Source organism: Pipra filicauda, unplaced genomic scaffold (genome assembly GCF_003945595.2).
Source record: "Pipra filicauda isolate LSUMZ 115617 unplaced genomic scaffold, ASM394559v2 scaffold164_size1636381_pilon, whole genome shotgun sequence".
Lineage (NCBI taxonomy): Eukaryota > Metazoa > Chordata > Aves > Passeriformes > Pipridae > Pipra > Pipra filicauda.
In genome coordinates this window covers 1,488,321-1,632,499 of record NW_024104151.1, presented here as the reverse complement: position 1 = coordinate 1,632,499, position 144,179 = coordinate 1,488,321, and the positions used below count along the sequence as shown (strand labels likewise).

Sequence of the window (144,179 nt, the reverse complement as noted above, 5' to 3'; positions counted from 1 at the left end):
TTTTAATTTTGTACTCTGTACATGTAAATGAAATGTATTTGCCAAAGTATCTCTTCCTTTGGCAATCTGCCTCTCTAAACAAGTGATATGGTCTGTTCACACAGATCCCAGTTGATGGAAATGTGCCAGCTGCACATTTAAAGGATAAGGAACAATTCCAAAAGAAACCGTACTGACAAATTTTTGTACTAATTTTAACTAGAGTATTACTGTTCTGAGCCATGTTCTTGTTAAAGGCCATGGAATTGCACCTGTTTAGGACTCTGAAGTCAGAGTTTGGCTCCTCTGGTTGCTGAACTGTCTCCTTCCCAATAGAGTTCACTTTCGCATCTCACTGACATGGAATATTTTGCTTCTTCTCCAAATTGTGTTTTAACAAAATGAAACAAAAAAAAAATTAAGAGATTGGTTTAGGTAAAGAACTGAACAACCCCAAAGAGTAAACAGTCCAGAGGGTCCTCCATGGTTTGCTGGGTCACTTCCTAGAGATACATCCCTGTGTCCTGAACCTTGGGATGTCCAAGGAGAACCAGGAGTTTTCCCACTGACCAGGATGCAAAAGCAATTTCTTGTCCTCATTTTTACAGCCAGTTCTCCTTCAGATCCACCCATTTTAGTGAAGACAGTCTCCCTTTTTCCAGGATGCCCAATTACACTAACGTCAGACACAGAGTCATTGTGAGAGTGCCTATTTCCAGGGAAATGAATGGCCAACGAGGAGAAGAATCTGCTTTTTTCCCCTTTTCTTTCTTTTAGTGTAGAAGAAAACTCCTGAGTAAATTTTGTTTTCTTTAAGTTACAATTATAAATAGAATAAGGAGTTCCAAATGCAATTTCAGTTCACTTCAGGCTCAAATCAAACCAAAGAGAGTCAAGTGAATCCAGACTTGGAGCTCACTCCAGAGAGGGGCTAAGTCTCCTGCTCAGGAGGTGGAGAGATTTCGGTGAGCTGACAGCTCAGCACCTCCACAGGACAGAACTTTTTTCCCCAAAAACCTCCTGAGGTGTATTAATCACACTTTTCCACGAGGTTGGATCAGATTCTGAGTTCAACACAAACTCCTGGCAGTGGACAATGCAGGCACTGATTGAAGCAGAGGTGTGGATTTATATCTGTGGGCAGGAGGGGTTTCTGGAAGGTCTCCAGCTGAAGCAGGTCGGTGGAATCAGACCAGCCATGGCTTTGTCTGACTCCAAACCCTACAGCAGAGTCCAGTACATCCCCATCCCCACAGAAGTAGAACCCCACTGGTCCCTCCCAACCAAAGCAGTCTGTGATTCTGATTCCTTATTGTGTTACAACTCTGCTTTTTGTTAACAACAGGAATTCTGAGTGCTGTGCAAACTCTCCACGTTGCTATGGTTACAACACAGCCATTCCCAGAGCCTCCCTCGAAATGCCAGAAATCCAAGGGACACTATGGAAGCAGTCCCAGCATCATGGGGGTTTCAGATGTTCCTCTTGCTGTCAGTGGGATTGGAGGTGGCAAAGCAAGGGAGTGCCATTGCTGGGATCTGGGGAATTAAAATCCACTGACAGCTGGAAACTTTTCAATTTAAATTACCTCCCAGGAGGTGCCATCAAAGCTAAAGGTGTCATGGAATCACAGAATCACAGATTGGTTTGGGTTGGAAGAGACCTTAAAGCCCATACAGTTCCACCCCCTGCCATGGGCAGGGACACCTTCCACTATCCCAGGTTACTCTAAGCCCTGTCCAGCCTGGCCTATGTATTCTCTTACCTTCCCTCTTTCCTTCACCTCTGTGTTCATGCTCTCCTCTCTCTCTGCTGAACCCCAGCAAAAGAAATGAACCCCATGTTGGAAATAATATAACTTTCCTAATTTTTTAATGGTTTTAATTAACCTTTTAATTAATTATTTTAATTCATCATAAGTGCTGTCTTAGGCCTTAAATCACTTTTAGCCAGTGTTTAGCAAAAAGTTGTCATAAGCTCCTCTTACAAGAACACAGTTTGGGAAAAGTACTGAAACTGTAAGTACATTCAAGGAGTGTTTGGATGATACTCTGGGGCACATGGTGTGACTCTTGGGGACGGTCCTGTGCAGGGCTATGGGTTGGACTCGATGATCTCTGTGGGTCCCTTCCAACTCAGCGTATTCTGTGACTCTGTGATTTCTAACACTGAAAAGGTGATGTTGGAGAGTTTTATTTGTCCTGATTTTGGAGTATTTGGCAACACTAACCCTGTGAACTGGGCTGAGAAGTGGCTCCCGTGGTCCATCAGGCTGCACCCACACCCCCCACCCTCCCTCTCCCCGTGGGGCACCCAAGGGTGCCCAGCCCAGGCCCTGTGCTGGGTAATTGCTGTGCCAGGTAATGGAGACTGACAATTTCATCTTTAAGCCATTTATCAGCCGTGCTTGGTGCATCAGGTGTCACAGGAACATGACAACTCTTGTCAGGGAAACAAGAGAGGCCTGTGACAGCCTCTCAATTGAATCTCTTCACCCAGCACTCCCAGCATTAACACTGCCTTAAAACAACTCCATTCATTATTCAAAAAAGGAAAAAAACCAGTGAGATCCTGACAAAATATATAACTTTGTTTGAATCCTAAAAATCCACTTGATTTTGCTTCTTGGGCGCCTTCAGAATAAACTGTCTGGGTTCATTAAGAGCTGTGTTATTTGTTGCCAGTGAAGAAGCCAAGTGTGGGTCATTCTTCCAACGAGTGGGAGTCACTTGGTGGCCATGAATGATTCATAATCCTGGCTGCTTTTTAATAAAATGCTCATGTTAAAATTCTACATATGCTGAGAAGGAAGAAATAAAAATTCCTCTCTCTATTTTTGTTAGAATTTGTAATAAATTACAACTCGGAGATTTATTCTCGTGTCTGAGTGGCCTTTCAGCAGCTGCACCATGCGTGTAGACAGGCTTCACTTGGCTGCCCACCATCCCTAAAACCACTCTGCTCCCATACAAACATTGCAGAGAGACAGTTAACTCGGATTTTATCTCATATTAAAAGAAAAAAGAATTAGAAGAAGAAAAAGCAAAAGCTGCAGGAAATGGCATTCAAAGAATCATCAAATCACAGACCGGTTTGGGCTCATCTTGTTCCATGGGCAGGGACATCTTTCAGTATCCCAGATTGCTCCAAGCCCCGTCCAACGTGGCCTTGGACACTTCCAGGGATGGGGCAGCTTCTCTGGGCAACCTGTGCCAGGGCCTCACCACCCTCACAGAGAAGAATCCCTTCCCATTATCCCATCTAGCCCTGCCCTCTGGCAGCGGGAAGCCATTTCCCTGGTCCTGTCCCTCCAGGCCTTGTCCCAAGCCATTTCAATGTTATATTTTTATTTAGCAGTGCATGTTGTCAGATATATTTTTTTAATTACTGTGTCTTTATTCTGCTTGTTGGATCCAAACATCTCAGAAAACCAATTTCTGTTCCCCAAGAATCTATGGGACCCTTTATGTGGAAAGGTGCTGCAATGTCAGCAAAATTAGACTCAAGAGTGCTCTTGAGATTTAATACCCAGCCTAAGGACTCGTCTGTCTCCCCATCTCCAACAGCCCTGCGGAGGAGAAGGGACTGAAAAGGGAAGGTCAAGACGGTGTAGTTGGGCTGTTTAAATCAGGGAACTAAATAGGATGTGGGCAGGTGGGTGTGGGGTCAGTCAAACTCATCTGGATAACACAATGGAGTGAATTGGAGGGAGATTTTGTGCTGCCACTCCAAGTTGCACAGCAACACGCTCCAGACAAAAATAAACCACACAGATGGCTTTGAAAATCTGATTTATTTTTGAGGTAAAATACAGGGGTTTTTTCTTTCTTGAAGGTTAAAGTCTCCTGACTAAAATGAGTAAGTCCAGTGACAGCTGTAAAAGTGGCTAAATCTTGAATTTTTCAAGGATTCCTCTGTATATATTCACTCCCATTCCCACTGCTCTTGGCCAGTTCCTTCTCAGCTTTGACCAATCTTGACCATTCCCTAGAAATGTTCAAAGAATGAGGGATGTGGCACTTTGTGTTATGGTTTAGTGGGCATGGTGGTACTTGGTTCAAGATTGGATTTGGTGACCTTGGAAATCTTTTCCAACCTTAATGATTCCACAACTCTGTTTCCTTTTTTAAGCTGTTCTTCCAACTCTTGGGTTTTTTTTAAACTTCTTTTTGGAATCCTGAATTGTTTTGATTGATGAAGAACAATTCCCTAAGTCATTCCTGTGGAATGGGAGTCTCAGGGCATTTTTTGTGCCTTGCAGACTCTGCTGATCCCACACTCCCCAGACAAAGCTGGGTTTGTTCCTGCAGCCTCCAGAGGGACAAAGGGATGCCTCTGGTGTCTCCTTGGGCATGGAAATGCCTTTTTACTGCAAACAAGAGGCTTTAGGCTATTAAATCGAGGGTTTGTATTTTTGTCCTCAGCTTTCAGCCTTGGAAGAGCAGGAGAAAGCACAGGGTTTGAGTGGATCTGTGGAAGGAACTTGTGTGTCCTTTGTACGATGTCAGTGTGGCTCTAATTACTTGGGATGTGAGTAAAGAAAGACCTATTGAAATGGTTATAAGGACCTGCAGCATGTCTTGGTGGTATCATGGAATCCTGGAGTGGTTTGGGTTGGACAGAAACTCAAAACTCATCTCATTCCACCCCCTGCCCTGGGCAGAGACACCTTCCACTAGACCAGGTTGCTTCAAGCCCTGTCCATCCTGCCTTTGAACACTTCCAGGGATGGGGCAGCTACAGCTTCTCTGGGCAGCCTGTGCCAGGGCCTCAATACCCTCATAGGGAGGAATTCCTTCCTGGTGCCGTTATCCCATGTACCTGTGCAGGCGGGATGCAGTTCCTGCTGGTAGGATGTTGTGGGGCCTGGGGGCTGGTGACCCCTTCCAGAAGGTTGCATTTCTGTGCTGTGATGGTCCCATCCAGCCCTGCCTGTGCTGCCTCAGGGATGGACCATAAATATTCAGAGATGTAAAACAGCAGGTGCAGCAAGTCTCTGGTGAGGATGTGCTTAGTGGGTGAAGGACTCAAACAACTGCATACAAAACCTCCATCTGTAGCTTTTTATGTAATGTTGAGGGGTTTTTAAATTTAAAACCACAGTTTATTTTAAAAAGTACAGATACTCTTGTAAAAGATGGTTTTATACAATTAAAAAGCAAAATGTATTAGAGCCATTGATGAAAATGTAAAGATTTGAGTAATTTTAGGTTTCATGTGAGTACGTTCAGAACAAAAAATCTTGTCCTGTGCAGTTCTTCATGTTCCATTTCCGATGGGAAAATTCTTGCCTGCAATTACTCTCTTTCTTTTGGCCTGTTCTTCCTTTGTTTCCATTTCCCCTCTTCTTCTCCCCCGGCTCCTACAGCTCCTTCTGCTTCAACAGCAGCTCTTCATGTTATAGGGATGTGCTGTCAAACCTCAACATGAGCCAAGTACCTCACCAGCTCCCAGGTTAGAGACTGAGCTTCCAACAGTACAGTTTAAGGAAAGCAATGCCTGGTATTTCCATTTATCTCCCCATAATGCCTTTAGAACCCCCCACCCCCCCGGTCACCTTATTTCTCACTGATTACTGTTCATAGGAATGTTGGCATTTATATAGTAATATTCCAATATTCAGATGAGGGGACAAGAGACAGGAAAGAGGGAATGGTGGCCTCAAGCTGTGCCAGGTTGGATATTGGGAAAATTTCTTCATGGCAAGGGTTGTCCAGCCCTGGCACAGCTGCCCAGGGCAGTGGTGGAGTCCCATCCCTGGAGGGATTTAAAAGCCATGTGGATGTGGTATTTGGGGACGTGGGTCAGTGGTGGCCTTGGCAGTGCTGGGGATTGTTTGGACTCAATGGTCTGAAAGGGCTTTTCCAAACTAAATGATTCCATGATTCTGCAAAGACCACCTGATTGCGATAGCCAAGTACTGTGTGGCTGAAGTTTCTCCCAGAACTGAAGTTTTATCCCACATACACGATAATTCCCTGTTATAGTGTGCATTAACACTGATAATTACTCTTTGAAATGAGCTCATCATCAAAGCCTTGATTTAAAACCACATCTATTTCTCTGTATGTTCTCTATGACCTCTGATATCCCAAAGCATGAAAATGTTGCTGTTCCAGTAATTAGCTGTTCCTGCATTGCTAATCCATTAACTCCTCGATTCTGGTCAGGACCATGATGGGCTGAGTCAGGGCTGAGAACAGGAAAATATATCCCATGTGCTAAAACAGAAAGGTTGAACTCCAGCTGCTCCCCAACATTTGCAGTTGCTACTTGAGCTGTGAACATTGGGAAATGTTATATTGCTGAGAAATGCATGAAAAATGAAAATAAATGTTGTTTCCAGAAGATCCTAAGCATCACTGGTGGGAATTGATAAATAAATTTTGGAGTTTATGAGCTGTTTGGCTGATAAAGGTTGTGTGGGATGAGCTTCAGCACCATGTGTGTGGGAATGCACAGGTCAGGAGGGACCTGCCCTGGTCCTGCACAGCCAAGGCTTTCTCATTTTCTAAAACATGTCTAACTCATCATTCCCAGCCCTACCTCAAACACAGCAGCAGAAAAGCCACTTCCTTTGTGGCAGCTGCTTACACCAAGCTGCTCTGAGTTGATTGTGTTCTGAGTTAGCTTCAAACACAAGCAAATTGCAGTTGTACAGGGAAAGGGGTTTAGTGATTAATTAAAAACAGTCCCAGGATGTGTTGAAAGGAGGTAAAATGAATAATGAATTTTTTTTTTAATTAGTGTGTTGAAATTTATCATAAACTGTATGCATTCAGATACAAGAGTGAGAAATACATGAAGAAACTCCTTAGGAAGGGATTCTTCCCTGTTAGGGTGGCGAGACCCTGGCACAGAGAAGCTGTGGCTTCCCCATCCCTGGAGATGTCCAGGGCCAGGTTGGACAGGGCTTGGAACAACCTGATCTAGTAAAAGATGAGCTTTGAAGTCCCTCCATACCCACACCGGTCTGGGATTCTGTGATCTCACCAAATAAAATACCTCTGAAGCAAATAATAAGTTCTGAATCCACTTCTCAGACTAAACCCGTTGCTTCGGACTTCTGAAAATGTTGATTAATTCTCATTGCATGTATTATATTCTCGTTGTTTCATTTGATCTGTATTTTCCCATTAAAATGCACATCATCTGCATCCCTTTATTCCAGGATTAGCTCTTTTTGTTTCATTTGCCCACAGGATGAACTGTCAGTTCTGTTTGAGTGGCTTCAACCATGGCTGGATTTTCCACACAGCTGCCTGGGCATCTGTGGGGTAGAAATATGAATGTTTTCCAGCAAATCCAAAGATTTCTGCTAGGGGTGGCAGTTATCTGTAAGAATAGTTTTTTTGGAAGTGTTTCATGTTCTTCAAATGTAGCCAGACAAAGTATTGAAGTTCAAAATCATTTATCCTCAAGAAACTGTAGATATTGTTCTTTGGGTCTTAGTTAAAATAATATAAATCCTGCCTTTAAGGAATCTTTGGATTTCAAGCTTCATTCTCACCAACATCAGGAGATATGAATCGGAAAATTGGAGATCTTTAGGAAACAAAATTCCTGCTCAAAGGCAGGACATTTAACACCTTACATGGCTCTGAGCTGGGGAGAAAAGGGGAGGAGGAGGAGGGAAAAAGGATTATTTTCAGTGTGTTTTGATTTTAGCCACTTATGATTCACTGCTCTGTGTATTAAAGGCAGATACCTGGAGGTGATAAACTCTGTGTGGAGACTCCTGGAGATTAATATCCACATTTGACTGGTGTAGGCAAAGTGAAGTGATTTCTTTTTACCTGGCAGAGATGGAGATTGGGTATAAATCTCATGGAGAACAGCACATAATCCTTTTCTAAGAGACACACTAATGGGGATAAAAGCCCTGCAGGCCCAGGGGAGCCGAGTGACAAACAGTATCTCTGGAGGTGCAGCATCACCCAGGCCCCAGGCAGTGACCCCAGCTGCCTCAGATTGTGCCAGGGCAGGTTTAGCTTGGATACTGGGAAAATCTCTTCCTGGGATGCGCTGTCCAGCCCTGGTACCGCTGCCCAGGTCAGTGGTGGAGTCCCCATCCCTGGGGAATTTAAAGGCCATGTGGATGTGGCACTGAGGGACATGGGTTAGTGGTGGCTTTGGCAGTGCTGGGGAATGGTTGGATTTGATAATCTTAGAGGAGTTTTCCAAACCAAACCATTCTGTGATTGTGTGTTTCTATGATTCAGTGTGATGATTTACAACAGAAAAAAATGGAAAACATGTTTACAACCTTGTGCTTTACCACCCTGAGACTCACCCAACCTTTCTGAAGTCATTCTGTGCACAGCACAACGGAGATGCCTCCATCCCTGGGGCTGGATTCAAAGCAGGACGTGTTTGAAGATCTCTGAGAGATAACTCCAAGGCAGGACATGTGAGGTTTAATGCCAAAAGGTTCAGTGATGTGCTGATCGTGCATCCTTGCATTGTTCCTGCTGGGAGCCTCTGGATCTGATGATCTTCCACATCACAGGATGGTTTGGGTCACAACAAACTGGGATCTGGCAACTCTGAATTCAAATATATTTTAACCTATGAAACATATTTTCAACCAGGCAAGATCTGTGGAAAAGAGTTGGAATAAACATAGTGTTTGTGTGTTGCCAAGGCTTCAAATCTGAGCATGGAAAAGAAAAGTAATTTTGGGCTCAGCAGGTCCCAAAATATTCCCAGCCAAGTGGGAAGGCACGTGTTTCTCATAGATACAAGGACAAATAGTTTAATAAGCATTCCTACACATCCCAAGACAGGCAGAACCACTTCTCCCCTTCTCTGGCTGAGTGAAGGCCACTCTTTGCCCTGCCTCTCCTGGCAGCCTCTTCCACATCCTTGGAGCCCATGAAGCTACAGACCTGGGAGCACCAGACTCGGCACTTAGAATAAAAATACCACTCTCCCCCTTTTTTTTTTTTCTCTTTAAGGAGAGCCTCCACTCCATCACAACAGCAACATCACTAAACCTGTTCAGGATTTAATTGATCATGTTTAAATTATTATGATACAGGTGGCTGGGTGAAGGATGTGACAAATGTCCTCAGCAATGCCCAGTGAAGAGAGAAGGCATTTCCCAGGTGTGTCCCTCATTCTGGGGCTGGCAGTGCTGCCCAGTCCCTGTCCCAGCACTTGCTCCCTCATGGAAGCAGAGCTTGAGCTGCTTTCAGGCTGCAGTGTCAGACCTGGTGCAGAAGGACAGGGGACACAGACCTCCCCAGCCCTGGGTCTGATCCTGCAGGGAGGCACTGCCTGGGCACAGGTGGGTGTGAGGGGCCCTGTGCAGCCCCATCCTGTCAGACACTGCAGGCACTACATGCTCATTACACAGCACTTCACAGGGGCTTTATCTCCTGCAGAGAAAGGAACACAAGACTCAGAGAAATGGTTTGTTACAATCAGCAGAGAATTATTATTCCAGTGCTGTGCCAATACATTGTCATACAGGAGCCAAGGCTGCCTGATAAGGTTCCTCTGTTCAAGGCTCCTCTTCTGTCTTGAGATATTTGGGCTGCATTGTTATTCTTAAATAATTTCTTTCATAATACGTAGAGTGAGTTGAAATTGAAGACAATCTCATGCCATTTCCCCCCCTTCTGTTCAGTTCTAACTATTCAAGGCCATATCGAAATATTTTATTAATTAATTTAGTCTGAAGAGCTGGTATTTTTCAGCAACCAAATCCAATTGTATGGTGGATTTCAGTAAATCATCCTTGAAAGCTTTTTTTTCTACTTAGATGCTGGTTTTGCACAGCATCAATCATTCTGCTCGTTGACAGGAAAAAATGTTTTCTAAATCTGGCTTGCTTTATTGTTCTCCATTACATAAACCAAATGATTTATGGAGGGAGAGAAGGAAAGGAAGAGAAGGAAACATTGTCTGATCTTTTTAGCACTGTTTTTTCTTCATCTTGTGTTTTATGCATTTTTTTCTCCTGGGCTCATGTTGGTGCTGGAGAAGAATCTCAACTTCTCAGTGACCTCTGCAATGTCTCTTTTGCACCGTGGCCTGGAGATGAGGAGACTCTCAGACTGCTCCTCAGTTTGGGTGAGATCATGGAGGTGTGAAGAGCTCCATGAGCCTGACTGTGCTGTGTTCCTCTGGAACCAGCTGGGCTGGAGCCAGAGTGGGATCAGTGCTGGGCTCTGCCTGTCCCTGCTCCAGGGGGGAACATGGGTGCCAAACACACACAGGCACATGGACACACACGAGTCAAAATCAGTGGTGGCTGTTGTGAGGGACAGCAAATGACGGTTCACTGATGGCTCTGTATCAGGTCAGTTGGTGCTATGGGGCTGCAGGAATTCTTCTTCAGGCTTTGCCTCAGCTCTTTGCAGCAACAGCTGAGTCAAAGGTACTTGGAGAAAAAAACTAATGCCTGTAGATAGCCCCAGGTGTAAATCTTTGCTCCTGTGAAGAGAGTGTGCCAGCGAAGCCCTTTGGGGCTGCTCCAGGAGATGTTGATGTGGTTTAACTGTGTTCAGCTCTGGCCCCTCACAACAAGACATTGAGGGGCCAGAGCGTGTCCAGAGAAGGGAACGGAGCTAGGGAAGGGTCTGGAGCACCAGGAGTGGCTGAGGGAGCTGGGGGGGCTCAGCCTGGAGAAAAGGAGGCTCAGGGGGGATCTTCTTGCTCTCTCCAACTCCCTGACAGGAGGGTGGAGCCAGGTAGGGGTTGGGCTCTGCTCCCAGGAACAAGGGACAGGAAAAGAGGAAACGGCCTCAAGCTGTGCCAGGGGAGGTTCAGATTGGACACTGGGAAGAGTCCTTCCTGGAATGGGTTGTCCAGCCGTGGCACAGCTCCCCAGGGCAGTGTTGGAGTCCCCATCCCTGGAGGGATTTAAAAGCCATGTGGATGTGGCACCTGGGGACATGGGTTAGTGGTGGCCTTGGCAATGCTGGGGAATAGTTGGACACGATGGGCTCAGAGGGCTTTTCCAAGCTGAACAATTTTGTGATTCCATGTTGGCCCACTATTGGATTTAATGGATTGCTGAATATCCCTGAGCTGTAACAATTGTGCTGGACAGGTGTGAGTGTCTTCCTTCTGTGAAACCCCCCACATCTTGTCTGCCACATGTCAATGCCTGGCAACAACACTGGGCCTGAGGGCAGAGGTGTCACATGAGTGTAGCAACCACAGCTGTACTGTATTTCCATCCTGCATTTTGATTGAAGGACCTTAAAATAGGGGCACCACCATAGCACAGATACCCTGCAGTGCACACAGCCTGTGGAGCAACCTGACCAGCCATATCATCATGGAGCTCTGCTTTAGAGCAAAGTCTGGGTAAGAAAAATCTTAGATGTAACTTAACAGCCTTTAGTACATTTTTCTGGGGCAGACAATACCAGGGAAGGATCATTTGTCATAAGTACATTCTTCTAATATTCAGAGAAACAATTTTTCAGCTCTGCGTTATCTGGTATTGCTCCTTCTATGTTCTGGTACCTTACTAGGAGTTTCTGTTTGAGAGAAAAAAATAAGTCTATTTGAGAGTGACTGGAGTCCTACACACAGTTCTTGTGTGATATATTCAATATTTTATGATTCCTTTCTTCTTAAGCATTTCTAAGCAGCAGAACGTCACAGGCGGGCAAAGAGAAATCGGATTTGTTTTTATTGAATATAAGTATCCTTAGAAAAGGAGATGGAGCTATATAGGTGTGGGATAAGCTTAAAGGTTGAACTGTTCCATCTCCAAAGGAGCACAGAAGGCTGCTGGAAATAAGAGCTGAGGCTTCTGACCTTTATATCATCCCAGTTTTGAAACAGAATCCAGGATTAGAAGCCAGAGGTAAATTTTTGTTCAAACTCTGTCATTGGTCTGACGTGACCTGTGTTCCCTGGCAGCAGCTTAAATGTTCTCCCCTCCAAGGGGCGCAGCCGTGCTGAGAGGCTGGACCCCCAGTCCCTGTCTGTCTGTCTGTCACAGAGAGAATCCCAGAGCCACTGAGGATGGAAAAGCCCTCCTGGCCCATCGAGTCCAACCTGTGACCGATCCCCACCTTGTCACCCAGCCCAGAGCACTGAGTGCCACGTCCAGTCGTTCCTTGGACACCTCCAGGGATGGGGACTCCACCACCGACCTGGCCAGCCGCTTCCAATGCCTGACCACCCTTTCCAGGAAGAAATTCCTCCTCATGTCCAACCTGAACCTTCCCTGGTGTAGCTTGAGGCTGTTTCCTCTCATCCTGTCTGTCCCTTGCTCCCTGGGAGCAGAGCCTGACCCCCATCTGGCTCCTGTCAGGAAGTTGCAGAGAGTGAGAAGGTTCCCTTTGAGCCTCTTTTTCTCCAGGCTGACCCCCCCCACTCCCTCAGCAGCTCCTGGTGCTCCAGACCTTTCTCCAGCATTGTTCCCTTCTTTGGACACTCTCCAGCCCCTCAGTGTGTTTTCTGTAGTTAATGAATGACAGTAGGTGACACCATGGCACGTCTCCCCTGCCCTGAAGCACCCCCAGGTAGTTCCTCTCACCCCTCCTGAAGCAGAGAATGTGGTTTGAAGAGGGAGGGTATGGCTTCCACTTCGCCTATACCCCTTTGACACACAGCATCTCCAGTAAACAATCACTAATGGAAATCTCCAGACTAGTGACTGAAATCAGATGAGATACAGAATATAAAAAAAATTGGGAATTTTATTAGCACTGAATATGGACAATAATAAGGGGGAAACAGTGCCAGCTGGGAACTGGGCACTTAAGATAAATGTCACACAGCCAGTATGGGAATTAATTTGCTGCATAGATTGTCCTGACATGTCACATTCTGGATGAAATGTGCCTTCCGTGGCATTTCTGAGCTTGAACCTGAGCCTGGGAATCCTCGCAGCGTGTTCTGGCTCTTAAGAGATTTTTGACTTGAAGCTGCATTTGTTTGGCTTTAAGCACTACACTGTGCAGGTCTCTGCAATTTACATTTCAAACTTGGCAGGGGGAGAAGAATAAAAATACATAAGGCAAATTTTACCGTTATCTCTGAATTTCTGTGGATTTATCAGTTTCACTCAGAATCCTGCATGTCTCGGAAAGGCTGTTTTTGAAAGATAAAAATAGGAATTTCAGATTGCTAAAGCAAAAGATATTGATAAAAGAAGAAAGAAAAAAATATCATTTGAGGAAGGGCATATACCCATGGATTGAAAGAATGCTCCGAAGTGAAGAACAAGGTGAAAAATATGCATTCTTAATAGTGGGAGATGTTTCCTGAGGAGAATCAGTCACAGCCTTGATCAGCCAAGGCTCTGCTCTCCCCCTGGGCTGTGGTGAGCATTGTCCTGATCACAGGAATCTCTTCTCTTCCCACAAACAGCTTGGAGATGGTTTTAATCACTGGCAGCGGCTTACAGATGTGTGTGAGCTCTGAATCCAGCTTTTGTCTCCTGAAATTCTTTCCAGTAACAATGAACTTCCTTTTTGACTCCACAGACAACCTTTAACCATGTAACTGCCAGAGGGCAGGGTTAGATGGGATATTGGGAAGGAATTCTTCCCTGTGAAGGTGGTGAGGCCCTGGCACAGGTTGCCCAGAGAAGCTGTGGCTGCCCCATCCCTGGAAGTGTCCAAGGCCAGGTTGGACAGTCCCCAGTGGTGGGAACAGTTGTCCTGTTATTTTGATTTTGACAGTTTGAAGTATTTCCAGATTTGAATGCTGCACTTTTGGGCTCCTGAACTGCTTGGAGTTTGGGGCAGGTCCTGCAGCCCCTGCCTAGCCTGCCCCAGCCCCGTGTTCTCACCTGTTGTGAGCACAAAAACAGCTTCTAGAAATCAGTGTGTGCACTGAACAGTTCCCTAAAACATTGGAGAATTTTCTGAAATGTGATTTTTCCTGGCAATATACACCAGTATCATGTATATCAGCACATGATACACTATATTCTGATCATTTTTAGTCTTAGACTAGCAAAGCAGGATTGAGGGGAGTAAACACAAGGATGTGATCTCTGAGACGATCAGGAGGTGCTACTGTATCTGCCTCAAGTTAATGCAGAGGCATTCCCAGGCCTGTGCTTCCCTGAATAGCCCCTTAAACTGGAGAAGGGTTTCTTTGTGGGAGGCACAGCTCGATGCAGCAGGGGGAACTGTTCACCTGCACATTGCACAGCCTGTCAAAGACAGGTTTGGAAGGCTTTTCCAGGGTACTGATCCTTGTGGATCCTTTCCAACTCAGGATATTTCATGATTCTGCTTCCTTTCAGGAAAAAGCCAGCGGCTGCTGAGGATTCCTCAGCTGGTCAGCAATGCCCAGAGGGGTTTGATTTTATCTGGTTTAGGCAACAGCAGTTATGTCCCTCCTTCTTTGCTCCTGTGTGATGCAGAACAATCCTGGGAAGGGAGCTCTGGGTTTTGCTTTCTCCATCCTGCATCAGGTTCGGGCACTGAGGGGGCACTTGGGCTGTGTAAAGGACACAGAGGTTGGAGCAGTTGGTACTGACTGATCTGGGACCTGAATTAGGCTGAAATCTTGCTGGTGCCATGGTGGGACTATGGAAGAATCCTAATGCTACTGATCTGAACCGACCAAGGGCAGCTTCACCCACATGATGGAGAACAGAAGAGAATTTTCCCAGATTATTACCAAATAAATGTTCTCAATGCTTTAAAACGTGAAACTGCGAAGGCTGCCCTTAGGAAGTTCCTACATTAGGGGAATCATACTCTCCTGGAAGGGTTTAGGTTGGAAGGGACCTTAAAACTCATCCAGTTCCACTCAATGTCATGGGCAGGGACACCTTCCACTATCCCAGGTTGCTCCAAGCCCTGTCCAACCTGGCCTTGGACAATTCCTGGGATGGGGCAGCCACAGCTTCTCTGGGCAACCCGTGCCAGGGCCTCTCCACCCTCACTGCACACACTGATATTCACAGACACAGCAGAATCATTTCCATTTTCTTTGTTGCTCCTGCAGATTAACTGCTTTTATATTATTTCCCAGAGATACATCTTGTATTATTTATTGTTGTAATCATTAAGATTCCAGTGCCATAAAGAACTTTACCTGCACAATGCGTGACTTTGTTTTATGGATCCCCTTTAATGGATTAAATTATATTTTCCTGGAGATTGGTTTTACTGCGGCATGTCCAGTGAACACCCTCATAAAGAAGGAATTGTTTGGGCGACCTTGGCCTTGAACTTTGGGGTTTTGGCAAAGGAGGTTTTACAAAAAGCAAGAAAGACCATAAAGTAAGTTCAGGGAGAATACAAGATAATCAAAGCCAACATGAGGATGCATTTCCTTCTTCCATATGTTCATAGAGTCATGGAATGGTTGAGGTTAGAAGAGACTCTAAAGCTCATCTCAGTCCAAACCCCTGCCACAGGCAGTCCTACCAGGACTGTCTGCCCTGAAACACAGGACTCACCACTTTCTTCCAGAGTTTTATTCCTCCCTTGTGTTCTGAGGAATGTTGTAAATGAATGAAAAAAAATTCACATTCTTTGCAAAAAAGCCCAGAAACCCATTTTGCAGTGAGTAAAAACTTTCATCCTTCTCATCTTTGTCCTATAAACCTGCTCTGGGAGCTCATGTTGTTCAGGACACTCCCATGGCAGAAAGGGTAAGAGGCACATTGTTGTTGTTGTTGGGGTGGAAGTGGTTCAGGGATGTGGATTTGCCCTCTGGAGCTTTCCTGGAGTGTATCAGTCCATAAAACCATGAAGCACTAGAGAAAGAAATCTGCTTTCAAGAGGTGATCTCTGACGTTGGGAGGGAGACAGGAACCATCAGTAACTTCCACCCTGCAGCATGTGAGGAGCTTTAATGATCCACAGGCACCACAAAGCAGCATTTTGTGCCTATTGTGCTGATAGCAGGTTCTGAGCCACACCACCATTACAAACTGTTACTGTCATTAGGGTATCTTAAGAAAAGAGTCAGCAAATAAAGACAAAGGTTTTTTTGTGTTGTTTTCATTCCTTTTTTAAAAGCATAGAAAATAATATCCGTTCAGCTCCCATGTCTTGGAAAAAATGAGCCTTTCTGACAACAAAGGGAAGATGAGGGGAGCATAAGCCATCAGCAGCTCTTTCTTTTTTGGAAAAAAGAACAAGCAAACAGCATAGCAGCAAGATTTGTGCTTATTAAAGACAGCACCAGGGCTCTAGGCAACATTTATTAACACAGTCACAAAAGTCTAGTGTGGGATTTACCACTGCCTATCACCAGGAAAAAATAACAACTAATGAACCCTGCATTTGTTCAAGCAAGTCAAATATCCCATTAAAATTCCTAGTTGGCATTTGCAGGTAGGAAAAGCAAGACAATGCATTTTCCAGAGGAGTTGTTTCTTAGGAAAAAAGGGAAGGTGTGAGTGGCAGGTCTGTGTCTGTCCCTGGTCCCGGAGGATCAGGGGTCTGGTTCCTGCCCATCCCACATGATCTCTCTCTCAATTCTGTTCCATGACAACAATCAGTGAGGTGAAGCACTATTCCTGACTGGTAGCAGGTACTGAGACCAGCATTCCCAGTGTGGGAAACAGAAGGAAGAGCTGCTGAGTCCAGGCCATGTGTTCATTGGAATTGCCACATGCAAGAAGCAAAAATACCTAAAAGTATCTTGCAGCAAAATTCTTGGTCATATTTTTGGGCATATTATCCACATTTAACTCGCTGCAGACCAAGCTACTCGAGCTACTCTATTTTAGTTATCACCACTAACGCTTCAGAACATCCAAACCTATCTGCCTCCAATTTTAATCCATTTTCAAATATCTTTGGTGAGAGAAATTGAATAATAAATTTAATTTTTAGTAAGGAGAATCATTAGAGAGGATCCTCTAGTAAAAGGTGATGATTAAAGTGTTCTTGTGCTTTTTTCACTCTACAGAATTTAATGTGCAAGTTGTCTTTTTCTCAGGATTCTCGAGCTCAGAGGCAAAGAATCTGTGAGGGACACAGAGCTAAAGGTGGGTGGAATACAAAAATGAACAAACATATAAGTAATTGCAAGGTATTCTTTAATCTGATAGTAATCTCTTTTTAAGGCAGCATTCTTTGCTCTCCATGTATTAATTAAAACATAACTCGGCTGCTGAGCTTATCTTTACAAAGTCAGAACTATTAATATTCTTCTTTTTTGTGCTCCTTTTATTGGCTTTTCAGCCAAGGCACAGAAGCGATGGCTGAACCAATGAGGTGGCCAAGTACAAGGTTTATTACACATGCTCTGAAATTAAATTCTTGAACATCCAGTAACGAGGCCCCTTAAAATGCAAGAGGGTGGGCAGGTGCAATCAATCACAATGAATCCATTGGTGATCGTCTCTTTAAGGTTTTATTGGTAACTATAAAGGCAAAGGAGACCAGCAGTGATCAGAATAGAAACCCTCTGATTAAAATTCAGTTTGTTTCCCCTTTCTGTAATGGAAAAGGCTCGGCTCAGCAGGTGAGGGTGACTCTGGGAAAACCAAAGGGATTTAAACAAAGCCATCACCCCAGTTGTGTCAGGAAAAACTTGTGCTTTTCCCTGAAACAAGCATCCTGACTTTACCCATTGGCATTGTAAAGAGTTAAACCTAACAATTGGAAAGATCGTATGCTTTAGATAAATATTATTGTTGTTGCTGCCTGAGATCATATATTTTTTGTTTTCAACTCATTAACCTTCAGACAGGAAGAAATGATTCCCTGGGAAGGCTGTAATGTTACTGAGTGTTCCACATTGGGTACTCCTTGAAATTCATCTCCCTGAGACTGAGGAGCAGCACTCACACATCTGTGTGTAGGACTCACAAATTCAGGGTGGTGCTGTGGTGCCCAGGAGGGTTTTGTCCTATAGGACATTGTCCTTTGCAGACTGCCCCAATCAGACCCACTGGCACGGGGACGGGCCCTTGGTCCCTGGGAGCAGCATGGCCAAGGGGTTTGGAGACCAGGTTACAGCTTCTGAAGTGCCAGCAGCAGCTCAGCCCTTCAGGGGCTTCCTCCTGCACCTTGAATGTGTGTCCCTGGGTTTTTTTTTTTATACTTTCTAGACTATTTTCTCTTTGTGGAAGTGGCCATGCTCAGGAGGGGTGGAATGAGCTCTTGCTTCTCCAGTAGGAATTCTGGGAAGGTCAGCAAGAGGCCAGTGGGTACCTAAATTGTGGGCTAATACTAACCCTTGGCTGTTACACATGACCCAAACTCATACACCTCTAACCTGGTGACTTTGGGCAGAAACCAAGTGGTTTGTTATCTCTTTGATAAAGAGAAGATTCTTTTTGGCAGACGAAGAAAATTACAAGGAAACCCCCACTGGCGTCCCCATGATTAATATCTCACCCAGCTTTGTTTTTTGATAAGACAGTAGGAGAGGCATCAGATTCGGGGCTGTGCCGCTGCCAGACGATGCAGGAACCCCCTGGCTCCACTGGGCAGAGCAGAGACTGCAGGGAGTGATGCTCAGAGGTTTTGTGTAGCATTGCCTGGGTATAATTAATGCTGTGATATATTGTGAGGGCTATCAAAGGGGCAGCTGCTCAGGAATGTGTGGCATCAGGATGTGGTGCTCGTTCCTCGGAGTTTTTATCCTCAGCCTGCCTCAACTCCCTCTGAACTATCAATTTATCCAGGCAGGCTCATTTGGGATGCAGCTGCTCCACATCTCCTGGGGTCTAACAGATCTCAGCATGCAGCCGCATTCCCTCATCCCTGCCACCAGCTCCTGCTCCAGCAGCACACAATCATTGGGATATTCTTCATCCCACCTCCTGAGCTGCCTCCGTGCGCTCCTCCCCACTCCCAGTGTTCCACCCCACAGGAACTGCAGTTCAGCATCAGGTGAAGCAATTCTGGAGTGTGTAAATGTTTCTGAGATGTTTTTAGACCCTTTGGAAATGGAAGTGGCTTTATGAGACCCATTATTATATTATTATTCTCCTTCCACAGAAACATTTAAAGCAGGAGCATTGTCTTGGCAGGGTTGCCTTGGAAACGTGGTTGATGTAGTTGATGCTTTAAAAAGGTATCTTTGTGTTGGGTGATTGCAGTGCTGTGTTTGGTGGGTACAGAGGAGACACCTCATCAGCTCCATTTCCTTTGGAGAGCAGCTTTTTTTTCCTGGGGTGCTGCCTCCATCCCTCCTCTGCCTCCCAGAGCTGTCTTGTGTTGATTTATGGATCAGGAAGCCTCAGGGGAACTGGTTTTCCTCTGAGTTTTTATTAGTCATGTTTACTGGCTGACCAGCCCGTACCAGCAAAGCACTTGGCTCAGGAGTGTCACAGGATCCCAGAGTGGGTTGGGTTGAAAGGGACCTCAAATTTCATCTCATTCCACCCCCTGCCATGGGCAGGGACACCTGCCACTAGACCAGGTTGCTCCAAGCCCTGTCCAGCCTGGTCTTGGACACTTCCTGGGATGGGGCAGCCACAGCTTCTCTGGGCAACCTGGGCCAGGGCCTCACCACCATCACAGCCAAAAATTCCTTTCCAGTATCCCATCTAACCCTGCCTTCTGGCAGTGGGAAGCCATTGCCCCGTGTCGTGTTCCTCCAGGCCCTTGTCCCAAGTCCCTCTCCAGCTCTCTTGGAGCCCCTTTAGGCACTGGAAGGGCTCTAAGGTCCCCCTGGAGCCTTCTCTTTTCCAGGTGAACACCCCCAGCTCTCCCAGCCCGGCTCCAGATCAGAGGGGCTCCAGCCCTTGGAGCATCTCCGTGGCCCTATATACTAATATTATATATATAAAAATATAAATCTTTTCACACCATATATACTAATAAGATAATAATACTAATGAGATAATGGTACTATGTCTATTTTTTTACTTCTTTTCCCTGGCATGGCTATTTTCACAGCTTTAGCTTTGGATACAGCAGCCTTGTGCTGCCTGGACTTCTAGTTGAGTCTTTTTCATTTATATTTTCCCTTAAAGAATAAAAAGCAAAAGAAAAAGGCGTAAATGCCACTGTCCCCCGAGATGTCACAGCTCAGCCAAACCCTGTCTCTGCAGGGTTCCCCTCATGAAGTCTTCAAAGACTCTCACCAATAGCTCTGCCTGAGCTGAAGAATTGTTTCTTCCATACCAATAAATAGCAATGGGCAGGAAAATCCATTTAGAAATTCATTTTAGGGGTTGCAATACAAGAGGGACATTCACTCAGGGCAACTATGGAAAATTTGATCATCCCTCTTTTTTTTCCTGAATAAAGTAAATTATTGTGGAATAAATACACCATCCCCTTTAGAAAGAAAAGGTAGGAGTTAGGAACAATACAGCCAAAATGTTTTATTTGGGCAATACAAATACAATCAAATCAAAAATATCACAGATTTTCATACATTAGTAAGAAGTTACTGTACACTTGAACAGTTGCCATTTTTTACAGCTAAACAAAGCTTTACCTTTATTAAAATGTATTTTCCTCTCACATAAAATATACACTTTGCACTGACGTATTTTACATCGTACACCTCTCTGGGATAAGAAACAGCTCACGAACAACGCACGACAGAGGCCATCTTCTCTAACCCATACAAGAGTACATCGAAGCGAGGGACACGGGGACATCCTACTGGGCTGCGGCCCCCAAATGGCAGATCTGTGGCTACTAAAGATACTACATGCATCCTAAAATGCTGTACATCGGATAAAGTTGGTATTGGATCCTGGTTCCAGAGGGTACTTTGAGGTGAGTGTTAACTATGATGACATACCAACCCTTCCTTGGGTTCACATCTGCAATGAAACCCCCTCCAAGGATGTTCCCAATGCCAGAGCAGAGGATTTGGGAATATAACATCACAGCAGGTGGTTTGGGAGTTTGTCCCCGGAGCCACAAGGTCTACTCTGTCTGACAGCGTAACAAACAGCTCATGGAATTCTGCATCCACTGGAGTCAATGGAAGTCTTGCCATGGACTCCCAGCAGAACAGATTTGAACCCTGCAGTGGTGTTATATTCCCCTCGCAATTAGTAGAACATAAAAGGAGAGGAAACAGTCGTGTGAGGAATGACCCTGGCAGATCACTGGGATGGAACATTCCAGAAGAGCTTCCCCAGGCACTACCAAGAACCATAATCATTTTCTGAGTTAATTTGGGGGACAGATGCAGAAATAAATACACTCATCCCTACAGGCTGTAGCTGAGATCTGGGAAGAATTAGGGACTTTGTCAACTTCAGGTTAAGCTAATTAAAGAAATGTAGAAAAGGGAAGTGTTGCTGTGTTTTAATCCTGGGAGAAGTTCTGTTGTTACCCTAAGGAATGAGTTCTGGAAAAGTGGTTTTGTCCCTGCCTATTGTGCAGCAGTGAGGGGACAGGGAAGTCAGTGAGTGACTCCGGAAAAAAACATCCATGGGTTTTAAAGAGGTTTTATATTTAATTGCAAGTAGGATGATCTGTGTGGGCATGGAGGCAGAGACTCCCTGTACCGTAGAATTCTGCTTGGAACGGTCTTTCTTGGCTTGAGACCCCCCAAAAAAGCACCAGCCACTTCCTGAGGGTTAGGAGGGGTCGGGCTAATGCTCGGGTTTGGGAATGTCAACCCAAGCCTGGGATCTCAAGGCTCCTTTCAGACATCAACTTCTCCTTTTGCAGAGATTGGTCCTGTCCCAGTGCCATGTTGGCTTTACACAGAAACACCCTCCCCACCTCAGCTCATCTCCTGCTGGGATTCCTGCAGGGACCTTGGGATAGGGGCTTGTTTCTTTTTAAAAATATCCTGCAATCCTCAGAAATAAGGCATCTGTTTAATTTAGTTACTGTAAACCACTTTTTAAAACCTAAAATCCTCACCGTATTCTGGCATCTGAGATGATTTATTTAGAAATGAATAAAAACCAGTAATATATATATATATATAAATAAGTATCCTTTGCTACTTGTAACACAATGTACAATCTGCAACCTGATTCTGTAATCAAATACAATCCTCAACAGGAGCAATGGGAACGTAGGGAAAAGTGACTCAACCATTGTGCATTTACTGTGTTAAATGGCTTTGTCCTCTCGGTGGCTCAGGGTCCCTTGAGGAGGGATTCTGCACACCCCACCTCCCCCTGTGGAGCCACATCACTGCCATGGGACCAGATCCTTCCTGGCAGTGAGGATCAGATCCTTCCTGGCAGTGAGGGTCAGATCCCCCCTGGGAGCGAGCACCACGCAGTGGATTGTCGGGCTAAGAGAAGGATGGTTGCACAAGGAATGTGCCCTCGGCCTTGGCTGGGTAGGTGAGGAATGCCCAGTCCTGGTTGCCCCTGGAGCCAAGGTGGGAGCCTGGCTATGCTCCATCACCCCCAAGGAGCTTTGGGAACGTGCTTCCTGCATGGCTGCTGCTGATTGATGGAGTTTAAGTGGAATTTGATGCAGTTGGAGTCGCACCAGTCACGGGAATAGATTACTGCAGCAGTGCAAGGGTGACCAGGGACTGCCACAGGTTTGATTTCCTTGGATTCGCTTGGCTTGTACTGTTCTCAGCTCTAAACAAGCCAGAAAACAAACACATACAATATGTGATCTTTCCACAGAGGTACTGAACGTTGGGCTGGAGGCAGGAATTTTGGCAGAGAAAGGGGGGATGGGTATTGCCCAGAATGGAGTGAAATTATGGCTCTGAAATTGTGTGAATTGCACATTCTACAGAAACACTTCCAAGTTGGCTGCCCAGAGAAGCTGTGGCTGCCCCATTCCTGGAAGTGTCCAAGGCCAGGCTGGACAGGGCTTGGAGCAACCTGGTCTAGTGGAAGGTGTCCCTGCCCATGGCAGGGGTGGAACTGGATGGGCTTTAAGGTCCCTTCCAACCCAAACCAGCCTGGGATTATTCTTGGATTTACTATGAATTCAGGAAACAATTCACCTGTGAGAAAACTGCCCATGCTCAAACAGGGGCAGGAGTTGGCTTTGCTTTTATCTGGATGCTACATAATTTGTCCTGGAATAAAATACAGCATTATTTGGGACATTTGCCAATACCTCAGCTAAATGTTTACAGTTCAGAAATTCATTATAAGTCAGCTGTTAAGTTTCCTCTTGTGGTTGAGGTTTTTTCAGTCTGATAATTAATAAAATTAGAATAAATTTATTTAACTAAACTGAGGTTTGGGGAAGTATATAAAAATTATTTCTTTTACATGTAAGGTGTGTGTATGGGATATTCTTTATAAAAATGAGCATATCTGTAGTTGTTTATATTCATGTCGTGCCTCCCTCCTTCATTTGGATCACTGGTGTGTCTCAGTAAGGGCAACTGGTGGAAACATTTTGTAATTGCTCAGTATTAACTTGCCTATTTTACTGTGCCTCTGGACACCAGTCAAACTCCTCCATTTGTAGGCTGATTTTTATTCTTTCACATATTTTAATGTAACAGTTCCACCTCACTTTCTGTATGAAATAAGAAGGGAAGTCCAATATTTACCATGAATGAATATGGAGATTCATAAGCAAACACCCTGGGCCAACCCTCTCTTTTTGTGTTACAAATCCTGGCAGGGTTTGCTTTGTTTAAACCACTGAGGGCACTTGGCTGTGTTTCATTAAACCTCTCTGATTTTGTATTTATTTTAATAAGACCATTTTATTATTGTGGGTTGTTAGTTCTTACATGACGCATATCAAACCTGGCAGGTGCCATTTAGAATATTCTTCTGGAAAAAATTGTTTTATACTTGAGGATTCACCTCAGCCATTTACTCTGAAGAATACTGGTCTTCTGCAAAAGGGGTTTTTTTTAATATTTAAGAGATTGAAATGAATGGAAAATATTTGTTTTCATTCACCAACCATTTGTAAAATGAACCCCCTTTTAGAATTTCCAAGGCAATATGATGGAATGGTTGGACTTGATCTTGGAGGCTTTTTCCAACCTTAATGATTCTGTTATTTTTAATGATTCTATGAATGGGGTCCCAGAAAAAAAACAAGGCATCAGATTCCTGCTGAGTCCTTCCCATATGTTTTTTCTCTCTTTTGAAGCTCATTTTAATAAACACTTTCAATTTACTCAGCCACTTTCACCTGGGAATCTCACTGGCTGCGCTGCACTAACCGGGAAGTGACTCTTCCCTCCGTCAGCGTGCCAGGGACTGGCACTATGGGCTGTCAAATGGGAACTCCAGGACACTCTGGGATTTGCCTGCAGGGGATCAGAGGGGGCACAGGGGACCCCAGAACCTGCACAGCCCTGAACAGGGAAGCAGTGAGACCACCGGAGCATAAGGGAAGTGCTGCCCAGGCAGGTGCTCATCCCACCCCTCCCAGCCATCCCCTCATCCCTCCTTACACCCCAGCACTAATTCCCCAGCACTGATTGGATTTCCATGGGTGAGGGGCTGTACAAATGTTTGCTTTCAGCACCAGCCCTGCCATGGAGGTTTTGTGTTCCCAGCGGGTGGGTATTGCCAGGCTCCCCTTTGTGCCTCTTAATGCCTCCCTGACCCTGTTTGCCCGTAAGTAGCTTTGCCATCAGCGCTGTAATTCCACTGAGTGATTTCAGGAGGGCCCTGCTGGGTGATCCCTGCCTGGCTCCCAGCAGGCAGCCCCTGTTACATGGAACACTGGCTACGGAGTGATTCCATTGCACAGCCCAGCTCCTCCAGCTTGTAATTAAACAGCAAACCCCTGCTGAGGAAAGGTCACCCAGATCAAACCTGCCAAAACGAAGGGACCGGGGAGATGGAACTCCAAGCCCACTGTACATTCAATATCCATTCATTACCTTAGGATTTAGCACTTGCCATGGAAGTAAACAGTTTGCAGTGATGCGCTGTGTGGGAGCTCCTGGAGCTTACATGGGCTCTGCCTCTGTGACCTGTGTCGGTGCCATGCTCAGGTGCATTAATTTTTTGAAAGGGAGGCATTAACAGTGCAGTGACTTTGCTCATACACGTGCTTTGATCGGGTGTTTTGAGCTGTGTAATCGGGAGCTGCTGTGTGATCGCTCAGATTGGGGTTTATCTCTCAAGCTTTTCAAGCTTTCAGAGGCTGACAGGGAGATTAGGTCGGGAATATCAGCTCCATATCCTCACCCCTCATGCAAATAAGTTTAACAGATGCAACAATGCTCCACTCCCTGGGTGTAGTAAAAAACGTAACACACTGTTATGTGCCCAGAGCAGCTGTGGCTGCCCCATCCCTGGTAGTGTCCAAGGCCAGGTTAAACGGGACTTGGAGCAACCTGGGGTAGTGGAAGTTGTTCCTGCCCATAGCAAGGGGTGGGACTGGATGGACTTTAAGGTCCCTTCCAATTCTAAACAATCTGGAATTATGTGATTCTATAATAGACCCAATTGGTAGAAAAATATAAGCTGTAGGTTGTAGCAGTTTTATTGTGTTCATTGATGTTCATAATAAATTTTTCCTGTCCTAGAAATGAGTTTTACTCTGTCTCTCACAGAACTCATCATCTACTGTTTGTTTTGCATGGGTAACAATAACTAAGATCTTTTTGAATAATTTGCTCCTCCAGTTTTAATTGGAAATGTCTGGGCTGGTCCTTGTCCTGTCCCCTTCTGATGCCGTTTGACTCTGGTTCACAGAGGGCAAATGGAGCTTCAGCAGCTGCAGTGACACATTTAAATCTGTTTTTTCACAGAATGAGCAGGCTGCCCGGGGAGGTGGTGGAGTCCCCATCTCTGGAGGTGTCCAAGGAATGACTGGATGTGGCACTCAGTGCTCTGAGCTGGGTGACAAGGTGGGGATCGGTCACAGATTGGACTCAAATGATCCTGGAGGGCTTTTCCAACTTTAACAATTCTCTGATTCTGTGATTCTGTGCTTGAGATGCTGGAGATCCTCAAAAATAGTGGATTTTGTTGTTGAAAAAATTGAGGAGCAACTATTTTGCAAAACCCTCTTTGATGATGCTTTAACATAGTTTTTCATGAGTCTGCACAGGACTGAATCAACCAAAATGCCCTCCCTTGTCCTTCTGCAGCATCACTGGGAGCTTTGGTGCCAGATCACTATCCATATTTATCAAAGAAATTATACAGGAGTGGAACAACAACGTTGTTGGAATCACTGGTGTTATGAAGAAATCTAAACCTGATAACTGCTGAGTAAATGTTAATATTCAACATTGTCTGCTGGTGATGGGGAGAGAGCGGGACCCATTAGGAAGAAAAAGAGAAATCAAATCCCTGGGAAAGCTGTTTTCCCTCTTGCAGTAATGACCAACACTGTTAACAGGATTTCTAGTGTATGTTTTATTCTCTTCCCTAAAAGTCTGCTGCTAATAAAAGCCCTTTGTCATAGCCAATGTATTTACTGGCAGCTGTGTGTAGTCCCACATGTTACTGAGTGCTGGGACCTGGGGGAGCTGCTGCACAAAGGACACTGAGAGGAACTGGCAAACCAGCCAATGAGGATTCAAATGTTTTGGGCTCAGAGCAGAGGGAAAGCAAGGAAAGGGAATTCTGGAACAGGGACACAATTCAGAGCCAGCCCGGTGACATGGCTCTCGGTGCCTGTGCCCCATGGAGCCTTGGGGTGGGGGCAGGATGTCTGAACCAGGATCTCTGCTTCCAAATTCAACCTGAAACACTCAGGGTTGGAGATTGGCATTTCCTTCATTTTCCTGGCCAAGAGGTATTGGAAAGACTATCACTGAGCGTGGCATGGTCAGCAAGTGAAGCAAAGGCTGTTCAAGACTGAGTGGGGATTGGAGCAATCTGGTCTAGTGGAAAGTGTCCCTGCCCATGGCAAAAGGGGGGACTGGATGAACTTTGAGGTCCCTCCCAATCCAAACTGTTCTGTGACTCTGTGATTCTATAATGAAGAGTGAGCACCTTTGGAACACCAAATGGTCATTGGCCATGTGATGTGTGGAATTCTACCAGCACATTGAAATGGATCTTGGGCAGAGAGGGGGTTTTGTTTGTTTAATTTAATTTAATTTAATTTAATTGTATATTTTATTTTATATATTATTTTGTTTAATTTCCTGTATTCTATTTTATTTCAAACCCACAAGCCAGGCCCTGCCATTGCCCCCTCTGAGCTTCATGGAGAGCTGCTGAAGCTCCAGGTTGCCACTGCTCTCCTTGGCTCTCTGTGGTGTACTAGGCAGGGATCAGCTTGAACAGGGAAGGTGGAATTGGCTCTTTATTCCCCCCGTTGTGGAAACAGTGTCTATTTTCCCTGGTAGAACATTCTGAGAATACCTTCCAAAGGTGCCTTCCACGACACTGCTGTGGTACCCCCAGGAATGCCATGGCCTCATTTGTCCCTCTCCAACCCAGAACAGCCAAGTCCTGCCCTGGAGGGGTGGAATTACCTCCTGGAGCAGCCCCTGGCACCTTCTTCCCCATTCCCATGAGCAGGGTCGGTGTCTCTACCTTCACTCATTTCTCTTTCTAGTTAGATAAAGATATTAAACAGAATCTCTCCTTTAAGTCATGGTCCTCACTTGGCAACCAGAAAGAGTGTGATACATATGGGGAGTTTAGAGGAAGTTATTAACACAGCAAGATTATTTTGTTTATTCCAATTTCACTGTTCACAGCTCAGCACAAAGCCAGGACTACTTCATAATTCCTAATAAATCACCTTAAACCCACACTTTCATTACTTGTCCACAAGTATTTTTAGTTTTCTGAGCTATTTTTAGCTCTAATCTCCGCTGCATCACTCAGGTGTTATTGTCATGTTGGCTGCTTAATGCTGAGCTTATTTATTCTTTGAAATTGTCTTATCATATGCTAATGTGCTAAGCCTTGTGCTCTGGATCACCAAGGAAAGATATTTTGTGGAATGAAGAACATATGGCTCCAAACCAAGGTGTTATGCAGGGCACTGCTTTGCAAAATCCTCCCTGTATTAGTGGAGTAATTAAAATATAAGCAAGATGCACCAGAACCTGAGGTGTTTTTGCTCAGGGCTCAATATGCTGTTGTATTCTCAACTTCCCAATTGCTGCCGTGTAAAACAGGAGAGAAAAATCCAAAGTCCATCAGGGCAGAGGAATAATCAATAGTTACAATCTCTCAAAGACAGGCAGTGCTTGTTAAACCTAAGGGGAACACTCTGCGCTGCACTGCAGGAGCCCAGCCCTGGCCTTGAGCTGAAGGAGAGGGGATTTAGATGGGATAATGGGAAGGAATTGTTCCCTAGGAGGGTGCCCTGGCACAGGTTGCCCAGAGAAGCTGTGGCTGCCCTGTCCCTGGAAGTGTCCAAGGCCAGGTTGGACAGGGCTTGGAGCAACCTGGGATAGTGGAAGGTGTCTGTGCCCATGGCAGTGGTGGAAAGGGATGGGCTTTGAGGTCCCTTCCAATCCAACCCAGTCTGGTATTCTGAGATGATTTTATGTTTTGTGTTTCTCCTAATTTTTCAGCAGAAGCCAGGCTGTAATGTGTCACATGACTCTGGCTCCAACAGCAAAGCTCATTTATAAGAGAACATCCCGTTCACAAATGAAGGTTGATGCCACTGTACCATTTGGGCAGCAATTATGTGACCCCAGATGTTTCTTTCATTCAGATCATTTCATGCCAATAGAGAGAGAGACCCTCCAGAAAAAACCCAGGATCCTAACCTCACACCCATTATTTCAATGTATCAATAATATCACCTTTTTATTCTACTGCCTTTTAAAAATCTGTTTGTGGAAAAGTTCTCCTGGAATATATTAGCATTTACCTGGAATAGGGTATTTAATTTCACATGCAGGAACTGACAATGCAGCGTGGATGGTGCCTCCCACACAGCATTTACTGTCATTACAGTCGCCTACATCTATTAACTTATTTTGTTGATGATTGGGGATGAATATTAGAGAAAGAACTTGGTGCAAAATAAAACCACAGCTGCCCACCACCTGAGAATGAAGGAAAAAGGGCATAAACATGGCTTGCAAACTCTGAACTCACTGTTTTGAAACTATCTTAGAAAAATAAAGGATTATATTGAGTTACTTGTTGCAGTGTGGCATGAACCTGGTGTCCAGGAGTTGGACTTTGATGATCCTTTTGGGTTCCTTCCAACTCAGGATACTCTGTGATTCTATTCCATGATGCCTTCAAGGTTTTTCTCTGCTCTGTTTTCTGCCCTTGACCCTTTCCAAAGGCAGCACCGTGAACACTGAGCAGGACTGAGGAGGGAAGGGAGACAGAGGGTGCATCTTCCAGTCTCGCAAAAGATCCCAGAATTCTTTAGTGCTGCTGCCTTTATCAGACAAACTGATTTATTGCTGCCGTGGTAAGTCCTGCATGAACGATGAATTAATTCCCCCTGAGATATAAATCAGAGTCACTGCTGTCCCTCATGCTCTGCTGTCCCTGCCAGGGCCCTGCCCTGTTCTGTAACACTCCCACAATATCACTGCACTGGAGCAAAGGCTCCCATGATGGCACTGGGGACAAACTGGAATGACCTGGAAGAGTCACCAACCCCCTGCTGGGTCCCTGGTTTACCTGATCTTCTGATAATGGCATTAACTGAAGGAGAGCAGGGTTGGATGGGATACTGGGAAGAAATCCTTCCCTGGGAGGGTGGTGAGGCCCTGGGAAAGGTTGCCCATCCCTGGAAGTGTCCAAGGCCAGGTTGGACTGGGCTTGGAGCAACCTGGGATAGTGGAAGGTGTCCCTGACCATGGCGGGGGGGGAACTGGATGGGTTTTAAGGTCCCTCCCAACCCAACCCATTCCATGATTTCATGCTTTCCTAAGGAAGCCACAAGACATTTTATGAGAACAAGTGCATTGGAGAAGGTTCTGGAGCAATAACTAAAATTGTCTCATGTCCTCAAGGTACTGCTGGAGTGGTGGCCCCACGGTGGGCAGAGGTGGTCCCCTGTCCCCAGGTGTCCCTTGAGCTGATCTCCTCCAGAGATGGCTTCAAGCCCCAATAGTCTCCTTTCTAACTTCTGAAGGCTGGTAATTATTTTGTCTTACCACTGACTAAGTTGACAACTTTCTTTCCCTTTTCCACAATAATTCAATGACTTTTACATGTTCCTATGAAAGGGTGTGTTTACTTTGATTAGACAAACTGTGAATATTAAATTACAGTCTGTACCACTGAATCTGCTCTTTATCTTCTGCCCATTGTCATAGACCAAGGAAGGCATTTAAGCCTCTTCACAGTGATTGAAGGCAATGACTTACTTTTTATATTCTATTTACACTGATGTCTATTAGATTTCCACAGGTATAAGAGCTTTCAATAGCAGGATCCCCCTTATCTGCAGATGTGGGCTGAGCAGAGGCAGCACATGGCACTGGTGATCCCAGGAACCTGCTTCTCTGAGGGTATTGCTAATTATGTATAGTTAATTACGCAGTTTTAAACAGTAACTCAGGCTTAGTCCACAGCCTTAACACGCACAGACTGTCAGCTGGCTACCTAGGACAGCACCCAGGGCCTTCTGGCTGGGTACAAGCTGTGCTGCACATCACTGGCCTTATTTGCTGAACTCAAATTCTCCAAGAGAGGTAAAAATTTGGCACAGCATTGGTTTAAAGTAACTTTCCTCTTACAAAAATGCACATAAACAGCCTTTAGAGTAACGAATTCTAATTCTTATATAATGAATTTCTAGGAAGTGCATTATAAACAGGGTTGTTTCACAGCCCCAAGAACTCGGGTGAATGGAGTAAGAGATGCCATAATGCTGCTGCTGCTGCTGCACTAAGAGCTGGTTACTATTTTTTTGCATCTTCTCAGACCATTTTAGTACACATTAATTTCCTAAGCTCAGACAGACACCCTCATTTAAATTGTTATATTATCTGTTGGGGTATTTTTTAGCTGCTTTCCCATGCTGACACTGAAATATTGGGCCAGCTCTGTGCTGGCATGGATGTCTCTCCCAAAGCTTTCTGTGCAGACAGGAGCAGATGTTATCAGTGTTAGCTGTAAACAATCTGATGCTGGTGGGAAACTGAGAGTGGTCCAGCTGGAAGATCTTTGGAGGACACTAATGGGCAATTGCTCCTTGGATGTCAGCCTGTCCTTCTGAATAATGGAGGAAATCCTACTTACAGAGGCTACAAACCCTATCCTGATTTGGGTTGTTTTGCTCCTCCTCCTTAGTAAATCCAGGAGTCTTTCACAGGACATTCAAAGTTAAAGGAACCATAAATAATATCTCCTTGTTGTCTCATTAAATCTGAAGTTGGTGAACAGCTCTGGTGAGTCCTGGCCCCTTTGGTTCCACACACAAGTCTGTTTATTGCATGAGGGATGGGACACTTGGGATGCTCTGGGGGTTTTCCAGCCTGGAGAAGACAATGGGCTGGCAAGGCTTCCTTGGGAAGCCATAGAGATGTCATGGAGCCCAGGAAATATAAATCCTTTAGTGGATGGAGAGCAGGCCTCTGGAAGGTCGCTGGGATGGTCACATTTTATTAGGTAGTTCCTCACTTTCTTCATGTGAGAGATTTCTGAAGCTAATTACAAAATCTTTACCATGAAATATTCAGGGACACTTATTTTTGAATACCTCAGGTTTAATTTAGGTTCCTTGAAATTTTAATATCTGGCTTTAATATTTAATGCTGCCCTGGCAGGAGTATAGAAATTTAAAGTCTATCCTTTGAATGAAACAAATCCTGGATTTCTTTGTGGAAAAAGCTGAGACGGAGAGTTGAGGAAAGGGTCTGTCTTAAAAGGGTCCAACTCTCTCTTCTTTTATCCTACACATGTATATATATATGTATGTGAATATACTGGGCTTGCTCTGCTCTAATTAAAGCCTCTCATTTATTACAGCGTGGTACCTAAAAATGAGAAGTATTATGATATTTTTTAGTTTGTTGTTTTTTCTTTTTTTTTTTTTTTTTTTTTTTTTTTTCTGGGAGAGGGATTAGCAGCCCATTTAACAGACACCATTAATTCATGAACTGCATTTGAGGTGAAATGAGTAACACAGGCTTTGTGAAATTTGCTCAGAATCTCCATTAGAGTCAAGATGTATAAAAACAACTGGAAAAATATCATGAGCTGATGGGGTTTAGTGTTTAAGAGATCCAGGTAAACCTGTAGCTGGGTGAAAACTGGGTGAAGAAAGGGTTCTTGTTAAGGTCAGCGTGAGACTTGCCTGGAGGATTTTGCCACTGCCTCATTCAGAAGGCACAGGAAAAATATCCACTACAGGTTATGGAGCCAAGCTGCTGGGTGGTGAGTGTCAAAGAGCAGGAAAATATATGTGAACATGTAAAACAGCCCCAAAAAACTGTGCTCACAAAGGCTCTTTGTGAGAGAGACCAGGGGATGGATAATGGGGCTGATTGGGAAAAGCAATTCGGGCCAGTTCTGTGCCTGCAATTTCCTGAGCTCATAATGCCTGAGTGTCTTTATGGCCACATTTTATACACTTAGATGATCACCTTCCCAGCTTTTACTGCCAATCAGTCAGATTTCCATGGGGCTGATCTCATGTGCCATTATTCCCACAGGATAAGAGCCTGCACAGTCTCTCCCCACGTCAGCCAGGCTTTCTGTGCAGGTACAGCAGGAGCAGGATGTCCCCAGGGATCCCCAAACCTCTGCCTGAGCTGAGTAATTATTTGAGACAATAAGATGTAATTGTCAGATACGAGGACAGAAAATCCCTGAAGTAATTTAAAATCCCTGGTAAATGTCTGCACACACTACTCAGAAGGTGCTAGTGGCTCCTTGGAGGGTGGAGCCAGGTGGGGGTCAGGCTCTTGTTCCCAGGGAACAAGGGGCAGCACAAGAGGAAATGGCCTCAAGCTGTGTGAGGGGAGGTTTAGTTTGGATGAGGGAAAATTTCTTCATGGAAAGAGTGGTCAGGCACTGGCACAGGCTTCCCAGGGCGGGGGTGGAGTCCCCATAACTGGAGGGATTTAAAAGCTGTGTGGATGTGGCACTTGGGGACATGCGTTAGTGGTGGCCTTGGCAGTGCTGGAGAACAGTTGGACTCGATGGGCTCAGAAAGCTTTTCCAACCTAAACAATTCCACAATTCTCTCTGACCTAGCTTATTCATCACAATGGAGAGAAGGGGCCAGGGATCAGCTCTAAGGGCAGTGTTGGCTTTTAACATCCTGTACTTGAGCTAAATCGTTGTTGTAGGGTCCCTTCCAACTGCAGTATATTCTATTCTATTCTATTCTATTCTATTCTATTCTATTCTATTCTATTCTATTCTATTCTATTCCATTCATCTTTTTTGGGGCCTTTTTTTTTGAGTGGCCATCCATACTGTCAAACTAATTTGAAGGTTTCCAGGGGCTGTGGTGCAGCAGGATGTTTCTGTACAGACAGGTTTGAGGTGGGATAAGGGTGAACTTGGCTTTTAAAGCATGATGGAACAGGAGACAAACTCTGTCCTTACTCCCGTGGCAACTTTGCTAAAGTGATCTTGGATGGGGATTTGTCCCTATGAGAAGATACAGAAAGGGAACTCGGGGGAATGAGGAGCAATTCAAGGCTTGAAGAAGTTAAAGAAAAAGGAAGAGTGACAAGGCCTGATGAAAGAAATTCATTAGCCCCCAGCTGAATAAGGAACTGTGAATCTCTTTTAATGGAAGAGCTCTGCCAGCTTGCAAAGGAGCAGATGTGCACACAAGACGGATAGTTGTAAATAGTCAAAATACTGGTTTTGGGGGCTTTTCCTGCTTTAGTGATTACCTTTTTTCATCTAAAATAAATCCAGATTGTGCATAGTCTGGAAAACAAAATAACAATATTTGGAGAGTGGGAGTGTTTATTTAACAGGTGGCTTATTTAGCAAATGGTTTACTCTTACAAAAATAATATTCCTGCAGTATCCTGCAGCGGTGGTTCAGAACATACAAGAGCAGGGAGGCATTTTGGGGGTTATTGCTTCATGTGGGCTCGGGCTGGGCTGGTTTAATTAAGAACATCTGCGGGAGCACTTTGCTAAGTGCATTTGCATAAGTTATTGATAAGAGTTGGGTGCTGTGTCTTTGAGAGCATCACCCTCCTCTGGGGGAGGTGGGACAAGGCAGGGGCTGTTTGCAGAGACACCGGGATGGGTTTGCAGGGACACTGGGATGGGTTTGCAGGGACACTGGGATGGGTTTTCTCTGCTGCCACAGAGCCCTGTGTGGGCAGAGGGTGGGTGGGCTCCACCATCACTGAGGGACACCTCAGCAGGTCTATTTCCAGTCTCCAGTGGCATGGGATACCCATCCTTCAATGTGAATTTGACATTTGGATGTTATTTCCTACTCAGGATGTTATGCCTTTATAGGATGTTCCCTCTAACAGAATGCTATTTCTGTTATTTCCAGGAATTTATCCTGGAGCAGGGAAAAAAGGGGAAGATGCCCCAGTTGAAAAGGTGGAGGACAGGAGCTGAGAGCAATCCCAACCCTTCCCAGAATCTTGCCTAAGGCTCATTTTTGATATGAGTTGCTCTTTGTCCCTTAGTCACCAACTCAAACCTTGGGGTTTGAGGTTTGCAGAAAATTTGGAGGAATTTTAAGGGTTTGAGGGATTTGGGACTGCAGGATGACTGGTGTCCCTCTGCCTGGTGCCAGGGAAGCTGTCATTACCACACTGGGAGCGCAAACACATCCTGCTACAGAGCAAATATATATTCTTTACATGTCTCTACACTGGGTGTGATTACTGCACTGGAATTGGAGCTGAGTTGTTTTAATAACAATATTTTGAATATTCAAGGGAAAATTACACACAGACTTGGCTCGCTCCCTCCAAGCCTTGGCTTTTGTCTTCAGATGGTGTCTCTCGACATTTAACAAATGACAAATGGGGTTTTTTCCTAATACTTGTTTTATTCTTATTAACCCTTCCGAAGGCACTGGATCATCACTAGATGATCTTTGAGGTTCCTTCCCACCCAAACCAGTCTATGATTCCATGAGGAAGTTGCTGGCCTGGTACTGAGCAGTACCTGCTTCACGACCCACTGGGGTGTGTTTTGGTTTTGCTTTTCTGCCTCAGCCTGTGGAAGGGATTTCTTCCCACAGTATTTGTAATCTATTGGTATATTAAAGCACTTGTCACAACTCCCAGGTTTTCCTAAAAGCATGAGCATTAAATGAAGGTAAAATACCTCTGATGACACAAGTCATGAACACAATAAAGTGATTATTAAATTATAGTGGCCTTAGTTCTTGCCATTCCTTTGAGGACTCATCCCAGTATTTACCATTATGATTTGTCATTTACAGCAGTGGTGCCATGATTTTTGGGCGGAAGAGGAATTAGAAATTGAGAAAGTCTGGAGGTGGGGGGGGAAGGTTGGGTTGTTTTTTTACCTGAATTGGCCAAATCAACATTCATAAAAGAGATCCTTGCTAAAGGGGCTGCGATGCCAAGTATGAGAGGCCTGACAGCAATTTTTTCACCTTTCACCATATGGCAAAATAATTACTTTGAATGAGCATCAGCTTCACGGGGAAGCAAAGAAATGAATTGTAATTCAAGATCAGTTTGTCAGGAAAACAAACACATTTTGAATGCCCAGAGGAAGGTCTCGTGTTCTCTATGGGGGTCTCAGCTGAGAACCAAGACAAGTCTCCCATGGGCAAGACCTGCAGTGAAACCCTGTCCCTTCCCACCCTCTGGCAGGAAATTCTCCTCCTTCTTTTCCCTTTCCCCCCTTCTGAGAAGGTTGTCCTGGTGGCCACGGGGGACAAGGGGAGCAGTTCCTCCCGCCACAGACCTGCCCAGAGACCTGCACGTGTTTAAACCCATTTCAGGAGTATTTCAGTGCAAATTTCCCTACTCCCTTCTGTTCATTAACCTTTCCCGGAGTGCTAATTCTGCATTCAGACAGAAGGTCAAAGCCCTCAGCTGATTTTTTTTCGGGAGAATTAAGTGTCTTATCTGCAATATTCTGGAGAGAAATACCACGCCAGGAGACTCCTCAAAGCCTCTTGACTGCGCTGCCGCCGTCGCACTTCCTGAGGAGCCACAGCTGCTGGGGGAGCAGCTGTGCTGGAGCCGAGTCACTGAGCATGATTAACTTTGGGAAATTAATTTCTTAAATGTACTCTCTTACATCGTGGCCTTTTGCAAAAAGGTGCTTAAGGCATTGAAACAGAGACTGAGACACTTATTGAAGCTCCCATGACAAAAATCGATAGACTGGAAAAACTCAGGTGTCTTTTCCACACCGTGTCTCATCAGCCATCCCTGCCCTGCTGCAGCTGATGGAAGGACACTGTCTCGCCACCCCACCCTCAAGGGTGGCAGAGTGGATGTGTCCAGCTTGGGGAGGGAAGTTTGACTGAGTCAGAAGGACCTCATGGAGCTTTCGGGTTTGTTTGGGTTGAACTCAGAGCCCTTCTTCTTGTTAGAGAGGGTGAGAGCTCAGACCTCAGTGCACAAGGAAGGACACCCTGTTGTCTTTGGTGACTGCCTGATGCCTGGTTTTAAGCTCCATATTATAGGTTGGGAGCTCAGTCTGAGAGCTGCAGCCTCCTCCTCCTGCTCTCCTGCCTTCCCCTTCTCGGTGGTTGGGGAGAGAAGGGCACCGAGTGATGGGGACCAAGAGACAGGGATGAAGAGGTGAGGACCAAAAGATGGGGATCAAGAGAAGGGGCCAAGAGATGGAGACTAAGAGATGGGAACCATGAGATGAGCACCAAGACAAGCACCAAGACATAGGGACCAAAAGATGGGGACGAAGAAATGGGGGCCAAGAGAAGGGAACCAAGAGATGAGGATCAAGACACAGAGACCAAGGCTTTGGGAGCAGCACATGGGAAGGCGTCTTGTCCCATCACACCATTTGTCTTTCTGCTACTCATAACACAAAGCTGAGGAGGATTTGTGCACCTGTCTTGCTAAAAGTCATTTAGAAATGAGTCACAGGGACTTATGATCTGTAATTTTTAGCAAGCAGACATTAAATCCTCTTTATACAGAATATAGTGGCAAATTAGATCCATTGCTCCCCTGGTCCAGCCCCCCAGGCTCTCTGTTTTGAAAAGGTTGGGGGGGGGGTGAATTTGCAGTAGTTTCCTCCAAAGTTAACTTGGTTTTTCCTTATGGTAATACATGTAAAAAGGTCAAGGATAATGAAGGAAACAGTGAATTCGAAGTTCTATGGAAGAGCAACTCAGCGCTTTTAGCAATTCACTTAAATGGGAGAGGAGAACCAGTTTCTTGAAGGTTTTAAAGCTTTCACAGCCTAATGAACTGAGCTGCCTCCCACAGTTTCTATCGAGCCCAAATTCCTGCCAGGAACTGTCTCATTAGGCTCAAGTGGCACAGCCAGCCTGTCCTGCAGCTCCCACTGCCTTTCGCTCTCCCGCCTGTGCCACGACTCCACCTGGACTGACACATCCAAAATATCAAACACATCTGAACGACTGCACCTCCCAGCCAGAATTAACCACCCTGAAGGAGAGGGAAGTCTGTTTCATATAAAAAATCTGGATGCATATATACAGAATGGAGGGAGGGAAGCCTGGCCCTGCCATCTCATCCTCAGCCACCCACCAGAAATCAAGGCTGCTGCTGTTCCAGCTCATCTTGGAGGGTTATTCTCACTCGTGGTTCACATTTAAGTCGCTGTCGTGGAGGTTAATGGGAGTGATGTGCTTCTGACTCTAATGGGACTGAGAAGTGGGAAAACTGATGTTATTGCACATAAATCGTGGTGTGTAATGTGTGAATTGTGTTTTGGTTTGGGCTGAAAAATAATAAAGAGAGGGATGAATGAGCATTAGGAGAGAACAGATTTCCCCCTCTAGATACTGAGGAGAATATTCATCATCATTACAGGCAGTTTGTTATCTGGCAGCATAGGAAGAGGGTAGGAATAATGAGGACTCTAATATTTGACTGATAAGAGGGGAAAGTCCTGTGGCTGTTGGGGCTGGAGCAGCAATGTGCTGTCCCCTCCTCCCTGTCCTTAAATTCTGGCTGCTGCAGAAGTGTAATTTATTCTGCTACTGGGGGCCAAGGTGTACCTGCCTCCCACTGCCTGGGGCTGAGGCACTGAGGCACTGCAAGGAAATCCCTGTTAACTGTGCTGGTTTTCATTGCTGCTTGTGGGTGGTTCAAAGTTCACTGTGTGGGAGAACCCAGCGCTGTGCAGGGAGGGAGCCAAGGAGAAGGTCCCTCCTGCATTTCTCCCATCACTGGGATGGCTCTAGGCATAAACTGACTTAAAACTTCAGGGATAACTCTGGCAGTCAGGAGTGGAGCAACTGTGCAATGGCTGCAGAGTGGCTGCAGACTGATGTGTACCCCTTGTTGGCCCCCCTCAGAGACCCCACAGCCTCACTGAGCTCCTTCCCAGACAAAGGCAGAGCAGCCAGAGCGGGTGGGAATCACCCCCCTCACTCCCCCACCCCATCCTGCAATGCAGATTTTCATCCTACCCAGTGATGGGGGAGCTTAATATGCCCTAAAATATGAATGACTGAAAACTAAGCTTATAAGAAGTGGCAAATGTGCTGATCTCTGCATTTTTTAACATGAGAATTATCTAATAAAAAGGAACCTTGGAGCTCTTCATGAATTAGGCATAAGGGTATAGGAACAAACAGGTATGTGCTCAGCGCTGAAGGTGCCCCTGTAAAACCTCCCCTCCCTTGCTCAGACAGAACTCTTGGAGCAGGATTTACTGAGAATCCCTCCCAAACCATTCTCAGACCCTGTGCCAGTGCCTTGGCCTGGTTGTTTCCAGTTAGATTATAGACTTTGCTGATTACAGAATAAATCCCCTCCCTTGCCCTCAAAGCTCAACAGAGGAACACAAATTAGGACCAAACCCAACCCAAATACAGGCCTGCCCCTGCCATGGCCATGCTCATGGCTGGTCAAATTCAAAGCAAATTCTTTCCTCCCACACCAATACTGATTTCTCTGCTCTCAATATTAAGGCTGAGTGGAGAATTTTTAATTCCTGTTTTTCTTAAATTCTATTTTTTTGTAAGATTTTCTTGTTTTAAAGGATTTTGTGTTGCCAGTAGTAGCATGGGGTGGGGAGGTGGCCCCATTCCCGCAGTGCTGTGGGATGGGGGGCCACCCAGGCCCCTCACTCTGCCCCAGCTCAGGGTCATTTGAGAGAGTTGAGTGTACAAGGGGACATCAAATGGGTCGTGCCAGGTTTTGAGTGGCACTACAGCCCCCACGGCAAGCCCTGCATTGCCAGTGCTGAAGTGTCAGGCTAAACTCCATACTTTTCTAAACTTTCTCACGTATATCAGTTTACGCAAGAATTTTAAAATTATTTAAGAGTCTTTTAAAAGAAATGCTTTTTCTCCCCCCTTTTTTCTCCAAAGAAACAAAGCCTTCCATGGCAGCTGTGAAATATGGATTATTTACCTCCAGACTGGGCATAAGTTTTATCCAGCCTTAGAAGTAAATGCATATTTAGTCTTTAAGGCATATTGTTTATCCATGTAAATACATATTTTGGTATACACATTCTTCATAACACAGTTCTGTGGACTCGGTGGAGGTTTTGGTAGCAGAACATTTGCCATTGTCTATCTAGAACACTTGCTCAGAAAATGTGCAAAAAAGCAGCTGTCACTATGATGGGTTTTAACACTCCTGTGTCTTAAAAACAGCAATGATTCGAAAAAAAAAAATCTATTGAACAGTTTAAAAAAAGCTGTCTAGCTCTGACAGATCCTGCCAAGTTCTAAACCCTTGAGAAACAAACTGCATTTGTTGCAGAAGTTGTGAGACATCCTTTCATTGAGTATTAGGATCATATTCCCGACCAGCAGCGCCACTGCTCCGTGTGGCCCCGGAGCCATGGGGGTGGCAGCCCTGTGTTACTGCACAAGGAGGAACTTCCAGACTTCGGGGGTTCCCATGTGGACAACAACCTTGATATAAATGTTCAGCTAAGCCATTTATTTTTTGCATTTGAAAGGTGGTAATAAATATAATAAGATTTCCCCGACAGATATGAACATTATGGGTCAGAACTTTGAAGAACATACACCCAAACAGTTGGCTAAAGTGCACCCCACAAATTACAGGGTTGGAATGAGATGGGCTTTAAGGCCCCTTTCAATCCATTCTCTCATTCTACAGTTCCTAAAATGTGAAATGTTGTGTTCAATTTCCAGCATGGCCCATTTTTGGAGAACACCCCGGTAAGTCCCAGCCTGTACAATCACCAGGTCACTGCACAGCATGGATTCACCAAGAACCAGGTGTCTTTATTTGATCCACTCTGCCTCCAACTCCAATCCTGCCAAAATTGGGGTTGCAGAGTCTCAGAGCACCTTCAGGAGACCAAACTCTACAGACCCCGAGGACAACCATCCTAGTGGCCTCACCCACCCCCAGGTCACTGCTGAGCACACAGCTCCCACAGACAGCAATCCTTGTGTCACCTAAGGAATGCCATTGGCACTTAGAGATATTTGGGAATTTGGCTGGATTTTTTTTTTTCTTCTTTTTGGACTTGACAATAATTATGTCCCCCCAAAATGAAAATTCAAACATAGGACTAAAAATCTTGTACCTGTCATCCAATGGCTCTACCTGGTCCGAATGCAAACAGTCAACACTTAACTACATATTATCTTTCCATATTTAATAAATCTGCTGTTCATTCTGTTCTGTTGCTGGAAAGATCAGGTTCCAGATATCAGGGATCCCTGGAATGCAATATATCACCAAAATGCAGGATTTGATCCAGCCACAGCATAGAACCACCTCTCAATTCCACACGAGATGAGGCGTATGGGTTGGGTTATCCCTATCCTTGTTTTTTCCTTCATCAAACTGTACTGCCACAATTCTTCCTGCAGCACCACTGTTTCTAGTGAATGGATTCTAAAATAGAGCACTTTAAAGCTGCAATACAAGATAGATCAGAATATCAGGGTTGTGTACAATATAATTTGAGCTGAATTTTTACCCTTTCCTTACAGAATGGATTTTGTCATGTTATTCCAGGTTTTAAAAAATGCCACATTTCTGAAAATAGTAACTGCTTAGCACATGGCTGCAAATAATGAGACACAGTTTGGTCTGTCACTGAACATGCAAAGTGACCTGGGACATCTCTTTGGAGTCAACATACCTCTGTTTATGCCCTTTATCAGCAACTACAACAAACTCACTGCATATTCTGGCTGCACATTGGGACAGGAGATATTGAGTGTAGCAAAACTCAGAGTCCTCCTTGTCAGAAAAATGGGGTATCTGTGCTGAGTTTGGGACTGCTGAGTACACTCAGGACTCAGCTGGTGCTGCTCTCTGCCAAAACCTGCTGTGAGGAGAATTAATGTAATGTTTGTGTCAGCTACTGGAGCTCATACACAGAACATGGGAATGATCATGGTGAAAAGTGGGGGCTGCCCCACCCCTGAAAGTGTCCAAGGCCAGGTTGGACAGGGCTTAGAGCAACCTGGTCTAGTGGAAGGTGTCCCTGCTCATGGTAGGGGGTGGGACTGAATGAGCTTTAAGGTCCCTCCCAACCCAAATCAGCCTGGGATTCTGGGATAATGGTTTTGTTATTTGTGTCATCAACAGTTGTTTGAGAGCAAGTCAAGATCTCTTGGGGTCACCAGGGGATCTGAGATTCAAGGACTGTTGGCCACAGTCATGCCCCAGCAAGTCCCACAGATGGCAGTTTGAAATCAGGTGTAAACTGTGAGCACATTTCACATTAACACTGTCCAGGGGGTTTAAAAAATAAAAGCAACATTATACACTGTTTTGAAACTTGATCCTCATGGGTTGCAGGACTAGGAAATGGTGTGGGGGGACTGCCCTGCTGGGGGAGGGACCTGCACAGTGTGAGCACAAGTCCTGCCTGGAAGGATGATCCTACCGTGGACGGCAACATGCACTTCAGTACCATTACTGGAGCAACTTCCTTTTAATAGATATATGTATATATATAAAATTCTGCTTGATACTTCATGTATTTTCAGATATCTAATATTTAAAAGCATCCTTTATCATTGCTAAATTAGCCAAACCAGTACAAAATTAAGTGCAAGAAAAATACCAATTCCCATCAGTTTTGCCAGTAATACAAAAGGGGACGATTCAGCTTCTGCCATTTACAGTCATGTAGGAATTTGGATTTAGGATGAGTACAGGAAACCTTCCTACATTCAAAAGATGCCTCAAAATAATTTGTGTTCTGTTTTGTAATGGGAAAATTAATTTTTACAGAGATCACCTACTGGTTAGTTGTGGTGGAGATAAAAACAAAAAGGACTTGGTGCTACCCTTGACCTAAACCCTGTGTCTGGAGCAGCTTCTGGACCCCCTGGAGATGGCAGAGGAGGTTTTCCTTGTAGCCTGTAGCACCTTCATCCTCAGCTAGAGATTTCTTATGCTCAAAAGGATGCTTTAGCATTTCCCAAAACACATTCCAGATTTGTTGGAGAGGAAGAGGAAAGTCGTGTTTTATGAAGGCACAACCATGCTGAATTTGCAGGAAAAAGGGTAGAGAACAAAAGCAGTACTGCACAATGCAGTTATAATACAAGGCTCATTCTTGAAACCTGAATATCATGCTAGAAGAAAATCTAGATATGTGTAATATTTTGAAGAAGTACTTTGAAGGCAATATTATTTGATTTTTTTTTTTTACTCAAAAAAGAACAAATGCTTCTGTGTAAATGTGGAGAGAACGGTGGTTGAGAAGGGAACTGAATGTTTGTATTGCAGCCTTAAAGAAGCACATTTTTACTGCAATATCCTTTTTTCTTTTGTAAACTACAGTCTGCAACTCAGCAGACCATGACTGAATGCTTTTGAAAACTTGTCGATTACAAACATGAAATCACAATTAATATCCTCTAAAAGTAATTTCAGAGTTCTCACGTCTTAAAAAAGGACAATGTGTACTGCTTCACAAGGTAATGCAGCTAATCAAAAAAAAAGGAGGGGAATTAAAGTATTTACATAATGAGCAATTCTACAGAAGGCGATCATCCCCATGTAAGCACGGCTGATTATATCCCACGCTGCTTTTAACAAACTCTACCAGATTGGAGCCAGTCATCAGCACTCTCAGGGAATCCTTAAAAGCCTTTTATGGTCTTTACATTTAGTGCAGAATGATGTTCTTCAGGTAGAATATGCTACTGAGGGAGGACAGTGTCAACACAAGGTACCAGCAGGAGAAGAGGACTTCGGCGTCACCGGTGATCCCGTACTGGGCTGTACTGGGAGCTGCAGAGAGAAGGAAAAGGGGTTCAGTGAAAATTCCCACCAAATTCTTAGTTTTCATTAATTCTTCTAAGATAATACTTAGGGCAACAGAAGCATTCTCCTGAAAACCAGAGAAAACACTGGAAAAGCAGCCCAACCCTCCTGTCACCCTGCTCAGGGAATATTCCTGTTTGTTTAAAGAGGATAAATTGTTTTTAAGGCAAGCATTTAAAACTTGGGAGTACTTAGTGTCAGATGAACGTTTCATTTTTAACCATCTGAATAACTGATCTGTTTCTAAGTTACTGAGCATTAAGATCTACAGTGAAAGCAATAAGAGGGGACTAGATTTAATTCTGTTGGAAAGCAACTCATTTACTGCCTAAGTCTAAAAGCCAAAGTTTGACAATTTTGCTCAGCCAAAGACATTCCCATGTATTTCTGGCCTCTTTGAAGAAATTGTATTTATTTGTTTACCATGAAGTCTTCCTCAAATTCCTGAGTAAATACACACTAACTGCATGCAAAGAGAGGGAAAATACAAGAAAAATATAATCCTGAATTCCAAGTCTTGATCAGTCCAAACACTGGAACAGAAAAACTCCTTTTCCATCTGTACAGAACCCAGTGCTATGAGATCTGTTGTTAATGTATAACATTTTATTTGGTGAAGAGTATGTGATACAACCAAAATCTATTTGGCTTCCCCCCACACAGAAAGGTTCAGGTAATAAAACCAAACCAAAACAAGATTAAACTTGATTTTGCAGCTTAGTTTAGCGACTGATAACCGTGACTAACTGTGGGACAGGGCACTCTCCTCCTCTCATTAAAAAGGGGCTTTCTGGGCGAAGTCAGTGTGACAAATCAACCTTTAATTTATTACCAGACCCAGGCGAGGCTGCTGGAGCAAAGCACAGGTGCTGTTTCATTTTACGGTATTCAAAGAGTTTCCTCAACTTAAAGATAATTTGAACTATGGTGGCTATAAAAGCCAGCGGAAAATTATGTAAATCTGATTTCCTGCATATGAACCGGCACTGTCTTTCTAAGGCTTATTAAATCATACCTGGATTGTTTCAGCACAAAGGTACAAGGTGAGTTAATGAGGGAAAAATACACTGACTTGGGCAGATAATAGAGAAGAGTTATGGTTCCCAGAGCTGCCTAACCAGGGGAATTTGATGGGAGAGAAACCTGAAGGAGAAGCAAATCTGGAGAAGTTTAATTATCAATTATGATGTCACAGTAAGCCTACTGCATGACATACAGCTTAAAATATTGTGCTTGGCTCTTAAAAGGTCTTTAAAATTAATAAGCTTCTGCAGTCTTTTTCCACCTCAGAGTATTGAATTACTTTTCCTGTGGCTCCCTGAATACTTTCCTGTTCCTAACTTAATAAAATCCTATAGATTTTTTTGTGGTGTTTCACAAACTTGAAAAAGTAAAGAAGGTTTTACAATTTACAAATTTAAAGGTTCTTAGTATGGTCTGCTCAGTCCTTTATCTACAAGGAGTAATTATTTTGGTAAGTAATAAGCAGTCCTTGCTTCCATGAGCATTTGCTGTGCAATGCTATGCAAGGGAACTTTGTTCTTGGATTGTTAATTTTCATGGTGCTGTGTCAGACTAAGCCCTTAGTTTAGGAATAAATGAAAAGGTTTAAACATTTGAAAATAGCATAAAACATCTGCTTTCCCCCCCCTTTGAAATCTTCCCCTGTCATTGTTTCACACACACACACACAGAGTCACAGTCTTAATATTCATGGAGGAAGATAATGGTGCAGGTATGTGTGATCAGGCATTAAATAAAGCTGGAATTATTTGAGTCTGTGATTACATCCACAGCTATCCTGGGCTTTTACATAATCCCTGTCACCACCATTACAATAGAGCATGACATTTATAACTGATTTTACAGCCTGTGAAGCTTTTGGTGCATGAAGAGGGGAAGGAAAAGTGGTTGGCCTTCAGAGAGTTAAGGATTCTCCTCTAGAACACCACCTTGGTGACTCTTAATAGAAACCAAGGTCAAACGGTCTGGTTCCCCTTGTGCTAACCCTTGTGAAGGGTCTGGAGCACCACGAGTGGCTGAGGGAGCTCAACCTGGAGAAAAGGAGGCTCAGGGGGACCTTCTTGCTCTCTGCAACTCCCTGACAGGAGGGTGGAGCCGGGGGGGGGTTCAGGCTCTGCTCCCAGGGAACAAGGGACAGGGAGAGAGGAAACAGCCTCAAGCTATGCCAGGGAAGGTTCAGGTTGTACATCAGGAGGAATTTCTTCCTGGAAAGGGCTGTCCAGCCCTGGCACAGCTCCCCAGGGCAGTGGTGGAGTACCCATCCCTGGAGGGATTGAAAAGCCATGTGGATGTGGCACTTGGGGACATGGGTCAGTGGTGGCCTTGGCAGTGCTGGGGAATGGTTGGACTCGATGGTCTGGAAGGGTTTTTCCAATCTCAGTGATTCTGTGATTTTATGAGCTGGTGATGAGCAAATTCAGTTCAGAGCCCCGGTAGTGATACTTTAAAACACCTTAAAAGACAGTGAATTTCCACCTAGAAGAAGATTAAAATGAGCTCGATAAAAAGTCTGATGTCTGAAATATAAAATGACCCAGGATTTAGAAGATGCAATAAGTTTAAAATGTCAGCTTCAGTCATGGAGGGACAATAATTTCCTTTCCTGCTAATGGATAAGTCGTTAAATGTTCCTTAGAGCCCGAGCAGCTGCATCCCTGTGGGTGAGGGAGTAACATCCAGCTGAGCCACACACAGAGCAGCACCACTGAAGAGCTGGGAAGAGATGATGGATTCACAAGCTGGTTTGGGTTGGAAGGGACCTGAAATACCATCTCATCATTTACATGGTGGGTCAGCCCTTTGGAAGGAAAAATCCCACGACTGACCCCAAAGTCCCAGGTGCACATCTAGGATGCCCACGTGCTCTTATCAAGCTCTCTTTTCTTCTAATTTAGTGATTATTCTACATAATCCTAATGTTTTATACCAGCCAGCCATTGTGAAAATATTTAAGACACCCTTAGCACAGATAGGATTATATTCAGACATCTCTCCTGGTGCTGAATAGAAAGGAACAAAGTAATATTATATCAGTATCTCTAATTAATACAAGAGATTAGGAGAAGTGCTGTGCTGGAACACACAAACCAGCATTTCCTAACACCAAGGGCTGCATTAACCAGAAATAATTATAAGCTTTAATGCTGATGCCGTGTAGACAAAAGCACAGACCCCTTTAGGTTGTCTGAATAAGCAAGACTAATTCTGTTAAATGGATTATGCAGGGAGATGTTAATAAGCATTTCATTTAACTATATTCAGGTTAATCATTTACTATAGGAAAGCCTTAATAAATTGGATTTTTTCATGCAACATTTAAAATATCCAGCAAAGGAAGGAATAAACTAACTCAAGGTCAAAGCAGGAAGAAAAAAAGATGAAAACGACTGGGCTGTCAAAAAATGTTCTTTTAAAAGAAAAGATTGTGAGATAATGGGCCTCAGAAGGCTCAGCCGAGTCCTGGGATAACATCTCTACATATTGTTACACTTGAAGTTAGTTGAGGATTTATGGCTGTGCAGGAGAAGGTCGACAGCCTCTAAAAGATCTATTGGAAGGGAATGGGTGATAGAGGAGATAATCAGCCTGGAGAGCTCCAGAACAGGCTCCAGAGGGCTCTGACCAAAGGGGAGCTTGTCAAGATGAGAAACATCCCCCTGTGCCTCAGAGGCCAGGGAGGGTTGGAGAAAGCTTGACCTTGGGAGAACAAAACCTTAAAGTCTTGTCTAAAAATGACTCCGTGAAGACACCGATTTGTTTAGTCTTATGCAAATGCAATCATCCTCCAGGCTGAGAGACAGGAAATTCACTGTGATGGAAAATTCACCAGTGAAGTTAAAGAGATAAATCCAAAGGAGGAGGCCCTTTTGAAGTGTGTGCCAGATGGAGGCTATGATTAAACAGGGCTTTGACCATGATAATAACACTGGAAAATGCTGAGGATTTTAGTAATGTTGAAATGCAGTTGGACCATGGCTGTAGTGGCTGAGAGGTGGATGTGGAGAATGAGAAGGTCCTCTCCAGTCTCATGTTCCTCTGTTACTGGCATGTTTTTTTTTTTAAAAATTACCCCTGTTGAGGTTGCACCTTGAATCCTGGGGTCAGATTTGGGCTGCTAAGGACAAGAAAGACATTGAGGGGCTGGAATGTGTCCAGAGAAGGGAACAGAGCTGGGGAAGGGTCTGGAGCACCAGGAGTGGCTGAGGGAGCTGGGAGGGGCCTCAGCCTGGAAAAAAGGAAGCTCAGGGGGACCTTCTTGCTCCCTGCAACTCCCTGACAGGAGGGTGGAGCCAGGTCAGGGTTGGGCTCTGCTCCCAGGGAACAAGAGACAGGATGAGAGGAAATGGCCTCAAGTTGCGCCAGGGAAGGCTCAGGTTGTACATCAAGAAGAATTTCTTCCTGGAAAGGGCCGTCCAGCCCTGGCACAGCTGCCCAGGGCAGTGGTGGAGTCCCCATCCCTGGAGGGATTGAAAAACATGGGTCAGTGGTGGCCTTGGCAGTGCTGGGGGAATGGTTGGACTCGATCTCAGAGGGCTTTTCCAAACTGAACAATTCTGTGATTCTGTGAATCCCTGACATTCTTTTTAATGTGAGAGGAGTGTGCAGCACTGCCCAGGCCAACTTCCCCAGAGCATGTGTGAAATGCACAGTGATCGTATATTTGAAATAAATCTATAGGTTTGTCAGAGATTATTTTATAAGGAATCTACAGTCAAATTGTTTCTGTATCCCAGCAAAGAAAGTTAAGTGAGGAAACCAGCACTTCCCAAAAAGTGAAACATGTCTGTGATGGCTCATGGGGCACCGGAAAACTTTCTCTCTGAGTATAAGGAACCGTTGGATGAGGATGCTCAGCACACTGGACATGAGCCACAGCATGAGCTACATCAAATATTTCAGCCCAGGGAACAGCCAAATTTGGCTCAGGTAATGCCTGGGCAGCCATTCCCTGAGTTGCGTGGATGTAATTTTGGGTAGAATCTTACTTTGGTATATTTTCCATCCAGAAGAGCTCATCACTCCTGAGACAAATCCATCTGAAAATCCTTGAGAAAGGACACAGGAAATACTGCAGAAGTTGTCCAAGAGCAACTCTACCCGGTGGATAAGCCAGAGCTGGAGAGGATAAAACTGAGAAGTGCCAGGTTCTTAACAGAGTGGCTTTATCCTTTTCTGAGATGTGAGTGCTGGCAGGAAGATTTCTAAGAAGAGTCCCCAGGAGAAGGATGTTAATGATAAGAGAAGGGTATTGTCAGGCCCTGATCTTTGGTGTCCACACAGGGCTGCTCTCACGGGCAGGAACTGTAAAATGAGATGCTGATTTGTCCGTATTTCTAATTTAAAGGAATAAAATGGCATTTTCTGACTCTTGACATAGGAAAACAGAGAATAAAAAATTATTGCTAGAACTGCAGAAGCAAAAATCTACTATTTGTTGTGCTAAAATATTAAAGCTAAGTACTTTAAACACTTGAGATGTGCCACCAGCAATGTTTTAAAGTGAAATATTATCCCAGTGTATGCGTGTGCGTAGCTCTGTGTATACATAGAAAATAAGACAGAAGCATTTCTCATGAAGACTCCACTTGGGACATGCCCTGTATCTAATTTAAAACTGGTTCTTGATACTGATTTTGACTGAGTTAAAACAAAAAATAAGGTATTTACAGGATGAAAATGAAAGTCAAGCAATCAAAACATGGTAACCATAGCCACCAGGTCTGTAATCTCCTAATTGTGGGGATCTTTGCCTGGGAATTGGGGTTCCCTGGCTGTGGAAATACTTGGGTGAGGAGGCAGCAGGAGACACACGTTTCCCTCCCTGCCTTCCACAATAGTTGGAGTCACCCTTCCCATTCCATCTACCGAGAAATAACTACAGTTAAATATTGTAAACAGCAACAAACTCATTGAAAACCAGCTAAAAATACACCCAGCAATGGAAATTATAAAGTCAGATCATTTTTCTGGGTTCTGGGTGTGATGGGACCTGCCAGACATATCCTGCAGTTGTTCCAACTGGACCTACTTAATGAACATTAAACAGCTGTGTTTCCTTAGGCTTGGAGAGACAGCGGAGCCGGAACTGATGGTGCCGCGAACTACAGGGAAAAGAGTTTAAGTGTCTTAATTCCTGTTCTAAAACAACTCTCTGGAACAAAGCACTTCCAAAGTCAGCAACCTCTCAAAATACTGAGTGGGGGCACCTTAATATCTACAGATGGATACGAAGCACCTCTGACCCCCCTGGGCTGAGTCATCAGCAATATGTTTCTTGCAGTCGGAATTCTCCCTGTTCCAAGGAGACCATCCCACGCTCGGGATGGAGAGGGGAGCAGTTCCAGATCTAGACAACACTTTGGAAACATGATCCTGGGGCTGGGAAGAGCACTGGAGGGCAGCAGCAAGGAGCAGCCCCACTCCAAGGGGGGTGGTGGTGCCAAGGGGACATTGGGTCAGGTCACCTGTTGGATTTTTGCTGTCTCCTGTTTCCTTTTCACACATTTCACTGCCTTGAGATCTGCCTGGGACAACCAATCCTCAGCAACCTCTCCCTTACTTTCAAAAACTGTGCTAATAAATGGAACCCTGAAATTGTAGGGAATTTTCCCCCCAAAAGTTCATTCCTCCTTCCTGCCAGCTTCCAAAGACTCATTTACTTTCCACATAAATTTGACTTTTCTCATACAAACCCAGGTTTAAATCTGGTTGTTATTGTTCAGAGCCAAACATTTAATTGAAAAAAAAAATAGGTGTGTTATTTTAGAGAAGCAAACATGTCTAATTTTTCAAACTTACAAATGGTTGAGTAAATAAAACTTATAAATGGTGAGTATATTTTGCATCTAATTTATACTTTAAAAAATCATGATAATGTGATGATATGTAAAGTTACAGACTGATTGGCAAAATTTGGGTAACAACTGAAAGAGGGCAATATAACCTTTTCATTCTAATTAAAGGGATGCGCTTGTTGAAGAGTATTTAAGATACTGGAAAAAAAGGAGGCACATGGGATAGTTTATAATGAGGCACAATATGTGACAACTCACAAACCTTGACTTCGGACATTTTCTGTTCACATGGCAAAGTAATTGCTGTGGTTCTCAGCATCAATGTGTGCTTTTTCAAGGAGTTCAGCATGGAATTATTAGTGATCCCATAGTTAAGAGACCTACAGGAGTTATTCCCATTTTCTGTTCAGTGTAGTACACCCTTGAGTTGTTACAAATCTGCTGCTGCTGCACTGGAATACATTCCAAAAAGCACTTTATATTGCCACTGTTTTCGCAATGAAGAGGAATTAGTGTAACTTTATTACCCAACTGTGATTTGTTTCTGAACTCACATTTTGAATTTTAATGTATAGCTGCCTAAAGAGAAGTTCCCATTTATGGGGAATTATTCACTCAGTGGTACCTAAAACTCCCTGTGGGTCCTGGTCCTTCTGACTGTATGGCCTTGCTGTTGTACCTGCTCAGTGATGGAGAAGAGAAGCATCTGGGGAGACCTCAGAGCCCCTTCCAGTGCCTAATGGGCTCCAAAAGAGCTGGAGAGGGACGTGGGACAAGGGATGGAGTGACACGACAAGGAGGAATGACTTCCTATTGCAGAGGGCAGGGATAGACGGAATATTGGGAAAGAATTGTTGGCTGTGAGGGTGGGGAGGCCCTCACAGGTTGCCAAGAGAAGCTGTGGCTGCCCCATCCCTGGAAGTGTCCAAGGACAGGTTGGAGGGGGCTTGGAGCAACCTGGGATAGTGGAAGGTGTCCCTGCCCATGGCAGGGGGTGGGATGGGATGGACTTTAAGGCTCATTCCAACCCAACCCAGTCTGGGATTCTATGAAATGTCTCTGAGTACCACAGACTCAGAGCTCTCGGGTTGCTCAGAAAGAGTCGCCTCACTCCAATCATTCCCACACTGTAGGACATTAGTCACAGCCCCAAAACAAACCCAATTTTAAACCCTTACACACTACTCTATGGTGTATCTTTAATAGAATTTCATTTAGACAGAGATAAACTTGATCATATAAAATAAAAACCCCTTCCATGAAATACTGCAAAGAAAAAGAATCCTTCTAATGCACTGATGGGATAAATGAAGCAGGTACTGAACATGAGGTGTCTCGATGTTTAACAGGATGAAATAGTACAGCCTTGATGGACTTGGTTCCTGCTGCAAGGAATATTTCATAATCCAGAGAAGTATTTATGAGGAAAAGTACTGTGAGGGAACAGAATAAAATCTGGCTTTACATATCATCCTTTTTACTCAAGTCATGTTCCATTTCTTTGTGTGGTTGAGATGCTCAGTTATGTTGGGAAAACGAAACATCTTTTAGGAACTTCAGAGTGATGGATGTGAACCAGCTTTGGAGGAATGGGATGACTTTTAACAGACAGAGAAGATACCAGTCTCAGTCCTGGGATGAACCTGTGTTTAACTGGATCACCACCTGATCCAGTTTAACCAAAGGAGACAGGAGAAATCAGCCAAGCGGGGCCTGGAATCCCTGGCTCTGAGCAGCCTGAACACAGTTCTCCAGAGCAGACACAGCCTGCACCTGGTCACCCACAGCCCCACGTCATCTCCCCAAGTCCTCTGCCACCGACCAACAACACAAGGACTGTCCCTGAGCTGGGATTTAATGAAGAACCTCAAAGCTGGATGTGCCACAGTGGGAAGGAGCTGCATGAATTCCAGGGGACAGAGGAAAATTCAAACTGAACTTAGTGGCTAAGGGAAATGTTTTGGCCAGAAAAGAAATAATTCACTTCAATAAGGCACAGGTTGCCCAGAGAAGCTCTGGCTGCCCCATCCCTGGAAGTGTCCAAGGCCAGGTTGGATGGGGCTTGGAGCAACTTAGGATAGTGGAAGGTGTCCCTTCCCATGGCAGGGGTAGAACTGGATGGGCTTTAAGGTCCTTCCCAACCAAAGCCAGTCTGGGATTCTGTGATATTTCCCAAGATGTCAGTATAAAGGTGTCCTAGTTCTGAGAAATACGGACTCAGAGACAAGTTCTGAATAGATACAGAATTTGAACTATTAATTTTCAGATATTTTAAGCTGTAATCCACAAGAGAAATGTACAACTCTCAAACTGTTTTTCTTGCCCCAGATTTGGTGAGAAACCCACTTTTTTTCTGAGTTTATGTCTGGAAAAACTAAAAATTTGTCAGGAGGAGGAAAGAAACTCTTTCTTTAGAATGAACCCTGAAATCAATTTTAGAGACTTTTCTAAATGATGTAGCAACTGAAACCTCCATTTCTTTAAAATGATGCTTTATAACTGATATCAAACCTAATTGCTATTATTCATGGGAAATCTCAGCCTAGCAGGCAGTTAGGCTGCCTCACCCTGGGGCTGCACTATGGTGACTAAATATGAGCATCACAATCATCTTCCAAAGCTTTGCTTCAGAAAGGTGACTTCTGGAGTGTCTGCAGAGTGATGAACACACTGGTTCTGGAGCACATATATGGACTCTTTTGTTGATGTGGCTTACAGGTTTTCTGTTTTAAGCTTTCAATTTCTTTAAACTAATTTAGATTTGAAAACCTGTGTTAAATTTGTTGTAAATATACAGTTTTCATTAGTCAAAGGTAAAAAGATTCTTGCTTATTTTGCAGAAGTTCTTGGCAGGCAGATATGCTTGTTAATGTGATGAGTACCACATTCCCATGTCCTAAGAGACACACCAGAGCTTCCTACAACAGGTCTTACCAGCATATCAGAGATCCACAGAATATCCTGAGTTGGAGGAGCCCACAGAGAATACCCAGTCCAACTCCTGGCGCTGCACAGACACCCCAACAATCCCACCCTGTCCCTGAGAGCATTGTCCAAATGCTCCTTGAGCTCTGGCAGCCTTGGTGCTGTGACCACTGCCTTGGGGAGCCTGTTCAGTGCCCAACCACCCTCTGCAGGAATAATCTTTTCCTGATATCCAGCCTAAATGGATGAGATGCCAGAGTAAGGTTCAACCAATCCCTCACCCTGTAAGAATCCTCCAAGTCATTGCTTTTGGAACAGTCAGGGCAAAGGAAACCACAAATCCAGCTTTGGTTTATGAGCCTAAACCCTTTTGTCTTGTCTGGAAGATGTGGAATAGCAACAACTGTTGAGGTAGAGGGGGATAACAATTAGAAGGGATCATTTGAAAGGAAACTTGTAAGCTCAGCACAAATAAATAATGCATTATTTCATGCTACTGTGCAGTTTTCTGATCACATGACTGGTTTTGGATGTGATTTGTTCAAGGTTGGGACCACTTCCTACCCACATATCTATGATACTCCTCTGGCCCTGATTTTGTGATCACCTGCAGCAATCAGCAAACCCAACCTTGATTAGTTTGAAATAGAAAACAAGCCTGATGCTGGTTCTGCATAGAAGTCCAAAATTAAACAGGAGAAAGGGTCATGATCTTCCACTGGACATGGTAAACACAGCTTTGGTTAAGAGGACATTGAGAATAAGACTAGAAAAGTACCAGAAAAAGCATTGGGAGAAGCAAGAGCTGCCTATTCCCATTCCCCATCCATGAGCTGTGGTGTGTAGCCCAGTTCTCATCTGTAACCCAGACCAGGGAGGCTGAAAAAGTTCTTCAGTGAAGGAGAACCAAGAAGAGCCAAGGACTGAGGCTCTCCATGAGAGATAGTCCCATACCAAGGGGTACAGAAATTTCTGAGTCAACTGAGAAGGTCCAAGCTGGATAAATTTCCCCACTTCAGAAGTTTGATGCTGCAGCAAAACTACGGAGTGACAAAGTCTGTTGCTGAGAACCACAGGTTGTTTTGAAAGTGAAGTGTTTTCAGGTCCTCACGCACCTAATTTTGGCAACCTACAATAACTGCTTCCCTGACAATGTGGCCCTCATTTGTAAGTGTCACATTGGAGAAAAGGAAAAGCATTTTAATGCGACAGAAAAATTTGACTTGGGAGCTAATTACTTTAATTTGAGAGAATTTTTGGCTCATCTGCATAGTTGACAATTATTTACAACTTCCACTGGTAATTAGAGGTTGGGTCTCATGCACAAATATTGCAAATGGCTTTGAAGACATTTGCTGATCCTTCTAACTTTTAAAGGAAATGAATTTATTAGTTGTTAATATGTAAAATATTTGTACTTCTGACCTTTTGTTAAACATTCTTCCTATATTTTAAATGATTGGTTGTCAGAACAATTTTTCTCCAAGTGACGTGTGACATTGTAAATAAGCTCTAGAATTAAGCAGCACATTAAATCTCTGTGTTCAGTGGCAACCTTTGATAGTTCTCATATATCATAAGGACTCTGTTGGTTCTGCTACGTTGAGGCAATGTCATATGCATTGTGAATGATAATTTTTTACACTGAACTTTCCAGTTACTGGATGGTTTCAACATCATTCTTCTGCTCTTGACAAAGGATGTTGAGTTAAGCAAGTTAGGGCATGATTTCTCACAGTTTTTGGTGACTGTGTATGAGGAAAGAACTTTTTTGCTGAAGGAGCTGACACCTTTAAACAAATCTTCCACTGGTTGTCAGATGATTTCTAAGATGTGGGGTTTATTCAGCTCTGCTGTTGATTTTCTTAAGCATTTCTTAGAGGTTTCTCTTGGTCATATTTCTGCATAGTGTATATATTGTTCTTGTTTTATAGATATATTAAAAACCCCATAATCCATCTAAGTTCACTGCTGAACCTTGTTAAGAGCCAAGGAATTAATCATCAATAGTGGTTTGATTACAATAAGGTGATGGATGAAATAAATAACAAAGTCTAACTGTTTACTGATTTCAGAAGGTTTAGTGGCACCTTGAATCATAACACCTCTCAAGCTGTGCCAGGGAAGGTTCAGGTTGGATGGCAGGAAGAATTTCTTCCTGGAAAGGGTGGTCAAGCATTGGAATGGGCTGCCCAGGGAGGTGGTGGAGTCCCCATCCCTGGAGGTGTCCAAGGAACGACTGGATGTGGCATTTAGTGCTCTGGGCTTGGTGACAAGATGGAGATTGGACACAGGTTGGACTCAATGATCCTGGAGGGCTTTTTCAACCTCAGTGACCCTGTGATTCAGTGATTTTGTGATTGATTCTGTGATCCTGTGGGCTGACTAGGCTGGTGTTATCTCTTGGGTCTGTCTTGTCTGTCAATAACGCTCAATCCTGTCCTTTTTCATGGGGTACATCTTACACTGAAGGACACAGGGTAAGTCATCTACGTAAAAGCAATGCACATCTCGCTGGCACGTGAAATCCCTTTAACACACATTTTTACAGAACTACCAGCAAATTATGTGCTCAACAGCATCAATAAAAGAGCGGGTTACCTGGCAGTTTTACATTTCCTACATTAGTTAGTAAATGCAGTGGCCACCCTTCCTCTCCTATAGTAAAATCTGCTGAGCCTTTTCATGAAGGATGATTGCAATTTCCACCGGGCTGTGTACTCAAGGAAAAAACATAACTCATCAAAAGCTGAGCTATTTGCTCTTAAGATACAAGAGCATTTTTCTTGAATACTTGACGTGACATTAACTATTCATGAAACTCAAGAGTGTTCAAACACTGCCTAAGTAAAATTGTTACTACTTTTCAACTTGATTGAGATCTTCTCTGAGTTATCCTCTGCAGCAGCCAGCAATGGGCTCCCCACACATGAGGAATGCAGAGAGTGTGCAGGTACTGCAGCTGTGAACTGTCGATTCACTGAGAGTTGAGTTCCTCCTCCCACACTGATTCATGATCACGGCCTCCATTTGGGTCACACAGTATTTAACCACTTGTAAATTTTAATTAAATGATTTGTCACTTTGAGCATATAGTTTGTCATCCTGCAGCTGAGTGATGTGCCTCTCTCGGGGACTGACTCAAGGGAGGGCATCCATCTCTCCTGTCACCTGCCTTCCATTAGGGGGATGTAGCCATGGCACAGCAGGAGGGTCCGTGTGACATGAACCACTTCCATGAGCGAGTCCAGCCCACCAATCATAAAAACACAATTTCCTCTTTTTTCATCAACATGCATTTAACTTTCTGCTGGAAAGCAGTGCCAGGAAAGGTCCCTGGAGGTCCTGTCGGTGGCCAGTTGGCCATGAGTCAGCAGTGCCCTGGCAGCCAGGAGGGCCAACTGTGTCCGGGGGGCATCAGGCCCAGCATCGCCGGCTGGGCCAGGGAGGGGATTGTCCTGCTCTGCTCTGCACTGAGGAGCCTCACCTGGAATATTGGGGCAGTTTGGGGCACTGCAATATAGGGAAGATATGAAGCCATTATAAAGTGTCCAAAGGAGGGACATGAAGATGGGGAAGGCTCTGAGAGGAAGCCGTGTGAGGAGCAGCCGAGGGCACTTGGTCTGTTCAGCTGGAAGAGACTGAGGGGAGACCCCATTGCAGTTACAACTTCCTTGGGAGGGGAAGAGGAGGAGCAGGCACTGTGGGGACCAGGGACAAGACATGAGGGAATGTCCTGAAGTTGTGTCAGGGCAGGTTTAGGTTGGGTATTAGGAAACGGTTCTTCCCCCAGAGGGTGGTTGGGCACCGAACAGGCTCCCCAGGGCAGTGGTCACAGCACCAAGGCTGCCAGAGCTCCAGGAGTGTTTTGGTGATCCTCTTAGGCTCATGGGGATGATCCTGTGCAGGGCCAGGAGTTAGACACAATGATCCTTGTGGGTCCCTTCCAACTCACATATTCTGTGATTTTGTGATTCTGAGTGCACCAACCCCTTTTCCCTGCAGCACTTGGCAAAACACTGTTTTCCCTTCCAACAACTTACTTTCTCCTTTTTCCTGTGCAAATCCCACATGTAGCTGCCCAAGTGTCTTTTTTCTGCCAGCCTTGAGATAGTTGTAGCTCTGGGAACTGCTAAGCCAGAGGTGGTATCTCACAGAATTCCTTTTTTTCTTTTTTTTCCTAGTCAGTTCTGGAACTCATTTAGCTTTGGGAATCCACAACAACCTGCCATTTGCTAGTTTCATTTAATGTACTCTTTGTCTGATTGGAAGAGACAATGAATAATGATTTCCTTAACAGTTTGTGCTGTCCAAGGTTCTCTTTCTCTGCCTAAAGTTGTCCTTATATGGAAGATGTTGATTCCAAGAGAAAGTGAAGCTTATAAACCATATATAGCTGTTGCCTGACTCTGCTTTTAATTGTTTTTTGTGACTGTGTAGCTCTTTCCCTCCTCTCTGCCAGCTCTGGAGTCCTCATTTCAACGAATTTAAATAGCTGCATGTTATACAGCACTGAGGTGAGCACATGGATTTCATAGACATCCTCCTCTGGCTGCAACAAGGGTTAATCCTTCGAGGCAAAGGGCCTCTTGGTTGTGTAGGGACATGAGCTGCTGATTTAAAGGTGTTGCTTCAATTGTGGGGGTCACCATTTGTGAGCTCAGGGAAATTAAAAAACATCATGGAAAGTCCAGCCACAAAATACACAGAAAATGTGTACAATGGAGTCAAGTATTTTGTACTTTGCATGAATGTGCAGATTTTCTTTTTCCCAAAGCACTTTCAGATTTCCATTCTTTAACCAAGGGTATCATGTCAGAGTGGTGAGGCCCTGGCACAGGTTGCCCAGAGAAGCTGTGGCTGCCCCATCCCTGGAAGTGTCCAAGGACAGGTAGGATGGGGCTTGGAGCAACCTGATCGAGGGGAAGGTGTCCCTGCCCATGGCAGGGGGTGGGACTGGGTAAACTTTAAAGTCCTTTCCAAGCCAACCCAGTCTGTGATTCTGTGATTCCATGATTCCACTTATCCTTATTCACTGTTCCCTCTGATGAATGATTTGGGATTGCAGCAGGAGCTGACATGGCCATTGGGAGGACTCTGAACTTTTGGAGCTGTGTGTGAGAGGGCAGATGAAATCCCTCACATCTGGAGCCATTTTGGGTTGTCTTTCTGCTGGAAGTCCCTGTGTTGTGGGAGTCCCTTTCCAGAGCCCCTCACCCCTCCTGGCTGATACTGCTTCTCCTCTGCAGCTTTTACTGCCGCTGGAGGATTTTGCATTGCAGGCCTTTTGTGTACCAGCCTTTCCTCACCTGCTTTTCAACTTAATCCAGAGGATTTTGGAGACATTATGGCTCAGCTTTGCATATGTGATTACAAAGAGGAGAGGAAAAAACCCCAATAGTTGAGATTTTTCAAAGTTGATTGGGAGATTTAGGCATGAAGATTCTGTTAAGAGTCATGGCTTTGAAAATCTCTATCAGTTAGTATAATATTTCAGTGGAAAGAGAAAAAAGTACAAAAGCCAGCATTGGTGCCTCTATGGGAGGCTTCTTCCTAATTAATCACAGAACCACAGAAATGTTAAAGTTGGAAAAGACCTTTAAGTTCAACAGTCAACCCACCACCAACTCCATGTTCAACACTAATCCATGTCCCCATGTGCCAGATCCACATATTTTTGAACACTTCCAGGGATGGAGACTCCACCACTGCTCTAGGCAGCCTGTGCCAGGGCTTGACAACCCTTTCCATGAAGAACTTTTTCCTAACATCCAATCTAACCCTCCCCTGATGAAAGTGTCCTTTGAAACAGAAAACAAAAAGCACTAAAAAAGGTTCTTTTGTATTATCAGTGATCACCTTGTAGGTGATCCATGGCTCAGCTCTTCTTGAGGTGCAATCAGATGAACCTGACATGGTGCATGTCCTTCTGCTCCGGAGGGACACATGGACTCCCAGGAAGGTTTCCCAGCCAGGCAATGGGCAATTTCTTTCTGCCATTGATTTTGGCTCAAAACAAGGATTTAGAAAGACAACACAGAAAACAGCACGTGGTGCTTGGCAGGAATGTGAGCAGCTCTCACAGTAGTTATGGATGGCATATTCTTAAAAAAACAGGAACAGAAGGGGAAATGAGATATATTCTATAATAAAGTAGGCAAATCTCACAGTTGATGCTGAAAGCCTTTCACCTTTCCTTTTTTCTATCCTCTCTGGGAATTAAGGGAGCTTTCTTTTGTGTGTGTATCCCAGGCCACACCTGCCTAAAGTGCTTTTGGGAAGACAGAGATGGACTTTTGGATGCCTTCAAACCAACTCTGATAGTCTTGGGGACACAGCAGAGAAAGACACATTTTGCCTCAAAAACAATTAACTTTTTTCCTAGTTTGTACCATGTATAACCCTTAAGTACTAAAAGCCTTCAAGTTTCTATGAAAGGAACTTTTTGAATGACTGATTTGGACTTGGATAGTCATCATCTGCATTTAACAGGTGGGATTTCCACCTCTTTGTAAAACACAGCTCCTTCTTCATTTATGAGTTGGACTTGATGATCCTTGTGGGTCCTTTCCAACTCAGGATATTCCATATGAGAATTGAACACTAAATGTGACTGTGCAATGTGGGAGGGTAAGACATAGTATGCTCGGGTTTGGAACCGTTACAAACAGCAACGCAGACATTGCTTACTCCTGACACATCTCTACAATCAGAGTACTTTGCTTTGACAATTTACTGCAGATTATTCAAACGACTCCCTGTTTTCCCATTACAAGATCCATACCCTGTTTGTTCAAGTGAACATGCTCTTGAGCTTTCAAGACCTATTTGTTTCCTGAATTGCCTCACTTTGGCAGCAAACTTATTCAGAGTGGTTTTGTACACCATGTTGTTGAACGAGGAGCTGAATGGTCGGCAATCATTCGGCTGCAATCAGGGGTATTAAGGAGGGTAAGTTCTATCAATTCTTTTTCTCATGGAGATGCAGCCCTGCCATTGTGGAAGATAATCGAGGGAGAAATGCGAAGCTGAGTTGTGTACCTCAACAATGAGAAGGATGTACAAAAGATGTCAAGGTCAATCATTTCATCATCACTGAATGTCCCAGAGTCATCCAACATCACCCAACGTGGTGCTATACGGAGGTGGGCGGGTAGGAGAGGACAGGCTGCCACTCATCCATTGAGTTAAACTTCCTCTCCCTGATGCCAACATCTTTTTCTTACAGAAATGTCTGACTAAGCAGCTGAAAATGGTCACATATTTTGCAAAACTTCCATCTTGATGAAAACAGCCTTTAAAATTTTAACCAGATGGCTCCACAGTGTTTTGTGGATTCAGAGGCTCAGTTAAACTGTGGACTTAATGAAAATCATGTACAGGAACAGGTGCCAAAGTACAGGAACAACTATAAAGTGAATTTTCCTTGTCAACCTTACATTGATGAAGCAACACACACTAAACTGAGCCTGAGTTCTCAAAATGTTTCCTTCCACCTGGGTGGGTGTGAGATTCCTATGAACATCTGCTGCTCAGAGGTACAAACCTCTGGGCCTGCCACGCCCACTTTGAGGATCACCTGCATCCTTGTTTAGTTTTGAATTTTGGTATTCAGGTCATAAATCCTCATCAGCAGCTGGGCCTGGAGGAAAGCAAAGGTGATGGTGTAGCAGGACAATGTGCAAGTGTATAACACAAGGTAGGCTCGAGCCTATAACACAAAGTACATGGCCTAGACTTGAGCTCTGGTCCAGCTCTCTGCAAACTTTCTCTGTTTTACTCAGCACTCTCAGCTCCACCAGCAAACAACCTCAGCCTGCTCATAGTCCAAGTCCGTTTGAGCCCTGTTGGATGTTCAGGGACTTCTGCACTGCCCTCACCAGAGTATTTGTGCCTTCACAAGCAGTTCCTATTCTGAGGAAGGTCTGTCTCTAATAACTGTAGACTCAAACAAAGGCAGGTAAAACCAAGACAGCACCACTCCTGGGATTGCTGACAACTCATGATAAAGAAATATTTGCTTAACTGTTTAGAGCTGCTGTTCAAACTTGTTATTCCTACACACTTGGAAGGACATGGGCTTGGCTCAACCATCATGTTTTTACTTACAAATTTTGGTGCTGTTTTCTTTAACCTAGAAGAGATTATTGGAAAAACCCCACGTCTACAATGTTTCTTGGGTTGCCTGAGAGCTCATCTGAAAAGTTCAAAGAAGGGCCAAAACCAGCTTAAAAGCCAGTTTGGTAGACTGAGTCTTGCAACTGGTTTGCAATAAGAAGAGTGTAAAGATGGAGTGATACAGATTTAAAGGTTCAGAGCAAGGAAATGGATTCTGGATCATCTCAGGATGTTGTTTTTCATCCCTGGATGGAAATATTGTTGGCAACTGCATCAAATTGTCCATGTTGCATAGATACTCTAAATGCAGCTGGCATGGAATGGAGATTTCCATGTGGTGCGAAATTCAGACAGGGAAAAGACAAAAAAAGCAGAAGTGTTGCTTGCAATGAGATGGGTAGCTTGGAAAGAAGCCAATTTTTTTTTTCCACTCAAAACTCAACAGGCCTTTATTTGAATTTCTTTAAAACTGACATATTCAGGGAGATTTCAAATAGGCTTTTTCTGACAAGCCCCCTAATCCCCCAAGCCTTCCCTCCCTCAACAACCCAAGTTTGTCAGCTCCTTCCCAGCCAGCTGTAGCTAGAGGCTCTTTTATATTCCACTAAGAGTTGGGACCCTCCCTGAAGTTACAGATACCCAGTTCTATATACATTGTAAATCTCTGCACATGGCCACATATCTCATCGAGATGGATATATGCATATTTATTCCTGTACGAATTACTGTAGTCAGCCAATTCTGGCTGATAAAACCCTCACATAAAACATTCCCTTCTGCGATAAATAAAAACAAGGACTGCTCTCTTCCTGCTGCTGAATCACATTCTGGAATCTCCTGCTTCTCCTTTCTTAATCAGAACTGAAAGGTGTCTCAATCTAGTGGAAGGTGTCCTTGCCTGTGGAGGGGGGTGAAACAAGATGGGCTTTAAGGTCGCTTCCAACCAAACCATTTTGGGATTTTATGTGCTGGTTTAGATGGGATATTGGGAAGGAATTCTTCCCTGTGAGGGTGGTGAGGCCCTGGCAAAGGATGCCCAGAGAAGCTGTGGCTGCCCCATCCCTGGAAGTGTCCAAGGCCAGGTTGGACAGGGCTTGGAGAAACCTAGTCTAGTGGAAGATGTCCCTGCTCATGGCAGGGGGTGGAATGAAATGAATTTTAAGGTCCCTTCCAACCCAAACCACTGTAGGATTCTATGATTCTATCATGTCATGATTCTATGGTTCTAGGAACATGGCCCTCTAGGGACAGTCTTTCAGAGCTCCTGTGCCATGTCTTGCAGTGTTGCAGGCTACAAGATATTCCTTCTCTTGTTGCAGGATCATGGACAGAGCACAGGAACATATGACTGGGCCACCCAGATCAGCCTCCATGGATTTACTGTGTCATGAGCTAAATGTGCAAACACCCAACTTCCCAGCATAGTTTGGGAGCACAGGCCTAAATCATGGCTGTGGATGAAGAATAAAATTTAACTATATAGATCTCTGCCCCCAGCCTGCCTTCAGAGCAGATGTTTCCAGCCCATCTGAGGGAGTCCATGCCATGCCAGGCTTCCCCCATGGCCTGAATAGAATGGGTACCACTATCTCACTGAGATGGGGAGATGTCTTGAGGGTGTGGACTGAGGAGGTAATGTTTTTTATCTATAGTAACAATTAATAAACTCATGTCACACCTATAAAGAAAGAGGGAATGACATGAAGTTTTGTCAGGGGAGGTTTAGGCTGGATGTCAGGAAAAAGGTTTTTCCCCCAGAGGGTGGTTGAGCACTGCACAGGCTCCCCAGGGCAGTGGTCACAGCACCAAGGCTGACAGAGCTCAAGCAGTGTTTGACAACACTCTCAAGGACAGGGTGGGATTGTTGGGGTGTCCTGTGCAGGGCCAGGAATTGGACTCATGATCCTTGTGGGTCCCTTCCAACTCAGGATATTCTATGATTCTGTGATATCGATGTTTTAAAAATCTATTAAATGTGCAAAGTGAGTGCTGTGCTGAAAAGAGACTCCTCTGTGCCCCCAGTGTGTGCTGGTTCCCATGCTGGGGCTCCTACACTGAGTGCACTTATATATGCAAATGCTGATCCTATTTACAATAACATAAATGAATTTGCATAATGACAAACAACTAACACCAAGGACACTGATCCGTTGGAGCTGAGAACTTCCACAGAGGGGTGAGCATCACTCAGAGATGTAGAGGAACATCGGGCTCATGAGATGTGGCTCATCCCTCAGCATTGGAAACACTTAGACAGGAGAAAGGTTCAACACTGAAGCAGCAACAGTAAGATGAGCATCTCCCCACCTTCCACATCCTGCGCCCTTCTCTCAGACTACAGAAGCCATTTCACACCTGTCCCTGGCATTTCCCTGGCACTGCTCTCCTGGCATTTCCCAAAAGCACTTCTTGGTTAAAATGTGACATTTCAGCAAACTGGTCAATGTGTTATATTCTAAAATATTCATCAGCTTCTCCTCCTAAGTGGGCTTCTCATATTTGCGGGAAAACTCATTAACATTGAAATCCCCCATGATAGAAGGCTTGTAGGCAATACACTATTAGGATAAAAACATTCTTGTATTTTACATTCTGGTTTAGAGAGTAGGAATCAATGGACTAAAAATGACCTAGTTCTAATCCCATTTTTCAGCTGATAGAAAGTAGCTCTTTTGATATTAAATAATGCATCTCTTCAGTAAGCAGTGAATAATATGATTTACTGTGTTCAAACAGGCTGGTGAAATGATGCAGTCTCTAACCACTGCAGAATGTCACTGAGCACACCCTGCAAGCTGTCTGAGACGTGCATTCTGCTCCAACAGAAACATTTACCTAATTCCATAGATTCTGCTTTGAGGATGGAGCTTTCACAGAGTGATTTAAAAACATCGAGTTCACCTGTTTGTAACAGCAGATGTATGTAATGCTTTAAAGACAGCTATTTCCCAGATCACAGGCACTGTATAATTCCCAGTGTTCTTAGTTTAAGCGCCGTGTTCCCACAGGAACACGTTACCACAGAATTCACTGGGCAGGTGCACTGAGCTGGGGGAACACAAAACAATTTCTTTCTAGCAGAGAGAACTACGCTGGAATTTCACATCTGCTTGGAGTTCTGAAATGCAACAGCAATGCCCGTGAATGTAAAGCTTTCATCTAATTAACAAGTAAGTTTAATATACTGGTATTTTTTCTTTAGAGACTGTTCTCCAGTTTGGTACAAAACTACTTGGTAACTCTATATCTGTTTTATATTTGTTATATTTGACAAAAAAAGCTCTGGTGTGGTTCTCCCGGGTGCTGGAGGGTGATTCAGCCATCAGCTGCATACATGGGGACACGGGGCAGCCTGGGAGACTCTGCCTCCCTTCCCAGGGTAGGGTCATTTGGGAGGCAGTGAAGTGGCCACCAAGCATCAAAAGCTCTTCGAACAAACAGACATCTGTTCCTAACATGATTTAGAAGTTAGATTTGCAGTGGTCCAGGATCTGTTACCCTAAATCTGGATCATCTATTCATACTTGTTTAGTATTTTGGAAGGAATTCCACAAACTGGGAAAGAAAGAACAGTTTGAGTGTTGGCTGCCGAAGCACGACCGGCTGTGACTCACAGCTGGTCACCCTCTCCTGCCTCAGGGCTTGTCCCTAGTCCAGGGTTTGCTGCACCAATGGCTCTCCTGCCCATGTGCAAAAATCTCCATTTGAAGGTACAAAGACAAAATTAATGGCAAGAAAGAACACCACAAATTCCAAGATTCAGAGTCCAGCCCTGTAGATATTCCATGTGCAAATCATTTATTGATTAAAATGGGATTTGCAACTGCACAAGAAGAGAAAAAAAAAGCTGGTCTGAAAGCTTCCCATGAGACAAATAGAGCCTGCTTGAAATTAGGTGTGATTTGGTATTCTGGCCTATTAAATATATTAGATATGCAGAAAGGCAGATCAGGGACAAGCCACTGAAGTTCAAGGAGTTGTCCAACCTGCCCGAGTGCTCATTTAAACACACGCTTTTGTTCCTGAGAAAATTAAATAACTTAAGGTCCTTCTCTCTCCAACTCCAATTTTTATAATAGTGCCTCATCAGATGTGAAATCATTAATTAAAGAAGATTCCTCAATTATTCTCTGTGACCTGTCACAGTTACTTGTTTAGTCAGCGTTAAGAATTCAGCAGCATCTTCAAAGGCTTTTCAAGACACCACCTGTGAACTAATTACACTGAAGGAGGAGACGTTTGTAAGTACCTCCAGCTCCTGGTGCTGCCTGACAAAATAGATACCAACCCTGGCCTTAATTTTTTTAACTTTTTGTAGCTAATTCTACATGTTTTAAGCATTGCCACTTCAAATTAGGAAAGTAAATCCCCAAATGTAAAAAAAAGGGCTCCAGCAGAGAAATGCATAAGTGTATCACCAGGCCCTCAAACACTGGGTGGGTTTGCAAATTATGTCTGAGATGATTTGTCTCCTACTTGGAACTGTGAGGGATCCTTAAAGACCTTCGGGATTCCTACAGATTCCTCAGTTCCTACAAAAAGTAACTTCCTAGTTTGGGCTTTGAGAAAGATCCTGGAAAATTCAACAAGTGATGTTGAACAGCCTGTCAGTCGTTTACTTTGATTTCTGGGAGATTCTTGACCTGCAACTCTCCCTCCTCTACCTGCAGTTAAATGTTGACTCAGTTTGGGGTGTTTTCAAAATCTTTGGCTCCATGTTGAAACCCTACAAAAGATCTGTGTCCTTCCAGCACCAAAACCTCCTCCAGGAAAAACATCCAGTGGAGCTGCACTGAAGTGGTAAAGGATGGTGGTAATTAACCAATTATCTGCAAAGCCTTGATTAAGCAGGGGGGAGGCTGATGATCTGTGTTCTGACTAATGCAAGACACAAGACAAAAACGATTTCCTACAGATTATCCACATTTTGTGTTCCTGCAGGAGGGAAGCAGGACAGACAGACAGTGATCCAACAAGCTCTGTGGCTAAAACCTCCTGAGATGACTTAAACAAAGCCAGAAATGTTGTCCCTGCCCATGGCAGGGGTTGGAACAAGATGATCTTTAAGGTCCTTTTCAACACAAACCAGTCTAGGACTCTAGGATAAATCTTGTTTTACTGTCATATTTTACTGTTGAAAGCAGCTACAGATGAATAACTGGGGCTTTCTGTCCCCATTTCCCACCCCAACCTCCTGCCTAATGCTGCAGCACACGAGGGACTCTGTTTCTGACACTGGAAACTTCTGAATCGCCTCTGCAGCTGTAGAAGTTGGTAGCAATAGTGATGGTATTACCCAGCTATTTACCAGCTAAAAGTTAGCCACGTAGAGGGACTATGACAGTGTTATTTCATTATGCAATGCTAATAGAACAGTTCAGTGGCAATGCCACTGCTGATACCAGAGCTAAGTTCCAGGAAGAAGGACTCAATCCTAAATTTTCAACCATTTGGAGAACTTCCTTTGAAAAATCCCACCCCTTCTGTTGTCTTTCAGTGGAACAGATATCTTTCAACTGCAAACTGATCTCAGAGTCCTTCCCTCGGTCATTTAAAGTTGGACTAGCTCGTGTGGCTTCAAAACTATTACAACTTTAACAGCTTCTAAATTTTCCCTCTGTTGCATTCAAACATTTTCATATTTTCAATTTTATATTGTATATGGCAAAATACCTCTGTGTTTAGGACTGTGCCCTCAGAATTAAGACAGAGATCACTATAAAAGGATGTTATCCATTTCCACTCCCCCATCTTCACCCTGCTCCCAAAAATACATATGATTTTGCTCATTCATCAAAAATTTCTACAGCAGCAAGAATTCAAACACACCTCAAAACTGTGTTACTTGAACATCATTTTTTTAAAGTGAGAAAAGCTGTGCTCTTTGTTGTAGTGTTTACTTATGGAAATTAAACCCCAAAATGTTACTAGAGACCATTCCAACCAGAGCAATACAGCAGAAACCATCACTCTCTGAACAAAGCTTGGAATAAGATCAGGCTATGGGGACTTTTTAAGGAATTACAAACCCCAGAGTTAACACACAGACTGAGGTCTTCTATCACCACTTTGCACGATCGACATATCAATGACTCTTTTCTTCTTCTCAGCTTCTGTTAACTCTAAAAATAATTCCTTAGCTTATTTTCAACTGCTTGGGAGTCCAAAGCAAACCATGGAAAATCACAAGGAAAGGGGCTTTCATTGCAAGCACTATCAGCTTTTTGCAGTGAAGTCCATTCCTCCCCTCCTGCTGTTGGGTTGGCAATGGGGGTGGTCCTACATTGCTCAGGGTTCTACTGCTGTTTGTGGTCAGCCACAGGAGATTCCCTGCACATAAAGGACACTGTGCTTTAGGGAGCTCAGGGCTGTTCAGGGCACAGGAGAAGGCAGGGAGGCAACACCTCTGTGCCCCGAGTATCCCCACAGAGGACACCAGGGATTGCCCTTCCTAAGCCTTTAATTAAAAGCTACAAAGATTTATTCACTTGTCTTGCTAATCCTGTAAGTCTGAAGCTGTTGGAACCTCCTGCTGCCTGCAACTCTTGGTTTAATCTGCTTTTTTTAACTGATGAGTGGATCACCTCAATTGTTGTGCCTTTCTGGTGCAGTCTTTCCAATCATTTTATCTCAATTTGGAAATAAAATTACAGTTTAGGTGAAGGTTTTGCCAGAGGAAAATTTTCCTCGTGTTTGTCTCCCAGATAATCCTGATCTGGCTTCCCAGACTCCTACTTGGAGGAGACCTGAGCATTGCACATCTTACTACATCATGCACATGGAAATCATATCAACCTGCTGGGTCTGACACTGTAACTGCACCACGGGGAAACTGTTTAATGTGGATCAACAGAAGCTGGACCATGGTATGTAAGACTCCTGCCTGCCCCTTCCAAACCCTTTGAGAAACATGTGGGAACCTTGTTACAGGCTGACCTGATCTGAAAACATCTTTTACCCAGCTCTGGGCTGGGCAGCTCCTGTTCAACACCCTGTGCTGGGCTGATTGAGTCCAGAAGAGACCACAAAGATGCTCAGAGGGCTGGAGCCCCTCTGCTCTGGAGACAGACTGCGAGAGCTGGAGGTGTTCACCTGGAGAAGGCTCTGGGGAGATCTTAGAACCTGTTCCAGTGCCTAAAGGGGCTCCAAGGGAAATGGAGAAGGACTTTGTATAAGGGCCTGGAAAGACAGGACAAGGGGGAATGGCTTCCCACTGCCAGAGGGCAGGGTTAGAGGGATATTGGGAAGAAATTCTTCCCTGTGAAGGTGGTGAGGCCCTGGCACAGGTTGCCCAGAGAAGCTGTGGCTGCCCCATGCCTAGAAGTGTCCAAGGCCAGGTTGGATAGGGCTTGGAGCAATCTGGGATAGTGGAAAGTGTCCCTGCCTGGGGCAGGGGGTGGGACTGGATGGGCTTTGAGGTCCCTCTGAGTCCAAACCAGTCTGTGATTCTGAGACAAGCTCCACTGAGAGTGTCCTGTTGAGGAGCAGCAACAGGAAATCCCCAAGGACATCAGAATGTACTATGAACAGTCAACCACCTGCCAAGCACAAGGGCAGGTGTTTCAGCTCTCCATGAACACCTTCTGGCACTGTAAATGGGAAGGAGCTCACAACAGGCACTTGGATCCATCCTACAAGTCACTCAGTGATGAGACAGCAAGAAATTTGTCAGCCTCAACCCAACATTCATGTTTACAGCAACACCAGGGGAGAGTCAGGAAGAGCCAGATCATCACAAGAGCACAGAATCGCCCGCGCGGCGTTAGCCAGGAGAGACCGAATGGCAGGAACAGAGATGCGGGAGGGGTCTGCTCAGAACGGGAGAGAAGAGGACAAGAAATGAAGCCTGGAGGGAAGACACACCAATGACAGCACAAAGACAGAAGGAGACAGTCCAGCACTACCACAACAAGCTGCCCATAACCAGCTCCGGTCACTGACACGGCAATGCATTGGGATGAGTCCCTCAGGAGTACCCAACATCCTGTGGGAATGTGTGTGGATACTGACCTGGGCTTGAGACAGCACTAGAGGTAGTAGGCTCAATAATTTCTACAAAAAGGGAAAAGGAAAAAAAAAAAAGAGAACATTTGGGAGTTAATCACACATGGAAGACAAATACAGAATGAGACAGCAAACAGTCATGCAACAGACAGCACAGTTTTATTTCCAGGTTGGGCTGGGCACCACCGGCCCCTGACAAACCTGCAGGCGACCAGACTCCTGCGCCTATGAACTACAGCAGGGCTCCTCTTTGCCCAGCTACCTTGTGTGAACAGCACCAGGACCATCACACTTCCAATATGCAAATATTTTTGCCCTTGGAGTTCTCGAGCTCCAAACCATTTCTCCTGGGAGGTCCTAAAACCTGGCTGGAAAAAACGGTTTGCTCACTTCATCAAAGGCAATTTCCTCCCATGAATATAAGTCAAGGTAACAATTTTGAACAAAGAATGTTTTAAAGCAATAGTTTTGTGCTTCAGTGAACTTTTAAGAAGGCACATCTTTTTAATTACTGAAGTCTTTCCAGAAGAAAACATTTCTCAGAAACATCAAACCCATTTGGAAGTTGTTTACTTCCCCCGGGGCAACCAATGCAAACAACAGGCAAAGTTAAGAGAAGACACAGTTCTCCTGCATCCAGCCTAATGAAACAATCACCTGTGGCTTTTCATTATAATTTGACTTCAGAATTCATTATTCTGGGCCTTTTCATTAGCTTTGAATAGTGCTATGCAAAATGAAATACCAGTCCCAATTAATCTTGCACGGAAGCAAACTCCCATCTCAATGCAGCAATTCAATACTCTTCATAAAAAAGGTTTAACAAAATTACCAAGCTCAAAAGATCATTGACCATATCTTGGCTATAACAAGAAACTAATGAAAAAAAAATGTGAGCAAGTTGACTACAGGGCTGTGCAGGGAATAGCTGAGCACACATACCGCTCTTGGCCAAATTTGAGGGGTTTTTTCCCCTTACAATTACTTTTCAGGTTAATATGATGCAAAAGTGAGTCCAATGGAATAACAGACAAACATTTTCCCAAATAAAAAGTTGTGACTATGGCTTTTTACAAAGGCAAAAGTTCCTCTTGTTGCAGAATAACACCATTCTTTCCAACAATCAAATAAATTAACATACTCACTAAGTACAGTATTTCATTAAAAAGCAAAATACCATTCCCAAACCAGCAGGGATTGTACTACGATCGTGCCTCTTTGGATCTAGACTTAATTATAGGTGCTTAAGGTGGCATAAAGTCACATATTTATGGCATCATTGAGGCTGGAAATGAAGGTGGTAATATCCATGTATTATTCTTGCAAAAAATCTCATTTTTAAATATATTATTATATCAAGGAATTGGTGAGACGGATCTATTTCTAGTTTCAAGTTCTAAAACTCTTTGCAAATCTTTATTCATGAAAATGTTCAGGTCTGTAGAGAGAAAACAAAACCAGCTGGTTTTCTATAAGCACGCTCGGCTGGTTCATTAAAATGAAAATATATTAATGACTTCTTAGCAACACTGGGAGGCAGGGATGTGTGGGGAAGAGTGGGACTGGCTCTACTTCATTTTCCTGGGACCCCAGTCCTACAGTATCAGCACTGCTCAGATTTTCAGGGGTGATTGTGGAAAAAAAATCTGCAAGTATAATGGAAAACCATGATATTCTGTGCCACTTTTGTGACTCCAGTGGAGAATTCTCCTTGAGCTGAACTTTTGGGATTTGTTTTATAAAGCAGAGGAACAGCAACGTGTTCACAGCAGCTCCTGGTTTGCCCTTGACGGACTTGGGGTTGTCTGTGTGCAGGACCTTGTGTTATCTCCAGAGTTGTCTATTCTGGGGAGGCAGGTGTGAACCAAAACCATCTCCTCAGTTTAAAGCAGAGCTTTAATTCAGGCTGGGACCAAAGAGATAGAAACAAGAACATCCTGGGCATAGGGATACTGGTATGACATTCCTGGCTGCTACACATACATGGAAAACAGGAGATTTCCGTCCATATCTGGCCTGAATTTCTTCCAGTGAAGAAATTTAGTGAATAAATTTTCCCTAGTATCTAATTTAAACCTGCCCTGGTGCAACAGAGAAATACACTTACAGGCCCTAGTGTAATCCCATTCCCAGGAGAAATGTATGCAGGAATCTCCACCCCATTGTCATGGGAAAAGGCAAAATATCATGTTCTCTTCAAATACGGTTTTGGTCGTTGGTGGTGTGTGTGTGCTGGATCTGAGCGCTGGAAATGACCTGAGAGTCAGCGGCTGAGTGAGTTTAAATGAAGTGGAAGAATAAGCCCCCCAGATTTGTAACTGCAGCTCTAATCCTCAAAAGGGAAACCTTTGGAGAATATAAGCTCCTAAAGACACCTGGGCAGGGGAGGTGAGGTTTGATGTCAAGGACATTTAATGCTGCCTTTCACCAAAGGGAAGAGATGGTATCTAGAAATTCCTTTCTGATCCCAGGCAGAAAATAGCTGGCAGAGAAAAGCTCTCAACAAAATGGGAAACCACCCCATGAAAGGCTCCACAGCAAAAGGAGGCAAATTGCAGGGAGCAAAAGGAATTTGCTGTAAAGAAGCAATGCCTGGGAAAACCAGAACAGCATCTTGGAAAGGAAGCCACAGCATACATTCCCTGACCCCAGAGATCATGGAATATTTGAGGCTGGAAAAGACCTCGAAGTTCGTCCTGAATGCCACTATTCCCACTAAACCATAACATGAAGGGTTGAGATACCTCAGAAAAATGGGAGCCCTTCTGCTCACAAAGAAATTAAGCAGGACCTAAAAATATTTTTGTCTCAGTTTTAGCACAAGCTTAAAGGCTGAAGTTCTGCATAACAACATGGAAACGGAAAATGCCAGAGCAGAGTTAAAGCAAAATTCAATCAGCTCAGGAGGCCGAGGTCAGAGGGATTTAAATATGTTTGCACATAAAATTGTCAAAACAACAGTAAATTCATGGGGAGGGGAGGACAGCAGGGGCAACAGGATTGAGAATTACAGACGTGTTCCAGGAGGGCAAGACCTACAGCTATAGCTTCATGGCATCCAGGGCCTTAGAAAATACGAGCTATTAAAGGATATAGGCAGGTAAAAATAAGCAGGTAAATAAAACTGGCTATCAGTTTACTAGAGGCCAATTACTTGTAATTATTTGCCTAGAAAATGTCTCTGTATATGATTATGGAACAGAGCAATTAATGAGCCCCTGTTTGCATGAGCAGAGGGTACAAACTGAGGGTGGATGAGTTCAGAAATGCAGTGTGGGGCTGCAGCTTTCCAGCCTTGCTGTTCTCACACTGCTCCTCACTGGACCTCAGGAAAGGAAAACCAACTCCTTCAGGAGAAAATCCCATTAACTGAGGGAAGGAATTCTGCAGGGAGCAGCCTGCAGTGTGAGGGGATTAGATCCAATGCCCAGGTGTCCTCCCAGGCCCAGTCTCTTCAGAGCAAAATGAGCTTTTTTTATACCCAAGAGATCATGGAAAACTCAGCAACAGTAAACAACTCATCATTTCAGGCTAAGCCTGAACAAACCAGCCAGAAGAGTGTCTGACTCCCAGATAAAAACCATCCAACCCCAGCTACCTCCTCTCCCAGCTCCCAGCCCATAGCACTCAGCATGGACATGGAGCTGCCCCTGGAATGCACACTGGAGAGTTCTCATGTCTTTTCATCTCAAACACCAACAGAGACAATGATCTTTTTCAGTTTTCTGGAGCCCCTCTCAGCTCGAGCTCAGCGCCAGCCCCTTGCTGGGACTGTGACAGAACAAGGCTTGAGTTAAAGCCAGGAACCCAATTTTTTGTTACAATGGTACCTTATTTTATCACCCCGCAGCTGGTCCAAAATGAAACTGTTTGGTTTGGTGCAATTAATACTGCTAGGGGGATAGAGGTTTTTAAAAATGAAAAAATATGCTTTATTATGAGTAAAGCCATGTGCCACACTCCAATTCTGGTTTAGGGAATAAAAAGCAATGCTATACACAGTTGAGATTTAATGTAATACTGAATTTCTTCACTATTTTGGTGACAGAAAGTCCAACCTGTTTTACAATAAGGATAATGAACAGAAACTCTGAAACATTTTAATTGTTTTCTGTAGCCCTTGTGCCATTAGCCCCTGCCATTCTTCAGGGATCTGTCAGGGCAGGTTTCAGTTGGATATCAGGAAAAGGTTCTTCCCCCAAAGGGTGGCTGGGCACTGAACAGGCTCCCAAGGGCAGTGGTCACAGCACCAAGGCTGATAGAGCTCAGGGAGCATTTGGACAACAAGGAGCATTGGTGGGATTGTTGAGACTGTCATAAGGAGAACAATTCACAACAGGGGAATACAAAAAGCTTCTTTCATTCCAGCCTGGACCAGTAAAATTGTTTGACTTTGATATTTCGCCTTCCCATGTATTGGAGGAATCAATAACTGGACCAACACACAACTGGCAGTTAAATACCAACTCATTAGTTAATTAAAAAAACTCACATAAGTCTTTCCATGTATGACCTTTGATAATTAACAGGGCTTATTTAAGCTAATCTCCCCCAGGCTTCATCAGCTTTGTTAAAGATTAATGATTTATTGTGAAATACAGGTCTTTAAGTCCAGTGAAGCCAGAGCCTGTTTGAGAACCATGGCAAATGGAAAAACATATTTAATAAAAAATCTTTAGGGTGCAAACTAAGTGGATTGGGCAGAGACGTGACCTTAATTTATTCTGTGTCTTTCCCTCACCCTTAATATTTTGCAATTACAATTAGTGCTCTTCTACAGGTTTGAGTTATTACACCTTAATTGCCTGGTAATGGTTTATTTTATTTAAATGGTTTATTTTTTTATTACAGGATGATAAATATTTAATAGCTCAATGCCTGTGAGACATTAAAAAATAGTAATTCCTAGCCTGAAGTTTGAGGTCTGAAATTGCTGGGGAGTTTCCTCCCTCCTTGGGCAATCCTCCCTCTCCACCTGCAGCTGTTTGCTTTTGCTTGAAAGCAGGTTTTCAATAAATATTCAAATATCTTTTAGCCTGTAGAAAACCACATTATTGACACCTTTTTTTGTCTTCTTGTGAAAAAAGTCCAATGGAAGGTAATTTTTAAGAGCCCTCACTAAAAGTCAGTTCTATGGAGTCCAGACTTGAGCAAGGTTTACTTAAATTCTAATGGAATTTGATTTTCCTGTGAAAAGCAAAGAAGTACTAAACATATTGTTTTAACTCCAGAGTCTCCTAAAGACTGATTTATTTATTTATTTTTAATAAGTTCCAGGATGAACCATCATGTTTTATGTAGGATGAACTATTTTAGAGTGTGAAAAAAATTGACTTTAATTTAATTTAATTGTGGGGGTTGTTGGTGGTGTGTGTATGTGTGTGAACCACCAACAGGCAAATCTATATTTCCATTAAAAATATTCAAAATAATATTTAATTAAAGGTCACACATTTGATTTTCTTGGCAGGAAGAGTTTGCAGTTTCCATCCCCACTCTCCCAACAATTTCCCATCTCTAAGACATTGATATATGCTCAAGGCTTTACCTTTTACAGGACTGCCTGTATTTTGAATAAATCAGGGAATTTTTTCCTCAGCAAAGGGATTTTGGCAAAAGTACCCATTCATTTACAGGCTACTTTTTGAGTACCACAAAAACATATCCACTAATTTGAGGTCTCATCTTTGCACTTATATTTACAAACACTAAACTATTAAAAAATGAAACAGTGCAACAAATTGCAAAAAAAAAAAATTAATAAATTAATAGTGAATTTTTTTCAGATTTGAAAAATAAACATGACTAGTGAAATCTTTACAGATTTCAGAAGGACCCTCAGCACTTGCAGCCTCCTGCCACCCCACACAACATGTGCTTGAAGAAACTGCTGCCAAGCAATTACAGGAGGAGAATATAAATCCAGCCATGTGAAGGGTGACTTGTGTCAGGAGAGCAAAATGAATTAATTCAGTAATTGCAAAGAAACGATGGATTTGGGTAGTCTGAGTATATGAAGGTGACGTGTGGTAGCAGTGAGCAGCTCTGCCTTTCCTCCAGAGCACCACACATATCCAAAGGGGTCAGGGACACACAGCTTCATGGAATATCCCAAGTTGGAAGGGACCCACAAAGATCATCAAGTCCAACCTGTCTCTGCATAAGACACCCCAAAAATCCCACCCTGTCCCTGAGAGTATCATCCAAACGCTTCTCAAGCTCTGTCAGCCTTGGTGCTGTGACCACTGCCCTGGGGAGCCTGTTCAGTGCTCGACCACTGAAAAAGGGAAGAACCTTTTTCCTGATATCCAACCTAACCCTCCCCTGGCACAGCTCCAGCTGTTCCCTTGGGTCCTGTCCATGCTCACAGGGAGCAGAGATCGGAGCTGCTGCTTATGAAGAACCTGACTTACTCTACATAAAGCCACATAAGGATTATTTTTTCCAAAGAAACTGAGGCCCTTTCAGATGCAGACTTCTAACGCCCTCAGTTTCCCTCTCAGGAACACTTGTTGCAGTTTATGAAATATAACGATATAACAATAACTTCCACAAACAAAGACAACCTCAAACAACACTTTCACATTCTGAGAAGAAACATCAAATGGGCTTGTTTGAAATCAAATCCAAAAACATTTCTCCCCATGCTGTGTATCCAGTTACAAGAAACTGTCGAGTATTATCAAAAATAAAAGATAATAAAAGGCACAACCAATTTGCAGCCTCTGTCAGGACCTGTGTTTATGAAACATTCCACCTGGTTTACAATATCTCTCCTATAATGAGTGTCAGAAAAGCACCACTGAGGAAGTGATTTATGACATTCCCTTCCTCTGCACACCTGAAGCATCTCAGTTTCTCAGTGAGTGGCTACAGCCAGACCCCCAGTCGATTATCTGCCCAAAAGCAAAGGCAATCTATTGTTTTAACCACCATCAGTTAAGGAAAATCTTTTGAAAGTTTCCTGTTGCCCCCTAAGCTGTCCCTGTGCTGCCTGACCACCCATTTTGGCTTGTGTGTTGTGCTTTGCCCATCCATCCATACATGGAAGCATGTGCCATGGTCCACACTATCTGACTCCCAAGCTCTCTGCAGAGCAAAGAGCACCCCAGTGTCCAGGGATGATCCAGCCACACAGAAGAACCAGCAATTTTACTCTTGTAAAATAAAAAGCCTGTAGTTGTGGCTACCCCATCCCTGGAAGTGTTCAAGGCCAGGCTGGACAGGGCTTGGAGCAATCCCATCTAGTGGAAGGTGTCCCTGCCCATGGCAGGGGGTGGGACTGGATGAGCTTTGAGATCCCTCCCAACACAAACCACTCTGAGATTAAAATAAATTGCATGTTTTTAATTAAAATGAATAGAGAGAAGGAATGTTTCATGGAAGAGAAAAAAGAACATTTTAGAGGTTTTCTGAAAGTCATCTCTAAAGGCTTGATCACCCCTTCCCAGCCTGCTGCTCTTCCCAGCCTGCTGCTCTTCTACACCAAGTTTACACATCAGAGCTGCATAACCAAATAGCAGAACGGACAAAGGAATAGCCAGGACAGACCACCAGCTGCCAGGGCTGGACACGACCTTCCTCGATGGCAAAGGTCTGAGGAGGCTGGTCCTGACTCTGCCCCTTTCCAGGTGCCATGTCACCATGGGCTCTCTGTGCCTTGGGCAACAAAACCATAGGAAGCAAGTTGAGAAATCCATTGAATTTCTATTTTCAATCAACATTTGAAGTGTGTCTACATCATCAAAGTGACGTGAAAAATAATATTTTTACTTAGTTGTTCAAGTTATAGTATTATAAGGCATCTACAATATTTGCTCACTGGTCTTTTTTCCCTATTTCAGACTTTTCCAGAGAAAACTTCTGCTTTAATGATTTTTACAGCTATTGAGACCATAGCTCAATGAAGAAAAGTGACAAAGTCGTCTGTGTCCTTTGAGCTTGGTCTTTCATTCATATGTATAAATAGGAAGCTCATGAATAATGCAGCTCTGGAAATCTGTGAGCATTTCTGCTGCTCAGGAACATATGATTAGCACTGCTCTGACTCCCAGTAATTATATTCTTGTTCTCAGAGGTCATTCTTCAAATCTGCACAACTGTCACTGTATTTCTGGAAGTAAATAAGGCAAAATATCCTTTAGAGATGCAATAGGGAGACACCTGTGAAGGTGCAAGTCCTGGTACACAAGAGACACCTTTCTGCCTGGTCCCCTCTCACAACTCAGAGAAGGCATGTGGGGTTGGGAGTCCCACATCCCATGGGACACAGGAAAAGTCACAACAGAAGCAGTGGGACAGGCAACTCAGAGAATCCCAGACTGGTTTGCGTTGGGAGGGACCTTAAAGCTCAGCCAGTCCCACCCCCTGCCATGGGCAGGGACATCTTCCACTACACCAGGTTGCTCCCCATCCAACCTCGCCTTGGACACTTCCAAGGATGGGGCAGCCACAGCTTCTCTGGGCAACCTGTGCCAGGGCCTCACCACCCTCACAGGGAGGAATTCCTTCCATTATCCCATCTAACCCTGCCTTCTGGCAGTGGGATGCCATCACCCCACTTATCAGAAAACAGTGGAATCTGCCTGAGTTTCAACAGAGCAAGAAACTGGACACATGGAGAGGTCTGGGAATACTTCAGACTATCTTCAGATACCAAACTGGTAACATCCGTAGCGGATTTATAGCCCAACAGATGGTACCTGTGCTGGTGGGTCCATTACACCTTGGGACAGCCCATGAAGATGCTCCCCCTGACCAAGAGAACCTGGGTTCCTGACCCAACCCCTCCAGGTTAAGCTCTAGTAGGGTGAAAGCCTTCTCCTGCTGCTTGCAGCTCTGGGAATACAGGCATAGGATAAAAGTCTCATTCTCATTTACAGACTTTAGTACCTGATCTATGCATTACCATCATGTTTAGAGCAAGCAGCCCATCCCTGCATCCTTGCACGTATAGAATATATGCCCAGAGGAACAAGATGCTCTTCAACTGCTCTGATATTTGCTTTCACTGGCACAGCAATTTGTAAGTTATTTAATAATTACTGTGTAATTATAGCTCTGCTGATCCCTGACGAACCAAAATCCACAGACAATGCCTATCAAATGAATCATTACAAGCCTCTAGAAATTACATGGTGAGATGTGCCCATGTCACAGTGCAATTCATAAAATGTCTACAATTCACATAAAAGGAGATTAATTAAGATGGAGTTAGAGTTTAAGAAGGACCACATTATCCTGCCCCTCTGCTCAGCCCTGTGAGGCACATGTGGAGTGCTCTGTCTGGTTCTGGGCTTCTCATGGAGCTCCTGGAGAGCGTCCAGCTTTGCAATAAGGTGTTCTCTGAAACAGCAGAAAAGGAATTTTACATGAGAGCTACCTCTTCTGGGACTTTTTTTTTTGTGTGTGTGGAGCAGACCTGTGACTTTTAGTCCATCTCTGTGACACTGAGGACAAATCCCTTCAATAAACTCACCAAGTTTAATTGCCAAAATAATTTTGACTGCTTGCCCCTGTGCCAGGGTCTCACCAACCTCACAGGAAGAATTCCTGCCCAGTATCCCATCTAACTTGACCTCTGGTAGCAGTAAGCCATTCCTCCTTGTCCTTCCCTCCAGCCCTTGTCCAAAGTCCCTCTCCAGCTTCCTTGGAGCCCCTTTAGGCACCAGAAGGGGCTCTGAGATCTTTCCAGAGCCTTCTCTTCTCCAGGCTGAACACCCCAAACTCTCCCACCCTGTCACCACAGCAGAGGTGCAGATGTGCTAAGAGGAAGTATTTGTATGTCCAAGAAAAGTCCCAGGCAAAAGTTTCATGTAAATTGGGGAGCAATAGTTTCAGTCCTTGGCCTGGGAATTGTATTTAAAGCAGTGCAAGCTTTCAGGGTATTTTTTATAGCAGCTGTTGACAAAGACCATGAGGAGCTGAACCACCTTCTCACTCACATTGACACGGCGTGTTCTGACCACAGTGATCTGCTCAGGCTGCACAGCCAGTGAGGAAACAATATTTACAGAGCCCTGGAGCAGCTTCAGCAAGTGCTGGTTGAGAGTAAACGCTGAAAGGTCAAGAATCAGCCTTTCATTTACAAACAGAAATGGTCTGGCTGCCAAATTTCTTGAGCAGGAGAACCACTGTGTGCTGGATGTGAGGGACACTGCAATTCTGACAGGATGGGGACAAGCAGTGCAGGGCAACTTTCTTCCTTTTGTTCACATGGCATCCTAATTTAGAAATCTGCATCAAGGGAAAGCATTTTGTTATTTTATGAAACTACAGTTGCATCCTGACCCTGGAGTTGATTTTTCCCTTCTGACAGATCTTTTCCCATGTTCTTGCAGCGCTCTGGACAGCTAAGCAACAGCATCAGCAAAGAAAAGGGGCTGGTACTGATGGACATTTTATTGACTAACTTAAAGCTCCTACATAAGGATATGCCTTGGCCTACGGTGCAGTTACTCCATGAGATTTGTTCCTTTTCTGCTCACATCCCCAGTAATTTAAATATTTTCTTCTTTTTCTTGGAATCTAATTTTAAGTGAATAAATTAACAGGATTTAAATGATCCAGTTCTCGAGTTTGTGTTTTATTTTTGAATAAAATTAGTAAATCTAAATCTAAAATATGAATATCTTTTTACAGGCCAATCTATAAGTAAAACTCTATACAGTAACAGCCCCACAGTAAAATTTAGGGTATTGTTGAAGGTGCTTCATAGCAGAAAGTTTAAAAGTCAAGAAATCAGCTTTAATACCTGTGATAATATACTGGGGGAAAAAGTAAGTTTCTGAAAAATTCATCATAGGCCTTTCTCTCTGAATAGTTCTGATATCACAAGGAATATCTGACGGTAACTCTTTTCACTGAAGGTTTGGAAAAGCCCAGGGAAGAGGAAGATTTTATACTCAATTTATTATTACAAATCCAGCCAAAATCTCAACATATAAACCTGGAGGTGGAATTAAGGATAACATTAAATGAGCTCTTGATTTTAGAGCCTTGTTGAGATACCTCAGCATTTTGTTACTCATGTGGTTCAGTACAGAGGTTAATTAGTGCTTATGGTGTAGGCTCACTGGAAAAGCTCTTGTTTTTAAACCTCTGAGGCTATTTTTAGCTTTCTTGTAGCCAAAAATTAATTAATTTTTTCCCTTCCTCTTTTTCTTCAGCTCACAGACTGTCCAGACCTCATACTGTCAGACTAGGAACATGTAGCAGCTCTCAGGAAAATGTAATGGGAGCTGTTGAGACCATCTCTATTTTTTGTGAATCTCTATATTAGAAGGCACTTGACTCAAAAGGAGCACACACACTTCATAGACAAAGGTTTCAAACACGTGCTTTTGTTAACTAACCTAGAATTTATTTGATAAATTATCTCAGATGTGGCATTTTCCAACCTGTTGGACTATTTGCTTAAATGCTGAAGTCTTGGGTGTAAAATCTATTCTCTGATCTTCCTGGAAACTCTGGATGTCCTTGATCAATAGCTCATTCCTTTCTAAAGCCCTGTGAGCTTTGGTCTCAACAACTTGTTACAAAAATAAGTTCTACACTTAATAATCTTTTAATGAAGAAGTGCTTTGCATTAACTTTAAAATTTGCCACTGATCAGTGTAAGTGAATCTCTCTCGGGTTTGTTTTATGAGAAAACTTTCTAATACACCTTCTCTACACTCTAAAATATTTCAATAACCTCTTTTCCTGTAGAAGATAGATAGTAATCATCTTTAATCTTTTGACTTGGGAATTTCTTCATCCTTTATTTCCAAACACACCTTTAGGAACCTCTGCCCTCCATTCTGCCAAAGTTTTGAGGCCAAGGCTGAAGTCTGTGTTTCACCCTGAGTTGTAAAATATATTTATAGTGCTATTTTTAGCACTTCTGGTTTCTATCCCCTTTGTTACACAAAGTATTCTTTGGATTTTCAATTTTGCTAAAAAGTTAATTCAAAGTTTTCTACCCTGTGAAAAGAAACTCAAGTTCAAGAGAGCTCTGACCACAGGTGCTCCTCCCCCTGATGGGGGCAGAGGCAGGTAATTAAATTCCATGGATGACCTTGAATGTTTTAGTCATTGTTTGGACAATGCTCTGAGGGACAGGGTGGGATTGTTGGGGTGTCCTATGCAGGGGCAGCAGTTGGACTTTGATGATACTGGGTCCCTTCCAACTCAGGATGTTCTATGATTCCATGATTCTGTGATGACTGACTGATACTTGAGATGAAGCTTTGGATATGCTTCAACCTCTCTGATTTATCCAGTTTTGTAAGAATATATGTCTAAACCTTGTGGGCTGTTGTTATAATTGCAAAATTCGAGAGTAAAAGCACAAATGTAACAAAACAGAACATTAGGCAACTTCAGTAAGGATCCAGAGCAAAGATCCCCAGGGTTTTCGTTTGATTTTCCCCCCTCAAACACGGATACCCTCTCAGATCTTTAAATGTTCTGCTAAATGTCAAGGAGAAACATGTTACTGGCCTTGCTCAAATGGGTTATTTCTACCTCATCCCATCTCAGTCACTTATTGTCATATAATTCATAATAAAGCTCAAGCTGCAAAAGGGATTTAGAGAAAATTTCTTCATAACTCTCCATAATTGTTACCTGGAGCAGCCGTTGGCATCCATATGGAAGGATCTCAAACCCAACATTTAACAGAATTATTACGACTTACATGAATGGAGGATTTGGCCATTTATCTTATTCTGTGTGAATATACGAATTTAAGGTGCTGCGTTTTTAACTCTGTTGGGCTCCTTGTCTCAGCAATATGTCATGAAATTAGTCCCCCAGGTGCACTTGTGATGTGAGGAAAGCTCCCTGCTTTGGCTGAGCTGCTCAGCTGCATCGTATGCCTTTGTTCCACTCTGTGTGAGAGCAGGGAGAGAAAAAAGGTTTTCACTCTGTCTGTGAATCCCATTGGGGACGGTTGGAAGTTTTCAGAGTTGTTTTCCACTGGGAACATGACCACCCAATTAAAATGCCCTAGATGAATACACCTTGATCTTTGAGAAGGGTCCCCAAGGAACCAACTCCCAGATTTATAACCCAGCTCCTCTAATGCCCTGGATTTCAATCCACTGCTCAGGAGCTGGGTATCCATCTCCAGGACAGGTCCTTTCCATGATGGATCACCTATTCTGCAGCAGCTGGTCCTATTAGTCCAACTTGGATGTGGAAAGCAAAGTCAAGGCCTAAGACCAGAAATACCACCAGTGAAGACAAAGCCCACACAGAGGGAGGGAAGAGGAAAAAACCTTTCAGATTGTAAGGGAAGAAGGAAACCAGGAACCTCCTGAGCTTCTAGATGGGACAATGCACCAGACAAAGATGTGGCTTGGCTTTATGAAGGGTGCACAAGAAACCCACAGGTGTGTCCTGGGTGTCCCATGACACCGATCAGACACCAGAAGAAAGCTCGATGGCTCCGATGTGTGACCACCCCTTCACAAAGTACTTGGAATTTCCTAGAATGGATTTCACATCTGTTCCCTGTCCATCATCCCTCCAGAGGTGCGGAGAGAGAGACCTTCCCATCAGGCTCAGCAGGAGCTGGATGAGATCAGGACAATGACTGCACCTCTGAGGGAAGGACTGAAAGGGCTACAAAGAGAAATTAGGTCTGTGGCCCCAGTTCTCTGCACAGTGATGTCTACAGGAGACTTTGGGCTTGATCCAGACCTTATTAAATCAATAACTGTCTTTTGAGTGACTGCAGCAGGCTTTGAGTGGGCTCCTAATGAGCATAGGAATTTTCATTTAAATTTTTGTGTGTATATATATATATAGTTTTAAAATAATTTTTTTTGATGCAGACCAGCCTGCCTGGCTGAGACAGAACTATGCAAATTGAAGTTTGATTTGCTTTGAAGGCTGGTACTTGAGAGACAAAATAGTAAAATCTTACTTAGGTAATTGGACAACAGCTGAAACTGTGGACACAAAGGGAATTCCCCTGGAGAGAATATTTCTTCTCGAAATGTCAGATTTGGTGGGAGAAGCAAAGCTATTGAGCTAAACTGAGCGGAAACCTGTCATGTATCCAAATACACTAAAACCTGATTTCTCAGTCAATAAATGAAACTGCTGAGTTTAATGATGACACTGAAATATATGAATAGAGATGACTCAAGCACTGTAATTAAATCTATATAAATTACTGATAAACCTGCCCACACACAGCCTGGATAACACTGGAAAACTCCCACAGGAGTCCAGAGGTCAGTGCTGGGAGAGGGGAGCATGGCCAGGGATGGAGCCCAAACTTTGTCTGCATCAGGAGACTTATTCCAGGCAGAATCAAAGAATCACAGAATATGCTGAGTTGGAAGGGACCCATGAGAATCGAGTTGGAAAATATTTGGTTTAAATATAAAGAAAAAGTTACCAAAGGAGGGAAAAAGCTTATTTATAATATGACCACAATAGTGGAGGGTCGCTATGGATCATAGGAAGCAAGTTCAACAACTGCCAGGAGTGAGGAGCAGCATCATGACTGTTCAGCCAGAATCATTAAGGTTGGAAAAGACCTCTAAGATAATTGTGTCCATGACTGAGGAGATCTCTGAAATCCCCTTAAGTCTAGTGTGTCACTGATTGTCAGGACCAGGTACAGCAGGAGGCACTACTGGAAATCACCCATGGGAAATGGTTGTCTGTCCCCTTATTTAGGAGATGTGTCATTGCAAGGCCATGACACCCCTTTGCAGAGCCCCTCGATCCCTCTGCATCGCTGATGTTCCAGCAGACACAGCCAATGCCACACCAACTGTTCGCAGTGCCACGGAGGAATGCGCATACTATCACAGGTTGTGTGTAATTCCTAATGAGTTCATTTAAATTTTTGGAAGAATATTAATTTTATTTACATTTCTGATACAAAACCCGATGTATTAAAAATACAAATCCAGCAGTTTAATTAGGAATCTCTGTGTAGGAACCAGTACACAAGGCAATTAGCATGTAAACTGAGGGCACGGTCTGGCGCTCCCAGCACGTAGAAATGTTGGAGACAAGATTATAAGTGTGTTGCACCAACCATGAGCTCACAGTCGGATGCTTCCTCAGTAAAACAGTTGTGTTCAGCTGCAGTGATTAAATTAGTACAGAAAATACTACCACATCTCTTGCACACCTTGCCAGGCTCCTTCTCCTTCCAAATGTCCCTCCTGAACTTTTGGGCAGCTATTCCCCATTATTTACATTTTTTGCACAATTACTGGCAACACATCTCAGATTTCTGTATAAACCTAGACATGAGTAATATCTTTGCATTATACAACCAGCCATGGAAAGAAGTAATTCCTTTGGCAGCTATTAGTAATGGACATGGATGTTTCCTCTGAATTGCAAGTTTTCTTAGGAAATGTGCCCCTTACCAGTCAAATTATTTGTAGGATTCTTAAAAATATTAGGGAAGGTGCTCTCTAGAACATAAAAATAATACCTTTACTTAAGAATACACAGATCTAATAGAGGAGTAATGATTATTTTAATCTTCTGCAAGGTGAACCCAGACTTGTGGGTAATGTGTCTTCAGGGGACACACAGAGACCACATGTCACAGTGAATTTAAGGCCCCTATGAACTCTCTAATGTAGGTTTATAGTTTCTGTAGATGTACAGATTAAATCTACAGATTTAATGCCCTCCATCTGCCAGGCCTGCAGAGGTGTGGAGCGGCACTGCACCCCTGACAGAACCAGGATACCAAACTGCTGCACCCTAGAACCTGGAACAGACTGGAACTCCGGTGCTGCGGAGCTGAGCTGAACCCTGTGCCATGCCTGGCCTGGGATCTCCACTATTCACAGGTGCTTGTGGTGGCAGCATCTCACCCCACATCCCACTGTGGGGAGCAGGGGTCCCCTTCATCCTCATCACAGAAAGGGAGGAAAAACCTTACTCAGCTGGGGTAAGAGAAAGGAAATCCACCACCAGCTGTGGCCTCCAGTCAGGAGAGCACAAGGACAGGAGACACCTGTGGAAGGATGTGGCTGCTTTAGCAGCAATAGACCCATCTCAGTTTCAGCTGCTTGAGAAAAACGCCAGAATAAACCTCCTTTGGTTGCCAATGGTTAATGACAATTTCTCTCCTCACAATGGCCTTGCAAATCTGTCTCTAGGAAAATGCCTTTTGTCTCAAGTTAAGATTGCACTAATTTAAAAGCCAAATGTACTTAATTAAAAAGGGCTATTCCATCACTCCCCGCTGCCTCCTCACCCCTGGAGAGGGAACCTCTTGCCCCGGGTCTGTGCTGTAAAGCCTCATCTCCTGGGTTTAATGAATCAGCAAATTCAAACTTTATTTACAGGAAAGGATTACATTTTTCTTCTTCTTAAGTATCAGAAATTCTGGGAACAGCCAGCGTAGGCAGTGCTAAATATCTGATCAATTAGGCCCCAGAGATGCCAGTGTGGGACTGTCCAAACATGCCTCCCATGGATGCTCCGGGGGGATCACGCACTTCAAACGCTTCCCCACAAAACCCAATGCAGTTGGATGATCCAGAGGACTCAGCCATGAATAATTAGCAAATTGCCATTCATTATTCACTTTTTGGAACCACTGCTTCTCTGCATTTTCCCCGCAAGGCTCCGACTTTCTCTTTTACAGATGCTGCATTTATTATTAATAGCTGGATCTTAGACATGGCCAACAAGTCCTCAGTTAGGGAGATGATAAATTCCGGTATGTTCCTGGGATCTGGGATGTTCATAACTCCCCAGACACAAGGTTCTTCTGCAAACTGATCTGGTGCCTGTCCCCAGAACAGAAGCAGCTCTGAGTGTCCCTGCTGGGTGTCTTCTGGCCCTGGGGACTAGCCAAACCCCAGACAGGTTCTCCTCCTGCCTCATCACCCCACGGGCACCATCTGGGACAGCTTCATTAACCTCCCATCTCCTTGGTTCAGTCCCTGTCCCAGCCACACAAAGTCAGCTTGTACCTTGTCCTGACACCCCCTGATCTGCTTCATGACTTTCTGTTAGCTCAAGGTTGCCTTGATGGATCACAGAAACCCAGAGCCTCTCCATAGTAGACAAAGTAATCCTTGTTCTGGTATCCTGGAGTTTTATATCTGCATTGAATTCAGACACCAGTAATGGAGAAGGGGCTTAGTCCTGTCCCTGAGAAAGGTCCCCATCCGTGCACAGCTTCTGTGTCATTTATGTATTACAGGGGAATGTGCAAAGAAAAAAAATACAGATTTTCTAACTCTGCTACACACATTATTATTAAAAACCCCAACCTAAGAGCAGAAAGAAGCAGCCAATTGGCAAATTCCCAGCGATGCTGGACAAGGTGCTGATACCAGACTTTGCTGATACCGTGATACCAGAGGGGTGCTCTGTGCTCAGGGTCGAAGCTCAGGTATCCACACTCAAGGGTTCAAGTGCTCCAGCTGTAGGGTTGTGACAACCTCTCCCATGTCTTTGCACATCTGTGGTGGTTTCCCACAGGACAGCAGCGGGATGTGTGGTGGGGGTCCCAAATCACTGCACCAGTGATGTTATTCAAACCATTCCACATAAAATCACAGAGCCACAGAATACATGAGTTGGAAGGGACTCACAAGGATCATCGAGTCCAATCCTTAGCCCTGCCCAGGACCATCCCCAAGAGTCACACCAGGTGCCCCAGAGGATCATCCAAACATTCCTGGAGCTCTGGTAGCCTTGGTGCTGTGACCACTGCCCTGGGGAGCCTGTTCAGTGCCCGACCACCCTCTGGGGGAAGACTCTTTTCCTAAGAGCCAACTTAAACCTCCCCTGACACAACTTCAGGACATTCCCTTGAGCTCTGCCACTAGTGCCCATAGAGCAGAGATCAGTGCCTGTCCGAGCAAGATGCAACTGCAATGAGGTCTCCCCTCAGTCTCCTCCAGCTGAACACACCAAGTGCCCTCAGCTGCTCCTCACACGGCTTCCCCTCAGGGCTCTTCCCCATCTCCACTGCCCTCCTCCGGACACTCTCTAATGGCTTCATATCTTCCTTATATTGTGGTGCCCAAAACTGCACCTCAGACTGTATCTCCCCAGTGCAATTACAGACTAAAAACACACACTAAGTCATAAACTCTAATTTTTAACACTTTTTTCAAGTAACATGATGATCAAATTACATTTAACCCTACATTTGACTACTGAATGTTGCAACCAGCCAGGAACTGCTCCCAGTTCCTTCGCACATACCTGAACCAGCACATATGTTCTGCTATCGTTGCCAAAAAAATTAAATGTAAGTAGAGCTTCACATGAGAAAATTCTCTCTGAAGGATGAAGGAATTCACATTTAACAAGTTGCTACCCTGTGATTTTTTTTTTGTAGTTATAATATTCCTAGATAAGATTAATGTAAATTATCAGCAACGAAAAAACTCCACCAAATTATTTTAATTCCCAACCAAATGTAGATCACCACTTTCAGAAATCTCTCCTTTTTTTGACTATATTACAAAAAAATCTTAGTATAAATAAGACATTTCATCTTGGCCTTTCAGTCAAACCTCTGAGCCAACATCATCCCCCATTTCCTTCTTGAGGTCAGGATGAGACCCAGATTTCAGCGTTTTCTCTCAGACCATTCTGCTTCACATGTCCCATCTCTTTCATGATGGAGAACATCTATTTTTATGATTTGTAACAAGGTACTTGGTACTTATATGACATTTTCAACCTCTGCATCCCAAAGTGTTTTTTAAGGATGGCCCCTCACAATACAAGACTGATAATATCCTGGCAGCAGCTCAGAGACAGATTTGGCTCTGCTCTGTTCAAATGAAGCCAGACCTTCATTTTCCCTCCTCTGAATTGCAAATACACCAAATTCCATCTCCTTCTGGCATAATATTCCTTTGTTTTCACTTGCATTTTCTGTTTAAAGTAAGTGCAGTGTCGTTCCCCCTTTGTTAATGATTCCTCAAATATTAAATATATGGCAGCCAAGGCTCTGTGCTGTTTTCTGCCTATTACAGCTCTTCTGCAAAAATTTAGAATAACCTGACAATACACATCATACAGGGAATATGTTCAGAAGGAAGTTTCATGGCTAGAAGGCAATAACTGTAGGATTTAAGCAACTGAAAATGTACATTTTTGCTCAGTAAGGAGTATCTTTATGTGGAGAAAAACATGTAGGATATATCCTGAGTTTTGTCTTTCAATTTTATTCACTATCAGAACAGACAGTTCAGCACCAGAGTTCAACTCTGAACATCTTTGGATGCCATTAGCATAAGGCTAAATATTCGACAAAGTGAAACACTACCAATTCACAGATAAAAATGCCTTCCAAACAGGACATCTGAGACCCATTTTAGGCAACCTCCATGCTGAAAATCCCAATGCTTTGCCTCTTACAATGCTTATTGTCTTTTCCAAAAGATTTCACCTCAAGTCCTCTGAGACTTTCCTATACCAGAGGCCAATGACCAACAAACTGAGGTGTGAGCAGAGCTCCAGCACATCCCAGTTCTTCAGCTCAGGATATTCCTTGTTGGAAATCCTTGTGGAACGTTCTAACCTTTGTTTACAGTGGTACCTTAGGGATCTGGCATTGCTCTTCTGAGCAGAAAGATGTTGCTGTGCCAATTCTGCCTCTACCCCACGATGGCGGGTTGGGTTTAGCTGTGAGTTTTTTGGTAGATCCATAACTCATCGATATCCCCAAAACGTGCCACCACTTTCAGAGCAGAAACCCTCCTGCGGCACGGGATAATCAACCAGGTGGGTAATTTCCAGTACTGAGGAACGCAATGGTATTTAGGGGGGAGAAAAACACACAGCTACTTTTTGGCTTTTGAATCCATGTCTGTGTAACAAACACCCATGAACACTGGCCACATGTCCACGTTACTTACGGTTGAGAGGCAGGCTGGCATTGGTCGTCCCTAGCTTGTTGGCAGCGACACATGTATAGTTGCCAAAGTGTTCTTCTGTCACATTGGTAACAGTAAGAAGTGATCTTGTACTATAATTTTTAATAGTGATTCCTTGTTGACCATTGATCAGTCTAGAAGGCAAAAAGAAAATGTCTATAACTCATATACCATAACCAAGATTTTCTTTTTTTTTAATCTCTTTATTTTTCTTGTTTTACAGACACCACTGACATCACCATCAGCTCTTTGCAAGCTGCCAGTGTCATCTGCTGAGCAAAACTCCCACATCGGAGAGGCCACATGCAACGCTGGACCTGGGGGTACTGAGGGGAAGAGTTGCTCCCTGTGTGTCCTATAGCTGAAAGAAAATAAAGACCTACACCCCCTCGTGCCTTGCCAGAGTGTGGGATAGAAACTTTTAGATGGAGAGCCTAGATTGTGAATTGGGAAAATCCAACTGGAAATTGAAATACCCTCTTTGGGGCAGAGAAGTATTATGGTAAGTCCTTCAAAGTGTGTTTTTCAGACTCCGGAGTTTGTTGTCTCCTTTCTCACCACCAGCTGATGGCAGGTGAGGATTAGGAGCCAGAAATGTGACTGTGGGATTGTGACCACAGTTTGTTTTACAGGGCTGCAAATCAGACTTGCAACTAGGAACATGTGCTGAGTCAGCAACCTGGGCAGGAACCAGGGAACCGAGTGCAGGAAAAAGCCAAATCAGGGCTCTTTTCACTCAACTTCAAGCTTCCTATCCCAAATTTAACAGGAACTGTGCAGGTGTTTTGGTATTGCTCCCAAAGCCATGTCAGAATCATCGCTGGTGCACCGAGGCAAAGCCAGATGACCAACTTAAATGGTGGTGTTGTAGGCAAACCACGTCTGATCAAACAAGGAGATGAAAAGGGTAACCACGTTATTAAAAAACTCGCTATGGTTATTACTCCTAATTCCTTATATTTCCCATCATGAGCAGAGTTTTAGATTAAGAATACAATTTTTGTCTGCTATATTGGAAGATATAATGGTATATCCTGGGAATTAAGGCAATCTTCTACCTTTCTGTCTAAAAACCTCCACAAATCTGTCATTAATTGCACTTCGGCATGTTGTGGGTTGAACACTCATCATTACATGAGTGCCTCTCTTCCCACTGGATCACTACAGACTGCTCACTCATGGGGACTTCTTTTCCCTGTGCAGCTTGTGTTGGTGTAGAGGATTCTGCTCCTCCAACCCATGGTTGGGGAGAGGACGTGGCACATCCCATGGACACACAGGGTTTTGCATGAAATGTAAAAGAAATGGGATTGAAGTGTCTGGTTGGAGGTGAGCACTGCAGTTGGAAGATTCATCTCTTCCTGTGCAAGGCAGAAGTTTGTCCATTCAGCCTACGCACATGGATGTTCTTCTAAACCCACCAATGTCCCTTCGCTTCCTGCCTCTCATGCAGACAATCTCAAGAGCCTCCTTCACTCCCAAATCCACCCATCACATCGTGGTTCACACACAGTGACAGTGGGAGGGCAGGAGCTGCAGCCATGGCCACCATCCCTTCCTGCTGCCTTTCAGGGTTTGATCCCTGCCCCTCTCCCAGGGAAACCTGGGGTACCGGAATCACAGCTCCTTGTCCACCTATGGCTTGTTCTTTGTTGGGAGGGTGGTGAGGCCCTGGCACAGGTTGCCCAGAGAAGCTGTGGCTGCCCCATCCCTGGAAGTGTCCAAGGCCAGGTTGGATGGGGCTTAGAGCAACCTGACCTAGTGGAAGGTGTCCCTGCCCACGGCAGGGGGTGGGATGAGATGAGTTTTAAGGTCCCTCCCAAACCAAACCAGTCTGAGATTCCATGGTTCCTACCTGCTCTTTCCAAGCCACCTCCACCCCTTTGGCCCATAACCACAATTTGAGCTACAGCATCTCTGTTTTATAGTTGTAAGGTTTAACTCATTGTCCAGAAAACATTGCAGGGGTGGGAATTTTGCTGTCCCCATGCCCTGTCAGGGGTGGCATTTGCCTCAAAAAATAACTGTGTCTGCTTGTTGTGACCTGCTGACTCCCCAGGCTGCCGAGAGGATGAGATCTGTGGGTGCCAGCTCAGAGCCCTTTTCCTCTTACTCCTGCCCCTCCTTCCTCTCCCACTTCTCCCACATTACCGTCCCTCCACGTCCCTGCTGGAAGTGGCTGATGCTGGTGGCCAGGACTGGAGGTTCTGGAATAAATGGAACTGAGTAGATGTGCATATCAATAAGCCAGGCAATTAATGGAGCGAGGAGTTGGCATTAGTTTGCATAAACTCAGCAGTTCCGAGGGTTTCCATTTGCAGTTGTGAGAAGCAGATGCTTTTACTTTTAAATTAATTGCTCCCGTGTGCTGCTCAGCTTCATTTATTGACTGAACACACATTTATCACTCGTCTGGGTTTCACCAAGTTCTTTCCCAGCCTGGAATGGCATTTTAAGTTGTGTGCAGCCACCCCACGTGTTTCTTCACCTTTCTGCTTTGCACCAGTTAGAAAGGGAAAAGTGATTTCCTTTTTATTCCAGAGATTACTCCTGCACATCCAGAGCTCATGCATCAGTGCCAGCCCCCAGGGGGTACCTGCCTTTGGTTTCAAATTTGAATACTTTCACCTTATTATAATATATTAAGCCCCTATAATGAGTTTTGTTATTTCAAATGTGTGTCTTGTTTGCTTTGAGAAGGAAAAGGGAATTAATATTTTAATATTTTATTTAGGTGACTTTTGGGCTTCTTCCCTGTGGCTGTTTAATGTCTGAGATCTAATTTCTGTGTAACTCTAAACGTAACACACTGAACAGACGTGGATTTTGGAGTTGGCATAGTGAAGTCATTCTCCTCTCTACAGGGAATCCTGCTACAATTTTAGAAGCCACACACATTTATAAAGCCCCATCCCTGGAGGTGCCCCATCCCTCGAAGTGTCCAAGGCCAGGTTGGACAGGGCTTGGAGCAACCTAGTCTAGTGGAAAGTGCCCCTGCCCATGGCGAGGGTGGGACTGAATGGGTTTAAGATCCCTTCCAACCCAAACCAATGACAATTTTAAGATGATTTTACTAACTTCTCCCCCAGACTTTCTGTCTCTTCCCAGCTCACCCCACCTTGGGCACCAGCACCTATAGAAAGTTATCAAACAGCAGCCCTGGGGAACTCAGTGACTAGGCAGAATTAGCCTCTCTGCCTCAAAGACTAATATTTTTAACTTAATGTAGTCTCTTACAGCCTTTATGCTTAGCTTTAATGGCTCTTTTATGATAAGATGATCCCTTGAGTCTGGAAATGGTGGGTTTGGATTTACATTCATCTAAGTAACAACAATACAGTTTACAGGCCCCAAAGGCTTGTTTCAGACACTGAACATACACTTAGGGTTTCAGATGTCCAAAAACACAAGTCCCAGTGTATCTGAAGCAAATGGGATTCTCTCTATTCTGTTAACAGAAAATCCAGCAGGGTGTGCATTCCCAGGGGATAAATGTAGTCTTGGAGTACAGTTGCAAATTATCTGCCTGATAATGTAGATGCTACTCTGAGCTACCTCTGAGAGCTTTGCATTAAACCAATGACTGAGCTGCCCAAGGCTCATCTTGTGGTGGCTGCCCATCATCCAGAGGGAAAGGGAACATACTGAAGGAAAAAACAGCGTGTATGGATTTCCTTCCTTCCTGCAAGTGAAGGGGATTCAGAGATCCCCAGCACCTTTGTAGTCATCTGCCAACAACAGTTCATGGAATATCCTGAGTTGGAAGGGACCCACAAGAATCACAAAAGTCCAGCTCCTAAAAAGGATGGAGTGTGAGATTTAACACAACATTTGAACAGCAAAACACAACAGGACAGTACTGTTCTTGCTGAGGTGAAACACCAACTGAAACTGAGACAGAAGCACAACTCTGGTGTCCTGAAATGCTCTGCTTCATTTTTCCTGCTGCTGCCTTGGCACTGAGTGCACTCACGGGAAAGGAATTTGGTCAGTGTTATAAATAGAAAGGTGATTAGCACGCTGGAAAGGGCTGGTTGAATCCAGAGTGCTAAAACTGCGCTGAAATATTTCCTACACAAAATATATTCCTGCTGCAACTCCCCCCAGGATAGGTACAACACAACGGGCATCTCTGCAAACAGGATGCAGCTGAATTTCAACAACAGAGGAAAACCAGTTTCTGTCACATAAAGGTCAGGTTTTAGAGAATGTTTTAGGATAGGGTGAAGTGCAAAGCTGTGACTGCTCAGCAAAGTGAAGAGGGAGGAGGAGCAGCTCCTGCTGAGGGAGGGGAGCAGCTGAGAAACGAGCCAACAGATGGCTTTCTGTGAAAAAGGGTCATTAATATTCTCCTGCCAGCTCCCAGGTTTAGGGGGATGTTTGAGCTGAGAAACCTAACTTGGAAGCTGGGAAGTTCCAAAAGCTTGACACTAAGTTACAAGGGACAATATCCACTTGCTTTTGCACTGACATGAGAACCTACCAGAAATAAGCTCTTAGACAAGCCGAGAGCTGAAAAACCCAATGTCCTATTAAAAATGGAAAATATCTACCTGTTTAATGAGCTGGTTTTAAAATAAAGCTGACTCTACAGAGATTCCTGTTACCATTCCATAACACTAATGACCTGGAAGTGAAGCTGGCTGCAAACAAACCCAAAGCACAGAATCAATTTCTAGGGTTCAAGCAAGGAGCACTCCCTGGACCCAGTCTTGGATGCAGTGACCTGCAGAGCTCTGTGGAATACAGACCCATGGTCTAGACCACCAGTGGCACAACTGGGTGAAAATCCATATACAGGAAGATTTGGTTGAAAGTCTTGCTCATGAAACAACCCCTCCACCCCAAAACCCACAGCAGGAAACCTGGGAAGATGAATTAAAAAAAAAAATCCTTTTAGTAGCTTTTTCAGTGCTTTTTTTTATTATACTTAAGAGGCTGTAATTACTAAAGCACATTTGAATGTTAGGTTTGTTATTGCAATTATCACTCTCAGAGCCCAGCACAGCCTGTGTCCAGAGCAGGAAATACAACCACGAGGAGACTGAGATGCTCCCCCAGAACTGCACAGCCAACGCTTCCAGGTACCCGCTGCTGGAGCTCCGCATTGATTGCAGGCCAAGCTGCTGGACTTGTCACCATGGGGACAACCCCAGCCTGGCGGCTCCTCTCTCTTCCACCCTGGTCCCCACGGGCAGGCGACAGCCCCGGCAGCACCGGCTACTTACTTCCTCTCTCCTTTGTACCACTCAAAGTTCGGGGCAGGAACTCCTGCACCTTCGCACCGTATCAGGCCGTTCCCTCCAAGCACCACACCGCTGGATTTAAGTTCCTGAATTGTGGGGGCAACTGAAAGAAAAGAATTGTAAAATGGATGTTGGCATCTGGACACGCAGATCATTCAGCACCGCTGCTCCTCGGCGCGCTCGGCCTGGCGCGAGTGGTCGGTCTCCAGCTTGGTTCACATTCAACCACATTTGCTTCCAGAAGAGTCAAAATTACCCCACACTGCAGATTCTGAGATCTGTCCTATATGTTTGGTGTAAAAACACAACTGAGACATGGAGCGAGATCAATCCAATCCTGAAAAAAAGCTGGTTGTCCAACAGTTACTCGGTGTAAACCACAACTGTAAGCATTAGTGTCATACAAGATGCACGTAAATCCTGGGAATTGGAAAGAAGCACATGAAACCCCAACACTGGTGCACTGAGAGGCTCCCACTGGGCTCAGCTGAGGACCCCTGGCATTGGGAGGGTACAGCAGTGCCGAGGCAGTGCCCAGGCCACAGGGTCCCCAGTTCCAGCACCTCTTACCTCCTACATCATGGCACCTGCAAACAGCACACAAACCCTGGAGCTCAGGTGGCCTTTGAGTTCTTGTTTTGCATATTTAAGAAATAAACCTTCAAGATGATGAGCCACCCATCAATCTCACAGAACAGACCTTCCCAGCATTGCACTGGATATAGCGTTGTTTTAGTAAATGTATTTTGTCTTTTTAAATAGTAAACACTGTAAATAGTAATGAACATTTTGAGCTTAGAACCACAGATACAAATAAAGATAAAAAGCCATTGTCAGGTTTTCCAGTTGCCAGCAAAAGGCAACAGTGAGCTGAAAATAAAACACAGCAAATTCCTCAGGAAAGAGATTATCAAAGGGAACAACTGCCTCCCCCCTGGAATTTCTTTTATGTTTTCTAGTTTGATACAATAATTTATGTGCATCATCAAAACACTATAAAAACCAAACCACAGAACTTATAAATAAAAATCTGTTTACTTTTTCCCAAGCAATTTTCCAGATGTTGCTTCAAGGTGTTTATGTTCATGTGGAGCTCTGACTGCCTCACGTCTGCTTTCGGCACCATCTCACCCACCGTTCATCGTCTGTGTTGTCGTGGTGCATCCCCACCCCATCTTGACCTGACCTCAGAAGCTCCTGATAAACCTTGACAGAATCATCTGAGTGCTGAAACATCCCGTGACTGTCCCAGTGGAGCCTGAGACACTCCCTGATCCCACCAGGAGCTCATACATGGTACAGGTGGGAACAGTCAGAACCAACACAGGGGAATTTTCAACACGTGCCTTTACACACCTGGAAACAGGAGCACACAGGGCTTTAACCGTGTGCGTGGGAATTGATTCTGGGATGAATGTTCCTGTCCCAAATCCAGAGTTAAGGCATTTTTATAACTACAGCAAACCTATCAAATCGCTTTGTAAATGTTAAAGTGCTCAGTGATTCAGTGCTGCTAAACCCTTTGGCAGCGTTATCTTTGCACCCATACCCTTTGCACTCCCTTTTGCATTCCCAGCTTCTGTGTTAGTCATTCCAAACGGCTTCTGATCTGATCTTCCTGTGTGTGCTTCAGCATGGGCAGTAACAGAGCAACTCTTGACACCCAATTCTGTAAAGTCACATTTTCACAAATTCAAATTAAGCCTGCTTTCGCCAATACCTTTGATGGTGTTTCTTTAGACAGCCAAACCCCTAATTTCTGACACAATTTAAGAGATCTGAATATTTTACACAAACCTGCCACTAAAGAAGCGTCAGGTCTATGACAAAACAGTGATAGGCAGGTTCCCTCATCACACACTTGATGATTACAACAAACCAACCCAGAAACTCATTAACTTTCAACTGGTAACATTCAAATTTCCAGGAGATAATAAGTGTTTAAGCAATTTGCAGGACTACTTCTGCATAACGTGCATAGAAAAAACCACATTGGTTTTGTTAATCCATAAAAATAACAGGGACATGTAAAGCATTCCCACTCCTTCACTCAAGTTGTACGAAAGATGTGACCACTGAAAGAGCGAATAAGAGACAAGAAAAGGCCTGAGTCGTGTACAAAGGTTTTTTTCTAAAACGTACCACTTTCATGCTATCTCTGGGGTCTATTCACCTTTTGCTTGGTGTTTTGTGTCGGTTTTAGGGATTTTTTTTTTTGCTTTGGATGCTTTTTACATAACGCAGAACATCACTGACAATATGTTTTAAAATGAAATGATGCATAAAAATGTACAGCTTGCTGCTCCTTCTTCAGGCAGGAGCCTCAGGGCCCATGCTCCCATTGCAGCTGGGAAGGGATTACAGCTGCATCCCAGCCATACGCAACGATTCCAGGCTTTGCTGTCTGGTGAGGTTTCTGCTTGGAAACTACTGGAAAATTTCTGAAGAGGGAGTTTTCTTAGATCTCCCTTTCAGAAGGATTTCAGATTCTGTTTCTTCAGAATTAGAATTAAAACCAATGTTCCCTGCTCCAGGAAATCCCTGGTTAATACGGGTGTGGAAACACAACCCAGGGATCGCTTGGAGCCACGATTCTCTTGGATTTACCACTGTCAGGTTATTTTATTGTTTTTAGTCTGATGCAGGTGTGTTCCTGGAGCACTGATTAGTAATGAGCTGAGCCAAAAATCCACCAAACCCACCTGCTGCCATGGGGGTGGAAGACCAAGATACTCCAGCTAAAATCACACCTAAAACCTGCTGCTCTCACTGCCAAGGCCTGCTTTGGAAAGAGAAGAGGCAAACTCCTGGGAGAGATTTTCAGATCATCACTATTATATATATAGATATTTTAATGTAGCTTTTTTACGCAGTCAAAAAGACTCATTTTTGAGGAGATATTTGGGAGCTGATTTTATTGCTGTCAGTCAAGCTGCAGCTGTTGGCATCCTCTGAGGTGTGGGACAGGTGAGGCTCCAGCTGCAGTCTTCCCTCAAACTCCTAAAACTAATGCCTTCACTGGGTTTCCCCTCCACGAGTTCTGTGGGAAGAGATTCCCGTTGTGTTGCAGACACAGCCTTGTGCCTGAGCCCTTCACTATAACTAATAATAAACAAGCCAGCAAGAAAGTAACACCTTGTCTCAAAGGTACAGAGCACCAGGAGAGGGAAACCTGGCAGAGGCTGCAGAAGGAGGGAAGGGGGTGAAACCCTTGCTGAGTTCCCAAGGTGGGGATTATCCCAGATGAGTCGGGGGGCTGACAGAGATACTGCAGTCAAATCGAACAGTGATGTTAACAAGAAAACCTCACGCAAGACTAATAATTTTAAAGGTATTTGTCATTTTTATATCTCCTAAATAATGGTTATATAAAATAATAGAGAAAAGAATATGATTGCTATAAATCTGTCAGCAGCACTGGGCTTCTGTGACTCATGTTTGTAGGTTTAGTCTCCCTCAGTGGATCCTTTTTTAATCCTCTCCCATGGTTCAGCCCTGCAGAGAAAGGTTCTTAAAACAAATGCCTAATTTCTGACTTGGAAATACATTACTGGAACTTATTTAATATCCATTTCTCAAATCTGTGTGAGTGCTTTGCTGGGAAAGGTTATTTGGAGAGGGTGTCAGAGCCGTGGCTTCACTGGAGCTTCACCAACACCCTTCACGTCTGTCCCTGTGTGAGGTGGCTCAGGAGGGAAGGCTGGGCTTGAGCCAAAATACATATTTATTATTCCTCAGAAATACATATTTATGTATCCCCACATGAGAGATCTGTCAGAAGAAGTGTGTGAGTGAGGAGAGTTGGACCCAACAGGCACTGGAGGCAATGCCAGATGTCCCCAGGCTCGCCTGGGGTTCGGTGTCATTGCGTGGGGCCTGTGCAGGTCTCACCTACAAAGCCCAGTGTGCAAGGCCAGGCTGGACAGTGCTTGGAGCAACCTGGTCTAGTGGAAGGTGTCCCTGCCCATGGCAGGGGGTGGAATGAGATGAGCTTAAAGGTACCTCCCAACCCAAACCTTTCTATGATTCTGATTCTGCACATCTTTGTCCCCCAACACCTTCGCGTGACTCAGGCGTTCGTGCCGGAAAACTGAATTTTACAACTTAAGTTTCATCCAGAAATGACTCGAAGTCCTGCTGAATCTGGTCCCCTTCCAGGTAGTTTCATTTTGCTTTTAAATGCCCAAGGCAACAGTTAAAACAATCCCTATCATTCACAGGCACAGGGAACACGCTAAAACTCCAGCTAGAGCAGGTTTCCCTTTTTTACATTTTAATGAGCATTGGGACTTTTATGCACATTAGTTATGTTGCCCTAATTACTCATTATAATTCTAATGTGCATTTTATATTTAATTACAATGCTTATAAAGATTTGGTATGGACAGTAAATTATTATAACTAGCATGTGCATAATGATTATGAGATGAATTTATTAACTTTTACGCGAGCATTCAGGGCTGGTAACTTTCAATTTCACCTTTGTAAGCACCCATATTGTCTGATTAAACTAACATTTTTGTGGCATTAATTGTAAATGTCAAAAAAAAGAAAGTCTTTTATTTTCCTAGTTTTCATCAGCTTTTAATTTGGTATCCTAATGTCAGCTTTTGTTAGTGAAATTGCTTTCCAGGGTGTTAAGATAAAAACTTAGGTAAGAGAACGGGTTTTGAGATCTGTTTTGCTGCTCAGAAAACCAGATATCAGCAATAGTCAAATATATTCATTTAGATATATGTACACACATAGTGTTTTGCCAATACAGTAACAAGTCTTTACAAGAGAAACAGTATTACTTGTGCTTTAGATAATTAAGATGGGCTTTTGACAATCTAGATTGTTTAATTTTGCTAATTTATTCCAAGCATCAGTCCTACCTATTCCCAAAATAATGGAATGGTTTAATAAATGGCTCTTCACGTCAGAAACTTCTGTGCTGTGCAGAAACATTTGAGAGATATGCCTGTAACAACCACTGGGCTCAGCAACTAACAAGCTTATTTATTCCATCTTTTCTTGACGACTTATCAAAACACACAGATTCAGTGGGATCTTGACTTGTACATGCACATAAATTTTATATGCAAATGTATGAGATATCGGTGAGAATGCAGTTCTATATGTAACCCAGCATCTCTTATGTGCTTTTCATGGAATCCTGGAATGGTTTGGGTTGGAAAGAACCTCAAAGCTCATCTAGTTCTATCTCCTGCCATGGGCAGGGACACCTTCCACTATCCCAGGTTGCTCCAAGCCCCGTCCAACCCGGCCTTGGATACTTCCAGGGATGGGGCAGCCACAGCTTCTCTGGGCAACCTGTGCTAGGGCCTCACCACCCTCACAGGAAAGGATTTCTTCCCAATCTCAGATCCAAATCTCTTTCTTTTTCAGCTTTCCCTTTCCCATTTAGGATTTCCCTTTACAAGCACTATACTCTAGATGTCAGTTAAACAATTGTGTAAATACCTTGCACTGTCGGGAATCGAGTGGATTCTCCAGCACTCTCTGTGTGGGATCTGCCTTGTCGCAGGGCATATAAATTTCCCAAAACATGTCCCTCCCTCAGCTCCATCTAATGGATTGCATTATAACCATCCAAATCCCCGGCTGCTGTGCAATTTATGGGTTGGAATATAAAACCTCCTGGTGTTGAGAGAAAACTTAAAATCCATGAGTAATTGTTATGTGGGAGGAAAACATAAAAATCAGCAACATAAAATAATACTTAATAAATAATAGCCTGGTAGACAGGAAATCTTAACAACATGTTTTACAGGTATTTAAGGGATAAAAAAAGAAGAGAAAGAAACTTAATGAAACCTCCCAAAACCAGCAAAGCAAACAAAGACCTCAAGGGAGCTGGAGAAAAAAGGCAAGTTAAAACTGCTTTGTTTCTCTGTCCATTGGGTTTTATCTCACTGCTTCATCTATTTAATCCTTCTATTTTCCAACAAAGCGTTTTTCTCCTCATATTCCCTTGAATGCAGCTCTGTAAATGTATTTTTATCCCCTATTAAAGGAGTTGCTCTAGCGTGGGAACACAAACCCTTTCCTTGAGCAGCATCCAAGGACGGGTGAGCAGCTCCAGCCATGAACTGGCACGTTCCTCAGGTGACCTGGGATCCCTGCACGCATTATATGGACAAATATTTGTGTGTGAGCATTGACACATTGAACCCCTTTGGCCACAGACCTGTCTAGAAGCAGCCCCTGGCCCCTGTAGGGGAGATGCTCCCCTGCTCCCTTCGGCTGTGTCAGGGGAGGGTGAGTGGTAATGCCAACGTGTGCATGGGGAGTAAAGGGGAAAAATGAGAATCCATATCCTGGAGTGGTACTGAGGAGCAAGGAGGAGGGAGGGAGATGCTGTCATACAGCTGGTGCCAATCCAGAAGGAAGAGCTGGCCGGGAGCCTGGGTGTGAACAAATATGAGTGCTTTTGCTTTGCTATTTCTCTCCCTCTAAGGAAGATAAAAGCAATGGACTTCAACAAATTCCAAGAATTACTAAGCAGATCTTTTGGCAGTAAAGCTGAGGGGAAAATGAGTTAAAGGAAGCTGGTAGTTTTCCAAGGAAAGAAAGTTTGCAACAAAAATGTAAAATCCCTCACAATAGGTCAGAAATGCAGGCAGGGACCTGCTCCAGTCCTAGCAGAGCACAGAGGAGCCAAAGCACAAGAGCAGGTGTGGCAGGATGGAAACACCAAAGGGAGGGAGAAACCACTCCAGAAAACGCTGTGCTCAGTTCCCCCTGACTGGTGCCCAGAGCCTCAGCTGCCCACAGTGGTGCCTTTCTGTGCCACCACCTGCAGCTTGGCCCCACCAGGAACCACCAGGTCACCACTCACACACCGGAGCACCGGACTCAGCTCTGGGGACCCACGTCCCTGTCAAGGAGCCTTTGGGGGACAACTTTCTAACTAATTCAACATCCTCCCCAGGGACATTTTTTCTCATCCATGTTTCTCCCACTTGCACCTGTAAGCACCACACACCAAAAACTTGTGACATGTGACATCTTCTGCCTTCCCCTGTGATAAATGGGAATTAGTGACACAGTGTGAAGTGTTGTTGATGAACTCATAGTGGCTGTTACCCTCCTCAGGGTCTCCCCCAGGTACAACTACATCTTGCTACAGCTCTCACACGTTTGGGGACTGGGGATATGCCAGTCAGTCCCCTTTGAACATCAGACACCGGGGGCTCAGTGTCAGGACCCTGACCAGCCTTTCTGTGGTCTCAAAAAATAACAGTTTCATCTTCATTTGCTTCATGTAGATATTTGATGAAGTTTATTGTCCTCATCTGATGACTTAAGATGACAATTAGCCCAGAAATGCACAACAGATGTGTTATCTAGAACAAACCACTGCTTTATGGCCAGGCACTACTGTGGGTTCAACTGGAGTGCCAAAAGTTCAGGAAAACAGAAGGAACTGGGATTAGTAGAGCTGGAAAAGGTGATTTATTAGGGATATATTGCAGCACTAAATGTGCAAGACAGGACGAAAAAGGGATCAGCTCTTCCCTTCTCCCTTATGGGCCAGGCAAGCAATAATCAGTCACAACTGAGGCAAGATTTAGAGCTGGTAAGATACTGCAGGAAGAAGTTACTTAAGGAGACTGTCAAGGTGCTCTTTCCCTTTTCTTTTTATTTTAAAACAAAAGGCTGACAACTCGCATACTGGATCTGGACAGCAGCACCAGCCTGACTCCTCAGTTCCTTCTGCAGGTGGAATTTTAGTGGGCTCTGAGATCCTGGGATAATTAAATATCAGAACCAATTCCTGTGGATCCTGGTGTTGTCTTTAGGGTTATAAGCCATTTTTCAACACAATAGGGAAAATAAGAAATGCTAATCTTCTTATGTTACAACAGTAATGAAATCTCCAGGTCAATGCTGAACTACAAAAATTGAGGTAAGGACTGGATCTGGACTTTAAAAAAATAACTCCAAAGACAGAAGTAGAACTTTTTTGCAGCAAACTTATCCCGTCCACCTGGGCTCCGATTTGCTATATCCACATCCATACCAAAACAGCCAGGTGAGCTCCCCAAAATGCTGTTTCCAAGGCCAGAACTCATTACTGCTGTATAATAAATGGAAGCATAAGTCAGAGTTAGCACTGAACAGATTGTTTGGGGTTGCAAAGACAGCAGCTGTCACAGCTTGACAGCTTTCTTGTTAGTGAATCAGCTTTCCTGACAGGCTTTTTGATTGAAAACCCCTGTTCGCTGACAGTGTGTTGGAGCTCATGTACATATGTAGCTCATGAAGAATGAGAACGAGCCATGAAAGGTCTCCAAGCTATTGCTCTGGATTAAAAAGAAGTGAAGTTTACATAAAGGGAGGGTTTGGTTCCCCCCCCCCCCCCCCCCCCCCCAAGTAATCGTGACAGATGTGAGCTGATGGAAGGAAACAGGACCACGGACACTGAGAGGTGACAAAGACTAGTCACCTCCACAGGGGGTTCTGACTAAAAGCAATAAAGCCCCAGAAATCCTGGCTGCTTCCAAATGCTCTCAGAAAAGTTCATGTCATTGAAAACAAGTTTTAGAATTAAAATCATAAAATTTCCACTCAGTGTAACTGACAAGGGCTTCCCAGACCTCCTGCAAGTCCAAAGGGGAGAGTACATACAGCCATATTAATTTAAAAAGAAACTTGTTTACTCTGAGTGACATTTACTTTTCTCTTAGAGGCTCCATCTGTGTCCATGGTTTCAGTTGGCAGCTCCATGGGACAGGGAGAGGTGACTTCTGCATCCTGCAGCACACCCAAAATACCTGTGCAAACCCTCCATCGCTGCATGGTCAAGGAACACATGAGGTTTCCTTGGGCATCTTGGCTCAAACACAGCTGCCTGCTTTGGACTTCTCCTTAAACACATGTCCTGCACCCTTGTGGCACCAAAAAATCAGCTGACTGTGGGAAAAGAAGCATTTTATTGAAGCAAATGCATCTCAAGGGTCTATCCTTCTCCCCCTCTCTCCAATCTGTATTCATTTATAAGATTGTCCATATAAAGTAATTTCTTGCTCCTCTGTTTTGTGGTATTGAAACAGGTAAAAGCCAATGAATTGGGTACAACGGAGGTATTGAGGTCACCTTCTATTCTGAGATCAGGGCTTAAAACAAAGCACACACGTGATGCTGAGCTGGGGGAAAGCAGAGCCAAAAACTGAGCCACTGCCGAACACCAGAAACACCCAGGGCTTCCCAGTTTGTCCCAGTGGATTGTTTAATGTTCTTGTGACAACTCCTTGTTTCCAAAGAATGTCACACATTCTTCAAAAAGGGACAATAGATTCCAAGTCAACACTCAGATGCAGATGCTTTACATGGGAAACCTGGAATACTGGGAATTCCTCACTTAAGGAAACTGCTGCTTTGAAAAATAATTCCTGATTTGTTCTCTTTCTCCAGACTCTCTTTTTGCCATCAGTCCCACCAGGTGCAGAAGCAGCTGAACACCTGGATTTTGATACATCCGATATTACACAGAATTTTTTCCAAATACACTGGAGATGGTGCATTTTAAGTGAGTTTTTCAAAGTTTGTAAACTGAATTCTTTAGTCTAGCACTGACTATTGTGATCTTCGTGCAACAGGTGCCAAATCAACACAGTCCATGATGTTCCCCGTCTTTGGGAAGTGTCTCAGAGTCTGGCTGTGCCTGTGAGGCACAAACTTCCATCACAGAACCTCATGTTTGCTCTGCAGCTCTAAGGTCCAGAAAAGGTCACTTCCGCCTCAAAACAGTTTGTTTTTGTTTGAGAAGAAGTAGAAAACATGAAGAGAACCAGCTTTATGAATTATAAAGCCTGAAAAGTGATGTTGGAAATTTTTCCTTTCTTCGTGTCAACAGCACCATTTTGTTTGAAACTAGAAAAGCAAAGTAAAGCTTCTCAAGCTACCTTAGCTCCAACCTGTTGCCTCCACCACACACTTGCTAACACCAGCCAACCCCCTCAGGAGATATTAGATCTCATTTAGCCATGTCAGCACGGAAAAACAGGTTGTACCAACATCCTTACAGCCTTAGCAGGTATTGGGTGTCCTGCTGGATGCCAAATGTAGCCGGGGTAGGAGCCAACAGGGACTGTCCCACGTGGGGTCACACTGTGCCCACACACTCACAAGTTGTGCAAAGCACATTCCTTCTGCACAACCATTTCAAACTGCAATTACTGGTCAAAAAACTATTAAAAAATAATCAAGGGATGGAGAGTTTCACAAGATTGACCCACTGTTAGAGCTGTCTTCCCATGATCCCGCTTGGTGTCACCTGCTCTCTTGGAACCCCTTTGACTGTCACCTCAAAGGCACTTCAAGAGATGAGGGAGACTCAGTCTTGGCCCAACAGCAATAAGGAATAATACAATTATTGGGAGAAATATTGCTTTACAGTGTGTAAAGCTAGGAGAAATATTTTAAGTAATTGTTTTTGCTGAAGAGTGATCTGGGCAAGTGAACACTCATGGAAGCTGGAGAGCTCTCCATTAATTTTGGCTTCTGCCTGGAGTCTCACGCAGCCTGGAGTCTCACACAGTCTGCTGAACACTCCAAATTGCTTCTTGAAACACAGGAGCTCTTTAGAGATGACTCATCTTCTATTAAAACTTTAATTTTCCCAAACTGTATTTTAGCTGGTGTTCAGAGTGGGATCGCCTGGAGAAGCTGGCAGTGGGAGAAAGCATCCGCCTCAGGCAGGATCGGCTTCCCAGGAGGGCTTTTCCTCAGTCACTCCCTAGCTTTGCATCCCGTGAGGTTGGGGGTTAACATCCACCTGCAGGTGTGAAATTCCAGCACCTCTGAAGATGACAGGACCTGCATGCTGACCCTTTGGGGAGCCATACCCATGGAGAGGAGCATGTTCCTGCTCCTACTGGGGCCAGTAGAAGGAGCTACAAGAAAGGCAGCTTCACTAGAGATGGATACACTGGGGTGTCCACAATATTATTGTAACCTTATTTTGGCCTTAACATGAATCAAGAGTAGAAAAGATAAAAACTATTAAAAAACCCTTTCATTAATTTTTCTGTCCACTTATTCATGAGCTGGTCCCACACTTTCACCAACAATGGTCTGAAAGCTTCACACCAGTGTCTTCATAAAAACCATCAACAATATGTTGATGACAATATTTTTCACTGATGTTAGAGAGCATGTCATGGGTTATTATTATTTCACAGCATCACAGAATCAGTGAGATTGAAAAAGACCTCTAGGATCATCAAGTCCAACCTGTGCCCGATCCCCATCTTGTCGCCCAGCCCAGAGCACTGAGTGCCATGTCCAGTCATTCCTTGGACACCCCCAAGGAAGGGGACTCCATCACCTCCCTGGGCAGCCCCTTCCAATGCCTGACCACCCTTTCCAGGAAGAAATTCCTCCTGATGTCCAATCTAAACCTCCCTGGCAAAGCTTGAGCTCTTCTTACTGTGGTTCAGAGATCAGTGTTGGAGACACTCTAACATAGCGAAGGGAGAACTTGAGGTGGTTTTTATGGTTTAAACTCTTAATTTGCCTTTGCAGTAGCAACGCTGGTGTTATGCTGGAGTACTATCTCCTCTCGCACAGATGGACTGAAGCTGCCTCCCTGTCCTGCAGCCTCAGCTGCCACTGGCCAACCTGAGGTGCTGCTGGAGGGCAGAAGCCACTCCCTTGCCTGGTTGCAGTCCCAGCACACCTGCCCTGCACCACGGCAAGCACGGGATGTGCAGCCCCGCCACTCCCTCACAATTCAAATCACTTGGCACAGTTAAGCAGAGAATTTCTTTGAGAAGATGAAAAACATGCTCCTTATCTGTTGGAGAGAGATCTTGAGTACTAATGCTCCAACTCCTTCAAACACGAGCCCTCGTTCTGTGCTGCCAAAGTCCCCGATGATCTGCTGTGTTGGCACAAATGCCACCAATGTGGAGGAACAGTATAATCAATTCTGTCATGCTTCAATATGAGCAGCATTTTTCAGAAATATGCAGTAACCACACAGCAGTTTTCAGAACCTCAGCACAAACCATCACACCCCCAAAAGAAATCAATATTAATTTAGGAGCCAAATTGCACTTGAGTCACAAACTTGAACTATATTGTTTTAATCTGACTTCTGAAATGTTAATAAAAATACCTGAAGGATATAGCATGACGAACATTACATTTACAAGAGGCTTCTCTCCCCACCAGCAAAGGAAATATTTTCTTCAAACCAACTACATCCTTTCCCCACCCAACCAACTAAGGTGGCTTCAATTATAAGACCAGTTTTTATTGAATTGGTGTAAGTTGTTTTTCTTTAAGTGTTACCATGAGATAGGACATCATGACTCCTACGAGTGGTCTCAGCGATGATAATACCTTGCAAATTAAGTAAATAAGAATTCAATCCTAATATTGACCAAAAATAACAACACCCTCCAAAGTAAACCGTGGTTAATTATTTTGTGCATGAGCAAAACCTCCATTTTACAGGATAGCAGAAATTCTACAAAGATCTTTGTCTTATGCAAAACCCCAGCTGCTATTTGCATTGCTTTCACCTGGAATATTTGGTTGGCAGTCCCCGGACTGGATGGCTGGACCCAAACTCAACTCTGCTCTTACTGTCTTAAATCCTGATCAAAGTTCTCATATGGGCTGTGCAAACACCTCATCTCCTTTAGCTGAGTGGGCTCTGTGTTCTCATACACTCAACCCACCAACACAGAAACTAATTCCAGTGTTATTTCTCCCCTCCCAGCTGTGTGAAATGTGCTGCAGGAAAACAGGCCTCTCCATCATTCCCTGGCAGCCTTCCTACAAGTTTTTAATTGCAGTTGTATTTCAAATGTAAAAGTTATAACTCCTGAGCCTGAACATCTGTACAACAGAGAATTCCATTGTTAGAATTAGGTTAATATCGAACAATAACAGGAAAAAACAGACAAGAGAGAGTCTTGCTGGGCTGATACACAAACCTCCACACCCCCCTCCCTCCTGATCTGCCTGTATTGCAGACTGTCAGTGCATCCTTCGAGAAGTCAGGCCATAGTCCCCCAACAGCACACTGGGGAACAGGACTATTCCCACGCTCGAAATCACAGAATATTCTGAGTTGGAAAGGATGCACACAACTCCGAGTTTGATCTTTTGCAACAGTTTTCATATCAAAAGGAGTGAAGATAGGACACTCTTCCTTCCCCAGGTCTGCAGTAGGTAGACCTGGGGAATGGAAACCCAAACTGAAAGGGGACCAGTCCTCATAGTACCTTCCCAAAGAAAACCAGGAAATTTGTGTCAAACAGAGCAAGCTGAAGTCATGCCTTGGGCACAGCTTAGACAGGCCAGGTCACCTCTTGCGCCTGAAGCCTCTGCCCCAGGATGCAAGTCCTTGGTGTGCACCAGCATCCCCTCGCCCACACGTCCCAGACCAAGGCAGCTCACACAGAGCAGAACCACATTCTGGAGAGCTCACATTGCACTAAACCCTACTGACCCAGTAACAGAACCAAATAGGAACCAGGACTCAGATTTATAGGAGTCCCCAGTGTGACTTGGAAGCCAAAAATCCCATTTTGAAAGGTAACCTGAGATAAACATAACCTTTAGGAAAATATGTTTCCCCAAAGGCAGTGAAACCACACGCTGGAGGACTTTTAGCTTTTCAAAGGGTGATTTTGGCACTTCAGAAGGCCATTGCCAAGTTCAGTCTTTCTAGACTCTACACAGACCTCTGCAAACAGCCAGTGGGAATTGTGGCTGCTCAGTCAGTACCTGCAAATTGCTCTCTGTAGTTACAATATTGGGAAATACATCTTGATTAAAGAAAGACTGATCTATATGATGCTGTTTTCCCACCAAGATAAAACATTTGGGATTAAATTTCAGGTCCTCTGAGGCTGTGAGATGCAGCATGCTAACCACAGTCACAATCGGGAACTTCTGGTGGAGCAGCCAAAGGTGGCCCATGTTCTTCCCAGGCTGGTTAACAACCAACATGGCAAAAACAAGGAGCCACAGAAACACCTACAACTGTTCCATACATTTTTCGTGATGTTTTAAGAAAAAAAGGTGTTGCACTTATGAACAAAAATAAATTTATGTAGATTTACTGATTTCTTAACAAAAATTACTCCTGGGCTCCCAAAGCCAATACTGACCATAACCCCCCAGACCCAAATTTAGTCAAGGATATAAATATGGAGCTGCACATCTGTGGCTATTAAAAATTGAAAGAAATCAGAGTTATTGATTTATGCTTCAAGAGAAGCCCTCCTCCCTCCGCTCTTTATATTAGAAGAAAGTGGAAATTAAAACTAAATTGCTCTGAGCAATTTTAGACTTGGTGCCAAAGCAGAGGAGGACAGAGATCTTCAGAAAATATGTGGGTATTGCCTTTATATGTAATAGTTTCATAATTTAACTGAGGCAATTTTCTTTCTTGAATCCAAACCCAAAACCTTGCCAAGAAAATGTTTTTCCTACGTCAGGAACAGCTCATAGCAAGACACTTACTGGGAAAACAAAGTCACAGCAACGTGTCCAGATCTGAGGAGCCCCAACAAGCACTGAAGTCCAAGAATGGTTCTCCCCAGTAGGTTTAAAGTTACAGATCTAATGAGGACAGAGTGGCTTGTACAGTATGTGTGATTTCCAAGTAAAATCAGAATATTACACATAATGTTATGCCAAGTGCCATAGCAACAGGAAGGCGACTTCTAAGAAATGTTAATGAGCTGAGCTGTTCTGCACAGCCCCAACCTGGCCAAGCGAAAACAAACACAGCACTTCAAATTCACTACAAGAAACTCACACATTCCTGTTAGAAAAATTCCCCAGTGTAAAATACCTTATCAAACCATCACAGCAGGAAGGGGCACAGGAACCGTACAGGAGGCACCTCTGGAACAGCCTCACTGCTCCCCAGAAACCCAGTCCCACAGGATTGACACTGCTTCAGCTGAAAACCAGTGGCAGAACAGGGATGTCCAGGGTCCCTCTGCTCTGGACTTGAGCGGGACCACCACAACCTAGGAGATGAGGGACTTGCTCTGAGCACACAGACACGAAGTCCAGAGGCAGAGGAAAACTTGATGAAATTAGGAAAAAAGCCCCCAAACCCCAAATTTAGATGATTTACTAAAGAACACAAAACACATGCACAAAAAGGAAAGGGTAAATGAGACAGAATCATTGCAAACACAAAATGAGACCAATCAAATGACCACAATTCACAGGTTTATATTTCAGGTTAAGATAAGGAAAGAATAATGCAGCAAGTACTTGAATAAATCAAACTGATGTACACCCAATTGGCCTAATGAGGTTCAGAAACTTATCCAAAAGCTGGATTAAGCAAATGCAGAGCTGCAATGTCATTCCTGAGGTGTGGGGTGAGCACCTAACACAGCTTTGGTGAACTGTTATGAGGCAAGGAGAGCACACCAAGAGCCAGAAAATTGCACTCTAGCCCATTTCTCTCCAATGCCAATAAAAATGCTGGTCAAGCAATCAAAGGTGTGAGAGCACCTGGAAGATAACGAGGAGACGAGCAATTGCCAACTGGCTGTTTAAGAATAGTTTGTGTCGGGTCATTAGATCCTGCCCAGAGCAGGGAACGGCAGCAGATACTGTTTGACCACGGTCCCCATGCACAAACAAGCTGGACTTGGCTGAAAGCTGCCTTAGGTGAGGACCCTTTATCTGTAAGACTGTGCTCAGGGCTCTGCTGTCCCATCTGCTCAGCTGGGCACCAGTTCTGGGCCTGCTGCTGGAGGAGGGGGTGGGTTTGTTAACATCATTATCAGAGATGAGAACCCTGAAATAATTCAGATAAATTGAAGAAGTGGTCTGAAAACCGGACAAAATCAAAAAGGAACGAGTTAAACGCTCATGAATCCAGTGAGGGGGTGAGATGGACATTCTGCAGAGGGTGATTTGGGCTGCTGGGGGTAAACCCCTTCCCCCCCAAGGGTCCTGCTGTCACAGGGAAGACAAGTGCCTAGAGCCAGGTATATGGAATCACAGAATCACTGAGGTTGGAAAAGCCCTCCCAGATCATCGAGTCCAACCTGTGCCCGATCCCCATCTTGTCACCCAGCCCAGAGCACTGAGTGCCACGTCCAGTCATTCCTTGGACACCTCCAGGGATGGGGACTCCACCACCTCCCTGGGCAGCCCCTTCCAAGGCTTGACCACCCTTTCCAGGAAGAAATTCCTCCTGATGTCCAACCTGAAGCTCCCCTGGCACAGCTTGAGACCATACAAACAGGCAGCAAAAATAATCCTTCCCCATCCTCAGCAACACAACACCTAACCTGGTGTGTTAGTTCAAGATTTAAAGACATGGTGAACACAGGAAGGTGAACAAGGGGGGCACAGGTTCACTGGCTGAGAAGAGACTGAAGGAGAGACTGATCTCCATTCCCCAAGGGACAGGTGAGGAATGGGGCTGTGATTTTGTGAGACAGAGTCACATTAGACACCGTGACAAATGTCCAGTTAAGGACTGTGACTGAGGAGAGTTTGCTGCCATCACTGGAGGTACCTTATGGAGGGACTGGGCAAACACCTACTGGGACTGTGGATTCAGTGGCACAGCTCACAAGGTTAATACAGGTTATCATACCATATATCCACTTCCTTTTCTCAATATTTTCAAGGCTTAATGGAAAATACCCATGCAAAGAGATGTTGCTACAAGCAGACAAGGCTTAATATTCGGAATATTTTGAGTTTTCTTTGTACTTATTGCCTGCAAAATGTTTCAGATAAGCTTTCTCTTCATGGCACATGGGAGGCAGGAGAACTGCTGCAGGTTGAACCCAGGCTGCAGCAGACATGATTTCCCTCAAAGCAACTCATGCCAAAAAACTGCTTGGGAATTCTGGCCCCGAAATGAAGCCCTGTCCTCCCTCCTGTGCTGCCAAGAACAGGGACCCAAACCAACAGACCCAACAGGCCCAGAGCTCTCTGGTGTTCCCGGCAGCAGTTGGGCTCCCTCAGCACAGGAACTCTAATGAAAGATGCAGCTCTAACAGAGCTGTCCAAGGAACAATTACAGGAAAGCCAACCTTTAGCATAAATTATCTTTAAAAAAAGGAATCCTGCGATACCACTCCACTTTAAAACCCACGTTTGCTATTTGTTTAGATAGCTGACAGTTTTAAATGAATTAAAATAAATGCCAGTTTTCTGATGCACACATTCCATCCTTCAGTCTCCTAGCACGGCCTCAGCTCTTCTGGAAATTCCAGGATTTAGCAGCTGCCTTCAATATTTTTAAGCATGGCACTAATAGAGCAGAAGAGAATCAGTGGAGTGACAGTAGCACATAGAGAGTTTCAGACCAGTTTTCAGATGGCATATTAAATCCAGGCACTGGTTCATTCAAAGCAGGGTTCAATATTATAATCTATAAATCAGTATTTGCCTTACAAAATGTAATGGAAAATGCTAATAGGATTTACTGGAGCAATGAAATTGGATCACGTCTTATCTATCTGAACTTGATTTGGTACCATATTCCTTCGTCATCAGCCAGCAGCTTCAATGGCTTTTCTCCTCTCCTTCCCCGCCCTGTCCTCTCAGAATTCAGGCATAACCTCAGGCCACCGTTTCTCAAAGGGAAATTAGGGGGGACAGACATAAATCAAGTAGAGAATGTAGATTATGCAATATCAAGCAGTATAATGAAAAACTCCTGTAAAGTCATTAGAGCTATAACATGTGTGCCTGAGCTCATTGTTTATGTAGGGTGGGAAGCTGCCCAGCCAAGAAACTTGAATTTCAGAAAGTAATTTAAACCTGGTAATTTTCTTGTCCACGCTCGGGTGACTGAACACCCGCTGTATCGATGAATATCCGTGTTCAGAATTATGCTTCTATCCACAGGAACCACTCTGGGCTCATTGATACATTCTATTAACTGGGCACAATAAAGCCTTGATTTATTTCCAGTTATCAGGGCTACGGGAGAGAACGTTCCCTTTCACAACAGGGAAACGTATGAGAAGTTGTCAGAGGCAGTTAAGTGACGACATTCACACAAACGTGGCTCTGTGTGCTGGGGGGCGGGAGGTGTAGCAGGATATGGCACAACACACGGTGGGGGGACACAGAGATGGAACAGGGATTGCCCGCACTCTGAGATGAAGTGATGCTTCTGTAGAATATGACTGACCAGACCCCATCAGGTCATTCAGGTTGCAAAAGCAGGAATCATGAAATCCCAGACTGGTTTGGGTTGGAATGGACCATCTCGTCCCACGCCGTGCCTTGGGCAGGGACACTTCCACTAGACCAGGTTGCTGCAACCTGTTCAGATCTGGAGCATAAGCCACACATCTTACTTCCAAGAGTATATTCTATCATAAGCACTCCAGGTGGAAAAGGTGGTGGACATTTGTGAAATTCCAGGATCCCTGTGAGACTAAAGGAGGAGAGTTGGGTGTGTTGATCACAGTTTAAGTGTTGCCCACCAAGGAACTGAGTCATGAGTAAATGGAATTAAAAGCACATGGAGGGACCTGGCAGATGGGCAGAATATCCCTGCACCAGGAGTACAATCATGGAATGACATGGGGGTGGGTGAGAGCAGCAGCAGAGAAAAATCACAGAATAGTTTAGATTGGAAAAGCCCTCTAGGAGCATTGAGTCCAACCATCCCCCAGAACTGCCAAGGCCACCATTAACCCATGTCCTCAGGCACAAAGGAAAAGAATGGAATTTCTGGGGGGATGTGGAGGGAGAAAGCCTTGTTCTTCTCAGTTTGTCAGAGAAGTGAACAGATACCTTTAAAGAAGAAACAGGGTGGAAGGACATTTAACAAAGGAAACTGCCCAATCAGGACAATCAGAGAAGCTGAAGGCTTCCTCTCTTTTATGTTTCTTTTTTTAAGAACTTTGCAGATTTAAACCTGAAAATAAATTTGATATAAATTTCTTACAAATAGTGACCAGTAGGCAAAGTACATCTCTCCTAAATGAAACATCTTGCTTTCATTGATGGAAGCTGTCCTGCCAGGCCAGCTCAGCAGCAAAAGGGTATCATTCCATTGATTTGGTGGCAGGCACGACATTCCCATTGAACAGGGTTGCCCACCCAGGCTGCCCTGGGCAGAGAAAGTCACCCCCTCATGTCCCACCTGCCTGGAGCAACGTGCCCATGGGGCTGATCATGGCACATAAGCTCTGCCAGCACCCCCACCACTGGCACAACCCTCTCCCAGGTGCAACAAGCTGTTTTTCCGCCTGGTTGGGATGGACGAGGATCAGCAGCAGGGAACAGATGTTGGAAGAGCTCCTGCGCTGGGCTCAGCTGGCTGGGGGACACTAAAACCCAGCCAGGGCAGTGTCAGCAATCAGCTGACTCTGGCTGATCACTCAGGTGTGCAAACTGCTTCATGCTGTAGCCACATCCTACTTCTACATTGCTTCCATTTTATCCCTGTTCCCTCCTTGTTTAGTGTAGTGCATTGACCCCAGCTGGATGCCAGGTACCCACTAAAGCCACTCTCAATCTCCTCTGCAACTGGACAGAGGAGAGAAAAAAACACCTAAGGATTCATGAGTTGAGATAAGAGCTGGCAGAGGTCACTTACTGATTACCTTCATGGGCAAAACAGACTCAAAGTGGGGATATTACTTAAATTTATTACTAACAGAATAAGAGCCAAAGAGTGAGAAATAAAACAATCTTAAAAACACCTTCCCCCCACCCCTCCTTCCTTACATGTTCTCCCTCCCCACCCCACCCCCAGTGGTGCAGGGGGACAGGGAATGGGGGTTACAGTCAGTTGTTTCTGCTGCTGCTCAGGGAGCAGAGTCCTTCCCCTGCTCCCATGGGGTCCCTCCCACGGGAGACAGTCCTTGATGGACCTCTCCAACGTGAGTCCATCCCTTGGGCAGCAGCTCTTTCCAGACTGCTGTCCCATGGGTCACTTCTCCATGGGGTGCAGTCCTTCATGAATGAGCTGTACCGACGTGGGTCCCCCACAGGGGCCACAAGTCCTACCCGGGAAAAACCTGCTCCAGTGTGGGCTTCCCTCTCCACAGGCCGCAGATCTCCAGCAGGACCCTGCTCCATCCTGGGCCTCCCATGGGGTTGCAGCCTCCTTCATGCATCCACCTGCTCCAGCATGGGCTTCTCCATGGGCTGCAGGTGGGTCTCTGCACCCTGATGGTCCTCCATGGGCTGCAGGGCCTCAGCTCCAGTGCCTGGAGCACCTCCTGCCCCTCCTTCTGCACTGACCTTAGTGTCTACCTTGTTGTTCCCATGTTCTCACTCCGCTCTTCCCTGTCTGGAATTCTTCCTGTGCAACAACCTTGTGTTCTTAAATACATTATCACAGAGGCATTACTATTGCTCCTAATTGGCTTGGCCTTGGCCAGTGGCAGGAAGTCCGTCCTGGAGCCAGCTGGCTTTGGCTCCACCAGACAGAGGAAGCTTCTAGCAGCTTCTAAAAGAAGCCACCCCTGTAGCCCCAACTTGCTACCAAAACCCAGCCACAGAAATCCACTACATTTAGTTATAAGAAATATAAGAAAAATAAAATACTCTGCATATCCCCAGTGCAGGCTCAGAAGTGTGCCTGAATCCCACATAATGCTATGTGATCCACACTATGGCCAAGGACACTCCAGCTTAGCCCAGTGGCTGAACTGAGACAAAGAGCAGGTTTATTATTTTATTCTTTGTACTTATTATTTTCCGAGCTTGTTGGTTGATGGAGCAACCTGGACATGTTTCTCCCTGCAGACAGAGGTCCCTTACACCATGTGCTGCAGCTGGACCTGAGCACTCCTTGCTTGTGGCACGTACCAAAGAGGAATGGGACCTCCTGAACCTGCACATCCTTCAACACACACACTTTCTGCCATTGCTCCCTTGGCTCACTGTTCAGGGAGAGCAAACTCCATCCCACCTGCACCCCTGGGCACAATCATCGCTCCCACAGAGAGACCTGGGGTGGCTGGTACAAGAATGAGCCACCACTGCTCAGCTTTACCTTCCTGGCACTGTCAGAGTCAATTGTTCTCATCACAAAGCCATCTGGCAGACTCAGAACCCCTGTTAAGGAAACAGTGATCTGAGGTCAGGAATAGTTCCAGCTCAGGCACGACTTGGGGCACAGGGCACACACCAACCAGGGCATCAGCTGCGTGTTGCATTTAAACTGCAGTTTTGGCTCTGGCCAGCTAAGCTAGTGCTTTCATCCAAACTAGGACTCATGTATGTCTAGATCTTGACTTGGAATGTAAGAAAAGTTCAGTGAGTTTATCACATCCATTGTGCTCTTTTTCTTACTTAAAAAAACCCAAATACGAAAGCAACCACTGAGCAGCTTTAGCAGCTTCTCCCATTCTCTGAACATGACACAGCTGGTCTCACCCTAATTGAAATCCCCATGATATGAAATAACACAGACACGATATTTGTTTTGCTAAAACCAGGCTGAGCTCACCATCTTTTTGCTCCCTACTGCGAGTTATGGCCACAAACCATTTTGGAGAGCAGTTTGTTGAAGGTGTCACCTATAACACCGAGGGCAGGCCTGAGCAAATGTCTGCACAGGTTCTCTTACTGAGAGTCTTCCAGTAGCAACTCACTGCACAGAAAGTAAAGGTCACTTGTTCCATCAGACACTATCCACTGTGGTTTTCCCTCCCACAGAGCCTCTGATTTTTAGAGCACTGCCTGTTTTTGGAAATGCAGCTGAGATAGGTGGAAACAGATCAATGAGGGTAAAGAAGCAGCAACAACTATGGACTCTGAGTGAGGCTCCTCAAACTGCTCTGCAGTTCAAGTCTGTCCTTGTGACTGATGATCATATCCCATCACACCTGAGCCTCAGGACCTGCAGGCAGTGTCACCAGGCATCATGAACTCGGGGCAGTGTCATCCGGCAGCCTGTGTGACCCAGTACACCATCAAGCTGTTCTGTAAGTGCCTTGATCCACCATGTTTCTGGACAGCACGAACTACAAGAGCCTTGGTGTCACATAAATGAGGACAGTCTGGTCATGAATGAATGCCCCCTGAATGCCCTGATGACACAAGTGGCCCCAGCAGTGACCAGGGGCTTTGCTGCCCATATCAACAAGGATAGTGTCTGTGTAGGAGACACGATGCTGACATTTGCGACCAATAAAGCTGCCATAGCAATTCTAAAGCCAGAAACTGTTACAAATGACAAGCTTGATAATTGAACTTAATCAAACAATATTAACTGTTACAATGAACAAGAGAAATTAGGTACATTTTCTTTCCTCTATTTTCTTTACATGTTGGAGGGAAAAAGAATGTTTCATGTCATACCAAGTGCTAAATCAAATTCAGCTCCAAGCTGAGAACACCTTGGCGTGGAAGTCTGAGGCGGTCCAACCTGACAGGTTGCAGGGACAGGTACCAGGTGGCCTTGGAAGCTCCTGGTGTCCCCCACCGCCCTCAGGATCCCCACAGCAGAGCCACACGCCAGTAAAGTTCTTCTTCCTTCAGACGGCAACCACATGAACAACCTGCTGTCTCTCCTGGGAATATTTCAAATTTCCTTAGAGACTGATCCTCATCCAATCACCCAAACAGAGTTTCTCATCTCCTTACAGTATTGCACACCATGGCAAATTAAATCAGGAAAATCTCAGCCCAACAACCTCAGCAGCCACCAGCACCTACTCAGAAAATGACTCACAACAGAGGGTTTGCACCTCAACCTCCTTGGTGACATCAACCCAGCCATGACACAGCACAGCTCCCTTTGCCACTGTGACACAAACCCCAACACTACAGTTTCACCACTGCACCAGACTTTCCTTCTCTGCCGCTTCTCCACCAGATTTAGGGAACAAGAAGCAACATGACTTACAGTTTACTGTGACTTTTACTTTTTTCACATCTGGGACTGAGACATCATTTTCTGCGCTGCATTCGTATTCCCCCGCCTGGTCTCTTGTAATTCCATAGATGTCCAAGTACTGCCCGCTCTCGAAGGGCTTTGCTGAAATGAAACAATAACAGAAAGAAATTACTGGAAGCTTCAATACCTGACCAGCATTTGGAGGATTTAACACACATCCAAGGCGAGCCGGGAGCTGCTGCAGCTTTCACCCAGAAACCCCACTCTGAGGTGAGCTGAAAACCTCCTCAAGCTCCTGGAGCTGAGCAAAGGTTCTCTCCTGCCCCGGCCCCACAGTGATGCTCAGACACATTCAGATACATGAGTAATTTGCACCTGATGGGCTTCACAGAATACAGAAGCTGCAGCTGCCCCACCCCAGGAAGTGTCCAAGACCAGGCTGGACGGCGCTTGGAGCAATCTGGTCTAGTGGAAGGTGTCCCTGCCCATGGGAGGTTATGGAATTAGGCATGCTTTAAATCCCTCCCAACTCAAAACAGTCTGGTATTCCTGCCTTAAAAGCTTCAGCATCCATTAGGGCTGATGGTTTGCACTTGGGCAGAGCCCAGCCCCTGAAGAGACCATGTGCAATTCCTGGAGCAGCTGATATGTTGCAGCATCCACTGCCCATCACAGCTGCCCTCGCTGGTCAGGGACCATTCATCCTTTTTACATCAACCAGCAGAGCATGAAGCTGGACGGTGAACCCCCACGGCTGACAGAGCCAGGCGTGTCCTGGAGGGAACCAGCTGATCACCTGTGATGGGTCAATGGGTGCAAAATGGGTCATCACCCTTCCTATCTCCAAGGAAAAAGCTCTTCCAGGCTTGCTCACCACCCATTCAGTGCTTACATGTTGTGCCCTAATAAAAATTTCATCATATTAGTAAAAAATTGCTGAAGAGTTCTCCTTTCCCAAAGGAGCCAAACCCAGGAAAGGGGATCCTCAGTGTTTGCCTTGTTACACAGAAATAAGGACAGTCTGAGTGAGCAATTCTGAGCACAGGCCAAAGTCTGTCTGCTGGGAAACAACAGGAAATCAAAGGGAATGTTTGTGTCCATAAAACCTCAGTGCCCTGTAATGCACACACAGATTGTTTCAGAGACCAGTGACAATGACACCATTCAAGAGCTCCTTTAACTCCACTTGACACAGCAGATATAGGCATTTCTGGAGCTCCCGAAATCCCAGTAACTGCTAGTGCTTCCCTGCTGTGGTTTCCACCTCACAGGGAGTGCTCTGATATCCCTCAGATGAAAACTGCTCCTTGCTTCCAAGTTCATCTCTCCATGTCTTTTAAGCAGAGCTCCCCACGTGATGGCCAAGTAATTGGTTTAGATTCCTCACAAAGCACCCACCACATAATAAACAAAAAAGTGTTAAATATAATTATTATTTTAACACAGTATATCACAACAGCCATGACCACAGATGCTGGAAATTATAGGTCGAAAGGTTTAAAAGACTTGCTGTAAGTGTTTTCCCACCCAGACAAGCCTTTAATTGACTGTTAATAACTGTGTGGCTTGTGGAGCACTGAAAAAAACCCAGAGTGGGCAGTGAGGACCAAGCAGGAGCTTGGTTATGTCATGTCCATCATGGTGGTGAATTAATTTGCTTATCTGCTCATGAATTAATGTTTTAAAGTGTGCAAGGTTCAGAACATCAATTATCACATCGTTCAGCACGGCAGCTCATTAACACGCACATGACGATGTGTCTGTCACGGGGAGGAGCCCAAGTGAGCACTGGTGGTGGGAAGTAGAAAGATAAGACTGAAATAGGAAAATTAGTGTGGATTGAAGTGAATATTCATAACATGCAGTGAAATAGTTTATGGGACATGAGGAATTGCATAAGGATTTTTAATTGCATGATTTTTTTTTTCTCTTCCATGTTCATGGAATAAATGATAAAGAACCCCTTCCCCAAACAAAGCAGGTGTTGCTGTTCCCATGCAGGTGCAGCATGGTCCCATCCTGCTCTGCTTTGGCCAGGCTGAAGCAATTCCCAGGAAAACTGTATTTCCTCTCACTTTGAGCAGCAGAGAGGGATGCAAAGTCCCTCCTGCACAGGGGCGTTGGCCCACAGAGAGCAAAGACCTTCCAGCAATTCCACTTTGGTTCAAATGCTGCGAAAATTATATAAAATGCAAAATTCTCTCTTGTGTCAGGTTAAAAATAACTAAAAATGGTGCAATTGTAATGCTCTCCAATGCCAGTGCTTCCTTGGATATATGGTAAGCACCAAAACATTGTACAGCATCCCAGAATCACTGAGGTTGGAAAAGCCCTCCCAGACCATTGAGTCCAACCTGTGCCCATTCCCCAACGTGTCATGTGGGAGGCAACTGAGCTGTGGACAGCTTGGGCCCTGAATTTGAGTGGTTGCAGCTGTGAAGTTGTGAAGGAATGTAAACAACGAAGATGAGAAGGTGGACAGGGAGGACAGAGCTGTGGGGCAGCTGTGATAGCCAGAGAGCCTGGACTGTTTGCTGAGCGACCCTGAGTTGCAGAAGCTATAGAGCAGCCAATCTTAAGATGTGTATGTAGTAAGGGCACCAATGGTGGTGAAACAAGCTGGCTAGGGGAGACTATAAATTGTCCATGTTTGTATGAAATAAAGGCTTTTCTGCGTGAAATCCCAGTGTGGCGTCCGTCCCGACAACGACAGTGTCACCCAGCCCAGAGCACTGAGTGCCACGTCCAGTTGTTCCTTGGACACCACCAGGGATGGGGACTCCACCACCTGCCGGGGTAGCCCAGTACACTGAACCCTGAGATAAATTTATGATGTATCCCTCGGAGAAAAAGAAACAAAATACATCTCCAACTACTTGGAATTTTATTAAAACTTAATTGTGTTTTGGAGTTGAGGTAAAACCAAATATTCTCTGCTCTAAACTTCTGGTTAAATGTCAACACACCACAGAATGGCCTGATTTGGGAGGGACCTTAAAGATCATCCAGTTCCAATCTCTCCTGCCGTGGGCAGGGACACCTTCCACTAGACCAGGTTTCTCAGAGCTCCATCCAACCCGGCCTTGGACACTTTCAGGGATGGGACAGCCACAGCTTCTCTGGGCAACCTGTGCCAGGGCCTCACCACCCTCACAGGGAGGAATTCCTCCCCAGTATCCCATCTAACCCTGTCCTCTGGCAGTTTAAAGCCATTCCCCCTTGTTCCGCCACTCCAAGCCCTTGTAAGTAGTCTCTCTCCATCTTGTAGCTCCTTCATGTCCTGGAAGACCGCAATTAGGTCACCCCAATGCCTTCTGTTCTCCAGGCTGAACAATCCCAATTCTCTCAGCCTTCCCTCACAGCAGAGCTGCTCCATCCCTCTGATCATCTTAATACCTCCTCTGGACTCGCTCCAACAGCTCCATGTCCCTCCTGTGCTGGGACCCCAGAGCTGAAGGCAGCTCTGCAAGTGGGGTCCCACCTGAGCAGGGCAGAGGGGCAGAATCCCCTTCCTCCATCTGCCCGCCAGTTAATTGGTTTAGATTCCTCACAAGCCACTCACCACTTAATAAACCACCATTCCTGTTAGAATGATTCCCAAAAATGCACGAGTCCTTTCCATGACCCTTGTATTTATACAGATTTATGCTGAGCTCTGACTCTCATTTATGCTGCAAATGCTCTTGTATTTTGATAGTGCTGGGTAGATTCGTGATTTTATGCAACTCACACACACATTCCAAAATCTTCAAATTAAGGCATTTTAAACCCTCATGTCCTCTGAAATGTTACATCCAGCTCACATAAGTAAACTCTTAGTAAATATGAGAGATGAACACTCTTAAGGAATACACTGATATCCTGTTTCATTTCCCCCATTCGCCTGCCCTGTGATGCCCCTTCCTCAGCTGTTCTTAGTTCCAGAGATCTCCCAGGGCTGTGTGGGAGCACGTGGATCATGTGAGAGCACATGCACTGAGCTGTGGGAGGGATCTGTGCATAAGTATATGTATGTGTATTTATGCTGCATCACATGAACATCCAGCTGAGGCAAGGGGATCCATAAGCAGCAGGAGAATAAACTGTGGATGAAGACATTGGGGAAAGAAGATGAGTTTCAGGAGATATCTCAGTTTTCTCACTGTTTTTTCCTGTGATCTCTTACAGTCCTGAGTAACCAACCCTTGTTCTGCTCTTCTGCAGCCCACAAGCATTTTATAGACTTATCAAGAGATTGGAAATACTTCTGGCTGCCTTTTCTGGCCATCAAGCCAAAATACTCCTCAGGCTTTGTACCTGAGAAAAGGAAATCTGAAGGTTCATTAGCAGCAGTCCCTCAGCCTGAAGTCGTGTCAGCCAAGAACTTTGATGAAAGATGAGAAAAAAACATTGGTTGAAGTAAAAGGAACATAAACGTGCGGGTGCCTCACATCCAAGGCCATTCCTGATGGGATTTTCAGAAGATCTCTTAACTAGATTATTGATACACATACAGATCTAAGTAATCACGTCTGGACAGCACAGGTAAGGAGACTAGGTTCTCCAGGAAGGGAAATGCCTGTGAAACTAAGCTTGAATGTCTATTTTCTGCCAGTGACGTGTGATCTGATGTCTGATAAATCCTTACACTTTTATTCCTCAGGAGAACATACGATTATATCCGTGTTTTCTCACCACACCTGTGGTTTCTGGCACAGGTGCAGCACACACACACGCATGGCCATATGGACCCATTCTCACAGCCTTGGATGGAGGAGTTCTGCAAGGGCAGCACTTGCCTCCCTGGTGTTAAACATGAGTCAGTCCAATCAAAAATCTGGTACAAGTCCAGAGAAGCTCCAAAAATGGCTGAGGACTTCAGCTGAACCAAGGGGGATTTATTTTTATTTTTTCTTTATTCACTAGGATATTATATAACTACAATATAGTCCCAGTTTATGAACTAAAACAGGTGGAACAATTTTGTAAGGAGATAAAAGACAAGAGATGGGAACAGAGAATAACAAAGTTGAAAGTTCAGGGGCTGGAGGGGGTTCAGAGGCTGGCGTTTGGAGAGCTGTGTGTTCTCCCAGTGTGAGCAATGTAAATCTCAGCCAGTTATCCAGAGCATGGTGTGGAGAAGGTGGAGTTGGTCCTACAGAAGGAGTCATTTCAGTTTTCCCCATTCTCTACAGTTACACCAGATTCTGTCCCTGTACAGAGCCATTGCCAGGCTGCCCTAGAGTCTGAGATCATGGACTTAGTATGGCTTGGAGCAAGTTTAATTCCTTTCTTTGCTGACTTCATGCCAAGGAACACATGGTTGGCTCATACTCCAGAATATGGACTGACCTTTCCTCCTTAGCAGCTGAGAATTAACGTAAAGGAGAACCAGCTCCATTTTAATACCCGATGTTGCTCAGAGAGGCTGTGGACTCCCCATCCCTGGAAGTGTTTAAGGCCAGGTTGGACAGGGCTTGGAGCAACCTGGTCTAGTGGAAGGTGTCCCTGCCCATGGCAGGGGGTGGAACTGGATGGACTTCCAACACAAAGCAGTCTGGAATTCTGTGAATTTAAGATCCAGTAAACTAGATGTTACTTTGAAAGAAAAAAGTAACCTCTCTTGAGATAGGTTTGACCTGCATGTCATACATGGATATTGATGTTCCTGTATATCAGACCTCACTCTGATCTTTGTGGGTCTGTTCAAAACTCCATGATGACCACAGAAAATTAAAAAAGACTAAATTAAAACTGTGTAAGGAAGAACTGGGCAATGATCTTTTTAATAAGAAAGCTACATGATTAAATCTCACTTGAGCTATTTATAATTCATAGGACTTAATGTGGGCATTTGGCTCTTGGGAAGGGGCTAATTATTCCCAATAAAGGCCAGTGCCTACGGTGGCTTTTGGAAGAGCCTTGGTCTGTCAGTCAGATGGAGGCTGAGGGCGCTCCGGGTATGGGGAGCAGGAGGGATGGGGAACAGGAGGAATAGGGAGCAGGAAGGATGGGGAGCAGGTGGGATGGGGCAGGAGGAGTCTCGACGGGGCCACATGGATGTTCGCCCTGGGGTAAAGGACTGTGGTCTCAGGTGGTTTGACAGTTTTATAACACTCCTTCCTCCTCTTCCTATATCAAAATGGTGTTCTGAAAATGATGACCGACTATTTATGTACTGATTATCTGTTTGGCTCAAATACATTTGTTGACGGCTCCCATTTGATACAACTCTCCTGTTGGCAGTTTGTTGAAACTGGAAGCATAACTAAAGCTAAATGAATCACTAATGAATTTTTTTTTCCATATTGTTTTGTATCACTCAAAAGCTACGCCATGTTTTTGTAAAATATGCATTTAAAAAAGCACTATTAGTATGTTTAAAATATGATTTATTAATAAAAATGCCCAGAAGAAACGATTCTGGGAATTAAAGCAGGAAGAACTGCAGGTATGGTCGGGATGACCACAGTAAACACTTGTGGTACCAAGTAACAGCACAAGAGGCAATGGGCAGAAACTGATGCCCAGGAAATTCCAGCTGAATATGAAGGAGGAGCAGATGTCCCCAGAGTGAAAATAAGAGCATCTTGATGCATTTTAAAGATTATCTGTTACGTTTCTCTAGAAAACTTTGTGCAAGCCCCAGATTTGTCATGCTTGGTTCAAAAGACCAGGATCTCCCAAAAAAACATGAGGGATGTTGTACAAAGGAAGTAAAAAGAGAGTGAAAAGTTGGTTTGGTTCTGAACATTAAAGACTTTGTTTCATTGAAATATCTCCCGAGAGTCATACACTGCTCACTCCAAAGTGCAATATTTCTCACATAAAAATGAACTAATATCTGTGGGAATAAGCTCAGCCTGTATTAAAATTCTCATTCTCATTGCATTTTATGAGTTATTAATGAGTTCATCTACTTTTATTGAAAAGTAAAAAATACTTTCCATTTGTTATAAAATTGTCAAAAAAATAATCATACTTTTTTCTGTGCAATGATTTTGGACAGTTTTAGTTTGTATTTCACCAAATTGTAATTGTGCTCTTGTTTCTCAGTTCCTTCACAAGCCCCCAGTTATTTGACCATCTTAAACTGAATATTCTTCTGACAACTGTACTTTAACAAGAATATTCTTTTAAAGATTTTAAGAAGATCTGAGGATTCCTGGGAATACCTTTAATTGTTCCTGCAGGGATGGCCAAACTTCTGGAACAGTCCTGATTAAAATGACATTTTTCTGAGAAGTGTTCCTCAGAAATGCCCTGACCACAGTGCAATGCCACCTCACCCCAGAGTAATGGCTTGTGGTACTAAATGTCACTTAATTGGATCCTAATGCTAAATCTCCCAAGAATGGTACTTACAAGTCTCGTTAAAAAGAAAAGGCCAAAATTCCCATAACCTAAAACCAGAAGGCACCGTCTTTTCTAAGGGAGACCTGTGATTTTGGAAGTCACTTTATTGCTTGTACAAAGGCAAAGGGAAGAAACCCACCCAGCAGTTTATCCTGGGTGCTGTGTTTGCTGTGCTGTCTTTAAACTGTTAATTAATCCCTCATTACTCTGTGCAGAGCTCCACACTGTTCCCCTGGAGCTCTTGGGAAGCTGCCAGCCCTGTGTTTGATATGAGGGAACCATTGATTTACTGACATGCCAAGCCTTTATCAACAGAGAAATGGCCCTCCAGGGTCACGAGCCAGGCCATTAAATGCCTATAAAATATTAATCACAAATCTTTAAGTCCCTGAGGGGTTGTAGGATGGCCTGACCCCGCTCCTTACTCACGCAATTCCCACGTGCCCATCGCTGGCATGTTCAGCTGCCCCATGCACATCATGTTCCTCATGTAAGGCCTGACAGAACACCCTGAGTGCCCCCTGAGCATGAGTCCCAGGGGATGCATGTTTTAGGTGTTTTCCAGGAACATGCTCATCCATGCCCAGGATGCAACCAAGGAAGCACTTGGGCAGGAGGGAGCGGTGGGAGGTGCTGCCACAGCCCAAGCCCTGGTGCTGTGCCTTTGGTGTTAACAGGGCACTGTGCCAAGCCTCCAGGCTGGGAGATTTGCTGACTCCTGGGGGTCCTGTACACCACTGATAGTTGGGAGAAGCAGGAATCCCTGTTCAAGGTAAAAATCCAAAGCTATGGTTTTGTGTAAACCACCCATCACAGAGCAGTAAACCTCAAGCTGCTTCCTCAGAGGGCACAGAAAGAGAAGTTTACAACAAGACAGGAAAAGGGCGGATGTTCCCTATTAAGTCATTCAGTAGCAGGACACAAAGGCTTGGTAAAGCCCCAAGGAATCTGAGCTCTAAATTAATCTGATCTTTGTCAGGCATGCCTCAATGCTGGCATTGAGGTTCCTGCTGGAACCCGGGACAGGACAAGTGGGAATGGCTTCCCACTGCCAGAGGGCAGGGTTAGATGGGATATTGGGAAGGAATTCTTCCCTTTGAGAGTGGTAAGGCCCTGGCACAGGTTGTGGCAGAGAAGCTGTGGGTCGAATGAGATGGGCTTTACGGCCTCTCCCAACTCAGGCTGGGAGGTTCCAGGTTCTCTGAAACCAGCTGGTGCCAAGAGGCCACATAGAGGTTTCTCTGGAGACCACATCCCTGTCCTTCCTCCCTCCCAAAGTCGTCCTGGAGAATGCTGGCAGATCCCAGGGGTGCGTGAGTGGCAGCAGAGCTGACAGCTCTGGACAGGCCTCTCCTGCCTGGCCCCTCTCCCATGGCACAGGTAAACCCTCCCTGGTCTGGGACAGTCTTAGCCTGTCTCTGCTGATCCTCCCTGCCTTGGTCTGTCACTGAAGGTTCCCTGGCTCTTCTCCAAACACTTTCAGCTCAGTTGCGGGAACAGATGTTTGTGTTCAGGCCGGTAATGCTTCACCTGACCTGGGAGCACTGCACCAGTGCTGGGATGGAGCTGTTCCCTGCAAGATGAGTAATGATGGCACGAGGGAGGCGTAGCTCTGTCAGCGCTCATCAGGTCAAATCACTGAAACATTTCACATTCTGCTGCTCAGGCGCCTAAAAGGAACCAGCTTTGCTTTGGACCTAATGCAGCAATAAATCTCCTCCCTTTAGGAAGGTGACTGCGTGGTATTGTCTTCACCAGGACAGGATCCCACTTCATCCCCCAGCCTGTGAGCCCTTTGTCTCCAGCCCCAAAAGACCATCTCCTGCAAGACGTCACCTCAATGAAGGGAAAGTTCCATAAGAGAAAGCCCCTCACTGCCTTTAGGGCTGTTCCCCAGCAGCTGACAAAGTGACTGGGAACAGCAGCTCCAGACACTGCAAACCCAAACCCATGAACAGTAAAAAAGGTGGTTGAAAAAGAATTCTTTGATAGAGGAGAGTTGAAACAAGATAATCTTTAAGGTCCTTTTCAACTTGAACCATTCTAATCACAAAAGCCTGGAGTGACAGGACAAGGAATGGCTTCAAACTGGCAAAGAATAGGTTTAGACTGGATATAAGGAAGAAATTCTTCCCACTGAAAGTGGGGTCCTGGCACAGGTTGCCCAGAGAAGCTGTGGCTGTCCCATCCCTGGAAGTGTCCAAGGCCAGGTTGGATGGGGTTTGGAGGAACCTGGGATAGTGGAAAGTGTGCCTGCCCATGGCAGGGGGGGTTGGAAGGAGATGAGCTTTAAGGTTCCCTCCAACCCAAACCATTCCAGGATTCGGTGAACCAGGAGAAAATAATCACTGGTTTTGAGCTATCTGTGACAAAGCTTGAGAAAAGAGGTCGTTCCAGCCAGCAGGATTGCCAGGCTGTTTGACACACTGCTAATTGAATTTGGAATTCCAAAGTTGGGAAACGCAGTTCGACAGCGAAATCCTTCATATGACATGGTCGGTGCTGAGAGCAGCTTCACTGTGCACGTGCAGCAGCCAAGGGGAGGCTGGAGGAGACCAGCTTCTCACTGATTACAAATTACGCAATGCACAATTACACTGGCATGAGGGGAAACTGGTGTGAAATGACCTCACCAGCAATATCTCCTCCATGTTTAGAACTTAGTAAGAAAAAAAGAAACAAGACAGAAACTCATGTTTCTAAAACTTTCACTTTTAAACCTATTTTTAAGTGAGGGATGGAGGATTTTAAAAGATTTCACCATTCGTACACACACAAAGCCCTTGGAATCTGATAATAATCCATGTCAGTTAAGTATTTTCAGCCTGAAAATCCAAGTGTGAAGTACTTGCACTTGAACAAAACACTTCTCATTTCTGTCACGTGTGGACACATCTGAGAGGCAGTGGCTCTGCAGCAGAAGGGCAAGTGGAACAGAATCTTTGACATTGGTTGGCTCAGGTCAAGCTTTGTTTGTTTCTCAGCATTTAGGGAGAGTTTTTAAAAACCCTCTTTGCTTCTCCCTCAGAGAAGGACCTCAGTGTTGTGCAGCAGTGGGATTGAGGAAGGGTCCTGTAGCCCAGGGACTGGCAGCGCCTTTTGTCCACAATGGAATTGGCTCCGAAGCTCCTTCCCCACCAGCCCAGCCCGGTAATTGCAGAGCTCTGAAGATGAATTGCACTAATACATGGTCAGGCTGTGATGATACATTAATGCAATATATCTCCACAGCTTTAGGGCTGTCCAGGAGCAGCAGGAGGGGCATTAGAGTGCCTTCAGTCCTATCACATCCTGCACATGTGGCAAACGGAAGAGGGAAAGGGAGAGGGAGAGGAGGGAGAGGAGCCATCATATGGACATGTTCAAGTCTAAACTCAGCCTAATTTCTGCCTAGTGAGCACTACCACTGGTTTCCTCAGTGTTGGTGAAAAATCTGTTATTTTGCACATGCTAAGCAGTTCTTACAGGGCTTTTGGTGGTTTGTTGGGTTATACTGGAAATGTTTCTGTGTCATCATTCCCTGGAACCCGGACAGAATAAACAATGGGTGTTCTGGTGCCAGGATCTGCCTTCCACTCAGTGTGGGAAGATCTGTGTTTATCCAGCTAAATTCACAGTTTCTGAAAATCTATTCTTCCAAATGCATCCCTGCATCCAGATCATCATCCTGTTTGGGAAAGTAACAGAAAGCTGGACTGGGAACAATGGAGATATAACCATGAGAAAAGAAGCAAGAGAGCAGGGAAGAACTGGAAAATATGGAACTGGAAGTAACCAGGGATCGTAGAATCCTGGACTGATTTGGGTTGGAAGGAACCCTACAGCCCACCTTGTTCCTCCCCCTGCCATGGGCAGGGACACCTTCCACTATCCCAGGTTGCTCCAAGCCCCATCCAACCTGGCCTTGGACACTTCCAGGGATCCAGGGGCAGCCACAGTTTCTCTGGGCAACCTGTGCCAGGGCCTCACCACTCTCACAGCTGAGAATTCCTTCCCAATATCCCATCTAAATCTCCCCTCCTTCAGCCTAAAGCTGTTTCCCCTTGTCCTGTCACTGCACCCTCTGAGCATCCCAATCCCTCTGCAGCTGAAGAACCTCCCCTTTGGAAACTTTTGTCAAAATGAAAGTGGAAAAGAATTTTGACATAACAGCACCTGAACTTTGGAAAGCAGAAATATTTTATCAAAAGATTTCTGAATGTCTTTTGCTAGTTTTGCTGCCGACAGAGCTTAGCCAAACCCTCAGTGTAACTCACACACACAGGTTGGACATACAAGTGCTAAAGCTGGAGTTGTGTCAGAACTGAATTCTTTAGCATTCTGGTTTCATTCTTAAACTATCGATGATGCACTATGCTCTGAAATGTCAGAACAAAATAAGTAATACCTGCAATTTATTCGGGTGACATTTCAACAATACAGATTTCCAGATTACAAACTGCAGCCTGAGCGTTCCGCTGAGTGTGGAGATTTGCTGCATTTACATAATGGGGCTGTGTAATGAATATTTATATAATGAAAGCATTTACATAATGACTGCAAGTTAAACATGCACAATAAAGATTCCAGGCCAATGATTTACAGACTGAGCTTAAAAATCACCTCAAAATGTATTTTATTTTTATTCCTACGAAAGGTTCAATTTATCTCGTGTTCCAAAAAATTGAATCCAACCTCGTGCAAGTCAAGGCTGCGCTGATGTAAATCGTGATCATATCCTGGAATTAGTCTACATTGAGTCATTTGTATTCAGAGATTTCAGTTCCTTATCTTTTAGCAGCAGCTTTGACAAACAATTTGAGAATATTCTAAATATGCTTGGTTAATATAATTTAGTGCTGGATTGGAGATGCGACGCTTCCCTGTGAGCCTCATTAGTGCCACTGGGAATTACAGGGGAAAACTGGGAGAAATTAGAAAGTGCAGATGAAGCTGATGTTTAGAGAGAGGTGAGGTGCTGCAGACAGAATATAAACCATTACAGAGACCTGATGTTTGCAGTTCTCTTGCATTTTCTTTTCTAATAAATCCAGGCTTTGTGTTTGCCAGGCTGCTGTTCCCTGGGCTATGAGAGCCATTTGTAACTGCCTGCACCCGGAACATGCACCTGAGCACAGAAGTGTTACTGGAATGGAAGAAGTCTTCTTTATTTGTTGCACTAGCAGAACATGTGCTGGAAATTGTACCTTTGTTTCCATCACATTTTACAAGATTTTTGCGCAAGAAGTTATTTGGATCCTGTGTTCTCCCATTCCAGATCGAGCCGTGTCCATTAATCAAACAGGGGACACCCAAGGCACGTCTCAAGGCACAGAATCTCAGAATCACTGAGGCTGGAAAAGAGCTCCAAGGCCATCAAGTCCAAGGTGTGACCAATCCCCACCTTGTCACCCAGAGCAGAGCACTGAGTGCCAGGTCCCAGTGCTCCCCCTTGTTGCCCACCACTTGGAAAAGGAGGGTTTGTGGGGATGCAGGTCTGTGACATGGTATCTGCAATGAAATTGCCAGACCTCAGCACTGAGGCTCATCAGGGCATCTCTGCCTGGGCTGTCCTGACGTGCTGCGTCAGCCTGGGAACTCTCCCTCCTCTCAGAGACATCCCTGCCTAGTCTGTGCTACCTTTGCCTCTTTTTTGTCTCCCATGGGCACTATAAACTAAAAGAGGAGAGATTTAGATTAGAGATTGGGAATAATTTCTTGGCTGTGAGGGTGGTGATGCCCTGGCACAGGTTGCCCAGAGAAGCTGTGGCTGCCCCATCCCTGGAAGTGTCCAAGGCCAGGTTGGACAGGGCTTGGAGCAACGTGGGATAGTGGAAGGTGTCCCTGCCCATGGCAGGGGGTGGGACTGGATGAGCTTTAAGGTCTCTTTCAACCCCAACCAGTCTGAGATTCTGGGATTCTATTCATATCCACTTCCAAGAAGCAGTGAGAAGGCAGAGTGAAGCAAGAATTTGACACCTAAAGGGAAAACAAAGAGAGGCTATACCTGCCTGCCCTTAGACTTTAAGTGGTGGGAACAGCTCCTGTGGGAATACCTCCTGTGTACCCACAGTTTGCTGTGCTGGGCACTTGGCAGGAGCACCCTGAGCACCCCCATTGTCTCTCCCCGTTCCACAAGATCTTCCAAGAGTGTTTGCCTCAAATTCCATTTTCAGTTCTCACTGTGGTAATGGATGAGCACACCTTTCGTCATTCGCAGCCCTTTGGTCAAGATACAGAGCCAGGGGCTCACTGGAAGCCCTTCTGATTACCTGCATTAATTTTCACGGAGTCATTAAGGTTGAAAAACCCTGTAAGCTCATCGAGTCCAACCATCGCCCCAGCACTGCCAAGGCCACCACTCACCCATGTCCCCAGGTACCAGATTTTCATTTTGCCTGAATTCAAGAGGAGGAGACTGCCTATTCCTCAGCCTCTCCTGCAGCCTGAGTGCACTAATTCTCCTTTTCTGCTTTATCCCTCTCCAGGAACATTATAAGAGCTCCTTTCTGCAGCCACTCAATGCTTTAAGCTATTACTCTAAAGTATCACCATGGCTTCTAATAAAATTTTATTTGACATTTAGTTAAAATCCATTTTCTGCTACAACTGAATTTTTCCTCGAGTCCCTTGATGGACACTCCAAGCCAAATTCATTGTCATTGTCTTAAAGGTCAAAAGTGACCTTTTTTTTCCAGATCTTGCTTTGTAAAGCAAACTGTTCCTCAGGATTATGAGAGGCTGTGACAGTCCATGAAAGCCTCCTTCCCTGCAATTACACGGATTTTATAAAAGTTGTGGGAGCAAAGAAAGCCTTTCATTGCAAAATCAATCATGACTGTAGAGTCCCTGTAAAAGAACCAGGGCAATGCCAATCCAGCCAGCTGGGAGCAGGGAGCAGCTCCTTCCAGAAACACCAAATCCATCCTAATTTCCAGAGACAGGGAGTGGGGATTTCCCCCCAGACCCTGATTTGCTCCCAGGGAGCAGCTTTGGTGGCTCTACACCAAGCCAACAGTGGAGAGATGCCTACAACATTAGCCAGAACTTTTCTTTAAATATGTTATGAGGAATCAAAAGTATAAATGGAAATATCAGATAGAAGTGATACCTTTAGTTGCCATTTTGTTTGCAATTTTTCCTAAATATCATTTACTTCATTCATTAAAACCATTCCAATAAGCTGTGCTGCATCAAGGAATAATCGTTCAATGGTATAGAATCCTAGAATATCCTGAATTGGAAGGGACCCATGAGGATCACTGAGTCCAGCTTCAGGCTCTGCACAGGACACCCCAAAAATCCCACCCTGCATCTGTAGTTACAGTAAAATAAATGACAGTAAACTAAATCTATTACATGATGTGTTCATATGTTTAACTTTCATTCCCATTTCTAGAGAGTGCTGTGTGTTCCTGATTATGTCCTTGCTTGGATTTTAATTGGAATTGTGTGGTCCATGTCTGCAGCCTGTTAAAACATACTTATTCATATTTAAGAGGCCCTTATGTCTTCATTTGTGTGTTACAGTAGTATCCCAGTTTTCCCTGATCTCACCCAAAATCTGAAGAAGATTCTTTTCTAAAGGTCCCATTAGACAAGCACTTTTTAAGGCAAAAATGCTGCCACTCGTCCCACTTGTGACTCCCCAAAACACTAACCCCCTTGGGGTGGCAACTCCACACTCACCAGACGGGGAGATGTGCCTCCAGGAGATGGAAGGCTCCGGCTTCCCTGTGGCCAGACACACCAGGGTCACGTTACTGCCTTCGTTCACAGTGATGTCACTGGAGATGCGGAATATCTTGGGAGACACTGGAATGAAACAAGGAGAAAGGGATCATGGAAAACTGCTGACTCAGTACAATCCCAGCAGAGCACAGAGAGCTAGCTGGGAGAGCTGGGATACCTGGATTTGCTGGGAGAGCCGGGATAGCTGGATAACCTTTGGGATAAAATTACAGGCAGGTGTTGAAATGCAACTGTGCAAACCCTCAGCGAGGTGTGAACACAACTATTTTCATCAGGTTTGCAGAGCTCAGCCTTGGATTCTAAATGCTGCAACTGAGAAAGTAGCACTTCCCTCTGTTTTGTGCAAAGCAGGGGTTGCTCTCGATTTCCCAGGAAAGATGGATGCTCTTGTTGAAAGGCTGTGCTTGCTCGTGACAGTGTGTAAAGAAGAGAAAATGAAATTGTTCTTGTACTTTTAAAAATCAAGATGCCTGTTACATCCTGCCTGTGTGTACTTGGAGAGTTGTATCTTCTCCTGCAGAAGACTAAAATACATTTATTTCTGTTGCCTCATATTGCTTTGAGGCCCCCAGCAGCACCAGGGCTAAGAAAAAAATAAGCTGGATTTTTTTTTCTTTGATTTCATCAGCAGAATTCTTCACTAACCCCATTTTCTGTACTATTTATACACCTGGGCATCAGAGAACAGAGTTCCATGTGGATGGAAAGTGATGGAAAGCATTAAATGGCCTGTCCTTAAGGGAATGCTTTACTTGTAATGTTACAAAGGGAGAAAGGGAACTTGGGGTCCCAGCAATAAAAGCAAGAATTCTGGCTTTCGGTGTGAATCTCTCTAAAGAAAAAACCCTCTCCAGACTTTCCTGAAGCCAAGAAGGTCTGATGCAGGAGAAATGTGCAGGCTTTTGTTTGGGTTTGAGGTTGATCCTCCGGAATTTTACAGTCTTTCTAAAGGAAGACTGGACCCATGACATGGTTGAAGGTGAAGAGTTTTCCAGACTTACAGAGTGCAGATTAAGTGATTTTCTCTTAAGTATGTTCTTTGTTCATTTCCTAATTGACTGGGCTCCTCTTTAATCTTGGTTTTACAGCAAGGAAATGAAATAAAACCTAGTAGTGTCATTACAATGACACTGAGCAGGTCACATCATTCATTCATTCATTTCCAAAACAGAATTAGAAAAGAAATGAATAAGAGATGTACATCAATTAAAATAACATATAAATAAACACAAACATGTAGTCCTGCTGTATAATGTAATTCTGTAAATTACATAAATGACACAATATGATCTGGTACTCGTGGAGAACTGTTGATGTTATTATTATCAATGACTTCCCAGGAAGATTTTCTTTCCCATGATAGAAATTGGCTTCCACAGTATTTCTGGAACCTCACAGTGTGAGACAAATCAGGATTTCTGGTATATCAGTATGCTGCTAATTTTTCTGCTATTTACTGACTGATAGGGATCATTACATCCAGATCACTCAAATCTGTGGAATTTAGTAATTATGACTTAAATATATATGCATGAACACAATGGAATGTTAATATTTATTAAGAATTAAGAAACGTTTATTTTGCATACGTATTTCTTCTGATACCTCTAAAGACTCTGATCTGTGAGCAGATTTAGCATTTCATATCTGCTCTGCCAAGCCTCGAGTGCAGATTAAACCCATCACAGAGCTCCTCTACATTTCAACAACTACAGCCTTCCACCCATCTCACGTGGCAGCTGAGAAGGTCAGAAAAAAATTAAATATAGCAGCGAATAAACATTTATTCAGTAAATGGATTAACGAGAAGTAGAAGAAATGAGATAATAAACAAGGATGAAAAAGGAATTAAACTCCCAAGTAAATTTTGTGCAGGGGTTCAACATGAAAAGTACTTTGCAGTAATCTGACTTCTCTTTTTAATGTTTTTAAATGAGAACCTTTCCATTTCAGACAAGGTGTGTAACCAAAGGCCTGGGAAGCTACCGTGAGAGGGAAGGCTGAGAGCTGGGGTCATTCAGCCATGAGAAAAGAAGGTTTAAGAGAGACCTTGTCACAGTATTTCCAGGGTAGCTGAGGAGAACATGGAGACTCCCTTCTTACAGGAGTCATATGGAAAAGGTGAGAGGTAACAAGAACACAAGAGGAAAACATGTCACAGTAGAAACCATCAGCCACAGAATCATTAAGGTGGGAAAAGCCCTCCAGGATCATCACGTCCAATCTTCGACCAAATACCCCCATGCCCACTGAGCCACATAAGCCCCTTCCAACCTGGCCTTGGACGCTTCCAGGGATGGGGCAGCCACAGCTTCTCTAATCTGTGCCAAGGTCTCAGCACCTCCCCCAGTAACAACTACAGGAAGCTGAACATAAAGGCAACATGGGCAGTGTGTCCTCAGTGAAAGGTGGTGGAGACACCACAGTCCTCCTCCCACCACACACTGCCCACCCCTAGGTGCTGTGCACTAAGAACTCGTGACCATCTCCAGATCTCTGAAGAGCTTCTCCAGATCATCTTTGAATACATGATTTTTTCCACGTACACACAGGTTCTGTAATATTTTCTGTGCATCTGCCTTTTCAAATTTCAAAACCAAATCTCATTTAAATATATCTAAATATAGCTGTGAAAATGCAAAATATGTTGTTGGCGGGGCTTTTTTGAGATGTTTATCAGCGATGTGACTCATCAGGTCTCGACCTTGGCTAACAATCTCCAGCAATTCATCCCACAGACAGATGGAGCAGGTCCCTGCTCAGTCCCCATTTGCTCCTGGGTGTGGCAGCGAAGGGGGCATGGGACAGACATGCTGGTACAAGAAGTGGTTCCTCTGAAGTGGCCAAGGTAGTCAGGGCCAGTGGTACAGCCCTAAAAGTCTTCTCACCCCGTGGCAATGGACAGCCTGTCCACAGCACACAGGAAAGCTGCCTTTCCCAGGGTGAGATCATCACCTGCATCTCTGACCCACCCTGCTGTAATGACACATCAGGGACCTTCATGGCCTGAGCCCTCTGCTGTAAAGACTGAAAAAATCAGATGAAGCATTGATTTCTCTCTGCAGACACAATAATGCATAATTTTGCTTTCCTAATATGCAGATTGATTTCATTAACTTGTGGAATATCTCAAAATCACTGACATGACACAGGAAATAGAATCTTTTTCTTCTTTTTATGGCTTGGACATAATAATTAGTTTTTATGACAAATACATAGAAAAATTAGAATGTGCTTATGAGGGTTATTAAAAGCAGGTTTGAACTCCATTTGCCACTAATTGAGAATCTCTATGACTCCTCAGTTTGCAATCACCGCATCCCCCGGTCTCTGGGAAACCTTCCTGTTACAAATAAGCCTGTTTTCCTGAAATTTTCATGAATTTTAGTGCTGCACTTGCGTGAAGATTTCTTGTAAGAAACCCCTAAATTCCAGTTCTTTCCTTCTCCTATTCTTCACATTTTAGTCAGGACAACGAAGCAACTTGTGGCTGAATAACTAGACACAGCCAGAACACTCAAATCATAGAATTATGGAATCATTAAGGTTGGAAAAGACCTCTAAGATCATCAACTCCAACCATCAATATGGGAGGGGAGGAAGAGAAAAACAGGACAGTTAATCAAAGGAAAGATTTAAAGAAAAAACTCAACCCAAACCAGGTTGAAATGTGGTTATTAGGAATAGTTACTATACCTGAATCATTTGGGAATGAGAAGAGGGTGAAGCATTGACAGCTACAGAGTCTGCAAGGGGCCACAGGACCATCTGCAGAGCTCATCAAGAACCATCTCCAAGCCCCACCGAGGTGTGAACACTGCCAAACACAGCACCCGAGGTGTGTTCATCCCCCAAAACAGATGTCACTTATTTCCAGGAGATTTCACTGGCTGCTGTCCCACACAGCAGTGAGAGCTGCTAATCCAGTCCCCCACTAATGAGCCAGGGAGGTGTGGGCAGCTCCACCACCTGCTCCTGACCCCAGCCCAGCTGCAAATCCAGTCCTAGTCTTGCTTCCATGTGGTTTGGGAGAAGATACCATCCAGCTAGTGCTTTATGTAGGGCATGCCAAATCTTGCTGACCCCAAACTAAAAATGGCAGGATTGCAGAGCCCCCTTAAAGCCTGGACTCTGCAGGAATTGCCATCAGTGCAGAGGTTGGTGAACCAAAGTCACAGTGCAGAAAGCAAATTCATAAGTTGTCATAAATCAGCTGCTTTGAATGCTCCCAGGAATAAGGAACTGTTTGAAAACAGTCTTAATTCTGTTAAGGTTTTAAAATTATTTATATAATAGCATCATATAATCATGGAATAGTTTGTGTTGGAATGGACACTAATGCCCATCCAGTCCCACCCCCTGCCATGGGCAGGGACACCTTCCACTAGACCAAGTTGCTCCAAGCCCCGTCCAACCTGGCCTTGGACTCTCCCAGGGATGGGGCAGCCACAGCTTCTCTGGGCAACCTGTGCCAGGGCCTCACCACCCTCACCTAACAAAATCATTTGTGTAGTTGAACATATCACACTACTGATCATAAAAAAGATAACTGTGCTTTTTAGAGCAGTAAAATAATTTATCAATTTTTTATTTAAAAAATGCTTCATTTTTATACTTTTCATAGTATTTTTTTGTTTCGTAATCAGATGCACTGAATATTTACTGAGTTGTAAAATACCCTCAAATCACACATGATTTTTAGCGTATAGTTAATACAGGTTTTAAATCAGGGGAGCAAATAAAATAAAGCAGAACCACCAGCCTGTGCAAATGGGGCACAAATCTTCATTTACGTGACAATCAGTCTCCAACTGGGAAAACCAAGAATCTTTTGTATTTTGCATTTTCCTGATTAGTTCCTTGGCACAGTTTGATTGAGGAGCATTGCCTAAAGGTCCCACCCCCTCCTTATTAAACATACTTTGTCAGCTTTGGCAAAGTGGGGCTGAAAAAATAAATTATGGGTGGGCTGGGAAGATAAATGGTTGGGCCTTGAGTCTTCATTTATTTCCAATTCCTGTCAACACTAAAGCCTGACAAAAACCTCATAAAAGCAGCACTCACATAAGGTTTTGATTAATCTCTTCCTCTTCCCTCTTTTATATGAGTAGCAGTATAACCATAATCCGTATAAATTAAAGTAATATCATTTATGTTTTCAGTAGAACTTTATTTTCACCTGTTATCTGTGATCAGGGATCAGTTTATTTTAGACCAACTTGAGTATTAAATTCTAGAAAAAAGACCCACATTGCCACAGGAATGTGATAATGCAGAATTGGAATTAAAAATTGAATTAAAAATGTGTAAGCAAGTATTTTACCTGTTGGAACTATTGAATTTGTATCACCAGTGTCCTAAAGTCACAGGAGAGGAAGGTTTCCTGCAAGTGGACACTGGCTGGATAAAGGTCCACGCACCTGGAATCCCTTCTGAAAGATTTTTCCTAAGTCATTTGCCATTCCTAAATCAATCCTAAATCATCTAACCTTCCTAAATAATTATCATTCCTAAATCTTCCTTAATCAATCTTCCTAAATCTTCTTAAATCACTGTCATTCCTGAATCCATGCTAAATTCTGAAGGACATCAAAACCAACCTAAAGTGAGCCTTGAATATGGGAATTGAATAAAAAGTTTCTTTATACTTGAGACAATCAGAATCCCTGAGAATGACTTTCCACTTAAGGGAAAAAGATGGAAAGCCTTAAAAAACAATATTGCTTGATTTTTAGTTCACTGAGGCTGTTCTGATTTGCAGCTCCATCTTTGCAAATCAATTAACAGACATGGCAATTTTATTTTCTACATTTCTTCTGCCTTCCAAAGCATCAGGGAGCTGCTGAGAACAAACCCACCATGAGACTAAGAATTCAGCTTTGCTATTCCTGTGTTTCCTCAGTGATAAATTGAGTACAGTAATGAAAAAATGCAGGAGAGTGATGAAAGTGCTGCAGAGAGAGCAAGGGCTCGTCCTTCCCCTTCCCCCTGCATTTACCAAGTGAACAGTAGGAGGCACAGAAAACAAGGAGAATCTATGGCATCAGAAACTGAGCAGTGATTGCGTGCAGAGAGTCTATTGCTGCCTGACAAAATAACTGGGGGTAAGAGATGCAGATCTTTGGAATTTCTTGGGGAAAGGTAAATGTCCTCCTAAAGAATTTTGAGCATCCCAGGGAATACTGAGCAGAAGCCTTCACTCGGAGCCTCCTCCTGCCCTGAGGAGCAGGAGCTGGTAGGTACGTGAAGCTTTGGGCTCCATCCTCCTCCCTCCCAACATAACTTTGGGCTTTAGGTCAACCACAAAACCCCATCCTGCTCTTGGACCTGAGGGATGAGCCTTGTTTGGGCTGGGGGAGATGAGCAGAGGTACCAACTCCATCCCCCAGTGCTACAGGAGCAGCAGCTCCCTCCTCATTCCTCTTCTCCCAAGGACTGGTGGAATGGCACAGCCCATGCAAGGCTGATTTTGGCTAACTACATTTTCCAGTAACACGACCACATTTGTGCTTTTTAACCCCATTTTCAGCTGTACTCAGCATGCTTGGGATAAGTCAGTGCTTTTTGTGTTAACTGTCTAATTATTCTTTTTAACATTTTAAAGCACCACTGAATTTGGTTAAAATGAAAAACAAACGCGCTTTTTCAAGGCCAGGTTGGACAGGGCTTGGAGCAACCTGGTCTAGTAGGTGTCCCTGCCCATGGCAGAGAGTGGAACTGGATGGGCTTTAAGGTCCCTTCCAACCCAAACCATTCTGGGATTCTGTGAAAACACATAATTTACAGAAAAGCCCCTTCCCGACTCCTGATAATAATAGCACTGTAATGGGATGATGGGATGTAGTGTCTTTTTGGTACGAAAAACTGAAGTAAGAGGAAATGAGAAGAAAATGTTTCTATAAACCATAAATTCCTCAAAGCCATCATGTCCCCAGGTGTGCCCCCATGCAGGTGGGAATGGGACACTTCCCAGCTTCAGAGAGAATTCCTCATCCAGAACAGAGATTATCAGGATATGGATAGAAAAAGAATGATTCTATTTGGAAATTATTCCTGTGCAACTGGGAGTGAGATCTGTGGGCTCTCAGACATTTCATGAGCCACTTTCAGTGAGCAGAGCTCTGCAATCAATCTGCTGCTAATGGTTTAATCATGGAAATGGAGACAAAAAGTTATAATGGGCAAAAATACTAAAGAGCAATAACCTGCTGGCTAAACCCAAAGCTGTCCCAGCTGGGCTCTGATTGCTGGCTGAGCACGAGGCCTGAGCCCAGACAAGCTCTGCTTTAGTCATATTGTTCAACTAATTAACACACACTGATAGGGAAGGGCTCAGAAAAGTCAGGGATTCTTTTCTGTGTATCTGTCAGATCATTAAATATCTGATTTATTTAACTATTTCCTAGGCCCTGGCACAGGTTGTCCAGAGAAGCTTTGGCTGCCCCATCTCTGGAAGTGTCCAGGGCCAGGCTGGACGGGGCTTGGAGCAACCTGGTCTCTTGGAAGGTGTCCCTGCCAACAGAAGGGGGTGGGACAAGATGGACTTTAAGGTCCCTTTCAACCCAAACCATTCCATGATTCTGTGACTCTACGGAATTATATCAAATTTCATTGTGATTCTACAAGGGATTCTTCTCTGTCTCAGATCCCAACACCCCCAGCCCTCAGTCTGACACTGGAGACTTGTGTCATGGATATGAACTGCTTCTGTGCAAGAGCTAAATATAAACTGAAGAGGGATTCTGGGAAGCATTAGCTCAGATAATCAATGCCAAAGTCTTACATGCAGCAGCAGGGATATTGTTTGATTAATGAAGTCATTCTAATTCATTAAATTTATAAATATAAAAAATACACAGAGGTTATTCTTGAAAAATCCTTTCCAGTTTAGTGAATTTAAACATTTAGTATATCCCCAACTGCAATATAATGTGGTTTTAACGGTATGTTGTTATAGAAAATAGGTACTCCCAAAAAGATGAATTATTAAGAATATGAAAATAGCCAAAGGTTAAAATAATAAAATATTTTATATAATTTAAAAAAAAATTCTCCCCTGCATTAATTTTTATGCCAGCAGAGCGATTGCTAAGAAAAGACAAGAAGAAAAGAGTTTATACAGGGTAAGAAAGGAGCACCTGGGTGGAACAGGATAAACATTTTTCAGTTAAAACACAGCCTGAATAAATCTGCATAAACCAGTCAGAACATCTCAAAACCCTCGTGGTCCCCAGGAAATGTCTGCAGATCTCGGTGATTAGGCAGACACAGACTGGAAGAGGACAATAATATCCAAGCAAAACTGTATAAATAACCTTGCAGACAAATCTCTTCCATCTGTGATGCACCAGCAAACACCCCCACCTTCCCCAGTCTGCCAGAAATATCCCAAACTCCTTCTTTCTTCCTGTGCCATCAGCCCTAGGCTACACTGTCCCTGTTCCTCCAGAAGGTGTCAATAAGCTGCTGGTTATTATACAAGGACACACAGATATTATTCCTTCAAACCCCACTCTTCCTTTTTCCAGACCACAAGTTCAATCCTACAAGGTTTGATTTAAAACCAGCAGAGAGAAAACCATTGTTTGCTCCAGCCAGAGAAGCAATATAATGTAATAATTCAAAGTAAACTTTATTTCCCTTTCTATATCCTTCCAAGAGCCCACCCAGGGTGTGGATACTGCTGAAGGGGCTGGGTACAGTTAGAATAATAAAATCACAGAATCATGGAAAATCTTGATCTGGGAGGGACCCACAAGGATCATGAGTCCAACTCCTGGCCCTGCACAGGACACCCTAACGATCCCACACTATGCCTGAGAGCATTGTTCAAATACTTCTTGAGCTCTGGCAGCCTTTGGGCTGTGACCACTGCCCTGGAGAGCCTGCTCAGTGCCCATCCACCCTCTGGGTGAGGAACCTTTTCCTAAGATCCAACCTAAACCTCCCATGACACAGCTCCAGCTGTTCCCTCGGGTCATGTCCTTGCTCACAGGGAGCAGAGATCAGAGCTGCCCCTCAGGAGAAGGTTGTACACACATATATGTGTGGACACTTTTTCAAGACAAATTCAAACTTAGGTGGCCAAGGGCTTTTCACTGCAGTATTTATGCAACTCAGAAGTACCAAGAAAAAAATCTAGACAAGAAAATTAGAGGTAAAACCTCATCACTGGTTCTTCCAGGTAAAATGAGAATATTAAAGGGTTTTGACAGATAAACACTGATATTCCTGTTGCTACTCTTGCTGTCACAGGAACTAAATAAAAGATCTGTAATGATTCGCAGTGCTTTCTTGTAACTCTGCATTTTTCCTTTTGGAGAATTCTACAGGTTCAATCTCTCTCCAGTGAGGATGAATGACAGATTTATATCGTATTCCCAATATAGTTATTAAAATCATTTCCCTTGACAGTTCTCTGGCTGCATCACTCCCCCTTCTCTGTATCCCAACCATATGTCTCTGCTTATTTTGCATTTTAAGTATCTTGCTTTGATCTGAAAAACAATTCCTCATCCTTTACTCCTCAGGACATGTCTGGTCCCACCTGTTACAACCTGAACACCAATCCCAGGCCTGGAGCACCCCTGCCATGGAGCTAGGTTGGGAGAGCTGGGAATGTTCAGCCTGGAGAAGAGAAGGCTCCAGAGAAACCTTAGAATCCCTTCCAGTACCTGAAGGGACTCTAAGAGCTGGAGATGGACTTGGGACAAGGCCCTGGAGGGACAGGATAAGGGGGAATGGCTTCCCACTGCCAGAGGGCAGGGTTAGATATTGGGATATTGGGAAGGAATTGTTCCCTGGGAGGGTGGGGAGGCCCTGGCACAGGTTGCCCAGAGAAGCTGTGGCTCCCCCATCCCTGGAAGTGTCCAGGGCCAGGTTGGACAGGGCTTGGAGCAACCCAGTCTAATGGAAGGTGTCCCTGCCCATGGCATGGGGTGGAACTGAATGGACTTTAAGGCCCATTCCAACTCAAACCAGTCTGGGATTTTATGACTGTGTGGCTCAATTGTATCCACAACTACCTCCTTGGACCTCATCATGTTCCCTGTCCCTTCATTCACCCTTCCCTCCACACCGGAGAACCCCCAGGGAAAGGACTCTCCCCATGACTCCTGGGTCCCTGATGTGATTTCCACACTGTAGCAGTTGTTTTACTTGTGAGAATTCCCTGTCTACAGGAATGAAATGTTCCACCTTCTTGTTTGGCAGGACAAGAGAGGGTAGTAAGTACAAACTATTTCCAAACCAGACATTGCATTTCCAGATGCCAGCTGTCTTTTTCCTGCAGGATTTGTTCTGGTGTCCTGGATTTAATCCCTGGCCACTCTACCTCTCCTGAAGTGCTGCTGTCTGGGTAGTTTTCACTCATTTGTGTATTTGATTTCTCCCTGAGACTCCTGTCTTGTTCTGTCCTTATTGAATTTCATCTTATTGATTCCAGAGCACTTCTGAAATCCATCATTCGGAGTTCGAAGCCTGTTGTCACAAGCACTCGCATTTTGATGTCACTGGCAAATTATACAGATGTATTCTCTAGTTTATCACTTCATTCATCTATTGAAATCCCTCTGAAATCCTTCTGGAATCACGACAGACCCATCCAACACGTTCTTCTCTATGGACAGTGAATCACTGACAGTCATTCCCTCAGTAATATTTTGAACAAGCTATGGACCCACCTGACAGCAATTTGGTCTGGGCTGTCTGTCCTTGATTCTTGGAAAAGAGATCCGGGACTGAAGTGTGAGCATCAGTCTAATATCCTCTTGTTATCCCATCATATACTATTTTACTGAGGAAAATGGTTCTCTAGTTACGCTGAACACAAATACATACTGAGCAAATTTCAAATGAATTGACTCAATCCAAAGGCTCATTCCCCGAATTAAGTCAGTTGGTAGGAATTTATTCAGTATTTATTCAGTATTTATTTTTGTTCTCACTACGTAGCCCAGAAATTAGTAATGATTATCTAACATTTAAACTTGGAATTGCTTTCCACATTATTAATTTCTTCTCTCGAGCTCCTGCAGAACTGCCCCCATCGCCCGGAAATGTGATTTAATCTTCATGAGGTTCCAATGACATGAGAAGCGTTTGTATTAATGGGGATTAATGGGGTTATTAATATTCATATTTTACAGACAGTTAACATCAAATTAAAATCAAACTTCTACCTGCCCAACAGTTTTAGATACCTGAGCAGAGACAGTGCAACATCTTCTGCCAGAATCCAGTTCTACCCTTTGCTGCATCACCCCCCAACCAGGAGATTTCTCGGGGGAAAAACGCAGAGGCTTTTTAGCTTCTTCAGCCTGAGACACTGCCGGGATCACTCTGTGCCTTTTCATTAACAGAAACAGCACTTTGAACAGAGCATTGTCCTAATAATGGGATTTCTAACGTGTTAAAGCCCTCCAGTGATGCCTCAAGCACAGTCTCCGGGACAGTGAGTGTCTGAGCACTGACTGAGCACCAGTTCCCTCTTAGGGCACTTCATTTGACTAAGAAAGGTCCAAGAGAAAATTTTACCATAATTTCAGCCTTGGAATCACAGCAATAGATTCAATTTGTGCTCTTGCTGTTACAGTGACAGATACACCCTGTTACAAGGCACGATTCCCACCCGGAATGGCTCTGTGGCTCTGCTCACAGAAATCAATGGAAATGAGAAATGGACACGGGTTCTATGCGCTTGTCCCTGTAAATTACACTGATTATTAAAGACTCCCATAACAAGGAATAAATCAAATCTGTGCTGCTGCGCATAAGGATCACACCCAGTCAGAGCAGGCACTTGCTGCAGTGCAATAGGCTGGAGCTGAGCACTCACACCCTGTTTAATTGGCATTTAAACGCCCAGCTAATGACTCTGCTTTGATACTGCAGAGCATCCCTTGCCATCTGAGGGGAGAATTACAGCACTGGCTCCTCTGTGCTGGGTAACAATATTTGTAACAACGGGCCTCACCGTCATAAATAAATAACCAGCTCTCAGTGCAAACAAGCATCTGCATTAATATAGAGGACTTGAAGTTAAAAAAGACTGAGCATGTTCTGTTGGTGCAGCCAGTGATGAGGGCAGGGATTCCCTTTGGGACAAGCAGAATGGCAGAAGCATCAGTAGACATGGTGAAATTCCATGGCTGTCCTTTGTTACCCTATTTGGTCTGTAATTCCATCAAGACATCAGTGTGTTTCCACAAGGAGAGAGCCAAAAAATAGCCCTGAGAGCCATTTGGGATGGGAATACTG

The 144,179-nt window shown here is 44.4% G+C and overlaps 1 protein-coding gene across 1 annotated transcript; it reads right to left on the bottom strand.

The window, feature by feature from the left end:
* Nucleotides 1-39,679: 39,679 nt before the first annotated feature.
* LOC113998038 (neuronal growth regulator 1) lies at nt 39,680-131,988 on the bottom strand (the record flags this gene model as incomplete). The annotated part of the gene is made up of 6 exons (XM_027740363.2): nt 39,680-42,994; nt 68,899-68,940; nt 88,758-88,909; nt 94,004-94,124; nt 116,865-116,996; nt 131,859-131,988. Coding segments are annotated over 6 exons (702 nt in total), but the record flags the coding sequence as incomplete, so codon positions are not given.
* Nucleotides 131,989-144,179: the final 12,191 nt, after the last annotated feature.